The following is a 144179-nucleotide window of genomic DNA, read 5'->3' as shown; positions in this document are numbered from 1 at the left end:
GGGGATAATGCCATTATACAGAGCACGGCAAGAAAATGGAGATGGAAGTCCGATGGTGCCAGGTCTGAACTGTATGGTGGATGAGGCAATGATGTTCAACCCAATTTGGCGATGTGTTCCCGGGTTCTCAGACTTGTGTGTGGGCGTGCATTATCGTGTTGGAGCAAGATTTCTGCTGGATTCTTGTCCGATCGAACAAGTCGGAAACGATTTTTGAGTTTATTCAGAGCCTTCACGTATGCCTCTGAATTGATGGTTGACCCTCCTGGCATCACATCCACGAGAATGACACCATCGCAATCCCCCAAGACTGTCACCATGACTTTTCCAGTAGAGGGCGCTGTCTTCAATTTGCTCTTTTTGGGTGAATGAGGATGATGCCACTCCATGGACTGGTTTTTTGTTTCCGGTGCAAAGTGGTGCAGCCAGCTTTCGCCCCCCGTAGCGATCCGTGACAGAAAGGCCTCTCCGTCGGTCTCAAAACGCTCCAACAGTTCAGATGAAATGGCCTTTCTTTAAATCTTGTGGTCCCCTGTGAACACTCGTGGAACCCATCGTGAGCACCTCTTTGAATATCCGAGAGCCTTGATCAGTGCAGACGCGCTTCCAATGCTGACCGACAAGTGTAGAGCCAATTGTCGAATTGTGATGCGCCGGTCGGCACGAATAATGGCATCCGCACGGTTCAGCATGTCTGGAGCAGTGGCTGTGACAGGACGTCCCGAGCGTGGCTGATTGTGAAGCTCTGTTTCTGCATTTACTGAGGTTGTAACTTCCTTTACCATCACCCAACTGCACTCCTATCAACTGCAGAATCGCGATACACTACACCCAACCGTTTATGGGTACTCACCACGGTTTCTTTTCCTGCACACAACAATTCAATAACAACACGATGCTTGTAACGTGAGTCGTATGTGGACGCCATTTTGACGCTGTACTACGGCTCTGCAATCTGCCAGAGCGGTCCGAAACTTCACCGGTGCACAGAACAAACATCTAATGTGAAGCACAACAAGGGCGATTGTCTATGTATATTAAGGGCTTTTTTTTAATGTGGGGCATTACTTATTGAAAGACCCTCGTAATTTATGATTTATTGATTCTAATATGTTGAAATAAATATAACCTATCATTAAACACTCAAACTTTCCGGTGGATTAAAACTATGTAACGCATTGGGAACTTAACCCACAAGCTTGCCAATCGTAGCTGACTAGGGTATCCAGGCGCTATTCACTGCCCGCCTCAGAGTACGATTTCCGCCAGTACCTCTCTCCCACTTTCCAAACTTCTCAGAATTTCTGCTGTATACCATCTTGGACTCGCACCCCTGGAAGAAATTGTTTAGCCACAGCCTATAGGATTATTTCCAGAATGAGTTTTACGTTGCATGGGAGTGTGTGTTCTTCTTAGGATGACGTGCTCAAAACTAAACTATCTGCTACTGACAGAAAAAAGTTGTTAAAACTGTCTGCAATTCTGGGGCTATCTTTCATCAGTCCACTATTTACCTTGCACTAATTTCTTCATTTTCATGATTCGTTTTTCCCGGTTCCTTTACTAGATTCCATATATTTCTTATTTTGTTACTAGTGGAGCTTATTTTTTTATTTTTTAGTTTATACATTTTGATGCTCTAATGACGTTACTTAGAGTTTTACAGCACAGTTTTTAACGTGATGTACTTATGTGTTCAAGCGCGTTCCTTGGTGTTAAGTACAACCTTCTCTTACTCTTACATGATATTTTTATTCCATTCCCAGGATTTAAGTGCATTCAATCAGTACGCACAGGTTAATTCTTAGGAGAACAGTTTGCGAAGTACATTTTGACTATGTTATTAAATACGTTACATTAGTCAATAACACCAGAGGTGTTGTGTACACCTTTACTGTCTGTGTTTGACAATTATTTCTCGAATTTCCCAATTTCTTTTTCATTTTTTACCCCTTTAGTTATTTTTGTTGGTGTCTTGTACTTTGATATTAAATGTCAACAGCTAGCTTTCAAGGTCTGAGAGACCATTAACAAAGGAAACTACAAAATTACTTTGCAGTCTCGATGCTCCCTTAAAATGATGTCATAGTAGGGTTGATGGTTAGCAAAACTTTTGTTGCAGATTTTATGACGAGCATTAGGTTATATGAAATGGCAAGAGATACAAATGTTGATCTCGAAGAGGTACACTTTAAAAAATTAAATTAAAACTCAACTTTTTATATTACCTCATTCTTCTGGTAAGTTAAGAATTTTAATAACGTATCTAGTTGTTTCATAAATAATTCACAACTGCGACGTAGAGCCTCGTATACCAGCTTCAAAATTCCGATCACTGCAAAATCTATGGATATCAGTTTTTTTATATATTTATATCCTTTCTTTAAGTAAGTGAGAATTTGTTCTTCATGTATACCTTACCTGTACTTTTTGAATACTTAATTACATCCTTCCATTTTAAGCATTTCTCTCTCAGTGGACAATTGATGTACAGAAAAACATATAACATCTACATGTTTTCCAGAGTGCAGTTCATGTAAACAAATGAAAAGTTCTTAGATTTTTTTAACCCGCCAATATTTTGATGCAACAGGTTTACTTTTATCTCCTTTTTGTCTTCATGTGCTTCAGTTATATGTACTTATTTTAGCACCAAGAACCAAAAATCTGAGTATATCCTAATAAAGGTGCTGTCCTCACACCAGTGACTACAGGATATTCGCATAACTAACAGTAACCCCTCCTTAAAAGTTTTCCTTTCAGGCCACCGAATTTACTTCTCCTTTCAAAATTGTGTTATTTCATAATAACGTAACTTTTGTTAACAGACGTATGGAAGAGAGAGAAAAGATAAAAGTGGTATATCTATGTCTGTTATGGATCATTTTTATCTTTCTCCATCAGACTGGTTGCATGCAGGGCAGGAGTAGTCTACATGCGAGGACAATGACTTCATCAAAACTGCAGATGACGACAAATTTAAAAATTAAAGATAGCTGATGGTAGAGAATTTAAAAATTAAAGCTGTCAGATGTGTAACAAATTTAGAAACTGAAGTTGTCAGATGGCAGTAAACTTGAAAATTAAAGATAGTGGATGACGAAGTATATTTTTCAGCCACAGTGCAAGATGGCACTTGATGGAAAATTTTTACAACCAGTCACAGTGCAGTATTCTTTTTCTTTTTAGCCATAGACCGCCATGTTCCAAGATATCCACAGTGCTACTTATCAAATGCACACGTACACACACACACACACGATGTCTTTTTTTTTATTTTTGCGTCATGTTCAGAATTTTCGACAGAAGTTCGACAAGCTTCTTCAGATGCCATGTTGAAACATGTTTGCATATTAATCAAATATTTTTCGTTATCACGCATACAGACTCACAGACATGCGCATATTAATCCAATAGATAATGTAAAGGGCATCACTTGTAATATTTCATAGTGATTTACATTCAGCATACTCAGAAGTATCCAAACGCTCTGATTTGTTTTGCACCATGTTCAAAAGAATTTATCCAAAAACCTATGTTGCAGAAATTTTGGCTGTACTCAAAAGTATCCAGACACCCTTATTTTTTTCCTTTGTGTCATATTCGAAATTATTGTATTAATCCAACAAAAAAGGTAAAGGGCATAAGTCTTAGAATTTTTGTCCTGGCTCAAAAGTATCTGAACAAACTGCACAATTTTTCGCCATATTTATAAAAAAAATTACCTAAAGGATGTAACTTTCAGTATATTTGGTTGAGCTCAAAGGTATCCGAAAGCTCTGTACTTTTTGCTCAATAATCAGAAGCATTTATTCAAAAAAATTACTTGAAGATTTAACGTCCAGTCTTTTTTATTATGGTCAACAATATATAAATACACTAAATTTTTATTCGACCTCACATTTGTCTAAAAATTGTGTATACGGTGTAACTCGCAGTTTTCAAACTACTTTACAGGGTGCTGAAAAACATCCGAGTGTTCTGAATGTTTACGGCATATTAGAAGCATTTGTTCAGAAACTACATTCAGCAGCAACTGCGTCAGTGGAGAATTCGATTTCCTTGCCATAGGCACAAAGAATCCTCAAATTAACTATTTTCCGCATCCAAATTGTTTTATGTTGCTTGTAAAGTGTCACGCAAGCAGGCATAGCCGAGAGTAAACTCGCTGAATGAAGTTTTTGCTTCTTTTGACAAGTCTTGTCTCGATGTAATATACAACCGAGACACTATGACACACATGCCAAGTAGAAATCGGTAAGACTGAACTCAATGACTGAGTATTTTGTTTGCTCCAGCAAGTTTTTGTTACTGACATCCAACTGGTATAATACGATATGCATATTACAATGCAAAACACACATCAGCACTACTGATCATATAATTTACAGCTTAAAGTGCACTTGTCGAGGAGAGTAAACAGTGCTATTCCCACGTCAAATACTCGTCTCTAAAACTAAAAAGACAGTCAAACGTTATAGTGACCCAAAAATTGATTATTGTTCACTTCTGTGATGTCTGTGAAGTATCAGAACGTTATTTTCCATGTCTGAGATATCTGCAACAATACTTCAGCAACACAAAAAATGCAATGTTTACTTCAATTTTCACAATGTTAATTTACACACACACATATACAACACACACATACACACACACACACACACACACACACAAGCACGCACACGCGCACAGGTGCACACGCACACACACATACGCATGTCAAGCTGGTGTCTAATACATGTTTGTGAAGTATAAAGTATAACTGCTCCAATGATTTTTTCACACTTTCAGATAACAGACAGCTGACAATCCAAGTTAGGCCTAACAGATTGATGTCAACCTGGCCAAGCAGAAAATACAAGTTGGCTAAAACACTAGTGAAACACACAACAAACAGGCAGTCTGAATGTAATTAATTAGACCTACTCCTGATGTAAGGATCAATGCAACCTCAAATTAACGATTTCCCAATCCGTAAGTTTACAGCTGTACATAAATATGTATATGCTGTGGACACTTCACTCTGATGCTATGTATTGTCATAACCTAACGTTTCTCACCACCACCGAGCAGCGTAGCGCAGTAGTTAGCACAGTGGATTCGCTTTCGAGAGGACGACCGTTTAAACCCGCATCCCGGCATCCTGATTTAGGCTTTCCATGATCTCCATAAATCGCTTAAGGCATATGCGGGAATGGTTCTTCCGAAAGGACCTGGCTGCTTTCCTTCTCCATCCTTCCCTAATCCGAGCTTGTGCTCCGTTTCTTATAACTCGTTGTCGACGGGACATTAAACACTAATCTCTCCCTCCTTAATCAATTTAGGAGAGATGAATGTGTAAGTAGGCTGTTTAGGTTTTCTTATTGGTAACGCCACGTAGCGCTCTGTATGAAAATCACTGGCTGTGCTGTGTGCAGTCTGTGGCTAGTTTTCATTGTTGTCTGCCATTGTAGTGTTGGGCAGCTGGATGTGAACAGCGCGTAGCGTTGCACAGTTGGAGGTGAGCCGCCAGCAGTGGTGGGCGTGGGGAGAGAAATGGCGGAGTTTTGAAATTTGTAAGACTGGATGTCATGAACTGCTATGCATATTATGATTTTTCAACACTATTAAGGTAAATACATTGTTTGTTCCCTATTAAAATCTTTCATTTGCTAACTACGCCTATCAGTAGTTAGTGCCTTCAGTAGTTTGAATCTTTTATTTAGCTGGCAGTAGTGGCGCTCGCTGTATTGCAGTAGTTCGAGTAACGAAGATTTTTGTGAGGTAAGTGATTTGTGAAACGTATAGCTTAATGTTAGTCAGGGCCATTCTTTTGTAGGGATTTTTGAAAGTCAGATTGCGTTGAGCTAAAAATATTGTGTGTCACTTTAGTGAATGTTTGAGTACGTTCAGTTTTGCTCAGCTGTTTGAAAAGCAAATAATGTAAGAGGTTTACTAGCACAGCAATTCAGAAATTTTTCTAAGGGGACGTTACATATGGCGACCCTGCCAGGATCCATACTCGAACAACTGCAATACAGCGAGCGCCACTACTGCCAGCTAAATAAAAGATTCAAACTACTGAATGCACTAACTACTGATAGGCATAGTTAGCAAATGAAAGATTTTAATAGAGAACAAACAATGTATTTACCTTAATAGTGTTGAAAAATCATAATATACATAGCAGTTCATGACATCCAGTCTTACAAATTTCAAAACTCCGCCATTTCTCTCCCCACATCCACCACTGCTGGCGGCTCACCTCCAACTGTGCAACGCTACACGCTGTTCACAGCCAGCTGCCCAACACTACAATGGCAGACAACAATACAAACTAGCCACAGACTGTATACAGCACAGCCAGTGATTTTCATACAGAGCGCTACGTGGCGTTACCAATAAGAAAACCTAAACAGCCTACTTACAAATGTACTGAGAAAAATATATCCGATGACACTGAAAGGCAATTATTGAGTTTTATTGCAAATTATTGGGTCTAGTCGAGGCCAAGTACGAAACGAACTACTGTAGTATTTACCAATGCTGTCTAAAACGGTTACCAATAGGAATTATGGCGCCAAAGCTCTCTCAAACGTTTGCCAATTAGAAATTAGGCTTTCTAAAACTCTGGAAAGGAGGAGAAGCTGAAAGACAAGCATGATAGAACAATTAGGATGGGGAAAATAATCAATCTGAGGCTTCTCTCTGCTTTCAGTAAGGAAATCAAACTTTCAACGTACGCAAGTGCTACTTTAGGTAAGTTTTGGAAAAATACTTTTGTATATGCCACAAAAAATTCAGAATTTTCGGATCCTTTCGAGACCCTGTAAAGTACTTCGAAGGTGCAAGTTACACCCTTTATATCATTTCTCAGTAAGAATGAAGTAAAAAAATTCAGAGCTTTTAGATAGTTTTGAGCACAGCCAAAAATACTGCAAGTTATACCCTTTGCGTAATATTTTGGGTAAATTCTTTTAATATGGTGCAAAAAATTATAGCATTTCGATACTTTTGTATACCCTGTAAGGTACTCTGAAGTACTGCAAGTTACATCCTTTATGTAGTTTTGTGTGCGTGTGTGCATGTGTATGTGTGTGTGTGTGTGTGTGTGTGTGTGAGTGTGTGTGTAGGTGTGTGTATGTGTTTACGAATATCATTAGGTAAATTACTGAATAATTATCCACGTGGAGCTCCAAGAGGCTTATGGAAATACTGTGGATGCTTTCTAACATGGTAAAAAAAAATTATACTGCACTTTGATTGTTTGTAAAAATTTTCCTGACAGAGCTATCTTGCTCTCTGATTGGCTGAAGGGCATCCCCTGTCATCCACCATTCTAATTTTTTTAATATTTAATTTCTAAATTTGCTGTACGTCCAATATCTTTAATTTTTAAATTATCGTCCGCACCTCGTGGTCGTGCGGTAGCGTTCTCGCTTCCCACGCCCGGGTTCCCGAGTTCGATTCCCGGCGGGGTCAGGGATCTTCTCTGCCTCGTGATGACTGGGTGTTGTGTGATGTCCTTAGGTTAGTTAGGTTTAAGTAGTTCTAAGTTCTAGGGGACTGATGACCATAGATGTTAAGTCCCATAGTGCTCAGAGCCATTTTTTTTTAAATTATCTGCCAGCTGCTAATGGAAGTGTGTGCTGTTATCCAGTATGAATCAGCAGGTGGAAGTAGTGAGTCTGTCACACGTCAACACTTAGAAACCGTGTATGGTGAAGAGATCGTGTCTCGTGAAATGGTTGGTCGCTGGTGTCGCACGTTCTGAAAAGGAAGGCAGAGTGTGGATGATGAAGATCGAACTGGGTGTCCCTGCATATCCACAAATGGAAACAACATTACTCCTTGTGCGACAGCCGGCCGCTGTGGCCGAGCGGTTCTAGGCGTTTCAGTCCGGAACCGCACTGCTGCTACGGTCGCAGGTTCGAATCCTGCCTCGGGCATGGATGTGTGTTATGTACTTAGGTTAGTTAGGTTTAAGTAGTTCTAAGTCCCATAGTGCTTAGAGCTTTTTGGCATTAAAGCTCCCATATGAAAAACAATGAAGGTACCTTCGGAATGTCTCTTGTATTTACACTATACAGGGTGTTACAAAAAGTTACGGCCAAACTTTCAGGAAACATTCCTCACACACAAATAAAGAAAAGATGTTATGTGGACATGTGTCCGGAAACGCTTAATTTCCATGTTAGAGCTTATTTTAGTTTCGTCAGTATGTACTGTACTTCCTCGATTCAACGCCAGTTGGCCCAATTGAAGGAAGGTAATGTTGAATTCGGTGCTTGTGTTGACATGCGACTCATTGCTCTACAGTACTAGCTAGCATCAAGCACATCAGTACGTAGCATCAACAGGTTAGTGTTCATCACGAACGTGGTTTTGCAGTCAGTGCAATGTCTACAAATGCGGAGTTGGCAGATGCCCATTTGATGTATGGATTAGCACGAGGCAATAGCCGTGGCGCGGTACGTTTGTATCGAGACAGATTTCCAGAACGAAGGTGTCCCGACAGGAAGACGTTCGAAGCAATTGATCGGCGTCTTAGGGAGCACGGAACATTCCAGCCTATGACTCGCGACTGGGGAACACCTAGAACGACGAGGACACCTGCAATGGACGAGGCAATTCTTCGTGCAGTTCACGATAACGCTAATGTCAGCGTCAGAGAAGTTGCTGCTGTACAAGGTAACGTTGACCACGTCACTGTATGGAGAGTGCTACGGGAGAACCAGTTGTTTCCGTACCATGTACAGCGTGTGCAGGCACTATCAGCAGCTGATTGGCCTTCACGGGTACACTTCTCCGAATGGTTCATCCAACAATGTGTCAATCCTCATTTCAGTGCAAATGTTCTCTTTACGGATGAGGATTCATTCCAACTTGATCAAATTGTAAATTTTCACAATCAACATGTGTGGGCTGACGAGAATCCGCACGCAATTGTGCAATCACGTCATCAACACAGATTTTCTGTGAACGTTTGGGCACGCATTATTGGTGATGTCTTGAATGGGCCCCATGTTCTTCCACCTACGCTCAATGGAGCACGTTATCATGATTTCATACGGGATACTCTACCTGTGCTGCTAGAACATGTGCCTTTACAAGTACGACACAACATGTGGTTCATGCACGATGGAGCTCCTGCACATTTCAGTCGAAGTGTTCCTACGCTTCTCAACAACAGATTCGGTGACCGATGGATTGGTAGAGGCGGACCAATTCCATGGCCTCCACGCTCTTCTGACCTCAACCCTCTTGACTATCATTTATGGGGGCATTTGAAAGCTCTTGTTTACGCAACCCCGGTACCAAATGTAGAGACTCGTGCTCGTATTGTGGACGGCTGTGATACAATACGCCATTCTCCAGGGCTGCATCAGTGCATCAGGGATTCCATGCGACGGAGGGTGGATGCATTTATCCTGGCTAACGGAGGACATTTTGAACATTTCCTGTAACAAAGTGTTTGAAGTCACACTGGTACGTTCTGTTGCTGTGTGTTTCCATTCCATGATTAATGTGATTTGAAGAGAAGTAATAAAAAGAGCTCTAACATGGAAAGTAAGTAACACATGTCCACATAACATACTTTCTTTCTTTGTGTGTGAGGAACTTGCAGCGGCTGAGCCTGTCGGTCTGTCGCAACCGATCATTCAATCCAAATATTCGCGTCGGTGTGACTCCGCGCCTACGTGAGCGACTTTAGCACGTGGAGCTCAGGGTTCGATTCATGCGTCTAGCAGGCAGAATTTTTTCATTGCACGAGACAATTATGTGTTTACACTGAGGTATTTCTTTATTAACTGATTCACCGCTCTCGCGCTTTCCGCTGGTTATTACAAAATACATTACAATAAAAACCTATAGTTTTGCGTCAGAGATAAAGGAGTATAAGTTCACGAAATACGTCATTACCAGTAAATGATCTATGTTTTCTCTACAACATAACGTCTGTAAACAAAAACAGAAGGGAGAAAAGGAAAGAGACACAAAATAAGAACAGTTCCTGCTTGGTTACAGCTAAGGCAATAATATTGTAATTTCTGCGTTTACAACACACTAACAAAAGGTGTTCGAAATTTGTACCGCCTGCGTAAACGCAAGTATTGCATCCCTCACTGATCCCTCCACGAACGCGCTCGAAAATATCGTCCGTATTTTGAATATGACGTCACATGATCAATATTTGTCATCCACTTTTGGGGTATTTCCCATCATTTGCGGCCACATATGTCTTATATTAAATTACTTTTTTCAGTGTCACCTATGTAGCTAAGGGACTTTTCAAACGTTAATGAGGTTTACCCTGTATAGGAATATCTTACGTTCATAGCAAATGACCATTACAGTTGAACCCTTGGTTTAAAATCCATTGGTCTCATTGCTTGTGCATGTAGTTTATGACACGTGAGTAATGTCTGGTTGCCCGCCCGGTCAGCCGTGCGGTCTAACGCACTGCTTTCCGGGCGGGAAGGAGCGCCTGGTCCCCGGCACGAATCCGCCCAGCGGACTTGTGTCGAGGTGAGCCGCCCAGTCTGTGGATGGTTTTTAGGCGGTTTTCCATCTGCCACGATGAATGCTCACTGGTTCCCCTTATTCCGCCTCAGCTACATTATGTCGGTGATTGCTGCGCAAACAAGTCCTCCACGTACGCATACAATACCATTACTCTACCACGCAAATACAGGGGTTACACTCGTCTGGTATGAGACGTTCCCTGGGGGGGGGGGGGGGGGGCGGGGGGTGAAGTGGACTGCGGTAGTCGTCGTGGGGTTGTGGACCACTGCGGCTGCGACGAGGACGGAGCCTCTCCGTCGTTTCTAGGTCCCCGGTTAACATACAAGACAATAGAATACGATGTCTGGTCCATCGGTACGATTCTCTTAGTATTCTTCGAAGCGTGTATTTCATGGGCTAGCTGACGTTTGCTTATCCATGAATCTTCTCTTACATAACCTAACATCATCTCCCAAAATTCTACGATCCAGCTTCTCGTAAGTGTCTACCCATGGCGATGAATTTCTTCTTATTGAAATGACATCTGTTGCTTCGTCTTCAGCTATCAGTCATGAACTGTAAACAGTGGTAAACTTCACCAGGCAGACATACCAGACGAGCGTGTGTTTTTCAAGCTTTCACTACCAACATAGACACATCATAAAGTCGTTTATTATGAACTGTAAACTGTTTACGAACACGTCGCTGACATGCATTGCTTGTTGAAGACCTCGAGTCTCCTAAGATATTCATTTTCAACTATTAGCTCTTTATATCAAACCAATCTGTTTAAGAATTTCTTCCATTTCTGTAACTTTCACACTAAAGATTTTGGGCACTTTGTATATGCTCTGGAACCGCTTGAGACCCGGCTTCCACTGCACTCCTGTTTCCACAGCAGTCACATAAGTTCGCCAGTAAATAGTCCCGGGAAAGCGTGATGACGATTTATGACACCCCCCGGCTCAGTCTACAAGTAAGTAAAATCGAAGGCTGGTTAACACCACAGTGTTTACTAGGCATGGTCCTATAATAGGTGATCTGCCCTTGAATTCCTCCGACGTTTGAACTGAGGTAACCAGCCAATTATAGCGGGACCAAGAGTTTTACGTGAACTCCAAGTCACGATGCTTCTTGCGATTTTCCACGTTAACAAATCATTGACAAAGATGAAATATGCGATAAGAGACACAGAAAAATTTCTGGAAATGATTTGGGCTCGAGCCCCATATCTATAGGCTGGCACTTACCTCCAGAACCACCGAGTCATAACTACAGTATTATGTGTTATAAACAATTTGTAAGTGTTTTAGATTTCTCAGATGCCAAGTAGGTGACAGACGACGATTGACGGTGTGGTCAGTGCCCTCACTGTACTCCTGGCGTCCTTGTCCTGCCTTAAATATCGAAGTCCATGCTGTAGCATTATAGAGATGTATACCGAGAAATGCTTTTACCATAGTGCATCTCCACTAATGTGTTCGGCGACTTGAAGGTTGCTACAGAGTGTGCCTGATGTAGAACTGCCGATTTTGCCAGGAGTTACTCTGTGATGATGTTCACACATACACATTCTCGTCGTAACAGCAGTTGCGTTTACATGCATGCCTGTTTGGCTCCACGTATTAGTCGACCACAATAATACTGCACATGGCAGTGAGTGCGCTTCGGTAGAATTGTTGTGAGTTTCTGTCGCGATATTTCAAGAAGACACCATGAATGATTTCATAGTATATGCACAACTGTCTTGAAATCATTCACAATGCAATGCGTTTTCGTTAGTCACCACTGTACTTGTTTACTGTAATGTCACCACACTGCCGCGCGGAGTGACCGCGTGGTTCGAGGCGCCATGCACGGATTGCGCGACCCCTCCGTCATGGGTGTGTGTGTGTGTGTGTGTGTGTGTGTGTGTGTGTGTGTGTGCGTGAGTGTGTGTTTAAGTTAGTTTAAGTAGTGTGTAAGTCTAGGGACCGATGACCTCAGCAGTGTTTGGTCCATTAGGAATTCACACACACGTCACCACGTGTTACCGATAACGGCCACAAGAGGCCAAGTGCAATAACATCGTGATTGGCTAGTACGTTAATTCGATCACCTCTCGGATTTGGCACCTATTCATTTTTGCCGCGTTATAGGTAGTGGGACTATCAGGTCGTACGTATGCATGCATTTGTGTCTCAGTTGCCATAGGAAAACGAAGCCACTTAAAGGCACTCTTAAGTGATTTTTTAACTGATTGATTCTCGGAGATTATATTCAGCGGCAGTCTTCAATGGGAATTACGTATTATTTCGGCTAGCTAATGAAATTCATCTCGTCACTCAAATAGAAATGCCTGCAAATATAAGAACGGTAAAGATTTCTAAGTGCTCCCCCAAGTGGCCCCCAAATTCGAGATACCTTAACACAACTGAACTTCAGTGGAGCCTCATCATTCGTATTGTTCAGTGTGTGAATTCTTTGCCACACTTCCTTATCTAGTTGTAGGAAATACTGTACATACCCTTGAAGGCTTTTATGCGTCAGATGGAGTCATTTCTAACTTTTCTAGCTTCTGTGGTCTGCAACGGTGTTTAAGTCTGCTGTTAGCAGATCAAACAAATATGACTCCATAGTATAAGTATAGCAGTACACTGCACCGTTAGGAATCTAAGGGCTAGAGCTGGATGCATAAGAGCGATAAGGCAGCACAAGAAATATCGCAGTTTGCCTCAGGAAAGTTAACGCGTCCAATTCACTCCTAGCACAGATGAATGTCGCATCATGGGTTGGCACCGCTCGGTACAAAGATACAACAAATGCAGGCTTTTTGCGCAGTGTTATTTGGTTTTTAGAATTAATATAAATGAATATGTCGTCTGCTATTTTCAAGATTATAATTATAATTATAAAAAAAAGACGAAAGTTAACGAAGAAACATACAGGGAAAATATGGTTAGTGTCGCTGCCTTCAGTGCGGAAAGCCCTCGGTTCGATTCCCAGAAGCTCCTCAGGATTTTTCTTAAGTATAGAGGTCTGGTACGGGGTCCACTCAGCCCTCGTGAGGCTAAATGAGGAGCTGCTTGAATAAATAAGCAACGACTTCATTCGGATTAGCCTACCTCTCATATCCCGCGATCATAGACGGCTCCTCTTACTGCCTTGTAGGCAGCATTCGGCCATTCGGAACAGGCCGAACACCTAATTCTTGAGTGGTGATAACTTCGATTTCTAAGAGAAAATCATAGTATTTTTAACTTTTCCTAATTTTTTGTTGAGCTTCAAATATTGAATCGACAAATTTGACAGTTAAGCTGAGAAGAAGAGTACTGATTCGAAATGTACCGTAGTGAGATCAAAGCTTGTGCACTTCTCCACGAAATACTCCATCAGAGCCGCGCGGGATTAGCCGAGCGGTCTCGGGCGCTGCAGTCATGGACTGTGTGGCTGGTCCCGGCGGAGGTTCGAGTCCTCCCTCGGGCATGGGTGTCTGTGTTTGTCCTTCTAATAATTTAGGTTAAGTAGTGTGTGTAGTGTGTAAGCTTAGGGACTGATGACCGTAGCAGTTAAGTCTCATAAGATTTCACACACATTTCAACATTTTTTTGAACTCCGTCAGACTCAATATCGGTTATATAAGTGTCTTACCCATGGAACTTAACTGACAAAATAACAAATAATTTATACAATGGTTTGTTGCTTAGTAACCTAAATTCTGTTGAATTATTACATTAAAAATATTATTACTTAGTTATTTATTATAAATTATGTCCAAGATTAAGTTGTATGCGAAATAGGTTGTCATTTGACAATATTGTTCTATATTATAACCTTCGGAAACTAAAAGTTGTGCGAAAACATGTTACTACAGTCGGAAGTAGTGATTAAATTGAAAAATGTGTTGAGTTTTTTCACAGAACTCACCAGGATAACAAAAAGCACAAATGCTACACACTTCAGGGTGATGGTGACATTCTTCTCTTGTGTGAAGCTGTATGAGAAACGAAAGTTCTTATATCAAGATCGATTTGATTATACTGCAGTTAGTGATTCATTAAAAAAATCTTATCTGCTGAACGTTTTTAACAAGAAAAACAATTATTACGAATATTAGAGCGTGAAACGTGTATTTAAACTGCATATATTAAAACTTGTAAATATCAACGGACTACTTGTGATCTTTTCTCAGTGTAACGGTAACTGAATTCTCAATCACATATTCCGAACTTCTTAAGTCCGGATGGCATATCTTAAATGTCTTGATTAAACACATCTGTGGAGAGCACCTCTATATTTCCTGAAAAGTTTGGTTGATACAACAATCATTCTGTATCAGGTTAAAAAATGGTAAGTTACATTTCGTAACATGAAGCTTGAGAAAGCTAATTTTATTTCCAAAATTGTAATATGCTAACAAGTCGACTTTCATTGTAGAATCAAGTAGCTACAGCTTTACAATTAAATGGTTATCATGTAAGTGATATTTATTTGAGGTACATGCATACTGTACATAATAGCTGTTAGGATTTTACACTGTAAAGGATCATTGCACTGTAGTGCAGAAAAGATATCTTCATAACAAAAATAGAATATCATATTTACGGTCACTACTCTTCTTCGTGCTGCATTAACAGTTATAGTACACTGACTTAACTAATAACAGTCAAAGATAACATTGATACTAATGACAAATAATAACATTGCACGTAAATAAAGCATCAGACTGTTACTAAAATTGTTTGTTCCTGTTTAGTGTTTTCTCGAGTATCAAAAGCAGTTTGTCTATATTTTTACTTAAAAAAATAACAAATATCACACATAATTATTGGCTTATTGAAGAACGTTTCTGAGAATCGTGAAAGCTATGGTCTTCTAAAGCGTTATGTAACGAAACAGCAATTTTTTGTTACAATACGCTTTTATAGACACTTCCCATTAAATTACTAGTCATTTGCGATGAGTGAATTTATTCATTCTCCTAGTTCAATGCGCAAGTTTTCGTAAATATAGATCACTACAACTTTAATAAACATTATAAACATTAATATTTGAGTAGCAGACAGAGGGTATAACGGATAATTAGTCAGTACAAGTTTCCATGCTGCCACATTCCAGCTTCGTACATGAATGTCGAGTTACAGAGCCAAATGATAAGATATTTGCTTTGTGAACTGCCCTGCAATCATAGTGATATTTGGTCGGTTCCTAAAGCCACAAACTGTTCGTGGAAATAAGTAATGACTAGGCTGCACTGATTTCGTGGGCAAAATTGTTAGTGAAGTAAACTGACTGTAAGCTTCAATCCATATCACCGAAGGAAACTGTCATAATTCATGTCGCGAACATCGAAATACTCACTAATATGAGCTACATCAACAGTAGCTGCGAGAAACTAAGGCGGCTGTCCTGGAGACCTGTGTTTGCATTCCCACCAATTGTGAAGTGCTACTTTCTGCTTATAAGAACGTGTAGTTTCTTCCTTGACATTGATAATGTAACTCCTACGTTAACATATTAGCTGTCGGATACTGTGTGTGATACTTCTAGTTCTTCAGAGACACATGTCTCTTGAAATATGGCTGATGTACTAATGAAAATAGTGTTGCGGTACACAGACGATGGTTATGAATCTGCAGTATTACATAGCATGCTTTGATTTTTGTCGGGAAGTAGGCACAGCAGCAAGACAGATACAATACGTACAGACAGTAAACTTTTTGATACCAGATATATTGAAATTAATTGCAAAAATCAATATCAAACCTTCTCAGCTGCTCATTTGACTATGTCTCTGCCTTGAAAATAACGTGCAGTCTCGATAATCTACAGTTTGTACGGAACACTGCTTCATCCTCATGTAAGCAAGTCTATCTGTAAAGAAAACATTCCATTGTGGCACAGGATTCTTATAAATTTTTACATTGTCAGACTTATTAGAGTTAAGAAAAATCCCTTCTCTGCGGAGACATTTCTGGTGGTCTTTCATAACAAATCGTTGCAGGATTGTTTTCTTTTCGACTGTTTTCAGACATTCCTTCCTCTGCATAATGTAACTGTCATCAGTCAAGAGATCCGACCTCCAGCAAATGATTAACAATAGCGTCGAGGGAGTTTCGGAACAGGTAAATAGTGGTATATTTTATTTACATTATATCACTACGTGATCCAATGTGTTGCACCACGTTCATGCTGCCAAGACGAGCAAAACCTCGTGTTGTAGTGAAATGTTTTAAGAAGTATTTAAAAACGCGTTCACTCTTATCTTCGATAGTATTTTACTGCAAAGTGCCGTCTGTTTTCAGTCAAACAGTTCTCTTTATTTATTTAGCGCTTGGCTGACGCTTCACTATATGCAGCATAGTAGTGTCGTCGGCTTTTAAACGTTCATTCTCGTCCACCAAATTGGTCGCTCGCGCTGGAGCAATTCTTACAGAATTTTGTAAACTGATGTAATCTCGGGAGCCTTTGTTCAGTTCAGTTCTTAAGACTGACGAACCTGATATTGGTTCGCACACTCTGGGGCCGAAGATGTTTGGGAGTTTGAGTAGCCTGTAAGGAGTCTCGTACGAGATGGAACCGACGAGTAGAGAGCTACGAGGGAGTGAGCTGGCCGTGTGGGCGCCTCAGCTGATGGAGAGCTTTCCGAGCGCCTTCCCGTCGCACTCGCCGCAACCCGGCACGCCGCACGGCCGGAAGATGGAGTCAGCGGCGGCGGGCAGGAAGAGGCCCGGCGGCGGCAGCAGCGGCGGCGGGTACAGCGACTGCAGCGCCAGCAGCGACGACACGAGCGGCGGCAGCGCGGGCGCTGCCCCCGCACCCGCCCCCGCGCCCACCGCGCCGCTGCCGGGGGTGACCGGCGTGAACGCAGACCGCCCCGACATCGACACCGGGCCGCCCACGCCGACTCGGCTGCCGCCGCCGCCGCCGCCGCCGCCCCCGCTGCTGCTACTGCTGGCTGCAGAGGACGAGCTGCTGGCCGCCGCCGTCGAAGCCTCCTTCGCTGTCACCGACCTGAACACATACGGGGCTCGGTCAAAGTGATAAGCACGTCGGTAATGCTAATACCACGATACTTTGATAATGGGCTCAATTCGGCGAGGGAGAGAGTCCACGAGTCTCTTCGGGTATGCCGTATACAGCTTGTAGGTCGGCCGGAGTTAAAATAACAAATTTTCCTCATGCGTTTGCTGAACTAAGTTACATATACAGGGTGCACTAAAATTCCCCTTACAAACTTCTAGAACTCGCAGAAGGAATAAGTAGATGATACACTCCTGGAAATGGAAAAAAGAACACATTGACACCGGTGTGTCAGACCCACCATACTTGCTCCGGACACTGCGAGAGGGCTGTACAAGCAATGATCACACGCACGGCACAGCGGACACACCAGGAACCGCGGTGTTGGCCGTCGAATGGCGCTAGCTGTGCAGCATTTGTGCACCGCCGCCGTCAGTGTCAGCCAGTTTGCCGTGGCATACGGAGCTCCATCGCAGTCTTTAACACTGGTAGCATGCCGCGACAGCGTGGACGTGAACCGTATGTGCAGTTGACGGACTTTGAGCGAGGGCGTATAGTGGGCATGCGGGAGGCCGGGTGGACGTACCGCCGAATTGCTCAACATGTGGGGCGTGAGGTCTCCACAGTACATCGATGTTGTCGCCAGTGGTCGGCGGAAGGTGCACGTGCCCGTCGACCAGGGACCGGACCACAGCGACGCACGAATGCACGCCAAGACCGTAGGATCCTACGCAGTGCCGTAGGGGACCGCACCGCCACTTCCCAGCAAATTAGGGACACTGTTGCTCCTGGGGTATCGGCGAGGACCATTCGCAACCGTCTCCATGAAGCTGGGCTACGGTCCCGCACACCGTTAGGCCGTCTTCCGCTCACGCCCCAACATCGTGCAGCCCGCCTCCAGTGGTGTCGCGACAGGCGTGAATGGAGGGACGAATGGAGACGTGTCGTCTTCAGCGATGAGAGTCGCTTCTGCCTTGGTACCAATGATGGTCGTATGCGTGTTTGGCGCCGTGCAGGTGAGCGCCACAATCAGGACTGCATACGACCGAGGCACACAGGGCCAACACCCGGCATCATGGTGTGGAGAGCGATCTTCTACACTGGCCGTACACCACTGGTGATCGTCGAGGGGACACTGAATAGTGCACGGTACATCCAAACCGTCACCGAACCCATCGTTCTACCATTCCTAGACCGGCAAGGGAACTTGCTGTTCCAACAGGACAATGCACGTCCGCATGTATCCCGTGCCACCAAACGTGCTCTAGAAGGTGTAAGTCAACTACCCTGGCCAGCAAGATCTCCGGATCTGTCCCCCATTGAGCATGTTTGGGACTGGATGAAGCGTCGTCTCACGCGGTCTGCACGTCCAGAACGAACGCTGGTCCAACTGAGGCGCCAGGTGGAAATGGCATGGCAAGCCGTTCCACAGGACTACATCCAGCATCTCTACGATCGTCTCCATGGGAGAATAGCAACCTGCATTGTTGCGAAAGGTGGATATACACTGTACTAGTGCCGACATTGTGCATGCTCTGTTGCCTGTGTCTATGTGCCTGTGGTTCTGTCAGTGTGATCATGTGATGTATCTGACCCCAGGAATGTGTCAATAAAGTTTCCCCTTCCTGGGACAATGAGTTCACGGTGTTCTTATTTCAATTTCCAGGAGTGTATTTTGAAACGGAACCCTTGTCCGGTAACATACCGTTGCCGTGCTACAACCATTTGAAAACATGATACTTCCTGGCAGATTAAAACTGTGTGCCGGACCGGCAGGAAGTTTCATATCGGCGCACACTCCGCTGCGGAGTGAAAATCTCATTCTTCATTTGAAAACATGTTGGTAGCCCAATCGCTTTTACAAGTAATTCATTAGGTGTGACCCAGTACATCACTTGTTTTGCAGTTCAGTTCGTTAATAACCACAGAAACAAAAAGGGAACTTAATCAGTTTTCACAAACATTTTTGTTTACCGTTAAACGAATTCGGGTGTTCAGCTTCTCCTTGGAGCACCAGTCACGCCTGCTGACGGTGAAGGTATCCGTTTCTCGAAGCCGTTGCGTAATTGTGGCGAAAAGGGTACGCGATGGAGTCTGACGTTGTGGATAACGATCTCGATAAAGGCGGCGAGCAGCTCTTCCATTAGTGTGAACTTCACCATACAGAAGGGTCATGTCTGTGTATTCTGCAAACTTGTACTCAACCATGTTGTTCTAACACTCACAGACACGTAATCGATGCTCGAACCAGGCCAGAGAAGTACGATAGACGTCGAATGACGTCAGCCGATCCGATGTAAGCACCCCACACTGTAACTACCCTGCTGCATACATACCTAGCAGCCGGCCGCGGTGGCCGAGCGGTTCTAGGCGCTTCAGTCCAAAACCGCGTGACTGCTGCGGTCGCAGGTTCGAATGCTGCCTCGGGCATGGATGTGTGTTATGTCCTTAGATTAGTTAGGTTTAAGTAGTTCTAAGTCTAGGGGACAGATGACCTCAGATGTTAAGTCCCATAGTGCTCAGAGCCATTTGAACCATTTGAACCTACCTAGCAAACACGTTTTCAAGCGGCGAGTGTGTGAAATCTTATGGGACTTAACTGCTAAGGTCATCAGTCCGTGAGCTTACACACTACTTAACCTAAATTATCCTAAGGACAAACACACACACCCATGCCCGAGGGAGGACTCGAACCTCCGCCGGGACCAGCCGCACATTCCATGACTGCAGCGCCTGAGACTGCACGGCTAATGCCGCGCGGCTTTTCAAGCGGCTGTAGCACGAGAACCGGTACGTTTCAGGACACAGGTTCCAGTTCAAAATATTGTCTACTCAGTCCTCTGGCTACAAGTCCTAGAAGTTTGTAGCGGGAATTTTAGAGCGCCCTGTATAAAGGGCAGTCAAGTGTAAACCGAACACCCACCACAACGGGATCGTTGAATGGTTTCATTCAAAAGTAATCACCACACGCGTTAAGACATTTATCCCACAGGGGTACGAGACGATCAGTTGTTGTTTCGTACACCCACTTTTGCACCTCCTCGTCCGACTAACACGGATGTCCTAGTACGTCTTTCTTCAGACCGCCAAAGAAGTGAAAATCACATGGCGAACGATCCGGGCTGTACAGAGGATATTGCAGTGTTTCCCAACAAAATAGTTAAACGTTCAGTCTCGTCCACCAAATGGGTTGCTCGCGCTGGAGAAATTCTTACAGAATTTTGTAAACTGATGTAATCTCGGGAGCCTTTGTTTGGTTCAGTTCTTAAGACTAACGAACCAGATATTGGTCCGCATACACTGGATCCGATTGGCAGCGTGGGAGAATGGCGTTATCGTTAAATAGGACAATCCCGTCAGACAATATTTCTGGACGTTTTGACTATGATGCGTAGTAGTTTCTGCAAAGTGTCTTCATATCACTGCGCTATGATTGTCGTTACAAGCTAGAAGAACTCGACAAGCAGAGGGTCTCTGCAGTCGAAGAAGTCGTTAGGACCTTACGTAGTGCCAACATTTGGAGCCCGAGGGCAAATGGCAATGCCAACAGTGGAAACATCCCTCATTTCCCCCGCCAAAGTAATTGTTCACACAAATTCCGGAAAGATGGATGTCGGTTTCTATCGGACGGGGATGTGCAAGAGTGGGTGTGGTTACGGATCCGTCAGTGACCGAGAGCAATCTACGAAACAGGAATTGATCGTCTCGTCTCCCAGTGGGAAAAAATGTCTTAACACGTGCGGTAATTACTTTTGAATAGAACCATTCCATGGTCCGTTGTGACGGGCGTTTGATTTTCATTTCACTGTCCCTTATAACACTGGCATACGGATTGGTTATTTTACTACCGCACTCCTAAAGCACTTGTACCTGGTTCCTCTCGGCGGTTATCCTCTTGTGCTCCCATTGCCAATTAAAAATATCCTGTAATGTTCATTAGATGGTAGGAGGTTGGAAAACACTGACACAATGATAACCACGAGCAAGTGACAGATATTATAGGACACTGTAGCCAAAAATTCTGTTAGTTTGGTTGCACTGTTCGCAACGTATTTTGATTACATTCACCATATGAATACTAGTTACCATCTGAACCACATAGTACTTTAGGTGCAATGAAACCTATTGTCGTGGTAATAAAACACTCTTGTTGACTACTTTCACCACAGTCCCACAGAAATTCGCACTGTAATTGCTTGCTCTTGATTTGTCAGCCGGCATAGTTCTTGCAACCAAGGTTAATTCATCCTGACGCGCTACCTACTACGACTATTTTCACGAGCGTATGCATGACTATTCACGACGCTCCTGAGGAGACTTGTGACACAATATCCGAACGAAAAGTATATCCATTCCTGAAATTTAGTCAAACTGAATACGTGTCCCCCTTTCACTAAGAACGCTCAATCAAATTTCATCAAATCCTCGCAGTTGGTCTCGCAACCTCGTAAGGCGCTAATTGTTGTCTCTCGCCATGACACACGAGTTCGGAATTTCCACTTCTCAAACCACTCTCAGTTACCGAGCTATCAGTACTGACAGAAGATACATAACTTGTTAAAGACTTAATAAACTTTATCAATGTACTGCAATTTGCGTTTTGTAGGCGCGACGTTGGCACTGTAGGTGACACGCGCCCCGTACCTAAACCACGACTCTCGACGATATTGCCCGCTCCCTCTCCAGAGAGGTGCCTACCGATACAGCCGCGGGATAGACAGAAATAAGACAGTATGACTATAAGCTGAAGCTAATCACTGATAACTAGATGGAGTAGAGTTATCAATTTGTTGAGATGTTGATTGAATCGTTTCATTCATTGTTCCAAATGAAGGGGTCGGCGGAAGAATGTGCTAACCCATGAGAGCGTAGTTTTGAGTTACTGCGTGTTATGTGCTTGGTTAAAAATGCAAATTATAAATCACAAAGATCTTATTTTTAATGATTTCTACGAATTGTTACATTATTTCTTTAGTTATTTAATCAAGTAAATGGGTAAAAAATGATGTTGATAAGTCCTAGAAAACTATTTACTTATAACAGTATCCCTGCTATTACGGATTAGCACTATCTTCGTCAAAAGGTATTTGGAAACGTTTCAGAGCAAATGTGTGAGTTTTACTATATTATATGAGACAGGAGTATATCTGTGACGCTAAACATAATAGAGAGAACAAACTGTTACCGTAATAGCCTTAAAACATTACCAACTTAATGACCAAATTAATACACAAAGCGTTTCCCCTTTCGTGTTCATTTTCTTATGCGTTAGAAAATAGAATAACAGAAAATCAAAATGTCTCCCATATATAAACTGTAATTCAATACTCATAAAAGACTCAAGCGAGAAAGCATCAGACTTTCTGTTAAGTGTAGTCACACCAATAATAAAGCAACTGTGAAATTTCTTTTCTTCATACCACTTGAAACGTTTCAAAACAACTGTTTTATATCATTCATTTTTTCTTGTTAGGCTGTGGTGCGTCGTATTCTCTTGCTGCCCTTAAGATAGTAGAAATTACCTTTCTATCTATTTTTTCGAAAAAACGTTTAAAAATACTACATTCACTTTAAATTTTACATTCATTGACATAGGGTTCAAGTGTTCCCATTTAAGCCAACATCTCGTCTGAAGTTAATGTCGTGGCCATCATCAGAGCTTTTCTTTGTTGCACTCAGCTTCGGTTTCTATTGTTGGGACGCAAAATTAAACAGTAACAGTACATTGCATTTATATGTTTCTAACGTTAAAGAGTTCTTCAAAATTTGAACAAGTGCTGTAACTAAAGCTTTTGAGGATAGTGTGGTAGACCGGTGGCAATACAGTGCTAAGCCACACTTGTGGTATGTTCTAGACCAAATGTAATCCCTGGTGCGTAATCGGGATCTGCATCACTGCCATCAGAAAATGGACACTGTCGCCATTAACACTCTCGCCAAGTAGCCATCTCTGAACTCGATTACAACATTTCGATGTCACTGGTATATTGGTACTGTGACGTAGCACTGTTTTCATCCAAAGACAAGAACATTAAAATGGTAAGGCAAAACAGTGTATAGAGGACGGTCAGGAACAGTCTGTAAAGGTGTTGTAGTGTACGTTGTGCTGGGAAATAATTGTTAAGAAAAAAAATTCAATGCTTTTCGCCGTTTCTGAGTTAATTAGCATTGAAGTTAGCCGATCAGGCTGTTGCGCCCACAAGTACAAGCGGACCGTCAGCGACATTGTCCATAAAGTGTTCTTCGTTTGGTTTCCTAAAACTGAACAACAGAGCGATAGAGAAATTAGACATGGGACGGTAGTGAGGATCGAACAGGAGCCAAAGGCTGAGCAGTCTCGTGAGCTGTAATCTACACTATGAGAACAACTGACACTAATTGTATCTGGCGGGCCACTAGAATTTGGTCGCGCAACGACCTGATTGGTTAACATAAATGCTAATTAACTCGGTAACCGAGTCTTTTTCTTAATAGTTATTTCTCAGGAAAGCCTACCCTGCAACATCCTTACAAACTTTACATGTTGTTTGTAACCACACATACACACTTAAAAGCCAAAGAAAATGGATCACCTGCCTAAAATCGTGTAGCGCCCCCGCGAGCACACAGAACTGCGGCAATGCGACGTGGCATGGACTTGACTAATGTCTGAAGTAGTGCTGGAGGTAACTGACACCATAAATCCTGCAGGGCTGACCATATATCCTTAAGAGTACGAGGGGTTGGAGGTCTCTTCTCGACAGCACGTTGCAAGGCATCCCAGATATGCTCAATAATTTGCATGTCTGGGGAGTTTGGTGGCCAGCGAAAGTGTTTAAACTCAGAAGAGTGTTCCTGAAGCCACTCTGTAGCAATTCTGGACTTGTGGGATGTCTCATTGTCCTTGTGGAATTGACCACATCCGTCGGAATGCACAATGGACATGAATGGATGCAGGTGATCAGACAGGATGCTTACGTACGTGTCACCTGTCGGAGTCGTATCTAGACGTATTAGGGGTTCCATATCACTCCAATTGCACACGCCACACACCATTACAGAGTCTCCACCAGCTTGAAGAGTCCTCTGATGACATGCACAGTCCATGGATTCATGAGGTTGTCTCCACATCTGCACATGAGACTCACACGATCAGGCAACATGTTTCCAGTCATTAACAGTCCAATGTCGGTGTTGACGGGCCCAGGCGAGGCGTAAAGCTGTGTGCCGTGTGGTCATATAGGATACACAAGTGGGCCTTCGGCTCCGAAAGCCCATGTCGATATTGTTTCGTTAAATGGTGCGTACGCTGACACCTGTTGATGCCCCAGCCTTGAAATCTGCAACAATTTGCAGAAGGGCTGAATTTCTGCCACACTGAACCATTTTCTTCAGTCGTCGTTGGTCCCGTTCTTGGAGGATTGTTTCCCGGCCGCAGCGATGTAGGAGATTTGATGTTTTACCGGATTCCTAATATTCACGGTAGACTCATGAAATGGTCATACGGGAAAATCCCCTCTTCATCGCTATCTCTGAGATGCTGTGTCCCATCGCTCGTGCGCCGATTATAACACCACTTTCAAACTCACTTAAGTCTTGATAACCTGCCATTTCTGCCGCAGTAACCGATCTAACAACAATAGCCGTTGCCGACCGCAGCGCCGTATTCTGCCTGTTTATATATGTTTGTATTTGAATACGCATGCCTATTTCTTTGGCGCTTCAGTGTATATGCACCTTGAGGGCGAATAATGATACCGTCAGTGCGGATGTACATTACGTCCGAACTCTTGCGGGAATCAGGTGAAGTTGCGAGCAATGAGGATAATGGACAGTGGACGCAACATATCTAGTGTGCGACAAGCAAAAAACTTGGGCTGGAGAGAATGCGTGCTCTGATAACGGAAGCGGTTACGGCGAGAGCTCGCGTATAGAGGGAAATCCGGGTTCGAATATCAGTCCAGCACAAATTTTCACTTGTTACCTTTGGATTTATTTCAATATCCGATTGTGGCTGAGGTCTGAATTTCTCTTCCAACAATGATATTCTCAACAAATACTTTCTATTGGTTCAAACGGATCTGCTCGTTGCCAACATGTAGTGTAGTTGAAAACAAAACAGATAGCATGATCAGACTAATTTTCACTAAATAGAGGGTTATCATTTTCTTCCGTCGACCTATTGACATAGTCTCAAATATTTTCAATGGTATTAAGATCGTGTGAAACAGTGGGCCGGTGATGGTGATATAGTGCGAGGGTATTCTTGAAACCAGTAATGTATGCTTGCAGGTTTGAATATAGGGGCAACATGTCGTCACTAACAATGTTGAAATAAACTTCCTCGTTCATTTTCACGGTAATCTAAACGAGTAGCACGGAGTCATTGTACTAAAAACACCATCACAGAACGACCCCCTATCTGAGCTATACATTCTTATCACCTGCAGGTTGTGAAAGAATTATCGGCAGCGGATTTTCCTCCACGAAGAACATTTTGTCTCTGGTTGTGGCAACAGATAACTATCTTTATTGGAGTTCTGTCGTCTGTACTTTTCAACGATGAAGCGACCACTGGCAGATCTGGAATCATAAACATACATAATCGTCACCTGTGGTCAACAGGAAATTTAGGAGAATGGTTGATCCGTCTCATCAGCAACACTTGGCATGAATGTTTCGGCATTGACTATTGGCATGCACCTACTTAGGCCATTTATCTTGCCACTACGCCTTAATTGACGTAAGTACGTGGAGCTCCTCTGGAACACTCTACCTGTTTTGTTGGAGAATGTTCCTTTAGCAATAGGAAAGGTAATGCAACTTACACGCGATTGAGCACCAGCCCACTTCCGTGTCATTGTCCTTGGATATAGATGAGGAGGCCCTCCTGCCTGGCCACCTCGGCCTTAAAACCCTCTTGATTTTTACTTGTGGAGGCATTTCAAAAATGTTCTGCGTGGTAACCAGTCGGTGATGTGCAGACCCTTGAACAGTGTGTACGAGTAGCCTGTTGCTCTGTTCTGTTACAGCCTAGAACATTCAAGAGAATGACCCAATCCATGGTGCGGTGTGTGAAAGCTTCCACTGCATCTCATGGCCGCCATTCTAAACTGCTCTTGTAATATCGAAGAAACCAATGCCATGTAACGTGTAATATAATGTACTACTGCTAACTGTTTTATTCCAAACTCAGCTTATCTTTCCGGGCATATGTAGATATGAATATTTTGTACCTTTTCCCGTCAGAAATCACCTTCTGAAGTCTTACTTTTATTAATAAGTTAAAACTAATTGCGGACATTAGCTTATTTTAAATGATCTATAGATTTTTCTTTGTTTCGTGTGACTAGGGCCTCCCGTCGGGTAGACCATTCGCCGGTTGCAAGTGTTTCGATTTGATGCCACATCGGCGACTTGCACGTTGATGGGGATCAAATGATGATGATTAGGACAACACAACATGCAGTCCCTAAGCGGAGAAAGGGAACCGAACCGGGGCCCTTAGGATTGACATTCTGTCGTTCTGACCACTCAGCTACCGAGCGCGGACATAGATTAAAATTATGTAGTTATCGATTTCTTCTTCATCCCAGTTGTGGATCATCTATTCTTTTCATCGTTTACTCTACATATAATGTCGCAACGATCTTATTTCCCATACGAGAGGAGTATGAAATGGTATGCACTTGCTGATACCTGCAGCGCTCTGTGTCAACCCCTACCAGAGTGACATGCACTCAGTCTCTTGTCATTCCCACCACTCCAAACGATTCTATCGCCTTCTAAAGCCTGAGCCAAGTGCATGGGGAGGTGGTCATCTGACAGTGGCGGCCTCTGGAACGCAGAGAACTCGCGAATTTTTCTGTATTGTCTCAAGATTGTGAGTCCTCTTCCATGCATCATTAAAATTATAACAAATGGTTCAAATGGCTCTGAGCACTATGGCACTTAACTTCTGAGGTCATCAGTCCCCTAGAACTTAGAACTACTTAAACCTAACTAACCTAAGGACATCACACACATCCATGCCCGAGGCAGGATTCGAACCTGCGACAGTAGCGGTCGCGCGGTTCCAGAATGTAGCGCCTAGAACCGCTCAGCCACTCCGGCCGGCAAAATTATAACAGCTGTTACAATTAAAGTTATTATTGCTATAAGTCCCAATAGACTGACATGTGGAACAAAATTTATGTTTCATCATGACATTTTGATGTTTCTTGCTGAGACTGCGCTCATCAACCGCTGATTTTTTTAAATCAGGATTTTTAATATGCTGTTGATATTCCGCACAACGTTCGGAATCCGTATGCATTGACTGATGATATCGTTGCTTCTGCGCATACAATGAATGTTGCAAGTTCAGGTGACCCTGAAATCAAGACTGTTTTTGACTGCGCGCAGCACTTCATTTACTTTCTTACACTGTCGGAAAATACGTCGTATGCCTCGTCTGCATTGGACCCTACCCATTTTTCTAGCTGTATGTTTGATGAAACAAAATTATTGTCCCACACATCAGCCTATCCAAAACAGCAATGTGTAAGAATAACTATTGCCAGAGCTGCTCTTACAATGTGCAATGACATTAATGTGACCACTAGCCAAAAGCCTGAGTAACTACCTTTTGCAGCCCAGACCGCTGCGATACGTACAGCAAGAGAGTCAGTGACGTTGTGGAAGGTACCGACGGGGATGTGCAGCCATGCCGACTCCAGTGCAGTGGCCAGCTGCGCTCGGTTTCTCAGTTGAGGATCCATGTCGCAAACTGCCCGATCAAGGTATTACCACAGATTCTAGATTCATGTTGAATACGGAGGGAGGGAGGACAAGTTGCAGTGTTGTGCTGCTAGATTCCATGGTGCCGAGGAAAAACAAACATACTTGTGTTGATCCATTGTGCCTTCCAGAATGACGAGTTCACCCTGGGAATTCCCCCTTGTTTGATTTCAGACATTTCATGCCTTACATACCAACAACCATCTATCCGATGGAGCACAAAACCTGAATCGTCTGGAAAGGCCACCTGTCGCCACTCAGTGGACATCCATTTGCCATACTGGCGTGCAAATCCCAGCCTTAGTCGCCGATGAACAGCAGTCAGCATAGGTGCACGAGCGAGGCGCCTGTTGCGGATGCCAATACGCAACAACATTCGCTGAACGATCGTTGAGTAGACATAGTTGGTAGTCCCTTGGTTCATATGGGCGGTCACTTGCTCAACAGTTGCACGTCTATTTGTCTGTACACATCTCCGCAGCCGCCGGTCACCCGTCACCTACGGCCCATGCACTCAGGTCCGGCTTTGCATAGCGTCATTTTGCCATGAGTGGTGTACGTCATCCACGACGGCATGAGAACAATTTACAAATCTGGCCATTTCGGAAGTTTTTCCTCCCATGGCCCGAAAACCAATGATCATGCTAAAAGCGGTGGCTAGTTTTATTTTATTTTATTTTATTTTATTTTATTTTATTTTATTTTATTTTATTTTACCCATTATTCCTTGCTGTAGGGGCTGTGATTTTTCTTATTTTTTGTCTAAACCAGCAAGGCAAAACGGAGGCCACTACTTCCACCACATCAAGTGGATTTAGTGCTCACGTACTCACACTGAGCCGTGAACACTTCCCAGTTTATCAATGGGGAATTGTTGAACATGATTACTACTGTTACCAGTGCCAAGCGTGCAATGGTCGTGCCAAGCGCGGGGTATGGAATCTTTATACAATCGTTAGTGGCGCGAGACCTGCACGACCTTATAGCAACCGTTATAGTTCCGCATTATTCTGTTACACTAGGGGTGAGTTCACGTAAGGAAAGAGAGAGAACGTAAGATTTACGGACTCATTTATTAAACAATTGAGAATCGAACAATAATACAACCAAATGGGGTGGGGGGAAGAAAGATTCGAGTTCAGCAGCCTGCCTTAACGTACGTTCATAACACGCCACGATAGCAGGAAGGGCGCTGATAACCTTGTTGTTGTGCGCCCTAAAACACTAATAATCATCATAATCATCACGATAGCAGGAGGAAAGGAATTTTAGTAACGATCGCCGTGTTATCAAACAGAATCCCATTTAGTAAAGGAAGGGGTTGCAGGCGTGCAACGACCACCACCAGGAATTAGCCAAGACTAAGAAGACGCTACTGTGCGTGAATCGCTCGGTAGCCTCCCGTACTAAAGCAATAAAACCCGCAAGACGCGAAACTATTCACAATGACCTGTCAGGTTCCCTCTGGGCCGCAGGGCGCGAATCTACAGTGCACGTCGGCGCTCATGCTTACCGAACTTCATCTCCTGGAAGCGGCACCTCCGGTCTCCGGCACGGTCACACTAGAACTGCCCTACTGCCCCTTTGTCCACCACCCACCCGCGGGGGGCGGCTGGCGCCCACCCGCGAAAAACGGGCGCGCACCTGAACTGGCCAATCATAGTGCCGGAATTTCACAGGGAGGCGACCTCGCGACGATAAAATCGAGCAGAAATAGCGTTTATAAGGTTGGTAAGGCAGGTTGGGGAACTGAGAACAGGAGGAACTTTGGCCGCTACTGAATGTTCAAACGACACCACGTGCTACCTTGGCGATCGGAAAAGGGACGGGAAAACGGGAAGCCATCATGGCTGCTAGGAAGACTGCTGCCCTCGCCCATAAATAAAGAAAATTTCTAGCGCCAAGCTCCTCTCACAGATCAGTGTGAGACAAGCTGTAAAAATCGTCAAAGAAATCAGGCAATCCATAGAAATTATTAATATTACCTGAATTATTATTTTACCGATTACCAGAATGCTGGGATTAGAAATATGACATACGAGCACTGAAAGGTGAATGAAGTGCACGTCTTTCAATGCCCTTTTGGACGTCAGATAAATCGTTCCATTTCCGCATGACGGCAACGACTGTATTCTTTTCCGGGTTCCCCTAACACGTTTTATGTATCGTTAACGTGACGGCACCATGTAATCTTAGTTGTGCATGGAAGAGAACTCTCGATGTTGAGAGACTACAGGGAAGTTCGCCCCATTTTTTACATTCCAAAGTCCGCCACTAGCATCGTAGACATTTACACGATCTCTGTCACCATGACGAAACTTATCAGTTAGTTACGAAGCCACCGAGGTTCCTGTATAAAGCTCAAACTTTTAGTCTAATTTTAGCGGCAAGAATACCGAGTTTTTAATATAAGAATGTCGTTGCCCTCATACAAGATTCATCCATCTTGTTTATCAGAAACAACTGACTGTCGTCCCACTACCAGAAATCATATCAATGTCTACGATGCTAGTGGCAGTCGGAACGTAAATAACTCGGCGATTTTCCCCGTAGTCTCCCAATACCGAGAACCACCTTCAGTGCGCCACTATCCGCAATTACGGTCAAAATTACTGTTGCACATACGAGGTGTGTTCATAAAGGAATGGGAATTTTGTAATCTCACTTGTTATATTAGTCCGATTCATGCGATTTTTTTTCGTTGCTGAGTCGGCAGACAAATCCATCTGTACAGTGTTAGTTAGACATATCGTATACGAGGGTTGTCCAGAAAGTACCAGGTGATCAAAAAGTCAGTATAAATTTGAAAACTTAATAAACCACGGAATAATGTACAGGGTGTTTCAAAAATGACCGGTATATTTGAAACGGCAATACAAACTAAACGAGCAGCGATAGAAATACACCGTTTGTTGCAATATGCTTGGGACAACAGTACATTTTCAGGCAGACAAACTTTCGAAATTACAGTAGTTACAATTGTCAACAACAGATGGCGCTGCGGTCTGGGAAACTCTATAGTACGATATTTTCCACATATCCACCATGCGTAGCAATAATATGGCGTAGTCTCTGAATGAAATTACCCGAAACCTTTGACAACGTGTCTGGCGGAATGGCTTCACATGCAGATGAGATGTACTGCTTCAGCTGTTCAATTGTTTCTGGATTCTGGCGGTACACCTGGTCTTTCAAGTGTCCCCACAGAAAGAAGTCACAGGGGTTCATGTCTGGCGAATAGGGAGGCCAACCCACGCCGCCTCCTGTATGTTTCGGATAGCCCAAAGCAATCACACGATCATCGAAATATTCATTCAGGAAATTAAAGACGTCGGCCGTGCGATGTGGCCGGGCACCATCTTGCATAAACCACGAGGTGTTCGCAGTGTCGTCTAAGGCAGTTTGTAGCGCCACAAATTCACGAAGAATTTCTAGATAGCGTGATGCAGTAATCGTTTCGGATCTGAAAAATGGGCCAATGATTCCTTTGGAAGAAATGGCGGCCCAGACCAGTACTTTTTGAGGATGCAGGGACGATGGGACTGCAACATGGGGCTTTTCGGTTCCCCATATGCGCCAGTTCTGTTTATTGACGAAGCCGTCCAGGTAAAAATAAGCTTCGTCAGTAAACCAAATGCTGCCCACATGCATATCGCCGTCATCAATCCTGTGCACTATATCGTTAGCGAATGTCTCTCGTGCAGCAATGGTAGCGGCGCTGAGGGGTTGCCGCGTTTGAATTTTGTATTGATAGAGGTGTAAACTCTGGCGCATGAGACGATACGTGGACGTTGGCGTCATTTGGACCGCAGCTGCAACACGGCGAACGGAAACCCAAGGCCGCTGTTGGATTACCTGCTGCACTAGCTGCGCGTTGCCCTCTGTGGTTGCCGTACGCGGTCGCCCTACCTTTCCAGCACGTTCATCCGTCACGTTCCCAGTCCGTTGAAATTTTTCAAACAGATCCTTTATTGTATCGCTTTTCGGTCCTTTGGTTACATTAAACCTCCGTTGAAAACTTCGTCTTGTTGCAACAACACTGTGTTCTAGGCGCTGGAATTCCAACACCAGAAAAATCCTCTGTTCTAAGGAATAAACCATGTTGTCCACAGCACACTTGCACGTTGTGAACAGCACACGCTTACAGCAGAAAGACGACGTACAGAATGGCGCACCCACAGACTGCGTTGTCTTCTATATCTTTCACATCACTTGCAGCGCCATCTGTTGTTGAAAATTGTAACTACTGTAATTTCGAAAGTTTGTCCGCCTGAAAATGTACTGTTGTCCCAAGCATATTGCAACAAACGGTGTATTTCTATCGCTGCTCGTTTAGTTTTTATTGCCGTTTCAAATATACCGGTCATTTTTGAAACACCCTGTAGATAGAGAGGTAAAAATTGACACACATGCTTGGAATGACATAGGGTTTTATTAGAACCAAAAAAAAACAACAAAGTTCACAAAATGTCCGACAGATGGCGCTAGACAGCAAAACGTAACTGCTACCGTGACAGGTGAGAGGTACACCGATATGTTACAGAATCGCATCATCCCCAGCCTGGATGATAAACACCTGCTGGAACGTACAATGTTTATGCAGGATGGCGCTCCACCACATATTGCTAGACGCGTGAAAGATATCTTGCGCGCGTCGTTTGGTGATGATCGTGTGCTCAGCGGTCACTTTCGTCATGCCTGGCCTCCCAGGTCCCCAGACCTCAGTCCGTCCGATTATTGGCTTTGGGGTTACCTGAAGTCGCAAGTGTATCGTGATCGACCGACATGTTTAGGGATGCTGAAAGACAACATCCGACGCCAATGCCTCACCATAACTCCGGACATGCTTTACAGTGCTGTTCACAACATTATTCCTCGACTACAGCTATTGTTGAGGAATGATGGTGGACATGTTGAGCATTTCCTTTAAAGAATATCATCATTGCTTTGTCTTACTTTGTTATGCTAATTATTGCTATTCTGCTCAGATGCAGCACTATCTGTCGGACATTGTTTGAACTCTTGTATTTTTTTGGTTCTAATAAAACCCCATGTCATTCCAAACATCTGTGTCAATTTGTACCTGTCTATCTACATTATTCCGTGATTTATTCAGTTTTCAAATTTATACTGACTTTTTGACCACCCAGTAAGTTCCGATCGGTCGCGAAATGGACACCACAGTGAAAACCCGATGAAGCTTTGCACAGATGTGTTGGGTAGTGTCTCTAGTATGGTCGTTGATCGCATCAAGACGCTCTTTTCAGTTGTGAGCGCACTGTGAGCGAGTAAACGTGACTAGAACAACGATGTCTCCCACCAAGTGGGAGGGCCTGATGAGAGGCTTCGCCTTAATGAATGCAGCCCACCTAACATAACTGCCACGCACTTTCTTCTTCATGGCAATTCTTAGCCGCTCTCTGCGGGGCAGTGAAAACGCTCCTGCAGCCTTTTCGATGGGAAGTGTTCGATCACCCGCAACACAGCCATAATTGGCTCGTCCTGAGTATCATCTCTGTTCACATGAAACGCTGGATACGAAGACAACACTTGGGCGCAGGCTACGCGCTATAGACCAGCGTAGAGAATTATCGGAAAGCACAGGCGGCTGCCTTCTATGACGATCGGATCTTACCTTGTGGACAACCCTCGTATTTAGTCTGTTGTCAGTTCTCGAAATGATTACATTTGTTTTGGTAGCACCGACGAGTATTTATTTTGTATAGGAACGAATGGGTGCTTTTTATTAAATTTTTCAATTATATCGGAATAAAGTGTAGCAAAGTTTTAGAAATGTTAAATATTTATTTTTTGTGAATCTATTATGAACAAAGCATTGGTTTGCGAGTGGCATAAGCGTTTCGAAAAAGCCCCTGGACGCCTCAGCATATCATCAGACAGTAGAATCGACGAAAATTGAAAGAAATTATTATGAACGATCGCCGAGGCATAGTCATAGAAACTAAGAACGAAGAAACCCCGAAATGTGCGGACAAATGTGACGATTCCACTGTGGTTTTCGATTTTAAAGGAATAGTACACCATGAGTTCTTGCCACAAGGTCGAATGATCAATACAGAGTACTACTTACAAGTTCAACACTATTTAATTGAAGCAATCCGAAAAAAAATCCGGATTTGTGACAAAATTATTCATGGCTTTTGCACAATGATAGTGCACCTGCTAATACTTGCTTGTTTTTCACGAATTTTTGGCCAAAAACCATATCGTCCAAGAAGGCAAAGAAAGTTGCTGATGGGGCTAAGGACTGTCTTGACTTCAGGGGCCCAGGAATTTCACAATATCCACTGTCAGTGGCTAACCAATCCGTACAGTTTCCGAGCTTTGTGGAGAATACAACGGGCCATTGAAATTCCTGGTGTAGTAATACCTGGGGTTGTTGAGCACAATGTAAAAAATGAACACAAATTTTTGTTTCATAAAATAAGAGACTGGTAGTACCTGGCAGCGGCAGCAGCTGCGGCGGCTGGGTCGCAGGGCACGCACTGCTCTATGGCCTTGACGAGGTCGTCGCCGCAGCGGCGCAGCACGAGCTCCAGCACGGAGCGCTTCTTGTGAGGGAACAGTTTGGCCAGCAGGTCCAGCGAGCCGGCCGCCAGAGGCCGCTGCGCACCGCTCTTGGCCGCCCCCGCAGCCACCGCCGCAGCCGTCGTAGCCGTCGCCGTCGTAGCACCCTCGCCCCCGCTGCCGCCGCTGCTGTCGCCACCGTCACTGCCTTCTGTGGATATGAGAGGCGCTTCTCATTTCCTGTTCTCCAGCTACATCTAACCGAAATGACTAGTACGGGCTCGATAAATATGTAGGTGCACTGATCAGCTAAAAAATTATGACCACCGACCTACTATCGATATAAGCCCGTCTATGGGATAGCAGAATCACCTAGCGAGGAATGACTGCTAGTCAGACACACGCACGGTGCATGTAGTATCAGTGAGCGTACTGTCCGTGTGTAGAACGGGGAAGGACAGCGATCTGTCTGAGTTTGACCGAGGGCAGACTGTGATGGCCCGGCGGCTAGGCACGAGCACTTCGGAAACTGCACGACTTGTCGGGTGTTCGAGGAGTGCTGTGGTGAGTGTCCTTAAAACGTGGTGAAATCAAGATGAAACCACATGCAGACGTCGCGGAGTTGGGCGGCCACTCCTCATTACAGATGTCGAACGTCGTAGGCTGGGAAGACTTGTAAAACAGGACAAGCGGCGAACTGTGGCGAAACTAATATCAGACTTTAATGCTGGGCAGAGTACAGATGTATCTGAACACACAGTGCACCGAACACACCTAACGATAGGTCTCCGTAGCCCACGACCTGTGCATGTGCTAATGTTACCACCACGACGTCGGCAATTACGACTGGAATGGGCATGTGACCATCATCACTGGACGTTGGGGACAGTGGCTGAGCGTTGCTTGGTCTGATGAATCCCAATACCTTTTCCATCACGCCGACGGGCGGGCACGAAACCGTCGTCTTCTAGGGGAACAGCTCCTTGACACTTGAACTGTGGGATGGATACAAGCCGGCGGCGGCTCTATTACGCTCTGGAGGACATTCACATGGGCATCCAGGGGTGCAGTGGAGTTCGTGCAAGGCACCATGACGGCCAAGGAGCAAAGTACACTGGCTGCAGACCACGTAACCCATTCATGACGATCATATTTCCCTATGGCAGTGGCATTCTTCAACGTGATAGTGCACCATGTGACGTGGCCAGGAGTATGATGGAGCGGTTCGAGGAACACAGTGATGAGTTCCAATTGATGTTCTGGCCCCTCAGCTCGCCAGATCTGAATCCGATCGAACACATGTGGGGTGTGATCGAACATGGCGTCAGAGCTCATCGCTCCCCTCCCCGTAATTTACGGGAATTATGTGACTTGTGTGTGCGGACGTGGTGCTAACTCCCTCCGGTGACTTACCAAGGCTAGGTTCAAATGGTTCAAATGGCTCTGAGCACTATGGGACTTAACACCTGTGGTGATCAGTCCCCTAGAACCTAGAACTACTTAAACCTAATTAACCTAAGGACATCACAAACATCCATGCCCGAGGCAGGACTCGAACCTGCGACAGTAGCAGTCGCGCGGTTCCGGACTGAGCGCCTAGAACCGCTAGAGCACCGCGGCCGGCTTACCAAGGCTTCATTGCTTCCATGTCACGATGAGGCTACGCATTTATCCGAGTCAAAGGTGGACATACCAGCTAATAGGTACGTGGTCATAATGTTCTGGCTGATCAGTGCATATTCCGTTCTGCATTGTAGCACTGTTCCAGCACGCTTCGACGAACTAGCTTCGTGGTGTCTATACACCGCATTTGTCATCTAGGCTCAGTTCGACTCTTTGCACAACTGGGCTATAGCCATTGTTGCTGCCAGAGGTGGTGCACTAAATTTCGCACCCTGTTTATCCCTATATGTTAGCGTCTTTAGCAGATTGGTCAGCATATACGGCCCCAATGTGGAGGACCCGAGTCCGATTCCCAGTACTGCCAAGTTTCCTTGGTGGGAGGACAAGTACGGGATGTACTCAGTCTTTTAATGCCAACTGAGGGGCTACTTAACCGAGTAGCAGCGGCCCCACGGTGTGGAACGCCTGCAAAATGGCTGAGAGAGGTGTGCGCTGACCACATGCCCCTCCATACCGCATCCTCATGACGCTACAAGGCACAGGACGACACGACGACCGGTAGACATCCCTTGGGCTTTCACGGCCTGGAGAGGGGCTCGTATATTCCCAACTCTGTGCGTCTCTGTAGATGAATGGTCAGACGGCTGACTGGCATATGAATGACACGGCTTCAATTTCCAGTACTGTCAGCGATCTTACCTTGGTGGGAGTACTGGAGCGGGGGCCACTCAGCCTCGTGGGAGGAGCTACTTGAATGAGAAGTAGCGGCTTCTAGGTCTGCATAGCCGCCAACTTCCGAGAGAGCCGTATGCTGACCCCATGCCCCTTTACACAGCATCCGAACGACGTTAAATGCCAGAGATTTTTTTTTTACACACAACTCATCTAGAAACTTAATGAGGTTTTCCTCCTATTTTACTGTATATGCACAGTAACTAAAATTTCATTTCTTGCTATCCTGCCTGGTGTTGCAATTTTAATGGCCATTGTAGATACTTCCAGGTCCAGTATTTCCACAGTCACCGACCACCGCCCCGCATAGTGCCAAGTTCGCTGGTGCCGGAGGTACGGAAATTCTTGCACTGAATAGCGTCGTAGGCAACAGCTGAAAATTTCAAAATAGAACTTTCGCGAAAACTGCAATAACTGGACGTTCCTGTCCACACCCGGAAATGTCGATCGTCGACTCTGTCGATTTCCGTCATTATTACATGAATCTCTGTCTGTATCTGTCGGTGGCAGCTCGTTTGTGGTGATTTCGTTAAAAACTATGATCTCAGATCTGGTGGTGTGTGAGATGAAATCCCTTACAGAAAATAGAAATTTTGTCGTGGAAAAGATTATAACTGGTGCTTACGTAGTTGAGGAAAAATACAGGTAAGCACTAGCTTTGCACCATTCGAAACACTCAAGCCGACCTCTGTGGCCGTGCGGTTCTAGGCGCTTCAGTCTGGAACCGAGGGACTGCTACGGTCGCAGGTTCGAATCCTGCCTCGGGCATGGATGTGTGTGATGTCCTTAGGTTCGTTAGGTTTAAGTAGTTCTAAGTTCTAGGGGACTGATGACCTAAGATGTTAAGTCCCATAGTGCTCAGAGCCATTTGAACCAAGGACAGATGACTGATAAATTTGGTGGAGGCTGCAGTAAATATTGGTAGCGTTTTTTGGGTGTGTCAGTGCAAAAAATAGTTACACCAGCCCACAACACTGTCTACGGCTCTGCAAGGCTACTATCTTAGTACTCTCGCACTAGTCCCAGCTGTGCTGTGGCTGAGCGTCGAAGTGAAAACGCTGTCAACACTGCAGACGAGGGGCAATCAGAAACTTTTAATTATCACCTTAAAAAATGAGGTTAGGGTATTAATTTTGTGTTTGTTTTCGGATATATGTCTGCAGTCCTGGAACACGATGAAACTCCCACTCCGTAGTACCACAGCATGCCGCTACAGTAGTCAAAACAAAATGGCATACCTCAATAATAAGCTAGAGTATAGTTTGGTAATTCGTTTCTGCAATGGAGGGTAACAACGCTGCTGGAATTCATGCTGACTGGTTGGAAGAGATAGGAGCAGTGCACCAACACATGGCATTGCAATTAGGTGGCGCAGACGCTTCCTGTGTGATCAAAGAAATCTGAATGACGAGACTGAAGACTTCTTTCTGTGAAGAACCTGGAGTCGCAAGACAAGTAGAGGTTCTGGCGCTTGAGGACCGTCGTGTCACATTCGAGGCGATGGTGGGAAAAGTGAAAACCAGTCATGGATCAGTTTTCGACGTCTTGCGCGGTATTTTGGACATGACAAAGACTGCTGCCCGCTGGGTTCCGGAACTTCTCACACCCGTTCTAATAGCTTCGGAAATTCTGCAGTTGTGTGGGACTAATCCAGATGCCGTCCTATAGCTGCATAGTCACCATAAACGCGAGCTGGGTGTATCACTATGATCCGTAACAAAGGAGCAGAGGAGGCAGTGGCAACATGTAGTTTCATCACCTCTAAAAAAATAGCGAACATCCAATCGTCATGGGGTAAGCTGATCTTTAGTGATTTTGGGATTGCTACAGTGAGGTGCTAACCGATAAGCGGTATACAGTCTCAGCAGCATACTACCCAAATCACTTGAAGAGGTTACGGAGGTTGGAAAGATGAAACCTGACGGGAAGTAGACCAAGGGGATGTTTTTACTCCACGGCAACGCTTCAGCTCATTCAGAACAGGACACAGAGACACATACTGTTTCTCTGGGTAATTAAATGTTGCCTGGCCCCCTACTCTCCTGACATGGCATCCAGTGACTTCTTCTTCTTCCCTCAGATGAAGAAACCATCGCGTGAGAGGCTTCCCAGAATGACGACGAGGTGATTTTCAATGTGCACAACCAAAATGTAGACTTCTAGAACTAAGTCATCCATCGGTGGTAAAAGTGTGTTACACTGAAATGTAAAATATCTGCATCTACATCTACATATATACTCCGCTAGCCACCAAGCGGTGTGTGGCGGAGGAGAAGGTCTAACACAATCACCAAGGTTCGTGGTCACAGCTTGAAATTTTATTTTTGCTGTGATACTTAAAACTAAATTGCTACCCAGTGTAGGTCAAAACCATATAGGATGCTGGTACCGACACACTGACAAGGATTTAGGGAGTAACTGTGGTTATCTCCACTTGAGAAAAGAAGAAATGAAGAAAGAACACGTACCTGCGGAGGGCTCGCTCTGGGGAGCCGTGGTGCTCATGCCGAAGATGGGCCCCTGCGGCAAGAACCCGTACTCGGCGCCAGTCGTCACCGCCACCAGCCCCAGCGCGATCGCGTCCTCGGCCGCCTGTTGCCGCTTCAGCGCCACCTGCACGACCACCAAACATAGTGCGCTGTAGCCAGGGTAGCAGAGTGCATGTTCCTCGCCCTCACGAGCTGCATTTACCACGACAGTATCAACAGATGCGAACAAGGTGGGAAACTAATGTTCATAGAGGAAATGAAGCACGCCACTTAAAATGACCGTTAACATTTCCCCTGAAATCGTAATTCTGTTACCTGTATTGGAAAGGTGTACTCCCTGCTTCCAATAGGCAAGGGATTCGAAAATAATGAAAAGCAGTGCATTAGGGCTTGTAATGAAACTGGATGTTGTCTACATTTATCTTGGCTTAAAGGCGTATCTCAAGAGAGACAGTTGACAGAAATAATGGTAAGTCATTTATACCATAGTTTTTTTTTCATTTGAGTTTTCTGAGTACTCTGACATCTTTTATACACATTCTATAGTATTATTCACTCTCAAAAACAATTATTAGCATCATTTACAGAGGATATACACTGATGGAAAAAATAGCAACGCCAAAAAATAATTAATGTACAGTAACGAAATTTCGGGAATACGTGCGTCTAGATAACCTACAGTCCTGGAAATGGAAAAAAGAACACATTGACACCGGTGTGACTGACCCACCATACTTGCTCCGGACACTGCGAGAGGGTTGTACAAGCAATGATCACACGCACGGCACAGCGGACACACCAGGAACCGCGGTGTTGGCCGTCGAATGGCGCTAGCTGCGCAGCATTTGTGCACCGCCGCCGTCAGTGTCAGCCAATTTGCCGTGGCATACGGAGCTCCATCGCAGTCTTTAACACTGGTAGCATGCCGCGACAGCGTGGACGTGAACCGTATGTGCAGTTGACGGACTTTGAGCGAGGGCGTATAGTGGGCATGCGGGAGGCCGGGTGGACGTACCGCCGAATTGCTCAACACGTGGGGCGTGAGGTCTCCACAGTACATCGATGTTGTCGCCAGTGGTCGGCGGAATATGCACGTGCCCGTCGACCTGGGACCGGACCGCAGCAACGCACGGATGCACGCCAAGACCGTAGGATCCTACGCAGTGCCGTAGGGGACCGCACCGCCACTTCCCAGCAAATTAGGGACACTGTTGCTCCTGGGGTATCGGCGAGGGCCATTCGCAACCGTCTCCATGAAGCTGGGCTACGGTCCCGCACACCGTTAGGCCGTCTTCCGCTCACGCCCCAACATCGTGCAGCCCGCCTCCAGTGGTGTCGCGACAGGCGTGAATGGAAGGACGAATGGAGACGTGTCGTCTTCAGCGATGAGAGTCGCTTCTGCCTTGGTGCCAATGATGGTCGTATGCGTGTTTGGCGCCGTGCAGGTGAGCGCCACAATCAGGACTGCATACGACCGAGGCACACAGGGCCAACACCCGGCATCATGGTGTGGGGAGCGATCTCCTACACTGGCCGTACACCACTGGTGATCGTCGAGGGGACACTGAATAGTGCACGGTACATCCAAACCGTCATCGAACCCATCGTTCTACCATTCCTAGACCGGCAAGGGAACTTGCTGTTCCAACAGGACAATGCACGTCCGCATGTATCCCGTGCCACCCAACGTGCTCTAGAAGGTGTAAGTCAACTACCCTGGCCAGCAAGATCTCCGGATCTGTCCCCCATTGAGCATGTTTGGGACTGGATGAAGCGTCGTCTCACGCGGTCTGCACGTCCAGCACGAACGCTGCTCCAACTGAGGCGCCAGGTGGAAATGGCATGGCAAGCCGTTCCACAGGACTACATCCAGCATCTCTACGATCGTCTCCATGGGAGAATAGCAGCCTGCATTGCTGCGAAAGGTGGATATACACTGTACTAGTGCCGACATTGTGCATGCTCTGTTGCCTGTGTCTATGTGCCTGTGGTTCTGTCAGTGTGATCATGTGATGTATCTGACCCCAGGAATGTGTCAATAAAGTTTCCCCTTCCTGGGACAATGAATTCACGGTGTTCTTATTTCAATTTCCAGGAGTGTATTTAAGTGATTAACATTGCAAGATCACAGGTTAATGGAAGTGCGACATAAGTCATTGCAAATGTGAAATGCTGGTACATTCTAACGGGTGTAACCGCCAGAATGTTGAATGCATACATACGTATGTGCGTGCAATGTGTTGTACAGGTGCCATATGTCAGTTTGCGGGATGGAATTCCATATCTGTTGCACTTAGTTGGTCATAACAGAGACGGTTATTGCTGTTTGTGGGTAACGCTGGAATCGTCGTCCGATGATGTCCCATATGTGCTAGCTTAGAGACAGATCTGGTGATCTACCAGCCCGAGACAACACGTCGACACTCTGTAGAGCATGTTGAGTTGCAACAGCAGAATGTGGACGAGTGTTATCCTGTTGGAAATCACACCCTGGAATGCTGTTCATGAATGGCAAAAAAAACAGGTCGAATCACCAGACTGACGTACAAATTTGTAGTCACGGTGCGTGGGATAACCACGAGAGTGCTCCTGTTGTCATATGAAATCGCACCTCAGACCATAACTTCAGATGTAGGTCCACTGTGTCTACCAAGCAGACTGGTTGGTTGCACGCCCTCAACTGGCCTCCTTCTAACCAACACACCGTCATCACTGACACCGAGACCGAACCAACTTTCATCAGGATGATGTTTTAGGGCGCACAACAGTGAGGTCATCAGCGCCCGGTTCATCAGGAATCACAACAGACCTCCGCCCTGCCCTGCACTGAGCTCTCGCTCACTCCACTGAAATCGCCAATGGCAGTGGTTTGGGGTCAGTGGAATACACGCTACAAAGCGTCCGGCTCGGTTCTGTCCTTCAGGTAACCGATTTGTAACAGTTCGTTGTGTGAACGTGCTGCCAACTACTGCTCATATTGCTGCTGCAGATGCAGTACGATGCATCAGAACTATACACCGAACATTATGGTCTTCCCGCTCGGTAGTGCCACGTGCCCGTCCGGAGCCTGGTCACCTTGCGAATGTGCATTTTCGAGACAACCTCTGCCAGCAATCGTGCTACATTCCTGCCAAGTCTTTGTGCAGTATCGCGGAAGGGACGTTCAGCTTGTCGTAGACCTATTACACGACCTAGTTCAAACTCGGTACGTTGTTGCCTTAAAGACATTCTTGACTAACATCATCCAGTCTCAAAGGTAAGTAACGTTCACGACTGTTACAGCGTGTATTTAAAGCAAACATGATTTGCATCCTCATAGTGGCATTACTAGCGTCACTCTTACGCGACTGGTGAAATTATAATAGACGTCGTCTTCGGATGTAGAAACAAGCCTCCCACTCCTTCTTGGTAGCGATTTTTTCCGTCAGTGTATAATGCGTTTTTCACGAACAATCAAAAGCTAACATTTCCAGTAAAATTAGATGGCACGTATACCCAACTAAGTGTAATGAATCAAAGGGTGTCTGCAGACGCAGTGCTATATTCGAGGCACCGACGCCGCTGTCAGTGACCTGTGCTGATACAGTACATTCAGCAGCCAGCTGCTCACTCTTTGCCGGCCGCGGTGGCCGTGCGGTTCTGGCGCTGCAGTCCGGAACCGCGGGACTGCTACGGTCGCAGGTTCGAATCCTGCCTCGGGCATGGGTGTGTGTGATGTCCTTAGGTTAGTTAGGTTTAAGTCGTTCTAAGTTCTAGGGGACTTATGACCTAAGATGTTGAGTCCCATAGTGCTCAGAGCCATTTGAACCATTTTTTGCTCACTCTTTCAAACCTCCTTCCGCGAGGCAGTGACCAAGTCCCCGGACGCTGACCATCCTCCGACGAGCTTCTGCGTCACGGAAGAATGCGTCAGTGCTACCTCTACTACATAACTAGTCTCATGACCGGTAGTATTTGTACCTACTGGGCCTGACAGTCATGACCGCACAGTTGGTCTATGTTACAACGCCAACTCTCTGTCGGACGCTGCTATGGAAACACCGACGTATCTATGACACAGGTGCCAACACCGTCTCTGGGCCTCGAACCAGTGTCTGCTGCCTGACTGCCCAGGCTCTCGGCAGGCCTGCACTCTACCGCCAGCGTGAGTCTACTCGTCTGCATCCAACCGTCTCCCCACATTCCGGAGTTGAACTGAGGCCCCCTCAGCCCCGCTGAGGCCTGGTGCAGCCAGCCGTAGCCGTCCATCCTCCAGTGCGGAATTCGGGACGCTGGCCGCCTTCTCTCGGACAACAAACGCTTTGGCCAGGTCTGCTATGGGCTCGGTTAAATCAGATATCCACAGGGCCTGACGCACTACCAGCGGGTGCTCGGTATGCGACGTTGCTGACAAGGCTGGCACTCGTCGAGGTTCCAGAGATCAACAACCGTGGCCAGTAAGACCGAATGATTGTAAATAATGAGTAATAAAGAGCATTTATAACCACGGGCTGCCTTCTTCTGCTGCATACACATTCGTCTCTGGTAGATAATCTCTTGCCCACTCCAAGTCATCCCAGGACCCATCAGATAAGCTAATAACTATAATTTTTCATGACCAGGTTTGATCAGTATATGTCATTTATAATTTTGAATTATTCGAAAACTGACCTTCCATTGCATGTTTTACATTAAGTTTAAAATGAAACATTTCGGGAAACTTATGAAAAATCACGGTATTACTATCATTTTTATAGATTTAAAACTAATTACAACTGGTCACTGCCAGTAATCAATGTAGCTAAAATTACAATATTTCCATAAACTACTTGTGAGAAAGTTGGTATTAGCGCCGCCACCCAAATCAAAATAATTATTTATGTTTAATGTTACTTACATTAGAATTAACGGACTGTAACAAGAAAAGTAGTAACTTATATGTGCAAAATTAACATAATATCTACGAATTAAAGAAAATTAGGTAAAAAATTGATATGTTGTGAAACACTCAAATATTCGAGACCACATATCGTGAGCTCTCACCATGTGTAATTGTTTCGCGACAGTTCCACTGTGTATACTGCGCAGATAAGACATTTAGGTCACGTACTTTGTGGAAAGGATAAAATGGATAATGTTAGCAATATTTGTATGTCACGTACGTTGTGGAAACAAATAAAATTTGAGAATAATTTAAAGAGAAAACGTGAAGCATTTCGTTTATGACAATAACTGAACGTCTTGCAGCGAGTACTTATTTCCTAAACAACTGGAGCATCTAGAACAACGACTGAAGAAGGATGAATCAAATATTTTCAGATAAGTAGAAAGATTTTTCAGTTATCTTGATCCCAAGATTGTTTATTGTTCTAATTATCTTTAATATTCAAGCTACTTCGTTTGGATGCATTCACGGTGGGATTATGCGACAAGGAAAACTGTTTTGTAGAGCAGCAACAAACAAATAGGGTGAGGAAGTTTAGAGCCTCTAATGCTACCCCTGGTTCTCTGATAATGTACGCCAATAAGGGTCCTGGGATTTCCCAAAAGATAATGGGCATGACCTTTTCAGTGAATACATGTCTCTTGGCTACTTTTCGGCCACGATGAGTACCTCGATTCCATCGATTCTTATTCACTGGTTCGTAATGATATACACTACTGGCCATTAAAATTGCCACACCAAGAAGAAATGCAGATGATAAACGGGTATTCATTGGACAAATATATTATACTAGAACTGACATGTGATTACATTTTCACGCAATTTGGGTTCATAGATCCTGAGAAATCAGTACCAAGCACAACCACCTCTGGCCGTAATAACGGCCTTGATACGCCTAGGCATTGAGTCGAACAGAGCTTGGATGGCGTGTACAGGTACAGCTGCCCATGCTGCTTCAACACGTGACCATAGTTCAGCAAGATTAATGACTGGCGTATTGTGAAGAGTAGTGACTGGCGTATTGTGACGAGCCAGTTGCTCGGCCACCATTGACCAGATGTTTTCAATTGGTGAGAGATCTGGAGAATGTGCTGGTCAGGGCAGTAGTCGAACATTTTCTGTATCCAGAAAGGCCCGTACAGGACCTGCAACATGCGGTTGTGCATTATCCTGCTGAAATGTAGGGTTTCGTTGGAACGAATGAAGGGTACAGCTACGGGTCGTAACACATCTGAAATGTAACGTCCACTGTTCAAAGTGCCGTCAATGCGAACAAGAGGTGACCGAGACGTGTAACCAATGGCACCCCATACCATCACGCCGGGTGATACGCCAGTATGGCGATGACGAATACAAGCTTCCAATGTGCGTACACCGCGATGTCGCCAAACACAGATGCTACCATCATGATGCCGTAAACAGAACCTGGATTCATCCGAAAAAATTACGTTTTGCCATTCGTGCACCCAGGTTCGTCGTTGAGTACACCATCGCAGGCGCTCCTGTCTGTGATGCAGCGTCAAGGGTAACCGCAGCCATAGTCTCCGAGCTGATAGTCCATGCTGCTGCAAACGTCGTCGAACTGTTCGTGCAGGTGGTTGTTGTCTTGCAAACGTCCCCATCTGTTGACTCATGGATCGAGACGTGGCTACACGATCCGTTACAGTCATGCGGATAAGATGCCTGTCATCTCGACTGCTAGTGATACGAGGCCGTTGGCATCCGGCACGGCGTTATGTATTACCCTCCTGAACCCACCAATTCCATATTCTGCTAACAGTCATTGGATCTCGACCAACGCGGGCAGTAATGTCGCGATACGATAAACCGCAATTGCGATAGGCAACAATCCGACCTTTATCAAAGTCGTAAACGTGATGGTACGCATTTCTCCTCCTTGCACGACGCATCACAACGTTTCACCAGGAAACTTTCCTCATGTCAGCACGTTGTAGGTGTCGCCACAGGCGCCAACCTTGTGTTAATGCTCTGAAAAGCTAACCATTTGCATATCACAGCATCCTTTTCCTGTCGGTTAAATTTCGCGTCTGTAGCACGTCATCTTCGTGGTGTAGCAATTTTAATGGCCAGTAGTGTATGTTGATGTGCTCTACGTCTTTAACGAGTCACATGGGAGTGACTTGTAAATTTTCCTATACATTAACAGTGTGTTGAAACTGCTGCTGCCATCGTCGGATGCTTTGAGCAGTAGGAGGTGCAGTGCCTTTCTCTCGGCGAAAAGCATCCCGCATAGTTATAACTGAATTGCACCTGCTGAAACAGAAAGTAAAACGTGTTTTATTCCTGCGTTACCGCCACCTCGAATTGGGCGATCAGCTAGCGAGCTAGTTGCGCCATACAGACCACTACCAGTAACCACAAGAACGGAGAACTTACAACTGGCGCCAAAGTAAACTTTCAGTTCCGATGAATGGCTTAAAATGTATTCCAAGTTTGTATCTTCATTTTTGTAGTAACTATAGTCCACTGAAATCGGATGTATATTTTTGAAATACCTTATTACTGAGTAACGTTACAGAGTGAAAGCGCTCTAACAAGTATGTCCTGAAAGGCCGCGTGCAGAATCGCTGTCTGGGTGGGGGTCTTGGTGTTCGGTTCCTATCTGAGTTAGGAACATGGGGTTAAAAGCTTCTGGTTTAGCCCAGATCAGCGGCCATTTGCATAGTCATTCGAAAATATGTCTTACTACAGCTATATTATACTATATTAAATAAGGTTAGAACGACCAACCGGAACTGGTGTCCAGGCAGATTGTGCAAATCTTTCAGTTCCTTTTGCAAAAGGTTTTAATTGGGTTAATGCTCAGCTAATGCTCAGCTAATGGCACCATTTTTACGTACACCATTCGGATTTTACGTGCAAAAACACTCAAAAAACACGTTTTCTGGGAGGTTTTGAAGCGCCCCACTTCCACTTTAAAATTGTACTAATTGGATAAAGTCAAAACAAATTTTATTTATCCAATAATCTTTATCCGTTGTCGCGATACGATGGTTGAAAGTCAAGATAAATTTACCACGTAAAATTAGTTTTTACGTGAGCTGAATGCTCGGAAATGGTTTAAAGTGAATGAGGTGAATAAAAAATGCATTCTTACGACAAAATTGAAAACACTCTCTCCAAAATCTAGCTTCATTCGAATGTTACGTGCAAAAAAAACATTTTCGTGGTTTTTTTTACGCGTGACATTTCTGTGCTTCAGAACCTTGGGAATAGGTTCAAATTTTGTGAGAAAGTAGACATATAATGTAATTAATGGTCGTCCTGTTGATTTTGAAAGCTTTATTCGTAGCCACGATATAAGAAACATGGTTCGAAAGACAATAAAAACCATACCAGATCAGTTACCGCCCGAGTCAACAAAAATCTAAATCGACAGCCAAGCTATGGCGGTCTAATGTCTAAATTATGCTAGAGTGTAAGTTGGGAACCAGAATGAAAAATGCTCCTATCATAGAACAAAAAAAGGCGAATATGTCCTGGGCAGGGTTGGCGACGTAAAAGAAGGGAAGTAGCTTTTCGACTTATCAAGCAGCTTTAAAGATATTTAAATCATAACATCTTGACTTATTGGCGCTTTTCTATGGATTAACCCTACTTCCCCAACGCACTGAGCTCTCTTAGCTCCAGGGTGTTGGCACACCTGCATCTTGCAATTCATAGGCTAAAGTCCCTGATCCTGTGACCCAAAATCCAAAGGTTCGCCAGTCAGAGTAAACAACATATAAAATTATGTGTCTTAGGAGGGTACATATAGCAACTAAAAAAGTTTTTCTGGAGGGATACAATTTCTGGTGGTTGATTTGTTCCTGAGGGGACTCTAAAACAATTTCTTTATTTCTGGGGGTAGGTTGATTTTTTTCCTCGAGGGGACCATTTCTCCCCAAAACCTATACCCTCTTTCATGTATGGTGAGGGGTGTAAGAAATAGGAAGTATCCGAGAGTTGGAGTGCATCTATAATAGGAAGTATTCCAGAGTGAGGATGTATGCATTCTAAACTTTAATGACACGTTGTGTCATATTAAACGACATGACAAATGCCATATTGGATTCACAACGATGTGTTTCGTGTTCTATGACATGCAAACATGTATCATGTTACTTCACTTGATATGATGCATTATATTACATGACATGGGTACTAATACTGGCAAGTAAAAAAGCGCGAATATGTCAAGATGTTTTGATTTAAATGTCTTTGAAGCTGCCAAATGAAGTCGAAAAGCAGATCCCTACTTTTACATCCTCAGCTCTGTCTAGGACATATTAGTTTTTTTTGTGCTATGATAGGAACTTTTGCATTCTGGTTAATATAATTGTATTTCAGCCAGCTCCCTTTCGTTGCGCATCGCCTGTTGCATACAGAAGGTGACGTATATATAGGCACATAGATTCAGGCAGATTAGACGCAGGGTTATTTTAGCCACCAGAGCAGTTCGACACTGTCGGACTTTGTGATCGACACTGCAGTTCCTCAGGATCCGCAGACCACCTGTAGCCGTCGTTGGATCTCGTCGTGACGTTGTAGTGATGTACAGAATCCGTTGCGGAGCGTTTATTTTTAGTCGATTTCGTAATGGTTTATGCCGAATATTCCCTGTGTCTCGCAATCTCCTCCAACGCCTTGCAGTGGCCCCAGGTAGCAAATTCAACGTTCCTAAGATTTTGGTCTGTATTTCACCTGCTTCAAGGTTTCAGAGTATTATACCCTGCAAACCACGGGTGGCATATTCGTCACATTACGTTGAAATCTCCACCAAGAAACTACGCAATACTGCTAAATAACCTACAAACATTCTAACATACATTTCTGACATAAGAGCGAAGGAGCAATGATCTGCTTCGTACTTTGACTATGGCAAGTGTTCTGTTTGATTTCCTGAGTTTGGGTGCGCCTTGACGATATGACCTTGGCTGTTAGCAGAGTCGGGGTGTTGAATTCTGATTAGTCATTTTCGATTTTATTGGCGAATGTTGCAGCTTAGTGTATGCATCTGTGAGTGATCCGAACAGGTTTCATACCAAACCGTCGAGCTATTAACGAGCTGGAAGTGATGTTTGATGGAAGAGATGGATTTGGGGGTGATTAATTTAACCTAATAAGTCATTTACTTCCGTGGAAATTTGAAGTGTCGTGGTTTCGGAGTGACTTTTGGGCCACGTAACTTTAAATTGTTACCCTGGTCTGCCTTCGTGGAGAATTCTGCGAAAGTTGCGAGAAATCATTTTGGAGGCAATGCACTAACTGTCTAACCGAGTGGCAGAATCTCGGAAACTTTTGAAAACGGACTGCTATAGGGTACTTATCATTGAAGTTGGGGTAGTAACAATTTTAAGACTGTCAGTGCGACTGTCATTAAGAGTAGCGGTGACAATAATTATTCCGGGTTCGCCGATAAACGCTTCCTTGCAGTTCAGTTGTAAAATACGTTGTCATTTCATTTCATTTATTGCGTATTTAAATATCTGTTACCTAGTATTTTAAAACAAGTTGTACATATTAGAGCTTTCATCATGTAATAACAATTTTTTTCATTATACAGGCACATATTGTTTACAGCCAAGAAAAATCAAAGCAATAATAATTAATTAAAAAAAGTGGAAATGAACACCCACACCAGACTAATTCAAAATAATTTTACTACAGTCACAATTTATCCTGCATTATTCCATTATTGTGAATGAACGTGAATGTATCAGTTTGCATAGAAATGGGAAGCCTATCATCCTATCTCCACATCTGATAAAGAGTTGATTTAGTAGTTGAAGAACTGCACTAAATAATAATGCAAAAGAAATAAGAATAGTTTTTCCTATAACATTTACTAGCAGATGATACTTCGACATCGTGCTTTCAAGACTGCATCGTTACCTACTGAGGGAACCACTTACGAGGATAGCTTGCAATATATTTTTCTGTTAATTTTCCACCACATCAATTAGAATCGCGCCTAATCAATGCTTATGCAGGACTTCGAATAAATTTTTTCGACTAAGAACATCTTCAAATCCGCAGCGGGTGAGATGGCGTAATGCAGACTATGGACTTACCTCAGGGAGGACTCGCGTTTAATGTCTCTTCCACCCATTCTAATTTTCGTTTCCCATGATTTTCATAAATCGCTGAAGGAAAATACCAAATTTTTCCCTTTAAAAACGACATTGCAGATTCCCTTCTCTATCATTTCCCAATCTGAGATTCATTTCCGCCTCCATCGACCTCGTCGTCGGTGGGGCCTTAAACACAAATCTTCTTTTTCCTTTTACTGTTACGATAAACAGATCCATCTACCAGACACTTCCTCACTACATGTTTTGGCACGCCTGCCCAGTCACAGTTGAGCCAATCATATCTCCGTTAATAAATCGTATGCGAATAATTAATATAAGGCACATGACTCTCTACTTCTATGGAATCCGAGGCGTCAGATGCCACACCGGTTCATCACATCAGCTCGACAGCCCCTCACCGGCAGTAACGTCACGTCGGCGAATATGACGGCCGACGCAGGCTCGCCTCAAGTCATAGTCCTCCTCAGACAGACAACATAAATTACCCGTCTCTCCGTCCCCACTAGCGTTCAGTAATGTTGGGACTTCACTGAACCGTTCCTGTAGTAACTATAGTCACTGTCACGGCATCGTTTTCTGTCCTATACCGACCCAGTTACCAGCCTTTATTCCAAATTGTGTGCGTCGGAGAGACATATTGCAGCACCTCCATAAGCCCAAAAGACCATCCAACAGTTGTCAACCGTGCTGGTGGAGTAATGGAAAAGCCTACCTACCACAAAAACTCGTTAACCTCGTGTCCATCAAGAGTGCACGTTGCAGAGCACAATCTATTAAGAACAATGTCCCGCCATTTGGAATGTCCAAGGGACCATCATGAATCTCCGTGACTTCAGTGTAATTATTGTCTTTGAACAAAAGTGTCATATCTGTTCATCTCACTGCGTATTTCTTCGGTTACCTTGTGTACTATACTTTAGCGATTCATTCTATATATGGTCCAAGTTGCTTATTTCTTTCGGTTATCTAGTGTAGTGTAGTGTAGTATACTGTAGCAGTTCTTCCTATGTATTGTCCAAGTTTCATCGAGCTATGTTACTTGACAGTGACACATCATGCAAAAGTCACTGACGTTCTTAAATTTTGTACTCCAGTGCATTTTTATGTCTTCTCTTTCTCAATATTCTCTTTGGCTGTCAGCCTCAACCTTCACCCCTCCTTTTACCGTTATTCGATTGTATTTATTATTTTTCATTAAACGATTTTTTATAATGTGTGTGTCACTCGACCACACATCCAAATCGCTAAATATGTGGACGACACACTAATTTAATGAACCGTAAGTTACATATTAATCTCAATAGTCATTAGCCTCAAATCGTCACAAATATGTTCAGTTCTTTCACATATGCAACAAACGCTAAGCCCACAAGTTGGAAGCAGTCTTATTTCCCTTGTTAATCAATCTTTGAGAGATCAAGTGAGACGGCCACGACATAGAGGAGATACATCCTGTCAGAAAGACAACTCACTGCACGATGTGTAAATGCAATTTCTTATAAAAAAAATTGTAAATCACTTGTCTGCTGTTACTACGAATATCTCCAGCAATCTCATCTAAGGAGAATTAAAAGTTCTGGGCTAAGTAGTAATCATTTTACCAATATGTGCTCTGACAAATTCATGTGATTCCTTATATATTCACATTATATCTATGAAAGTTCAAACTATAGGTTAAGTCATTGCTATTTGTTCACTATGATGTGTCGAAAGCTTTTAGATCATGTCCTCTACTTCAGCTTTTCTTTTCTGAGCGTAGCAAAGTTATCACAGAAAAACCCCTCCTCTGATCCCATTACTGTATTGGCCACAGTCGAGATTCAACAACGCTAAAGTACTGCAATGCCACAGTTTCCTAACTATTGATGCTACTCCAAACTGATCAGTCGAGAAACCAGTAATGTTAATCTTCTTGTATGACATAGCAAACATTACATTTTGAAGTATGAACAGTGGCACTGGCAGAAGCGTAATTGTTTCGGATACGTTGCTGTCATCACTGTAATCTAAAACAAACACTACTGGCCATTAAAATTGCTACACCACGAAGATGACGTGTTACAGACGCGAAATTTAACCGACAGGAAGAAGATGCTGTGATATGCAAATGATTAGCTTTTCAGAGCATTCACACAAGATTGGCGCCGGTGACGACACCTACGACGTGCTGACATGAGGAAAGTTTCCAACCGACTTCCCATACACAAACAGCAGTTGACCGCCGTTGCATGGTGAAACGTTGTTGTGATGCCTCATATAAGGAAGAGGAATGCGTACCATCACGTTTCCGACTTTGATAAAGGTCGGATTGTAGCCTATCACGATTGCGGTTTATCGTATCGCAACATTACTGCCCGCGTTGGTCGAGATCCAATGACTGTTAGCAGAATATGGAATCGGTGGGTTCAGGAGGGTAATACGTAACGCCGTGCCGGATGCCAACGGCCTCGTATCACTAGCAGTCGAGATGACAGGCATCTTATCCGCATGGCTGTAACGGATCGTGCAGCCACGTCTCGATCCCTGAGTCAACAGATGTTGACGTTTGCAAGACAACAACCACCTGCACGAACAGTTCGACGACGTTTGCAGCAGCATGGACTATCAGCTCGGAGACCATGGCTGCGGTTACCCTTGACGCTACATCACAGACAGGAGCGCCTGCGATGGTGTACTCAATGACAAACCTGGGTGCACGAATGGCAAAACGTCATTTTTTCGGATGAATCCAGGTTCTGTTTACAGCATCAAGATGGTCACCGTGTTTGGCGACACCGCGGTGAACGCACATTGGAAGCGTGTATTCGTCATCGCCATACTGGCGTATCACCCGGCGTGATGGTATGGGGTGCCACTGGTTACAAGTCTCGATCACCTCTTGCTCGTATTGACGGCACTTTAAACAGTGGACGTTACATTTCAGATATGTTACGACCCGTGGCTCTACCCTTCATTCGATCCCTGCGAAATCCTACATTTCAGCAGGATAATGCACGACCGCATGTTGCAGATCCTGTACGGGCCTTTCTGGATACAGAAAATGTTCGACTGCTACCCTGGCCAGCACATTCTCCAGATCTCTCACCAACTGAAAACGTCTAGCCAATGGTGGCCGAGCAACTGGCTCGTCACAATACGCCAGTCACAACTCTTGATGAACTGTGGTATCGTGTTGAAGCTGCATGGGCAGCTGTACCTATACACGCCATCCAAGCTGTGTTTGACTCAATGCCCAGGAGTATCAAGGCCGTTATTACGGCCAGAGGTTGTTGTTCTGTGTACTGATTTCTTAAGATCTATACACCCAAATTGCGTGAAAATGTAATCACATGTCAGTTCTAGTATAATATATTTGTCCAATCAATACCCATTTATCATCTGCATTTCTTCATGGTGTAGCAGTTTTAATGGCCAGTAGTGTACTTAGCGTGTTTAACAGTCGCACTCTAGTCGTGCTTTCTTCAGATCTGCAAAGGAATTTATTGGTTCCCTGCCAATTAGTTTGAGCCCTAACTTTTATTATCATTATCAAAACCAGCAGTATCAGGCTTCGTGACATCCGCAGCTAAATACAGCCTTCTCTAGATTTTTCCATGAATTATGGCCTCCAGCTGTACGCCTTTACGTTGTTGCCGCATGTTGCCTAACATCTTATCTGCTCGCTACATGCAGTGAGCGCACGAAATAATAAAGGAAATAAAGACATAGACGTACATTTGTATACACCGCAAGCTTCCTTACTGTGCGCGACTTTGGGAACTTTGTATACCAATGTCATTTCCCTAGTTCCCAGTTCCAGTCGCGAATAGTTAGCGGGAAGAACGATTGCTGGTAAACCTCCGTGTGATTCTACCTTAATAAGTTTTTCGCGATATACACGTAGGAGGATACAATATGGTGGGTGACTCTTCTACGAACGTACGCTCTCGGAACTTTAATAGTAAACTGTACCGTGATGCAGAACGCGTCTCTTGCAGCGTCTGCCACTGGAGTTGGCTGATCATCTCCATGACGCTTTCACACCCACTAAATCAACGTGTAACGAAACGTGCATCTCTTTTTTCGATCTTCTCTATTTCCTCTATCAATCCTATCTGACACGGAACCAAATGGTTCAAATGGCTCCGAGCACTATGGGACTTAACAGCTATGGTCATCAGTCCCCTAGAACTTAGAACTACTTAAACCTAACTAACCTAAGGACATCACACAACACCCAGTCATCACGAGGCAGAGAAAATCCCTGACCCCGCCGGGAATCGAACCCGGGAACCCGGGCGCGGGAAGCGAGAACGCTACCGCACGACCACGAGCTGCGGACGACACGGAACCGGACTGCCGAGCTATATTCAAGTATTGGTCGAACGAGGGTTTCGTTGATGGTTTACATATCCTGAGGTCTCTTCCAATGTATCTCAGTCTGGCGTCTGTCTTATCCGCGATTAATTTTATTTGGTCATTTCACTTTAAATCACTCTGTACTCATACTCCTAGATATTTTATGAAAGTAACTGCTTTCACTGATCTCTCTGCAATCGTGTAATTATACAATAATGGGCACTTACGTCCATGTACTCGCAACACGTTACATTTGTTTATGTTGAGGGTCAATTGCCACTCCCTACACCAAGTGTCAATCCTCTGCAGGTCTTCCTGCATTTTACCACAATTTTCTAGCGTTGCGACAACTGTGTATACAAAAGCATCATACGCTAAAAGCCTCGGGGAAATTCCGACGATATCTAATTGGTCATCTATGTATATTGCGGCAAGTAATCGTCCTGTAACAGTCCCTTGGCGTACGCCCGACGTTACTTTTACGTCTGAAGACTTCTCATCGTCAAAAATGACTGGCTGCGATCTGTATGCTAGAAACTCTTATCCAGTCGCACAGTTGGTCTAATACTACGCACGCTCTGATTTTGTTCATAAGGGCCGGCCGGAGTGGCCAAGCGGTTCTAGGCGCTGCAGTCTGGAACTACGCGACCGCTACGTCCGCAGGTTCGAATCCTGCCTCGGGCATGGATGTGTGTGATGTCCTTAGGTTAGTTACGTTTAACTAGTTCTAAGTTCTAGGGGACTGATGACCTCAGAAGTATAGTCCCATAGTGCTCAGAGCCATTTGAACCATTTTTTTGTTCATAAGGTGGCAGAGATATTATGTGAGCACTTTGATATCGCAGAAACACATCATGTGAAACTGTTGGTGTTAAAGCTCGTATTCCAGTGTGCTATCTCCGTTGCACGAAGAACCTGCATTGTCCCTTTTTTTAATTAATAATGAATTATCTCTTTCAATGATTTGATACGATTCTCCATTTTCTATCTTTCATCATAATAGTGTTCTCTGTATGTCAGTGACTTCCTGCACACCACTGAAATGACGTAGGAGATATTAAGACTTTTATCCATTGTGGATGTGGAACACTGCGACTGTGGTGTGAAAAGGTTTTCAGAAATTACTGCAACCAGTCGCCTTTTATGTAGATGTATTTTATTTAACCATGACCGGTTTCGAGCTGCCTAGCAACTCATCATCAGATGATGAGTTGCTAGGCAGCTCGAAACCGGTCATGGTTAAATAAAATACATCTACATAAAAGGCGACTGGTTGCAGTAGGAGATATTGTTTTTTCCTTGCCCGTTCTTCCACAAATATCTTCACCGAATACGCAAGTACTTTACCTAAAGTCACATAACCTTCTTCAAATTCCGTGAATGTAACAATAATAAGAGATATGGCGCTCTGGACTAGAATTTGGGAGCCACAGGGTTCAATGCCCATTCGGTCAAACAGATTATGCTGGTTTCCCCAAATTACTTCAGATGAATGCTGAGATGGTTGCTTTGTAAATAACACGGCTTCTTTCATTCGCCATTCAAAGCTTGTGCTCCGTCTCTAATGATCTCGTTGTCGATGCTACGTCTCTTGCCTTCCTTTATTCTTCCTCAAGTAAAATACGATAATGTTCTTAATTCGAGTTCCTTGAGTTTAATTGGGAACTAAATTTGTCATTCTAGTGAAAGATCTTTTGAAGGAAGATATAATGACAAGGTTAGTACTAATGGTAACTGTCGGGTGTGTAGCCGAGTTGTTAAAACCTTCTGAGCACAATATTTCAACAACCGATCGAGACGTCTTCTTCAGGCACTGTGAGTGTATTTGTATGCGAGCTGGACCCCAGCCAGACTGCCCAGGCGGTTGAACACCCGGAAGCACATCATTAATCAATCACGGTGAAAATTTTTGGAAATTTGTAGTAAGGTCTTATGGACCAAACTGCTGAGGTCATCGGTCCCCGATCCCTAAGCTCACGCACTACTAAATTTAACTTAAAGTAACTTACGCTAAGGACAACACACATACCCATGCCCGAGCGAGGACTCGAACCTCCAATGGGGAGGGGGCGGGGGGACGCGGACCGTGACAAGGCGCCTTAGACCGCGCCGCCAATCACGGTGACAAAACCTGAGCAATTTAAACCTTAATACTCTTAGCGTCCATCTACAGATACACATCTAACCTCTCGGAATAACCACAAAGTGCTGACATGGGATGCATTACGATTCCCTGCTTTTCCATTCTCGTTGGAAGAAAGATTGCTTTTTATCCTTCTGTGAGAACTGCTGTCAGTTTAATTTCATCTTGGCCGACCCTTCGAGAAGGATATAATATTTAAGGTCTGAAGATGTTCATTGGTTCTGTCCCGCAAGCAAGCTCTTCAAAATTTCCAACTGGGCTTCCGCGAATTATTGGGCGCTTTTCTTCGAGTGTCTACCAGATGCGATTTTTCAGCTTTTCTGCTATACTCACTAACGTGGCAAACAGGTTTGTGGCCATTCGTGTCCTTTTTTTTTGCGTATGCTCGATGTGCCTTCTTATTTCTGTCTACACTACCTGACAAAAAAGTTAAGCACTCACAAGAAGAGGAGGAAGTGAAAATGAAACTTCGCGAAATATGACATTTTATTTCAGCAGTCACAAAATCGAGTCAAATTTTCAAAGAGCTTGACTATATGAGCCCATTTATCAGTATGACGTTGCATCCCTCCTGGGAAGAGTTCTATAAAGTCAGTGTATTCTCTCACGAGGACGGCGATCCGGTAACTGTAATAACTGGTTGGTGATTTCCTGGATACTGGCAATGGGACGGGCTTGACGTCCGATCTGGTACCACACATGCTGTGGGGGAGATATGGGAATGTTGTTGGCCACAGAAATACTTCAACATCACACAGACTGTCCATAGAGACACGTGCGATATGTGCACGATCTGTTGAAAATTGGCAGCACGATACTGTTGAATGAGAGATAACGCATGAGGACGCAGGATGTCCGTGACGTACCGTTACGCTGTCAGACTTCACTCAGTCACTATCAACCGTGACCTGAAGCTATACCCGATGGCTCGCCACAGCATCACGCCAGGAGTAACACTGTTATGACCCTCCAAAATATAAGAAGAAGAGGACCTCTCACCAGGTCGCCGCCATCCTCTCCGACAATGGTCAATCGGAGAAGCACGGACCGCGAGTCATCGCTGGACGCAGAGCGACGTCATTCATCAGCAGTCCATGCCTCCCGGTCACAGCACCATTCCAAACGCAGCCATTTGTTTTGTGGCAGCCTATAATGGGAAGGTATTCCCAGAGTTCGACTGCTGCTAGTGTCCAACAATGGTGCGGGATAACACAGAATGTTGTAGGGAGTCCATTACTTGCTCTCCGATGACAGGCGGAGATGTCATGTGGTTATGACCGAGCGAGGTGGCGCAGTGGTTCGCACACTGGACTCGCATTCGGGAGGACGACGGTTCAATCCCGTCTCCGGCCATCCTGATTTAGGTTTTCCGTGATTTCCCTAAATCGCTTCAGGCAAATGCCGGGATGGTTCCTTTGAAAGGGCACGGCCGATTTCCTTCCCCATCCTTCCTTCACCCGAGCTTGCGCTCCGTCTCTAATGACCTCGTTGTCGACGGGACGTTAAACACTAATCTGCTCCCTCCCTCCTCATGTGGTTACGATGTGCTTGGTGAACAATATAGCGATCCTCCTTTGCGATGGTCCGGGGTGGTCGAGCAGAACCTTGACGACGAGTATGTCTGTCCTCCCGTCCCCAAGAAATTCATCAGGCCATTGTCACATTCGAATGCGCCAAAAATATGGATGCTGCACGATTCGACCACCCGGAGAAATGGAGAGCAACATTCAGCCTCCTTTTAAACTCTGTCGGGTGATGATAACGCTAACACGAACATGCGCCATTTCTGTGTCCTTCATACTGATCAGCCGGCCGCTGTGGCCGAACGGTTCTAGGCGCTTTAGTACGTTACCGCGCTGCTGCTACGGTCGCAGATTCGAATCCTGCCTCGGGCATGGATGTGTGTGATGTCCTTAGGTTAGTTAGGTTTAAGTAGTTCTAAGTCTAGGGGACAGATGACCTCAGATGTTAAGTCCCATAGTGCTTAGAGCCATTTGAACCATACTGATCACGAAATATTTGACTCTGTTTATGCCCCTTATATACCCTACTAGGCCTGCTAACAACACAAAACACGAACAACATTAACGCTCCCTGATGCATGTTCTATTTGTCACAGAGAATTGCAGCTCTAATTTACATACTCGCCGATGGTAAGAGCGTGCACAAAGTTGCAAAGCGGCCAGTGTAATGTGTATCTTGTGTACTTGAGCAACATTCCTACAAACCTAATAAGTGTCTTGCAAAGTATATTTTTCGCTGATTCCAGTGTCCCATTCTCCTACCAATAAATCTAAGGCTGCCAATTGCTTTGTTTACAAGTGAGGTTCTGATCGCTCCATTTCGTATGTACGCACACGCTGTTCCGCCCACATTACTTTACCACTTGACTGACTCTGTTTGTGTTTCATTAATCGTGCAGTCAGAGACTGACAGATTTTTTGTTTCGTGATTTGTCCACTTTGCATTTTCTATACGTTAATAAATAAATTCAGTCTTTGCAGTAGGTTAATACTTTGTACACTTCTAAATGAAAACCGATTTTTTATCGTATAGCACATTCTCATAAGTAACTACGCCATCTGCGTAAACATAAGACAGCTAATATTAATACTAAGACATTAATAATTACATTGAACAGTAATTGTCCTATCAGGTTTCCCTAGGGCACACCAAGACGATGGATGTATCCGATGTTTTAAATTGGATGTACGGGGTGGTCAGAAAAGTCTTGTAAAGCTGTTCCAGGGGAGGCTGTGCTGAGAAATAATTGTTAAGAAAAAATCTGATACTTTGTACCGTCTCCGAATTACTTAGGATTGAAGTTAGCCTGTCAGGTAGTCACAAATTCAAGCACTTGGACGCTCTAAAACGCGGTAATGCACCGACATTTCTGGGTTCGTGAGCTGTTCAAATGAACATTACCAGTTAAAATCTGCATTTTTCGGAAGTGATAAATTTAAGCTTCGCGAGCAAAAACTACGTCTGTTCGGTTTGTGGAAACCATACGAAGAATATGTTCCGTGACACTGTCTCTATCAGACTACTTGCATTTGAGCGCAACCATCTGATGGCTAACTTCAATGCTAAATGACTCGGAACGGTGCAACGTACCCAGTTTGTATCCTATCAATTATTTCTCAGCAGATCCTCCGCTGCAACACCCTCACAAGCTTTTCAGACTGTTTCTGATGATAACGGGTACTGTAAAACTGGGCGACTTTGTGACAATTTTAGCACACTTTACACAAATATGTGGTGTGACATTTAATTTCCACACATATGGAATTTTATGATCTTTACCCATTACTTTCGACAGCAATGAAGTTTTAATGAGCAATGAAGTACTGGAATACGAAAAACTAATTCTCGCACAGTTACTCCCGCCCAACAGCTCAGTAAAACACTGTATCATGACGTCTAAGACGGGGAAAGTAGAGTTAAGTTCATCTGTCAGAAAGATGGTCTGACCTAGTGTTTCTTTATGATACACACTTATAACCTGTTTCAGATTTGCCCAGTTTAATGAGTTTTGTTTCATCCATACACAGGAAAACATTTGTCACAAAGTTTAATGACGTTTATTTTCCTAATTTTCTTACAACGAAAATAAAGTTATATAAATCTCTTCATTGCAAGAAAATAAGAATGAAAAAATTAAACTGCATTAAGCAAAGTAATGAAAAACGGTATTACGTACTTATTTACGCATCTGTCCTTTGGAACTGTGTGAGACGAAAACGTCTCCCAACCGTTACGTTTAACACAAATCTTCTAATCAAAATAATTAGATAAAACTGTTTGACACTTATATACAAGGTCAGTGCTATGAGAACAATCAAAGTCGTCACATATTTACTACAGTACTCTGAACAACTAACTGTATGGTATATGTAGAAACAAGATTATAATGAGAAATAAAACGTTGTCTTTTTTACTGAACCATTCACAGATCTTCCTAATTTTGTTAATGAGATTTTATTTCTACAGTTTCAATTCTTACATTTCTTACTACAGGTATAGGTGCTGTCACAAAGTTACCCTATAACAGAGTATAAGTTATTCGCTTTTCACTGGCTGAAGAATTTTTTTTTTTTGTAAAATTTAACTCTTACACAGAATAGCTTGCACATTTAACATGTTTACATGAAATTGCCTTCAGTTAATAAGCTCTTCAAAGTTATCGGCAGCAGCAGAAAGTTTCCAAGAAATCTACAAACATACCTTTTCCCCCTGCAATCACAATGGCTTTCTGACCAGCTCAAGTGTAATGCATATACTTGTAGCTTCCATCACTAATGGCAGCGCGATGGAAGAATACTCTGCAGCAGAACTATATATTGAATGTTGACCCGCGTTGCAGTATTTAGAAATAAAAAAGCTAGAGTGCGCTGCTGTCAAGAAGTAATATCTCAACCACAAAGTTGCCCACTTCTGTGGTATTTGATATTCGAGAAAACGTACTGACGAACCAGTAACTAAGAAACGGATGAGGTAAGCAGAATGTATGAAAATCATGTCGCTTACATGGTTGCATCCGCCCGCATAGAAAGGGCTCATCTACTCAAACAACCAAATGCTACATTCATATCTCTCATATATCTATTCATGATAGTTCGAATCGTCTGGGGTTTTCGCTATATGATCCTCTTTGAACCACACAGAAGTAAAAAAATCGAGAGGATTAAAGACTCTCGTGAGCAGGACCCAGTACCCTATCAAAGTTGTACAGCAGACGCGTTTTCGTTACACAGGCTGCAGTGACTGAAAGTCAAGTTGTAGGCGCTACCCCTTTGTTTTTGTCGCGGTCCGGTGAAAGGGTGCGGGTTTTTATCCGGAGATGCGATACCGGCGGACACACACAGCCTGTGGGACCCGGCAGATGTATCACCCCGTAAATATATTTTCATTAGCCGCAGCATTATGTGCGCTGAAACTGGAGCGCCGCAGGCTGACGTCACTTGTTTGTGGAGGCGGAGCGGGAGCGCTTGCTTCTCGGTTCGTCCCCCCTTCTCCACCACCCCATCCACGCCCCTTTCTGGTGTGCCATATGTTCCCTTCTGCCGACTGCGTCCTCTACCGGCTCGCCGCAAACGCTACACTTTAGCTCTCGACTTCTTATTCAGTGTAGGAAAACCTTAGAGTTACTTTTCCAAGCTGGATAAAAGGAAGAGTGTTGGATTTAACTATAACATCATTAGCGTACAAATATCACCTCCAAGTGGACGAGATTTGAGCAATCTATCGTGCCATTTTTCACCACTCCTGACTCTCCAAATTTAATGATTTAGCGAAAATTGTGGAAAACCAAGGTCATGATGGTCGGACGGGGATTTGAACTCCACTACTTCTGGATTACATGTCTAGTGTCTAAATGCTGCACCTACTCTCTCAGCGATATTTTATTTACTTCAGTTTGATTTATTACCGTCAACTCCAGATTTATTATTTGTTACAACGCTGGTCACATATTTTACAATTTTCATGTTATATAATAGAGCGGATTGCTTCGCACTATGCACGGTTATTCTTATCAACGTTTAAAAAACTCGTAGGCGACTTAGATGGCGCTGATACAAGTAATTTAATATAGCACACATGAGGCCGCAAATGTCGGGAAATATCCCAAAAGCGGGTGGCAAATGTTGGAACATGTGACGTCACCAGATGACGTATCTCGCCACACGTGCAGAGATTTGACTTGTCGAGTCTACCGTCGCTAGCAGGAAGCATTGCTGCACATAGCTCCTTTAGGATATTCTTTTTTCGAACATCTTTTATAAATATGATCTGCTGTAAACGTAGAAGCTACAAAATTATTGTCCTCGTTGTAACTGAGGAAAAGCTGTTCCTATTTTGTGTTTCTTCCCATTTATCCCTTCTTCTTTTGTTTCCAGCCTTTATTTAGTAAGGAAAACGTGGGTCGCCGGCCGGAGTGGCCGAGCGGTTCTAGGCGCTACAGTCTGGAACCGCGCGACCGCTACGGTCGCAGGTTCGAGTTCTGCCTCGGTCATGGATGTGTGTGATGTCCTTAGGTTATTTAGGTCTGAGTAGTTCTAAGTTCTAGGGGACTGATGACCACTGATGTTAAGTCCCATAGTGCTCAGAGACATTTGAAAACCCTGGTCATTTACTGGTAGTCACGAAGTTCGAAAGCTTATACTCATTTACTTGTGACGCAACACACTGGGTTTTTGTTGTACAGTACTTTGCAATAAACCAGTGAAGACCACAAGAGGGGAAATGAAGATGGTAAATCTTACTTCAATGTAAACACTTAATTTTGTAACACAATGAAAAAATATACTGCCTAGCCCACGCATGACTCGAACCCTAAGTCTCACGCGCTAGAGTCGCACAAGTAGCCCCATAGCCCCCGTCGTGAATACTTGACTTCGGTTGGGATGCTCAGTTGCGATACAGCGATAGGCTCAAGCGCTGCATTTGTTCTCACGAATGTTTTAGTGCTGAAATTTTTATTGTTGTTTGTTTTTCTTCAATGAAAATACCCATAATTAGAGTAAAAGTACTTAAAAGACGTCTGAACTGCATAACAAACGAAATGTTGGATCGACAGCAATGGGAAGTCCTTCTGTGACTTCGTAATCATCGGAATTTGTGAGTTAAGTTACTCCTAACTTTAGAGACCAGCTTACTCCAATGAAAATTGTGAATCTGACACTACGAACAGTCCTCCTCGTTAAGCAAAATGCGACATGTATCGAAAAGAAGTGTAATTCATTAAAAAAAGGAAATAAATCTTCAGACTTATTCATTGTGTGAGATTTGAACACCATGTGTTGCAAGCAATGAAAAGGAAATGTTTCTTTCAAAGTCGAATCCCATATTGACCTGGCTGCTAGGTTCAATTTGAAATTCGATGATTTTAAATTCAACTATACATTTCCTATCTCTGTTTCAGATAAGATGATGATAAGAAAACTGATATTTGTGATGGAAATATTAGGTCAGTGAATGGATTTCGAAGAATACATAGGGACAAACAACTAATGATTTGCTGTGGTGTGATTTTTGGCCGGCCGCTGTGGCCGAGCGGTTCTAGGTGCTTCAGTCGGGAACTGAGCTTCTGCTACGGTTGCAGGTTCGAATCCTGCCTCGGGCACGGATGTGTGTGATGTCTCTAGGTTAGCTAGATTTAAGCAGTTCTAAGTATAGGGGACTGGTAACCTCAGATGTTAACTCCCATAGTGCTTAGAGCCATTTGAACCATTTGTGGTGTGATTTTAATCTGAACAGTGTGGCAGAGAAATCGATATAGGTAGGTGTAGAAGAATCAGCGAATGAAAATCATTACAGCAATACTTACTCTCCAATTTACGAACAGTCCAATTCATATCTCGTCCCTGCCACCAGACGTAGCGCAAGCGGTGCTATACAATGGAGGGAGACTATTCGATACCAGTACCAACATAATTAATCACAAAATGTATTTTTGTATGGCTTGAGTGGGACATTTGTGCTGCGTTCCTCTGTTTTTAAGTGGGTAAAGGCTCATTTTCGTTCCTCACATTAGTAGCAGCATTTAGTCACCACTCCAGACTGAGTCTGTGAACTGTGGTAAGTTCGGGAGAGAGAACTTGGATTTAGTATCCATTCTCTTCCCGACTCTCATTTCACCCTGACTGGCGCCCCCTCGCTGTGGGTATCACTCAGGCTGTAGTGCAGTCGATCTTCTGAGCAGTTTCTCCACGGTTAGGTGACCCTTAAATAATAAATATAACCATTAGCGTTTTTAGAACGTTGCTTCATTGTGATGGGTTTTCGTTGGGTGCAGTGTCCCAACATTAATTCGTTTACGCATATTGTGTGCATAGTGCTTTATATTTAATATTTGTCTCGTTTGTCTTGAATTTTTGAGCTGCCCAGATACGGATGTCTTATTCATTTTTCTTCCTGCTGTCTTGTAGTCAAATGCAAGTCCCACAGTGGATAGCGTCATTTTACATTAGTTTACTTCGTTTTCAGACCATTGCTCTGTGTTATATGTTGTCAATTATTCGCCTGTCTAGAGCTACTAAGCGTTCTGTATTCACGATATTAGCTTAGATTTTGATGTCTCTAATTTCCTACAACTTCTTCACGGTTAGGTGACCCTTAAATAATAAATATAACCACTAGCGTTTAAGGAATGTTGCTTCATTGTGATGGGTTTTCGTTGGGTGCAGTGTCCAAACATTACATCCAGATGTATGAGATATGAAGAGCTGATAGCGAATAATTAGCGCTGAGATTTTTCATAGCAGTACTAATTGGTGGACAAGCTACTGAGTCTTATTTCGACCGCTTCTAGGTCTGTTATTGTGCTATTATTCATGTTAGTTGTGTCATGCATACTATCTGTTGAATTTCTGCACTCACTTAATCACAGTTATTCATCTTTTTGTTTCTTTGGTGATAGTCCTGCATAGCTTGCTTCACTTTATGACAAGCGCCTAATTTTTATTGCGAAGTCCTTCTCAAGAACATACAAGTTAATTCTCATGGCAGGCCTTTTACTGGGATAAACTTAGAAATAAACACTTATTTTTGAAAACAACTGTAAAAGCAAAGAAGCTATGTGATGGGAAAACCGTGCATGGAAAATGAAGTTTGACTGATCCCATAACACAAAATGGCTCTGAGCACTATGGGACCTAACTGCTGTGGTCATCAGTCCCCTAGAACGTAGAACTACTTAAACCTAACTAACCTAAGGACATCACACACATCCATGCCCGAGGCAGGATTCGAACCTGCGACCGTAGCGGTCTACATCTACATTTACATCTACATTTATACTCCACAAGCCACCAAACGGTGTGTGGCGGAGGGCACTTTACGTGCCACTGTCATTACCTCCATTTCCTGTTCCAGTCGCGTATGGTTCGCGGGAAAAACGACTGCCGGAAAGCCTCCGTGCGCGCACGAATCTCTCTTATTTTACATTCGTGATCTCCTCGGGAGGTATAAGTAGGAGGAAGCAATATATTCGATACCTCATCCAGAAACGCACCCTCTCGAAACCTGGACAGCAAGCTACACCGCGATGCAGAGCGCCTCTCTTGCAGAGTCTGCCACTTGAGTTTGCTAAACATCTCCGTAACGCTATCACGGTTACCAAATAACCCTGTGACGAAACGCGCCGCTCTCCTTTGGATCTTCTCTATCTCCTCCGTCAACCCGATCTGGTACGGATCCCACATTGATGAGCAGTACTCAAGTACAGGTCGAACGAGTGTTTTGTAAGCCACCTCCTTTGTTGATGGACTACATTTTCTAAGGACTCTCCCAATGAATCTCAACCTGGTACCCGCCTTAGCAACAATTAATTTTATATGATCATTCAACTTCAAATCGTTCCGCACACATACTCCCATATATTTTACAGAAGTATCTGCTACCAGTGTTTGTTCCGCTATCATATAATCATACAATAAAGGATACTTCTTTCTATGTATTCGCAATACATTACATTTGTCTATGTTAAGGGTCAGTTGCCACTCCCTGCACCAAGTGCCTATCCGCTGCAGATCTTCCTGCATTTCGCTGCAATTTTCTAATGCTGCAACTTCTCTTTATACTACACCATCATCCGCGAAAAGCCGCACGGAACTTCCGACACTATCTACTAGGTCATTTATATATATTGTGAAAAGCAATGGTCCCATAACACTCCCCTGTGGCCCGCCAGAGGTTACTTTAACGTCTGTGGACGTCTCTCCATTGAGAACAACGTGCTGTGTTCTGTTTGCTAAAAACTCTTCAATCCAGCCACACAGCTGGTCTGATATTCCGTAGGCTCTTACTTTGTTTATCAGGCGACAGTACGGAACTGTATCGAACGCCTTCCGGAAGTCAAGGAAAATAGCATCTACCTAGGAGCCTGTATCTAATATTTTCTGGGTCTCATGAACAAATAAAGCGAGTTGGGTCTCACACGATCGTTGTTTCCGGAATCCATGTTGATTCCTACAGAGTAGATTCTGGGTTTCCAGAAACGACATGATACGCGAGCAAAAAACATGTTCTAAAATTCTACAACAGGTCGACGTCAGAGATATAGATCTATAGATTTGCGCATCTACTCGACGACCCTTCTTGAAGACTGGGACTGCCTGTGCTCTTTTCCAGTCATTTGGAACCTTCCGTTCCTCTAGAGACTTGCGGTACACGGCTGTTAGAAGGGGGGCAAGTTCTTTCGCGTACTCAGTGTAGAATCGAACTGGTATCCCGTCAGGTCCAGTGGACTTTCCTCTGTTGAGTGATTCCAGTTGCTTTTCTGTTCCTTGGACATTTATTTCGATGTCAGCCATTTTTTTCGTTTGTGCGAGGATTTAGAGAAGGAACGGCAGTGCGGTCTTCCTCTGTGAAACAGCTTTGGAAAAAGGTATTTAGTATTTCAGCTTTACGCGTGTCATCCTCTGTTTCAATCCCATCATCATTCCGGAGTGTCTGGATATGCTGTTTCGATCCACTTACTGATTTAACGTAAGACCAGAACTTCCTAAGATTTTCTGTCTAATCGGTACATAGAATTTTACTTCCGAATTCACTGAACGCTTCACGCATAGCGCTCCTTACGCTAACTTTGACATCGTTTAGCTTCTGTTTGTCTGAGAGGTTTTGGCTGCGTTTAAACTTGCGGTGAAATCTTTGCTTTCGCAGTAGTTTCCTAATGTTGTTGTTGAACCACGGTGGGTTTTTTCCGTCCCTCACAGTTTTACTCGGCACGTACCTGTCTAAAGCGCATTTTGCGATTGCCTTGAACTTTTTCCATAAACACTCAACATTGTCAGTGTCGGGACAGAAATTTTCGTTTTGATCTGTTAGGTAGTCTGAAATCTGCCTTCTATTACTCTTGCTAAACAGATAAACCTTCCTTCCTTTTTTTGTATTCATATTTGCTTCCATATTGAGGGACCATGCAACGGCCTCATGATCACTGATTCCCTGTTCTGCACTTACAGAGTCGAAAAGTTCGGGTCTGTTTGTTATCAGTAGGTCCAAGATGTTATCTTCACGAGTCGGTTCTCTGTTTAATTGCTCGAGGTAATTTTCGGATAGTGCACTCAGTATAATGTCACTCGATACTCTGTCCCTACCACCCGTCCTAAACATCTGAGTGTCCCAGTCTATATCTGGTAAATTGAAATCTCCACCTAAGACTATAACATACTGAGAAAATTTATGTGAAATGTATTCCAGATTTTCTCTCAGTTGTTCTACCACTAATGCCGCTGAGTCAGGAGGTAGGTAAAAGGAGCCAATTATTAACCTAGCACGGTTGTTGAGTGTAACCTCCACCCATAATAATTCACAGGAACTATCCACTTCTACGTCACTACAGGATAAACTACTACTAACAGCGAAAAACACGCCACCACCGGTTGCATGCAATCTATCCTTTCTAAACACCGTCTGTGCCTTTGTAAAAATTTCGGCAGAATTTATCTCTGGCTTCAGCCAGCTTTCCGTACCTATAACGATTTCAGCTTCGGTGCTTTCTATCAGCGTTTGAAGTTCCGGTACTTTACCAATGCAGCTTCGACAGTTTACCATTACAATACCGATTGCTGCTTGGTCCCCGCATGTCCTGACTTTGCCCCGCACCGTTTGAGGCTGTCGCCCTTTCTGTACTTGCCCGAGGCCATCTAACCTAAAAAACCGCCCAGTCCACGCCACACAACCCCTGCTACCCGTGTAGCCGCCTGCTGCGTGTAGTGGATTCCTGACCTATCCAGCGGAACCCGAAACCCCACCACCATATGGCGCAAGTCGAGGAATCTGCAACCCACACGGTCGCAGAATCGTCTTAGCCTCTGATTCAGACCCTCCACTCGGCTCTGTACCAAAGGTCCGCAGTCAGTCCTGTCGACGATGCTGCAGATGGTGAGCTCTGCTTTCATCCCGCTAGCGAGACTGGCAGTCTACACCAAATCAGATAGCCGCCAGAAGCCAGAGAGGATTTCCTCCGATCCATAGCGACACACATCATTGGTGTCGACATGAGCGACCACCTGCAGATGGGTGCACCCTGTACCCTTCATGGCATCCGAAAGGACCCTTTCCACATCTGGAATGACTCCCCCCGGTGTGCACACGGAGTGTACATTGGTTTTCTTCCCCTCTCTTGCTGCCATATCCCTAAGGGGCCCCATTACGCGCCTGACGTTGGAGCTCCCAACTACCAGTAAGCCCACCCTCTGCTACCGCCCGGATCTTGCAGACTGAGGAGCAACCTCTGGAACAGGACAAGCAGCCATGTCCGGCCGAAGATCAGTATCAGCCGGAGACAGAGTCTGAAACCAGTTAGTCAGACAAAGTGGAGAGGCCTTCCGTTCAGCCCTCCGGAATGTCTTTCGCCCCCTGCCACACCTCGAGACGACCTCCCACTCTACCATGGGTGAGGGGTCAGCCTCAATGTGGGCAGTATCCCGAGCAGCCACAGCCGTAGTCCGATCGGGGAATGCGTGGGACGAGCTGTCCGTCCCCGACAAACCCCCATCCGGACCCCCACAGTGATGCCCATTGGCAACAGCCTCAAGCTGTGTGACCTAAGCCAACACTGCCTGAAGCTGGGAGCGAAGGGATGCCAACTCAGCCCACATCCGAACACAGCAGTTGCAGTCCCTATCCATGCTAAAAACTGTTGTGCAAAGAACGTCTGAACTAATCTACAGAGAGCAAAAACAATTTGACACAAAATTTACACGGTTATTAAAATACAAGGTTGCCTAGTAAATGCAGTAATGCTGCTACTTGCGCATTGCTGACGCACTGCTCGGCGACGGAAGGAGACTACGCGATTTTACACTATTCAGGTACTAAAACGCGATGCTACAACTCTCAAATACTATAATACGCCCGAAATTTATGAATTAAACAATGCAAGTACCCAAAAACACCCAAAGAAATTAAGAATTAAACTATGTAACAAATAACTCACCTAAGAGTATACGACTTGTTGCTGGCAGCTGCTTATCCAAACGGCGGCAGGGAGCGCACTGACTGTGACCAACCGACACTGGCCGTTCAAAACAAAAACAGAAGACAGACGACTACGCGCGGTTCCGGACTGTAGCGCCTAGAACCGCTCGGCCACTCCGGCCGGCGATCCCGTAACAGACCATCCTCAGAACAAGTATGGTCTAGCAATCAGGCAAAATAGTGGCAGTGTGGAAGAAATGAGAAAAGCTATATGGGTTTTGTTTTTCCATTTTGCATCTACAGATGAACAATGGTCACATGGCTTATGGCCCAAAGGTGGGAATAGCTGGTGCAAGTATAGTAAAAACAATAACTGGAGAAATACATTCACCATCGCGGTCTACTATCAGCGATCATTTAAGAAATTAGTCCCATCTTCAGAGACATTGATGACACAAGTCCACTGAAGGACTGCCTTCATGGAGGAATGCAGAACCCCAATGAATGCTGGAAACTGTGCGATGGGGTCGTCTACCACAAACAGTGTTTGTTGGAATAAGTATAATGCTGTGGCTACTTCAACCTGGAAAATCTTAGAAAATAACGCGTTCTTGAGAAGTTAAAATTCTGTGTTGGTTTCCAGACAGTACATACGATTTTTACTCTGTATCAGCAGCGTATAAGGCATACAGACAGTGTAATCAAAATCCTAATGAAGAAAGCAAGACAGGTGCAAAACAAAATTTGACTAAAGCCTTGCTGACTGTGTGGAGGGTGCAAATTATGGAGCAAGAATGTTTTAATTGCCGTTCTTCGTTTCCGTAAGTTTACTTTTTACCTCTTTTAGGAAGATCTTCTCTATTACTGTAGATCCAAGGAGCCTGAAATTTTTATGACTGTCATATGGGTTACACGTAAACAAGGTGAACATGAACTTCACCGACAAAATTTCTGAGGTTGTTCAGGGATATTTTCTGAGTATTTTATTGTAAGGCAACTGTGGTCTTCGATGGCTTATTACAAATTAATAATTTAATTATGATTTCGGTTTGATACACCAGTTTCCTTTGCTTATGTGAAAATACTTTCAAAGCAGTGAAAAAGCCGTTAATGCGCTACGACCAAAGCGTACAACACAGAAAACAGAGTAAAGCAACAACCCTCAGATGCAAAAGAACTGTGATTTGGTTTTCGTCGATGCGGGAACAGCCCAGCAATCCGTCGTTGTAACGCTGTTCCATCCCATTCAGCCAGGCTACACATGATGTGCATATCGGCCAAATCTTCATTAGCAAATCTATTCTTAATGCTATACATCACTGTAAACGCACAACTAACACTTCCGGCAAAACAAACCCGAAACAGAACTGAACGTTACTCTATGCAAGCTTGAGGGCGAAGACTAAAGTTGACATAACTGTGGTCAGCAGAAAATACCGTGAGAGAATAGAGCACATTTGTTTTCAAATAAGACACTAAGCGCATACCGTTGACATTTGCACTATTCTGCACGTACTTTCAGTCCAGTGCAGATACAAAGATAAACTGGGGTAAGGTGACTCGTGTTAAGCGCGAGCGATGATTTTTAAATCCAATGCTGATTTATGGTCAGAAGCTTTTATCTTTCTACAAAACTAATTACATTCGAGATTATAAAATTCCCAAAGCCTGCAGCAGACCGTTTTTAAGGCTGTTGGTGTACAATTTTGAGGATCCGTCCTTTTCCTGTTCTTACACACTGATGAGCCAAAACGTTATGACCTCTGCCCACCGCGGGATTGAATGCCGCCTGGTGGCGTTGTGTGCACATGACACAGTAAGGAAAGTATATAACCAGAGCAGACGCGAATGAGGACTCATCCTACCAACCGTATAGGCACCAATATGGAATGTACACTAAATAAACGAATTGGCAAAACGCCTGGCCTGGCGACGAGAATCTCAGAAATGGCAAAGCTGATCGATCGTTCGCGTGATACTGTCGTGAGTGTCTATGGAAAGTGGTTGTAGGTCGGGGAAACCGCGAGTAGGCGACAAGGTGCTGGAAGTCCACGCCACATCACAGAACGTGGATGTCGGAGGTTTGCCCGCTCAGTAAAGTAACAGCTGTAGATTATTGAGCATTGTTGTGGACCACATGTCTCCCTTCATGGCTATGTTTCCTCTGACGACGGTGGATCTTCCAGCAGATATTACGATAGAGTACAATGCTGGTGCAGGTATATATTCGAGCATTTCAGAGCATACCGTTTAGCGCACGTTGTTCACTGGGACTACGCACCAGACGCCCTTTAAATGTCCCCATGCTGACCATACGACATCATCAATATCGATTGCTTTGGGCCCAGGATGATCGAGACTGGGTGATGGCTCAATGGAAACGCGTCGCCCGGTCGGATTAATCACGCTTATTGTTACACTCGGTCGAAGGTCGTGTCAGATACGCCGTCGCCTAGATGCACTGGGCTAAGAAAACAGGCTGGTGTGGAAAGTACTGTGCTACTGGGGATACTCACTTGGGCCTCGAGGGGAGCTGTGATAATAATGAAAGGCACCGTGAAAGCTGTAGATTACTGAGCATTATTGTGGACCGCATGTCTTCCTTCGTGGCTATGTTTCCTCTGACGACGGTGGATCTTCCAGCAGAATAAATGTCCGTGTCACAAGACCACAATCGTGTTAACAGTGGTTTGAAGAGCATGATAGTGAACTCATGTTGAGGTCTTGAACACCAAATCCGCCTGATCTGAGCCCGGCGGACCACATTCGTGACGCTATCCGACATCGGCTCCGCAGCCACATCCACCATTAAGGTTTGCATGACCTGAGTGTAGAAATTTGGCACCACGCACCTCCGCAAAAAATTGGCTTATCAGTGTGTATAGGAGTAATATGTCTTTCTTCAGTCGTTAGGGACTGTTGACTCTGCGAGAGTTTCGCGATACGTACGTGCTAAGAAAGGCGCCAATAATTTACTTTCTGTAAAACTGAATACGCCTAGGGTAATTAGTATAATTACTAGCGATTTTTTGTCCTATTACATTCAAGTACTGAACGAAGAAAAAACGACTATCTCTATGCCACATTACGCGCCTTGTATTTCTTTATTTTACTCTCATAATTCCACGCCAGACAGTTTTAGCAGCATTGTTTCACAGTCTTCCTCGAATAGCTGTCTATAAATTTTTACAACACGGCTATGCTAGAACTGAGTCGCCTTTTCTCCAAGGAGTCCCATTTAAGTTCCCCAAACATCTCTGGAACTCTTTCTATGGGCTGCACCGTTCTGTTGCAATCTTACAAGCACGTCTCTGAATCCGATCGACGTCTGCTGTTATGCCTACGTTATGAGAACTCCAAACGCTGGAGCAGTAGTTATTTACAAAACTGGTTGCGTTAACACTTCGTATACGATGTCTTTTACAGGGGTTCTCCACTTTCTAGTGAATCACTGACAGCACCTTACGTGGTCGTCCCTATTCATATTGCATCTTGGTACTACATCTAAATATTTAAAAGATGTTCGCTATTAATCACGTAATCCTGTACTATCGGCTACTTTCTCTTTATTATACCCATATTTAGAGGGAGTTACCACTCATTACACCAAATGGAAATTTTGTTATTGTATTTCCTTAGGATCATCCAATGTCGCTCATTTTCTGACAACAGAAGCATCATCAGTAAACTATCTTGTGTTAGTGCTGATCCTTATGATAAGTAGTTTACGTATATTTTGGACCTTAGAAGTCAAGCTACGCTTCCTCGTGCAACGTACTCGGTTCTATTATAAAAATTTCATCGATCCACTAACCTGGGAAAATACTCCGTATGGTCGTATCTTGATTAGTTGAAGATGCGATACGATGCTGAACATCTTTTGGAAATCTAGGAAGGCTGAATCTTCAACCACTTGCACACTGTTTTCTACTGTGCAACTTGCACTCCCGAACAGCGCGCAGGAAAAACGAACAAGTACATCTTTCCGTTTCAGCTCTGATTTCTCTTATTTTATTATAGTTATCATTTCTCCCTATGTAGGTGGTCATCAACATAATATTTTCGTTTTCGGATGAGAGAGTTGGTGACTGAAATTTCGCGAAAAGACCTCGTCATGTGAAAAGACCTCTCCACAAAATAATAACGCCTTTGTTTTGATGATTGCCACCCCAAGTCGTGTACCATATCCGTGATCCGTGACAATCTCTGCCCCATTTCGTGATAGTACAAAAAGATTTGTCCTTTTGAACTTTTTCGGTGGCCTCCGTCAATCCTATAAGGTAAGGATGCTACACCGCACACCAATACTTTAGTACAGGACGCAAAAGCTCCATTCAGCGTCGATCTAGGCGCCTTTGTCTACGGTGCTGTGGCTTTCACAAAGCTTACGAAATCCATGTTAACTCTTATAGACGATCCTTTTCGCTCTCCAAAAACGTCATATTGCGTGAGCACAGATCTTATTCCGTAAGTCTAGTACAGACTTACTTCAGCGAGGTAGCCCTATTATCATTTATATACTCTTCTTGAAAACGGAAATGGCCTGGGATTTTTTTCCAATCACTTTGTACCATTCCTCAGCCGAAATTAGTTTGTCACGCAAATACAGAAATTCAGACACTCCTTTCTTCTTTATTGAACTATGGGATGATAGGCGAACATGATTCAGCAAAACTAGAGCAATAATAATCATGGCTCAAAAGTTCAAACTCGTCGAAAGCATAAAACGTTGTTGATAGTGTGGCACGTTTAGCTATAGGTGATTCTAAGGTGAATTTTTCTGCACCCTGACGTCAATATTCAAAACATTGTAACATATTCAGAGACTTCATTGGCGAGCTTAGAAGCTGTCTGCATTAACAGTTTCCCTGGCAGCTTGGGTTCTGCGTTTTCCGAACATCAAGTACAGCTGTGTGCTTCCTGCATCGTTGGCTTCATACCACCAGATGTTAGTCTTCTTTACGCATCGGACGCCACGTTTTTCCTAGCCGGCATTGATCTGCGTTCCTCTGAGGTGGTATTCAGTGTAGAGTAGCTTTTGTATCCAACATGAACACTGAATCCACTGCTCCGTCTGCACACTGCTGGCTATTAAAATGTTATTTATTGTGTGTACGCAATACAGTAGGAAGAACAAATTATTACATGTGTAGATGAGCTAGAGATATACGGAGTGCCATTTCTGGCATCAATAATGGCTCTAACCAGGCTAGGAGTGACCCTGGATGACAGATGTTGCTTCAAATCTATACCAGAGTTCATCAATCGTAGTGGCTGGCTGGTAGTTGCGTGCAAGTCTCTAGGTAACCCATGATCGGATGTTCTCAAATGATGAAACATCTGGATATTGTGCTGGACACGGTAAAAGTCGAACACCGTGTGTACCGAGGTACGTCAGGTTCGCACATGCATCATACAGTCTTGCATTATCTTGTTGAAAGATAATGTCACTGAGACCTCGAAGATAGGGTACGGCAACTGGCATAATACGTCAGATATTCAACGCTTACTGCCCAAATTACCGGCTATGAGAACCAGAGATTATTGCGTTGTGTACCCAATGGCAGCCCATACCATCACACAAAGTGTTGGGCCGATATGACGATAATGAATGAAATCTGGCAACGTTTGTTCTATTCGTGGCCTCCACTCAGCGTTGTAATGCTGAACGCAGAACTGGGACACATCTGAAAATTAGTCATGGTGCCATTCACGTGTCCAGTATTGTGGATGGACGCACCACGGTCGGTGCGCCTCTCTCTACATCTACATCTACATCTACATCCATACTCCGCAAGCCACCTGACGGTGTGCGGCGGAGGGTACCTTGAGGACCTCTATCGGTTCTCCCTTCTATTCCAGTCTCGTATTGTTCGTGGAAGGAAAGATTGTCGGTATGCCTCTGTGTGGGCTCTAATCTCTCTGATTTTATCATGATGGTCTCTTCGCGAGATATACGTAGGAGGGAGCAATATACTGCTTGACTCCTCGGTGAAGATATGTTCTCGAAACTTCAACAAAAGCCCGTACCGAGCTACTGAGCGTCTCTCTTGCAGAGTCTTCCACTGGAGTTTATCTATCATCAACATAAGGCTTTCGCGATTACTAAATGATCTTGTATCGAAGCGCGCTGCTCTCCGTTGGATCTTCTCTATCTCTTCTATCAACCCTATCTGGTACGGATCCCACACCGGTGAGCAGTATTCAAAAAGTGGGCGAACAAGTGTACTGTAACCTACTTCCTTTGTTTTCGGACTGCATTTCCTTAGAATTCTTCCAATGAATCTCAGTCTAGCATATGCTGTACCGACGATTAATTTTATATGGTCATTCCATTTTAAATCACTCCTAATGGGTACTCCCAGATAATTTATGGAATTAACTACTTCCAGTTGCTGACTTGCTATATTGTAGCTAAATGATAAAGGATCTTTCTTTCTATGTATTCGCAGCACATTACACTTGTCTACATTGAAATTCAATTGCCATTCCCTGCACCATGCGTCAATTCGTTGCAGATCCTCCAGCATTTCAGTACAATTTTCCATTGTTACAACCTCTCGATATACTACAGCATCATCCGAAAAAAGCCTCAGTGAACTTCCGATGTTATCCACAAGGTCATTTATATGTATTGTGAATAGCAACGGTCCTGCAACACTCCCCTGCGGCACACCTGAAATTACTTTTACTTCAGAAGACTTCTCTCCATTGAGAATGACATGCTGCGTTCTGTTATATAGGAACTCTTCAATCCAATCACACAATTGGTCTGATAGTCCATATGCTCTGAACGACTCTGGGGAGCTGTATCAAACGCCTTGCGGAAGTCAAGAAACACGCCATCTACCTGGGAGCCCGTGTCTATATCCCTCTGAGTCTCGTGGACGAATAGCGCTAGCTGGGTTTCACACGATCATCTTTTTCGAAACCCATGCTGATTCCTACAGAGTACATTTCTAGTCTCCAGAAAAGTCATTATACTCTCTGCTGCCACTTCAAGGGAAACCGCAACAATGACCGCCATGCTGACAGTCGGCGGCGTGCCACGCGTCACCGCACACTCCATGTAGATACTTGTCTTGTTTCAAAAAAACCCATTCGCTAACTTAAGGTACGAGACGTGGCTGTACGATGCTGCAGGGCTAAACGAACAGTGTAACTGTTCTCTGTGGCGCTAGTCACCTGGAGCTGCTTACGTTCTGCATGGCGTTGAGTGTAGTTCTTCTGAATCCGTCGAATCAGTATTCACGTGTCGGTAGGGGGGTCCGGACAAATGCGACTGGAAATACTGTGGAACGATAAACCACAGTCTCAATGGACTACGACCCCATTGCTGCCGAATTCCGACACCAGGTGATAGAGGTTTTTTCTTTTTGCACGAGGCATAACACAACATTCTAAAAAACATTCAACATTGAAACGCAATTTCTGAAGCGGAAACCCAAGGCGTAATCTTACCTTATGTTCTAAATGAAGATGATGTTATTTCTACATACTTCGCACAGATGCGCTGAAATGTTAATGATTGGCGTATCAAAGATTTTGGTACAATTCATGCCAGTTGGACTTTCGTTACATTCCACCTTCATAGTGTTACAATTTTATTGGACAACAGTATGTTTTGGAGAGATAGTCAGAAGGAAGAGAAAGAAGATAAGAATTTAAAACTCCATCATCGACGAGGTCATTACAGACGGATACAGCTAGCTTTAAACAAGAATTAGGAAGGAAACCAGAACTTTTATAAAGAGGTTCAGGAAAGTCACGCTAAAGTTAAATCGGAATGGTTGGACGTGAATTTGATCCCCAATACTCCCGAATAAGAAGTGAAAGTATTACAATTATACCATTTCGCTCCGTGGAGATTTCCAGTGTGGCATTCTCAGCCGTCATTTGTAGTAAGTTATATTAGAGTGTCTCCCATGGCAGTGTCGCTGGAAAATACGAGGGCGTGATGAAAAATAATGTCTCCGAATTTTTTATGTGAAAACTCTCGAAGCTGTTTAAAAAAAGTATTAACATTCTACATCTTTATTGTTCATGTCTACATGTTTGCAGTCCTCTGGAGACAAAAGCCACCGAATTATAGCGTCTAACATGGCAGTGTGTAACGTAACTATGTCGGTGTGAGAGAAACAGCGTGCTGTAACCAAATTTCGAATTCGAAGAGTTCGTCCACACATAAAACATCTTATCCTGCAGCATGTTAATGCTAGACTACACACACTCGTTGCGACATCTGCAACAATCCGACACCTAGGGTTCACTTTCATCCATCGTCCTCCATACAGTCCCGATTTTGCCCCATCCAATTTTCATCTGTTTCCAAAATTTAAAGAACGCTTTTGTCGATTTCTGTTTGATAGTGATGAATCGATGCAAGCAGAGGTGAGGCTGTGTCTCCGTCAACGAAGTCAAACATTCTACAGTGACGGAGTCAAAAAACTGGTTTCTCGTTGGGAGAAATGTGTTCGTCACCAGGATGACTATGTTGAGAAATAAATATGCACACATGAAGCATATACATGTGGGAAGTTAATAATGTTTGTTTTATTTAAAAAGCTTTAAGAGTTTTCACACGCAAAAATCAGAGGCACTGCTTTCCAACGTACTCTGGTATTTACTTGTTTTAACAGTTTGAATTGAATTTATAGGTCCTCAGATGTGTAAGATAGTTCGGATGATTATGTTATTGAAGAGTTTGATTTTAGTTGTGGTACTTATAGCGCTGTTGTTGACCAAGTAGGGTGCATACCTCGGAATACACCTGAAGATAACACTTTTCAGGAGATGACTTTCTTGTTGGTACTTCCGTCAGCCGATCTCTTGCCACAAAATAACATAAGGTTATTCTCAAAATTTAAGTCTGTTAACGTACTGGATTCCCACGGAACGCCACACTGAGTGTCGCTCATTGTTCTTCATATGAGAGAAAGCAATCCGTGTCAAGGAAAAACAAGAATAGCAACAGATCAATGTTATGGACTCCTGGGAAAGAGAAGTAGCCTCAATGTTTTGCTGAACGTGAAAGGCCTTGCGTCCTCGCGGAAATAATTCAGAGGATCGCCTTGCATACATAAAACGGACAATTGTTTTCCCTAAATCATACTTTGTGAGTCACAAAAAAAGAAGAAAAACGCGTGAAACATTTACGTGTGCCAACATGGAAGTCAAAAAGAAACTGATTGAAAGACAGTAAAACATCATAAAAATTACTCGTTCACAACGATAGCAGTATATTTTTCTTACCACTCCGTTGCAAAATGTTCTTCCTCACTAATCCAGAAATAAGATTTCAATCTGAGCTGACAGTGTTTCCAGGCTCTAATGGCTTCTTGTTTATCAATAGGCGTCGAATGATAGTACGTGCATTAGTCTTTCAGCAGTGACGAAAACATCAAAGTATATTCTGAAAGCAGAGCCTGTTTAAACAGAAGATCTGTATACTCGTTTAAAACCGATTTATTTCAAACAAAAGCTACAAGGATGCTTTAAAAAGGTGTGCCTCTCGGAAACGAGCAGCTCCACGATATTCACAAATCTCAGTGACGAAAAAGACACGTATCGAATCTGCACTCGCTGATAGGCTTCTTTCCTTTTCATTTAGCTCAGAGTAAAAAAGACTCTTATTCAAAGATGCCAACAGTTACAAGTTAGCTAGGACTGTTTAAACAACTGTCGTAGTCGATGTAGGCTGCTCTGTTTCGTACAATTTCATCCTCTGCGAAATGTTTCTCTACTGTACACAGTGCACAACGCTGTTAATTGTGTTCATATCCTTCCGCATTTAGCGTTTGCTTAAACGCAATAACGGGACCACACCCTAAACACGAAAATCATCCCCATACCGTAACCTCTCCTCCTGTATACTTCGCTACTGATCCTGCACATGATGACAGGTAATGTTCTCAAGGCATTCAGCAAACCCAAAGCCTGCCATAGGATTGCCAGGAGGTATAGCGTGACTCATCACTCGTTTCCAGTCATTCATTGCCCAGTAGCGACGCTCTCCACGCCAGCTCAATCGACGCTTAACTCTGACTACAGAAATGTGTGGCCTAGATCTGCATTTCCTCACATACTGGTCAACAACTTGTCTTCGCATTCTCCACCAGTGTCGTTATGCTACCCTACGGTCCATTGTTCTTTGTCCTCATTGCCATGGTAACACATGTTCGTGAGCTTCTTTTAATACTTCTTTATTCAGTGCTGCAGATACCACAATGTGTGGCCCAAGCTTCATCATCCTACAAAGTTGTCGATCATGATCAGCGTACTGCTGGTAGGTTTTGAATATCTGACAAACTGAGTCGGCTGTCTGCAACTTCTGCCATTCTGAAATACTTCGGCCAATGTTTCTTGTGACCCCTGTCTATCTGCTTAACCAATCTGCATTGCCACGCGTCCTGTCCAGTTTGTGAAGTACCTCAAAGTCGAATTCACGTAATTTCAACGCCTATCAACTGAACCATCTCAAAGGATCTTTCAAGCCTAAGAACAACTTTAATGCAGTATTAATTATCAGTCACGACTCTGAATGTTCTTCCGTACAGGTAACACTGAAAGTGAGTAACACCGTATATTAAATTCATCATTTTATTTTCCGTGGTTGAGTAACTACCCTCGTCTTATTTATCTCTCTTGATGCGTATGCCACTGGGTGCTCTTTCCCATTTACTTACTGACTCTGATTGCCTCCTATTACCCGGGTGCTTGCATCACAGAACAATATAAATTCTTCTCCGTAATTTTGAAATGTTAATACAGGGTGGGTTGTTAGTGCCTCCTTTAGTTTCTAAAATGTGGCTTGACAATCAACTGTCCGCTGGAATTTTACATGCTTCTTTAATAAATATGTGAATGGTCTAACAACGTCAGCAACTACTTCTTCACATCCCAGTTAGTGTCCTGTCAATCCATTCATTCTTTCAGTCAAGTTGTACCGCAAAGTTCTTTCTTCCCATTTACATTCAGCACCTGTTCTTTAGTTCCCGATCTATCGATGCAATCACCAGTGCTCTTATATAGCATTACATTTTAAAAGGTTATTTTCTCGCCTTGTCTGTACTGTTTATCGTCCACGTTTCACTTGAATATAAGAATAGAGGTCAGAAAAAATTCTTCTTAACACATTATGTCGGCTGTTATCAGCTTTACAGAAGAGCTTTCCTTGTTGTTGTCAGTCTGAATTTTATTTCCTCTTTTCTTCGGCGGGTTGTCCCGTGGTTTCCTGCCTAAATAGAAAAACTCATCTACTACTTTTAATGTCTCATTTTCTAATCTAATTACTTTTAGCAAAATACACTTTCCGTTACATTAAACTGACATTTCAAAGAATGCTAGGTTTCAAAGTAGTCTTCCGCAAACTCTGAATCGCAAGCATGTTGAAAGATCAAAATATCCACGGGTATGCTGCCGGTCTATAGTGTCCAACGGGCACAATATTTCGGCGATCAAACATGTCGCCATCATCAGGTGAACTGACGGACTGAGCTCCTGTGAACGTGCCGGCACGGAGATCCGTACGCTATGGCTGCTCAGAGGGAACTGGGTTCGGTCGCGGCGGCGGCCGATTTAAATACCCTCCGCCCGCGGCGCGCTCCCTCCGCCGTCCGCGCCCAGCGCCACGGTCGCGCGGTGGAACAGATTGCGACGGCGTCTGAGATGACGTCGGTGTGATGGCTCTGTCCGCCGTGGTCGTCACAACTATACGTCTGCTCGATTTACTCTTGATTAACCCGATCGCTGGTTCCCAAGCCTTGCTAAGATTATAGCCACAGTCCCGGTTTATGAGGTCGTCATTGGTGCGAATTTCGATGGCCTCTCTAACCACGCTGTCCCAGTATCTCGACGTCTGTACCAGAATCCTCGTGCGGTCATACTCCATGGCGTGATTTTCCGACAAACAATGTTCAGCGACCGCCGACTTGCTCGGATACATCAGTCGAGTGTGCCTCTGGTGTTCACGGCATCGATCCTCGACGGTACGCATCGTCTGACCAATATACGACTTGCCACATTGACACGGAATCTGGTACACGCCGGCCTTCCTCAAACCGAGGTCATCTTTGGCGCTCCCCACTAGTGCACGAGTTTTATTTGGAGGACAAAACACAGTTCCGACCCGGTGTTTTTTCAGAATGCGGGCGATTTTCCCCGAGAGTGCGCCTGTGTATGGAATAAATGCAGTGCCTACCTCCTCCCTCGTGACTTCATCCATCTCAATAGGTTGTGCTGCAGTGGTTGGGCGGAGAGCACGTTGAATCTGCCACTCTGAGTACCCATTTTTTCGAAATACAGTTCTCAGATGTTCCAATTCCTGGGGTAGACTCTCTGCGTCAGAGATAGTGCGCGCCCTATGTACTAGAGTTTTAAGTACCCCATTCCTCTGTGAAGGGTGGTGGCAGCTGTCTGCATGCAAATACAGATCAGTGTGCGTAGCCTTCCGATACACCCCATGACCTAGGGTGCCGTCAGCCCTTCTCTTGACCAAGACGTCAAGGAAAGGTAATTTACCCTCCGTTTCAGTCTCCATAGTGAATTTGATGTTGGGGTGTATGGAGTTTAGATGTGTAAGGAAGTCAAGGAGTTTATCCATACCATGTGGCCAGATGACGAACGTGTCGTCCACGTAACGGAAAAAGCAAGTAGGTTTCCATACGGATGACGACAGGGCTTCCTCCTCGAAGTTCTCCATGTACAAATTCGCTACCACCGGTGAGAGTGGGCTACCCATGGCGACTCCCTCCGTTTGCTCGTAGTATTCTCCATTAAAAAGAAAATACGTGGAAGTCAAGACATGCCTAAAAAGTTCAGTGGTCTTCTCATCAAACTTCTGACTAATCAATTCTAGTGACTCTCGCAGGGGTACCCTCGTAAACAAGGAAACGACATCAAAACTCACCATGATATCTGACTCATCCAACCTGAAGCTATCAAGGCGTTTAACAAAATCCACGGAATTACGGATGTGATGAGGGCATTTACCCACATAAGGACTTAATATTCCCGTCAGGTATTTGGCCAACAAATATGTAGGTGCCCTGATGTTGCTGACAATGGGGCGTAATGGTACCCCCTCTTTGTGAACCTTCGGGAGTCCATATAGTCTAGGCGGTACCGGACCTTGGGGTAACAATTTCTTAGCGTCACCCTCCGGTAAATCTGCGTCTTTGAGAAGCGCCCTCGTCTTGTTCTCCACCTTCTTTGTAGGGTCAACGCTGATCTTCCGGTAGGAATCGTCATTTAGCAGGCTCTGCATCTTATCAGTGTAGTCCTTATGGGAGACAACAACTGTAGCATTGCCTTTGTCAGCTGGTAAGACAACAATTTCAGAGCGCTCCCTCAGATCACGAATGGCCGCCCTCTCTTTACTGCTGATACGGAGGGAGTCGCCATGGGTAGCCCACTCTCACCGGTGGTAGCGAATTTGTACATGGAGAACTTCGAGGAGGAAGCCCTGTCGTCATCCGTATGGAAACCTACTTGCTTTTTCCGTTACGTGGACGACACGTTCGTCATCTGGCCACATGGTATGGATAAACTCCTTGACTTCCTTACACATCTAAACTCCATACACCCCAACATCAAATTCACTATGGAGACTGAAACGGAGGGTAAATTACCTTTCCTTGACGTCTTGGTCAAGAGAAGGGCTGACGGCACCCTAGGTCATGGGGTGTATCGGAAGGCTACGCACATTGATCTGTATTTGCATGCAGACAGCTGCCACCACCCTTCACAGAGGAATGGGGTACTTAAAACTCTAGTACATAGGGCGCGCACTATCTCTGACGCAGAGAGTCTACCCCAGGAATTGGAACATCTGAGAACTGTATTTCGAAAAAATGGGTACTCAGAGTGGCAGATTCAACGTGCTCTCCGCCCAACCACTGCAGCACAACCTATTGAGATGGATGAAGTCACGAGGGAGGAGGTAGGCACTGCATTTATTCCATACACAGGCGCACTCTCGGGGAAAATCGCCCGCATTCTGAAAAAACACCGGGTCGGAACTGTGTTTTGTCCTCCAAATAAAACTCGTGCACTAGTGGGGAGCGCCAAAGATGACCTCGGTTTGAGGAAGGCCGGCGTGTACCAGATTCCGTGTCAATGTGGCAAGTCGTATATTGGTCAGACGATGCGTACCGTCGAGGATCGATGCCGTGAACACCAGAGGCACACTCGACTGATGTATCCGAGCAAGTCGGCGGTCGCTGAACATTGTTTGTCGGAAAATCACGCCATGGAGTATGACCGCACGAGGATTCTGGTACAGACGTCGAGATACTGGGACAGCGTGGTTAGAGAGGCCATCGAAATTCGCACCAATGACGACCTCATAAACCGGGACTGTGGCTATAATCTTAGCAAGGCTTGGGAACCAGCGATCGGGTTAATCAAGAGTAAATCGAGCAGACGTATAGTTGTGACGACCACGGCGGACAGAGCCATCACACCGACGTCATCTCAGACGCCGTCGCAATCTGTTCCACCGCGCGACCGTGGCGCTGGGCGCGGACGGCGGAGGGAGCGCGCCGCGGGCGGAGGGTATTTAAATCGGCCGCCGCCGCGACCGAACCCAGTTCCCTCTGAGCAGCCATAGCGTACGGATCTCCGTGCCGGCACGTTCACAGGAGCTCAGTCCGTCAGTTCACCTGATGATGGCGACATGTTTGATCGCCGAAATATTGTGCCCGTTGGACACTATAGACCGGCAGCATACCCGTGGATATTTTGACTATCAAATACGCCGGGAGAAACTCAAGAATCACATGTTGAAAGATGTTCTGCACAAGGTAATCAATTATTAAAGTTATCACAGCATTTGACTAGTCAAGTAATGGCATGTCTGCTAGGATATAGTTTGGAGTAGGTGCTAGACAATTACAGGTCTGTATAGGCCGTGTGGTTTGATTTGTGAGTCCTGATGAACGAGGAACGAGGTATTTCTCTATTCTGTTCTCTTTCGGGCAAAGTTACCTGCTGGTTATCTACTAGGGAATCTGGTGTCTTGGCCGTTGCTTCCACGTGTTTGGTACGGACGCCTGGTGTGGTAACTTGCTTTGAAGCTACTTTCTCATGACCAGTACCAGGCAGTAAGTTACAAAAAATATGGTTAGATAATGTCTTCCATTTTGCAGCTTAGCGTAATATTTATTTCCCGCATTTTCAGATCTTTAATGGAAGAGGACGTAGATGAAAATGAGAAGGGAGATATGATATTGCGTGAAGAATCTGACTTAAGTCGAAACAAGGTCCTGTGAGTAGACAACATTCTGTTACAGATACTGGTAACCTTTAGAGAGCCAGCGATAACAAAGCTCTTCCATCTGGTGAGAAATATGCATGAGACAGGTGAAATACCACAGACTTCAAGAAGAATATAATAATCCAAATTCCAAAGAAAGCAGATGCTGACAGATGTGAAAATTACCGAACTATCAGTTTAATAAGTCACGGTTGCAAAATACTAACACAAATGCTTCACAGAAGAATGGAAAAACTGATAGAAGCCAACCTCGAGGAAGATCAGTTTGGACTCAGGAGAAATGTAGGAATACTCGAGGCAATACTGACCCTACGCCTTCTCGTAGAAGAAAGGTTAGGGAAAGGCAAACCTACGTTTATAGTATTTGTAGACTTAGAGAAAGTTTTGACAATGTTGAATGGAATACTCTCTTTAAAATTCTAAAGGTGGCAGGGGTAAAATACAGGGAGCGAAAGGCTATTTACAATTTGTACAGAAACTAGATGGCAGTTATAAGAGTCGAGGGGCAGAAAGAGGAAGCACTGGTTGAGAAGGAAGTGAGACAGGGTTGTAGCGTATCCCCGATGTTATTCAATCTGTATATTGACAGAGCAGTGAAGGAAACAAAAGAAAGATTTGGAGTAGGAAGTAAAGTCCAGGGAGAAGAAATAAAAACGCTGAGGTCTGATGACGACATTGTAATTCTGTCAGAGACAGCAAAGGACTTGGTAAAGCAGTTGAACAGAATGGACAATGTCTTGCAAAGAGGATATGAGATGAACGTCAACAAAAGCCAAACGAATGTAATGGAATGTAGTCCAATTAAATCAGGTAATGCTGAGGGAATTAGATTAGGAAAAGAGACACTTAAAGTAGTAGACGAGTTTTGCTATTTGGGAAACAAGATTACTGATGATGGTCGATGTAGGGAGGGTATAAAATGTAGACTGGCAATGGCAAGAAAAGCGTTTCTGAAGAAGAGAAATTTGTTAACATCGAGTATGGCTCTAAGTGTCAGGAAGTCCTTTCTGAAAGTGTTTGTGTGGAGTGTAGCCACATATGGAAGTAAAACATAGACAATAAACAGTTTAGACAAGAAGAAAATAGAGGTTTTCGAAATGTGATGCTACAGAAGCCTGCTCAAGATTAGATGGGTAGATCACGTAACTAATTAGGAGATACTAAACAGAATTGGGGAGAAGAGAAATTTGTGGCACAATCTGACTAGAAGAAGGGATCGGTTGATAGGACACATTCTGAGACATCAGGGGATCACCAATTTACTACTGGAGTGAAGCTTGATGCTTGGGGGGGAGGGGGGGGCGGAGGGTGAAAATCGTAGAGAGAGGCCAAGAGATAAATACAGTAAGCAGATTCAGAAGGGTGTAGGTTGCAGTAGTTACTCGGAGATGAAGAGGCTTGCACAGGATGGAGAGACGTGGAGAGCTGCATCATACCAGTCTTTGGACTGAAGACCGCAACAACAACAATTTGCCTCTAATTGTGTTCAAACTTAGCTTCCGTTGTTCAATAAGATAGTTAACTATCGATACACATGGTGCAGTATCCGGTTTTCATTAGTTCATCTGAAAACTAGTCGTGTTGATTACATCACACTCTCGTTTATTTAAATGCATTCAGGATTTTCTGATGTACCTGGAATTTTTCCTTGGTCATGTGGTGGCCACGTATGCCATGTGATCTACGTACAGACAATTGCAGTTTCTTGAATCAGTTATCATGAACTGAGTCGTAATAATCATCATTAAACTGAAGCTTCTACGATTTATTTTCATTTCCTTGTCATTTTTGAATTCATGTTCAGAGATGCGACAAGTTGTGTATGTTTACTTAATTACAAGCACGAACCTTAATCAGAACTCTGCCTTCAGTAGAAACGTTAGTCAATGCGGTACAAAACTGCAATCATCGTAAGCCTTTTTCACAACTACAGAAATCTTTTCCTATCCTTTAAATGCTTTACAATTTAGAAGGTAAATGGTGGTGTGGAGACTCTGCTACAGCTTGCTCTTTATCAGAGTACATTCAAATACTTGATGAATAAAGTCTGGATATTTTCGCGTCGTAGGCTACACTGCCTCTTCACTCCCACCTCTACCCCTCTGACAGATAAGTGGTTCTTACAGCGTCCCCCCACCCCAGCGCTTCTTTCCTGATAGTAAGTGATATGTGTATTATGTTTGGCTCAAATCGATCCAGTAGCTCAGGAGGAGATTTGGCGCATAAATACCTGTACTTACATAGATACATCAATTTTTATATTGTTGTACACTTTTGTGTTCAGATTTTGTGCGAAGAGATGTTACGCTATCAGACAGAGCCACGCATGCTCACAGCACATGATCTATCTGTAAGGAAGTTCAACTATTCGTTCTCCGAGTCAGGTTATGAATTTGCTAGACGTAGCTATGATTTTAAATTTCTTTCAAGTATTCGTTTATGCCTTCTTTTCTTTCTGTTGCCAAAAGTAAGCATTACCTTTTCTTGAATCCATCGATATTACACTTTAATACAAAAAACGCGACGCATCACTAAAAGAATTATCCGGATGTGACGGATATCGGTAGATGTGATGTATATGTGCAGACAGATGAATGGTTACAATTTCAGAAAAACTGGATAATTTATTAAAGAGGGTGTCACGGATGACAACCAAAAGGGTCCTGCGATGAAACGAAAGGGCAGCCTTGACAAGCGTTCCTGGTTGTCGGGCCGTACGGCGGGCGACAGTCAGACTGGAATCCTAAAAAGCTGTTCGGGGCGTCTCCAGACTCGTCTTTGCTGGTCCCCGGGGCTCAGTTCGAAGCGATCCTAAGCACTGAAGACACTTCTATTCCAGTCAATGAGATTCCAGACCGAATGTATCTCTGGAGACGTCCCGGACAGCAGTGGGGCACCAGTCTGACCATCACGTGCCACACGGCCCGACAAACAGCCCGACAAACAGCAGTAACGCCTCTGGTGCTATTTCTTTTCACAGCAGGACGCAGTTGGTTGTCATCCACGGCACCCTTACAGCACAGCGATACGTTGACAATATTCTAAGCCCAATTTTGTCGCCTTTCATAACAAGCCATTCTGAGCTTATGGCTTTGAGCACTATGGGACTTAACTTCAGAGGTCATCAGTCCCCTAGAACTTAGAACTACTTAAACCTAACTAACCTAAGGGCATCACACACATCCATGCCCGAGGCAGGATTCTAACCTGCGACTGTAGCGGTCGCGCGGTTCCAGACTGAAGCGCCTAGAACCGCTAGGCAACTCCGGCCGGCATTTTGAGTTTACATTTCAGCAACATAATGCCCGTCCGCACATGGCGAGAGCTTCTAATGCTTGTCTTCGTGCTTGCCAACCCCTAAATTGGCCGGCAAACTCTCGGGATCTGGAGTATTATGGGTAGTACCCCCCAACCAACTCGGGATTCTGACGATCTAGCTAGGTAGCTGGACAGAATTTTACGCGATAGCAGCGGGGAGGACATCCAACAACTCTGCCAATCAACGCCAAGCTTGTATAAGGGCCAGAGGTGGACCAACGCGTTATTGACTTGCTCCGTTTGTGAAGCTCTTTCTCTTGAAAAATCATCAAATTTCTCTGAAATTGTAATAATTTGTTTGCCTGTAAATGTACATTAACTCTGCCGATTTCCGTCCCATTTGGATAATTCTTTCGTGGTGGGTCTTATTTTTCTCTTATATAAAAATTGATTTATTTATGTAAGTACAGGTATGTATGCGCCACATCACCTCCTAAACTACTGGATCGATTTGAACGAAAAAATGTTACACATATCACTTACATCTGGAAAGAAGCTCTGGGGGGGGGGGGAGGGGGGACCACCTATCTGTCAAAGGGGTGGGGGTGGGAGTGGAAAAACAGTGTAGCCTACGACGCGAAAATATCCAGACTTTATTCATCAAGTATTTGAGAATGAGAGCACTTAGTTACTTACAACAAACCTTACATATAATTTCAAAGTTTTATTAGACTTTTCTCGCCGATATCCCTCACAAAATGCTGAAAGGAAAATAGTTGATCTCTTACTACATTTTCACTGTTCATGCAGTAAAGCGACCGCATCAGGCATGGCGTTTAAATTTTCTACTTCTTTGCTAACTCTTTTAGCAACGCATTTTGCAGACAGTATTCGCATATACTACTGGATGTGCTCGCAGAATTATGTCTCTGTACGACTCATAGTTCAGGAGGAATGGAGCCATAAGCAATGTGCTTCCTGAAAACGAAATTTCAGGGCGAAGTACGCTGAGATACAGGTGAAATACGTGTGTCTGTAGAAGTATGTGAGGAATATGTTAAATACTTGCGACATGTGCGTACGTATCTAAAGTCGAGAGTAAAAAACTCCTCCTAAACCTCTGGATCGATTTCAGCCAAACTTCGTAAACATGTTACTTACTATCAAGAAAGAAATACTGTGAGGGTAAGGACCACCCGCCTCCGTTAGAGGAGAGTGGGGGGGGGAAGGGTGAGGGACAGAGAAGTATTGTGGAGGAGAAATGGAAAGGCCGAGAGGGGGAAGGAGAAGATGGACAGATCGTGAGGACGACGGAAGAGGTGGACACAGATAGGGGAGAGGAGGAGATGGTCAAAGAGAGCGAGAGGAGAAAATGCACAGAGAGGTGGGGGAGGAGACGAACATAGAGGGGGGGGAGGAGGTGGGCAGAGACAGGGGAAAGCAGAAGATTGACTGAGAGAGGGGTGAGAAGGAGATTGACTGATAGAGGGGTGGGAATGAGATCGACAGATGAGGGGAGGAGATGGACGTTGGACAAAGAGATGGGGGAGGTGGAGATGGACAGAGAGAGGAGGGAGTAAGAGGACAGAGAGAGAGAAGCGGAGGAGGTGGATAGAGAGAGTATCGGAAGATGGAAAGAGAGAGGGGGAAGTACGAGATGACTAACACATCTAGGCGACGCCGGCTACTCAGCTAATATTTTTATAAAATGTGGTCAGATTGTGTTATAAATTATTTCTGAGGTCGAAACTTTAGACAGTAGCATATATTCAGAGCATTTTTCTGAAGACATATTTTCATGTACCCAGAACATTACACAAAAAGGGTAGGCTTGACCTTGCTAGTTCTTTGTTGTCTGTGACTGCTTGCTCGCCGTACTGATGGAATAACATGGGGATAAACTGCAACCCTGTCTGTAATGGTACGTGGTATACTAGAGGTATGGCGTACCTGCGCGGCCATGACCCGCTGGCGCTCGGCAATGAGGGAGCACTTGGCGCAGACGCAGGCGCGGAAGCGGCACTGGCGCTTGTGCCCCTTGAGCCAGCTGATGAGCCCGTGGTTGCGGCAGCGCGCGCACTTGGGCCTGCGCGCGCCGCGCTCCGTGCGAGGGAAGCCTGCGCCGCCGCTCATCATCCTGCAACACAACACGCATCACACCCACTCAGTTCGGCTAAATTGCGACACGCTCCAAGTATAAATGTGTTGTAACCACTGTGCTGAGAGAGCCCAACAAATTTAAAAAAAGCGTCACTAGAGACTTTAGACTGCGTGCCATCTAGTGCCCGTAGCGATTATCCTGAATGGAAATCACCCTACAGAATGGTGGACCTACAAGAGGGAAGTTAAATGACCTCGAAAATTCTTAATATTGAAGTACAAGCTTCGGATGTAGGGTAAACCAAAATCCGCATACTCTGCCGCAATCGTGAGAATCCTTGCATGTTAAGAGTACAAAAATATCTGTAACAAAATTTCATACCGCGCATATTTTCTGCAGAAAATGGACGTCAGAGAAAGTTAGTTTGGCAACACTGCAATCACATTTACAATAAGTATCTTCTTTCAGTACCTTTTAGCTGTGGTACGTCCGCCCCCGGTAGCTGAGTGGTCAGCGCGACGGAATGTCAATCGTAAGGGCCCGGGTTCGATTCCCGGCTGGGTGTTGTGTTGTCCTGATCATCATCATTTCATTCCCATCGACGCGCAAGTAGCCGAAGTGGCGTCAAATCGATAGACTTGTACCTGGCGAACGGTCTACCCGGCGGGAGGCCCTAGTCACACGATATCACAGCTGTGTTATGCAGTTAGTGCAGTGGGTAACATTTCACGTTAGAATACTCGATTTCGAGAGTTCGATTCCGTTTCTAGGCTTATTTCTGTAAAGTACACTGTTTCTTAAACATCTCCTGCAACTCAAGTTCTTTTCAGTCTTAAATATAAAAACCACTGATCAGACATGCTAGAAATATTCGTGAAGAGTAATAATCAGTTAAAATTAGTTACTTGCCGTAGGGCAGAAATAACTAGACAGCATAGCTCTGCGGGCATGTTACACATGCTCACAGCGTCCAGTTAGAAAGGCCAGTGTTTGGTAAATAGTGGTGTCTCAGGAGGAATGTTCAATATTCAGTGATATGACAGGAACTATTATTCGAGGCAACAAAAGTCCTAGTCAACATGGGCTCTAAAATGCATACCTTTAGAGCAGTGAACACTTGTTCATCTTCACTACTGAAGAAGTGCTCGTAGCTCTTCAGATATGCATTTTGGAGCCCATGTTTTGCAGCTTTTTTGCATTGAGTGTTAGTTCCTGTTATATACCTGAACACTGACTATTCCGTATGTGTGGAGTGGGATTCTATACTCTGATTAAAATTGCTTTGTGACTGATGTTTCAGCGAGTCGAGTGGTAGGGGCCAGCCGCCGTCGAATCGTAGTTCATCGTCGAGAGCCGCTTACTCCCTGTGTTGTCTGTTTAGTAGGTACGCGCAGCACCTTGTAAAATGTGCATGTTGGCTACACTGTCCGCGCCATTACAGTCTGTAATCACAAAATAATTTCAATCGAAGTATAGCCCTACTAGTGACGTAAAATCCTAACGCAATGTACTGCACAGCACATAAAAATGGTAAGCGCGATACCGACAGTTGGTACTATTCGATGGAAATAATGACAGGAAGGTATATCGGAAACTAGGTTCAAATGCATTCGATGGAGTACTGTGAAACATTATTCTTAGACGAAGTGATTTTCTTGAACGCATGGGAACTATGTAGGTTAAAAGAAGCAGGAACAGAGGAAAACCAAGAAACAGAGATGCGTAGTCGGTTTATTTTTCACTTTGGAGGAAGGGTACAACAGAAAAAAGAGAGCCGGCCGGGGTGACCGAGCGGTTCTAGGCGCTACAGTCTGGAACCGCGCGACCACTACGGTCGCAGGTTCGAATCCTGCCTCGGGCATGGACGTGTGTGATGTCCTTAGGTTAGTTAGATTTAAGTAGTTCCAAGTTATGGTGGACTGATGACCTCAGAAGTTAAGTCCCATAGTGCTCAGAGCCATTTGAACCATTTGAAGAAAAAAGGGAAGCAATGTTGGCAACAGACGAGAAAGCATGGAGGTGTATATAGTTAGAAGCAAATAGAATAAACATTAAAAGGCAAAATACGTCTTTGAAATTGGACTAACGAAAAACGATTGTATTTTCATTTCTGTGTTGGTATTAAATAACAGCAACTGTTTCGCATAAGACTTGCTTTAATTGCATTATAACGATTAAAAAGACAGCTATCTTATCATGCAGTCTACAAAATAAAAATACACTGAAACCCATAATCGAACTCGAGTATTCTAACGTGGACTAGCTTGGTAATACAGGTGAACAGTATGACTGAATGAAGATACTTGTTCTACATTTGATTACAGCGCTGCCAAATTGCCTTTTCCTATAGCACAGGACGAAACTTTGTTACAGGCGGAGGAATCATTCTGTGCCGTCCGAGTATAATATGTTGTCGATATGACTTGCAAAAATAAGAAACATAATTCATTGAAGGTGCCCGCCTAGCTTGGTCTGGAAGATTCGTAGATTTTATGAAAGCAGATAGACGTTCCAGAAGAAGTAAGAGTATTTGTTCGATTATCGTTCTATTGGCAACACCTATGTGTATTCAAAATGGTAAATCCGAGGAAATTTCCTGGCCGCCCTCGCACTGCAAAAGGACCGGAGAATGTCGCTTTAGTAAGGCATTCGATTCAGCAGTCTCCACAGTGTTATGCACGAAAACACTAGACGAATCTATTCTTATCGGACCAAAGTGTTCGCAGAATTCTTCACGGAAATCATAAGATTGTGATGACTCAAGAATTGAATGACAGAAACTTTTAAACCCATATGAGATTGCGCTAAGATATTATTGGAAACGAACGGTGTACAGATGTCATTCTCTCTCCCGGTGAACTCAGTTTTCATCTTTCGATTACAGTAAATAAACAAAATTTCAGACACTGGTCTGAAAATAATCCCCGAGCACTTCACCAACATCCACAACATAGTCTGAAAGCAACAGGTTGGTGTGTAGTTTTCCAGTTTGGTGTGTTGGGTCCCAGGGTTTTTGAAGAAGACGGTGTGACGATTACAGTAAATTCAGTGATCGTTATTGTGCGATGTTGCAAAACTTTCTCCGGCCAAAAGTGACAATATTATTAATGATCACTGAGCAGAAAACGCTTGGTTTCAACAAAATGATCCAACATCCGACACGTCACGTCATGCACTTAAAATCCGGAGAGACATGTTTCTTGGGCACGTTGTTTCCTTACGAATTAATATCAGGTGGCTCAAAATGGTTCAAATTGCTCTGAGCACTATGGGACTTAACTTCTGAGGTCACCAGTCCCCTAGAACTTAGAACTACTTAAGCCTAACTAACCTAAGAACATCACACACATCCATGCCTGAGGCAGGATTCGAACTTGCGACCGTATCAGGTGGCCGCCACGCTCAACCGACTTGATACCCTGCGACTACTTCCCGTGGGGATACCTAAAATCCAAGATGTTTCAGCATCACCCCAAAACCATGTAAGCTCTTAAGATAGCGATAACAAACGAGGTTGCTGCCATTCCACCCGATATGACAGGCAGGTTCATGGAAACCTTCTGAGAGAGGCTCAATCAGTGAATCAGGAACGAAGGCCGCAATTTGAGCTATGTATTGGTCAGAACCTGTTGATATAAACTGTTACTGTAAATGGCATTTTGTTTACTTTATTTCTATAAAGAATATTTATTGGTACATCAGAAGGTTATGTTTATATTCATTTCCAAAATAAAGCAGTTATTTTTGCCGTGCCCTGTATGAGTGGGTATTAATGTTATATGCGGGTTATGGCTTTAGAGCTGAGGCAAAAGTTAAATCCAAGGAAACCCTAATGCAGGATCCGAAAACGGGTTATGATCAGAAATAAAATGGGGGCAACAGCCGAAGACGAAAATGCTGTCTCTTCAGAGATTTTTAAATTTTATTATATTCGTTGATGTCAGTATTTCGAATGCTTCTAGTTTTTACTTTCTCAGCTGTCAAATCACACGCAGGGGCTATTTCTCGCATATAGTACTCAATTTTACAGTGCTCTGTCTCTCAAATCACTATCTTTATATGACTCGCTTTCATAGTACCAAATTAATTTCATTTATTTACTCACTCGAAAATCTTTCCAGATCGTGGGAAACGTAATTCGTTCATAAATACTGTGTATGAATGAGCACGTGCACGCACACGCAAGCACACACAAGCACAAACGCACGCATACACACACACACACACACCACACACACACACACACACACACACACACACAGCCGCGAGCGCGCATGTTGAGCACGAACTTGCGATGGTCGTGGTCATTTCAATAGTTCCCTGTACTGCGGCTTTTCGTACTCTATGTGTAATTTATTTCAGCATTAGGGTGCATGTAATATTGCTAAGACAACATGAAATTTGGCTGAAATACATTATGAAGGTGGCAGGTTTAACTACATAAACCAGCAAATACTGGTGCAGTGCAGAGAGGCCTTAACTAACGAGTTTTAGATGAATGATTTCTCAAATATTTAAGACAACTGATAGCGACAAGATCACTGAAACATGTGAAGCTACGCTCAAAGACGATGCCGTTCAGTTTGTGTTTCCTAACCTGTTTCGGAAGCAGACAACTTATTCATCAAGCGACTGATGGTTGGATCAGAAGAGATTCTCTCTGGATTCGGGCTGCTATCCCAAGTGGAAAAAAAACAGCCAGTCTTTCTTGCGAGATGAAGGCAAAGCTACCATCTGCAGCATTGTTGACAGGACTGATTGCGGACTTTTGCTACAGAGCTGTGTGGAGCGTCTGAAGCATAATCTCGAACGTTTCTGCGACCGTGTCAGCTGCAGATTTCTCGACTTGCACCGTAGGGAAGTTGGATATTTGGTCCCGCTTAATATATCAGGGGTCCACTACACACAGAAAACGGCTACACGTATAGCGGGGCTGTGTGGACTGGCCGGTATTTTTAGGTTAGAGGACCTCGAGAAAAGGGCGTTCTGCATCCTTTTAGGGAAGGCTTAGCAATAATCGGTATTGCAGTTCTAAATTGTCGTATCTGTGTTGGGAAAAAACCAGAGCTCCAAGCGCTATTAGAAAGCACTGAAGCTGCAATCGTATAGATAAGGAAAGCTCACTAAAGCGGGATATAAGTTCAGCCTAAATTTTTACAAGGCACCCATCGGTGCTCAGAAAGGATAAATTAAATACAATCGGTGGAAGATCATTTGTTGGTGTTAGAAGTATTTTCCTTTGTAGTGAAACTGAAATAGATAGTTAATATGAGTTAGCATGCATAGAGGCTATACCTGACAATCGGAATAAATTAATAATTGGTTTCTTTTACCGACCCCGAATCAGATGATACAGTTGCTAAATAGTTCAGAGAAAACTTGAGTCTCATTTCAAATAGTTACACCACGAGTACGACTATAGTTGATGATGACTTCAGTCTACCCTCGATATGTTAGCGAAAATACACGTTCAAAGTCGGTGGTACGCTTAATAAAGGGTGATTATAATTAAACTTTCAAACCGCTGTAGAAATTACACCACTGGTCAGAATGACGTCAAATTACTACGGAATGTTACCAGAGAAGGGGGAAAACATATGGCAGAAGAAAAATAAATAGTTACAAAATGTAGCAACAGATGGCGCTGTAAGCATCATAATTTAATAGTGATCGACTACAAATGACAAACGAATCATACAACAATTCCTAAGGTGTACGTTTACATTAAATACACTGTACTACTCAGTATACATAGGTGTACAGGTGTGATACTATTAGTTACGTAAGCCCATCCACCACGGAAAGGTCATATCAGAAGGTTCAAATGGTTCTGAGCACTATGGGACTTAACATCTATGGTCATCTGTCCCCTAGAACTTAGAACGACTTAAACCTAACTAACCTAAGAACATCACAAACATCCATGCCCGAGGCAGGATTCGAAACTGCGACCGTAGCGGTCACGCGGTTCCAGACTGAAGCGCCTAGAACCGCACGGCCACACCGGCCGGCAAAGTCATATCACATCGGATCGGAAAAATCGGTTTTTAATTGTCCTGAGGCCAAAAACCGCAAAAAAGCATCACTCACATCGGTTTTTAACTATCCAGAGGCCAAAAACCGCATAAAAATCTCCAATCCAAATCAAATCGGATTATTAATTTCCTTGTGGCTGGCGCAAAACATGCTCAATATGCTGCCCACCGTTTTCTGCAACAAGTCGAAATGGAGGAACAGCATGTTCCACAACTGTTCGAAGTGTTTCCAGGGTCACGTTCAGAATGTGTTGCACAATGCGTGCCTTCAATGCAGCTACGTTTGCAATCAGAACACTGAATACAACATCTTTCAGATAGCCCCACAGCCAGAAGTCACACGGATTTAAATCAGGTGATCGGGACGGCCAGGCTGTAGGGAAATGGCGGCTGATAATTCTCTCAACGTCAGCTCAGCTGATGATAAGTGACGCGCCGACGTAGCATGGGCACCGAGCACCGGCTCGCTAAGCACCGAGGGCTGCGTCAAGTCGTTTCCAGCTGCCCAGCCGTTGTGAAACAGGTCTGCTGCACTAAATAGAAGAGTACCGTAAGAAAAATTGTTTTTGCAGGTATGTTCAATGGCTAGAATTATGTGGTCTCCTGATCCAATCCCACAACTTGTGTCGTACATCTCGATAGGTCACTGTTGAACGAGTCATTGCCTGTCGTGAGGCATTTGTAGTTGATAGAGGTTCCCATCACCTAACCTCAGTGGCATCTTCACGACGTGGACGTTCAGCTTTTTATCCCGTAGGGTTCCACGCCCACAATAGTCCGAAGTCGTCTGTTGAGCCGCCAGAAGCTGGGAACTGCTGATGCAGAGTCGGCTTGTTGCACTCTCAACTCAGTTGCCGATGTCTTCGGTCTGTGATCTCATTGACTGGATTAGAATTGTCGTCAGTGATGAGTCCCACTTCGAACTAAACCCTGATGACCAGCGAAGACGAGTCTGGAGACGCACCGGATAGCGATGGAATACCAACCTGACTGTTGCCCGCCATAGGCCCAACAACCAGAAGTGATGGTGCTATTTCTTTTAATAGCATGGCCCCTTTGATTGTCAACCGCAGTAGCCTTACACCCATTTTGTTGTCCTTCATGGCAAGCCATCCTGGGCTTGCATGTAAGCAAGATAATGCCCGCCGCACACGGTGAGAGTTTCTGCCGCTTGCTTCGTGCTTGCCAAACGCTACATTGGCCAGCAAGGTCGCCGGATCTATCCCGAATTGAGAAAGTTTGGAGCATTGTGGGCAGTACCCTCCAACCAGTTCGGGACTCCGAAGATCTAACGCGTCAACTGGACAGAATTTGGCACGATGTCTCTCAAGAGGACCTCTAACAACTCCATCAACCAATGCCAAGCCGAATGGCTGCTACCATAAGGGTGAGAGGTGGACCAATCATATTGTCTTGCTCAATTTCTGAAGCTCTTTCTCTTGTACAAATAGTCCAGTATTTCTGAAATTGTAATCATTTATTTGTCTGTACATGTATATCACATCTTTGGTCGGTTGTTTCTTTTTTCCTTAGAGTTTAATATCATTATCAATTGCCAATACGTTCTCCATGCCACTGGAGTGGCGATGTATTAGAAAATCCGAGGATAACACACCTGAAATTAAATTTAATTAATAGAAGAATAAAGAACAAAAATTTAGCAAATGAAGCAGAGTGAAGGATTTACAGATACCTAAATAATGAGACTGACAAAAACTGCAGAATGGCAAAAGAGAATGATTAGAGAGGAAATGCAAAAAACTGTGGAGACATGCATGAAGATGGAGAAAAATATGCTGCGCATATGAAAATGAAAGATTATTGGAGAAAAATGAAACAGTTCTATGAACATAAAGGACTCAGATGGTACCCCAATACTAAGCAAAGAACGAAATGGTGAGAGGTGAAAGGAAATATACAGAAGAGCACGAGTTGCGACAATGTCGCAGTAAAGCTCTCCAGCAATCCAGGAATTATTTATTTTATTATAATTCCCGTCACGGACCACAAACGTTTATTAATCAGATTATTAATTTCGGTCAACGATGCCCATCTTCAGAACTGAATAACTGCGGTATACTGCACAGTTCCTGTCACTGCATATTTTGATGTTTCAGGCACATTAAACTTGTGTGGCTAATTAATGTCACTGTACTATCAAAATAGGCGATGATACGAACTGTGTAGTGCACTGCATTTACTCAGCTTGTAAGGCTAATTAATGTGACTGTACCATCAAAATACGCAATGACACGAACACGAATTGTGTCGTATACTGCATTTACTCAGGTCTGGAGAGGGTCATCATTGGCCAAAGTTAATAACCTGAATACTAAACATTTGTGATCCGTCACTGGATTTATAATAAAATAAACAGAAATTTGGAAATTTGTGGTAAGGTCTTATAGGACCAAACTGCTGAGATCATCGGTCCCTAAGCCTACACACTACTTAATCTAACTTAAACTAACTTACGCTATGGACAACACACACACCCATGGCCGAGGGAGGACTCGAACCTACGACGGGGGGGGGAGCCGCACGGACCGTGACAAGGCACCTTAGACCGCGCGGCTAACATAAATACAAAAGAGCTATATAAAGGAGAGAAACTTGAAGACAGTCTTATGGAACGAGAAGAGGAACTAGATGAAGTTGAGTTGGGGGATTCGACACTGCGAGAAGAACTGGACATAGCACTGAAAGATCTAATTCGAAACAATGCAGCTCTGAAAGACGATATTCCTTGAGAATTATTAGAAGCTTTTGAAGAGCCAGTTATGACAAAACTGTTCTATCCGGTATGTTGCATTTATACAACAGGCGAAATACCCTCAGATTTAAATACGAATGTAATAATCCCAGTGCCAAAGAAAATAGGTGCTGAAAGGTGAAAGAGAATCATCGGTTTAATAATTCATGGTTGTAAAATACCTACACAAATTCACAAATTGCCTACAGAATAGAGCTGCGCTTTACCAAATCTACTGTTCTGAGTTTTTGGTACAATACTTAAATGACGTAGGAAATGGTAGGATTACCGGTAATATTTGTAGCATTTGTAGGGAAAGAAACATAAATGAATATAAAAGAGAGAAACTGGGACCCGACGACATCTCTTCTTTTTATTTTTTGTTTTACACGTAATTGGATCCGCACATCATTCAGTGTTAGTCCATTGTTTACGTTACATTCTTACATAATATAAATGGCATGTTATAGGTAATAAAAATGAGTTGGTCCGATAACTTCTGCGCCTTTAAACAACCAAAGCAATTACTTTTGACGCGAGCACAGTTTACGTGCACAAACATAAATATACAGGGTGGTCCCGAATTCATGGTACAAACTTTAATGGTAGGTGCAGGACATTGTAACAAGGATATATTGTATAGGAATGTATAGTCCCAGGTGACGCGGTGAGGCGTAAACAGGGGAAATAACGGCCGAAAGGAAAACGAAAGATTTTATTGAAATCGTTGTTGACAAGTGTCATGTTTACAGTAAGTGTTCAAAATTGCGTCCACCATGAGCGATACATGCTTGACAGCGTCGGTGCAGCGATTGGCGTACACGTTCAAAGATGCCTGGTATTTCACGCACACCTGCAGCAGCTACAGATATGCGAGCAACGAGATCCTCATCTGAGTCAACTGGAGTCTCATAAACAAGACTCTTAAGATGTCCCCATAAAAAGTAATCGAGGCAAGAGAAATCAGGAGATCGGGGTGGCCAAGGGACTGGTCCACCACGCCCAATCCATCTAGCACCAAACGTGGCATTCAGGTAATTCCGTACAGCAGTGCTGAAGTGTGCTGGCGCTCCATCGTGCTGAAACCACATGCGGTTACGAATGGCGAGCGGAACATCTTGCAGCAGTTCTGGTAACACTTCTTGCAGAAAAATACGATAGCTTTCGCCACAGAGTCGCGTGGGTAGTAAGTATGGCCCAATCAAAAAGTCGTTCACAATACCAGCCCACACATTAATACCGAAACGTTGTTGATACGCATGTGGACGCGTTGCATGTGGATTATCTGTTGCCCACACATGGGAATTGTGCGCATTAAAGACACCCTCGCGTGAAAATGTCGCTTCATCTGTAAATAGCACATGACCTACGAAATCCGGCTGCAACGCACATTGCTGCAACAACCACTGGCAGAAGTTCACGCGAAGAGGATAATCTGCCGGATTCAATGCTCGTACTTTTTGAAAATGGAAGGGGTGTAAGCGATTTTCATTTAACACTCTGCATACAGTCTGATGACTCACATGTACGTCACGCGCAACAGTTCTTGTGCTTGACTCGGGTCTATCAGCCACTATGTTCAAGATGCGTTCTTCCAGTCTTGGAGTGCGTACAGCTCTTAATCGACCAGCGTCATGTCTGTTGACGTCGAACGTACCTGTTTCACAAAGTTGACGATGTAACCGTTGAAAAATTCTATGATCCGGCATTCGTCGATTAGGATACTCCGCGCGATACATTCGTAACGCAGCTCTGGCGTTACCATTTGCACGGCCGTATATGTAATGCATGTCTGCTTTTTCTGCATACGTAAAGTCACCCATCGTCTACGGCAGCACAATTGTGAATGGCGCTTGTCCCTACTGCGATACATCATGTTCATCTACTGCCCTCTACCGGCAGTGACACCAACCGATCACTCCATTTCTCTTTCCCCTGTTTACGCCTCACCGCGTCACCTGCGACTATACATTCCTATACAATAAATCCTTGTTACAATGTCCTGTACCTACCATTAAAGTTTGTACCATGAATTCGGGACCACCCTGTATACACTATTAGTGTTATTTTGTACGCAATAGGACGGTCTTCATCATGATCGAAGGCAAGAGTTCCCTGTTATTAGTGATAAATTTATGACTAAGCTTGACGGACTGTCGAAGGGATATTTGACGCATTTTTTTCTTCACAAGTTTTTGAGGAAATGGGGTTTTCTGGCGCTGTGTGATAAATCTGTATTGTTTCTCTATTTTTACCACAACACCCCCTGTTTCTTGATACAACTCTACACTTTCCGAATAAAACCTGAAATAAACTTTGATAATTCCATTTTTATAGGCATTGTTTATTCTGTAAGTAACAGACAGGAGGATAACTATGCAGAAAAAAATGTTACAGTTTTTCATATATTGTAGAGTGGTGATATTGAAAAAGATAACTAACATGGATACACGTTTCACGATGTGAAGTAAAAGAAATATGAATGTTATTTTATTTGCCTGTAGACGTAACGTAAATAAAATGGTTTCCTTTCAGTCGTATGACAGTAGTTTTGTCCCAAATTTTCGCGAAATTAATTTGAATTTATGGAACACTTTTCAACACAAAATAGAACGATTTAAGAAAATTAATGAGACATTCTGAAATAATGATCGCCAAACCTGCTGCTTGTGAGCATGACTTTGGCCGCTGTGATCAAAATAAGAACTGTACTTTCCGTTCTAAATAACACGACTCCGTATCACAATCAGTATCTACGATCTGAGGTGTGGGATGCTCAGTGGAGCTTCCTGACATCTTTAAAGATGCAGATTCATTGTCTTCCATATAACGTAGGTTCCACTGCATGGAAACCAACTTCTAGCTTGTTGGAGGAGAAAGCCTGTTTCTAATTTTACTATGGCTCCTCCCATGCGCTGACCAATTGCGCTCGCTTGCAGCTGTTGATAGTGGTACACTGAGAAGTTTTCAGGCGACATAGCTCAGCGGGTGACGGCTACACGATCCTTTCCACTAGGTACAAGACAAGTTCAAAAGCAGTCCACACGCCATCTGAAGGGAACAAACCATTGCAAGTTCTAAATCCAGCGACAGTAGGTAGCGTACGTCCTCTTTCATATACCGCCAATTGACACAAAGAGCGGATGAACAGCAATGCATGGCTTTCATATTCAGCATCCAGACTAGTGCCTTTATACCGTGTATCTAAATGATATGCCACAGCGTGGATAGACTTGCAGGTGGATTTTGTTCTGTTTGTAATGGTAGATGTAATACATAGCTGGTCTTCTGGTGATAGCACTGAGCTATTGTTTTTATAAGGTCCACCTCTACTGCAGTTTCACTGAAGTGATGCTGCACATCTGACGACAGTACATAGTCTGTCTCAAGTTGGGTGATGACAATAGACACTGGTCGTAGTAAGTGACGTGCCTGTTCAGGTTTATCCCATGTGTCTTTCTTTAATATGGGGATTCTTACTGTGTTATCAAAACGACGTGAAGGGGAGACAGTGGATTGTAGAACAGCCTCCTTGTTCGTTATCAGACTCTCAAAAACTTATTACAACTCCAGCCCAATTGGTTGGCAAAGTTACAGAATAATTCAGCATTTTCTTTCTGCTTGAATTCCAACAGAGCAAAAGGTACATAACTGAATTTGGATACTTTTTTTTTTCTTACTGAACTGGAGTATCTCCTGGAGTACAGGTACAACCATGATGTCTTTGATGAGGAGTTTAATGCAATGTGCACCACAATCCACACATGTTATATCCATGTACTTTTCTTCCACGTTTCTTCTGGCATTCTGCTTGTTTCTTGCTTTTTCGGTGATCACAGCTATTAACTTTTCGTCCCCTATCTCTTGAATAGCTGTGGTAAGGCTTGAAGTTATAAATTTCGCTGTTTCTTTGCACTCACCAGGACGAATACTCTTGAACAAAATTGATTCTGGTGTCATGGCAATGAAATTATTCACTTGGTGTCCGAACACATCTGTCCATACATCGGAAATTAAAGCTACAGCATGTGATCGATTAATCTTATCTACGACAACAGCGCGAACGCGTTGATATTCAGCATTCAGCAGCATCGTACTCATCGCATGGTGATTAAGTGGCTCCTAGCCAGGACGTTTTAAATAAAAAGCTTTCTTCCAGTACTGGGTCTCTAGCATTTGCTAACGAGCTCCTGAAGCATAAATAGTTCTAGCGACGACTTCGTCTACAGTTGTAGGGGTCCCCGATGAATTTGATGATGTTGCGTTCGAGGGACTAGATTGCGCATCAACGTTCCTGATCTCTGTAAAGGTTCCTGAGCCACACATTAGATTGTGGAAAGAGTTTACACTCCTGAAAGTGGTCTCGTAGGTGGGTAGCCACTTCATTATGATATATGATCTGCAAGTAGTTTGTTGTGTCTGATATAATTACAATGTCATCGGAAAACCTTAAAAGTTTGACTTATTCTCCGTTGTCTATGATTCCTTTACCACTGTTCTCTTTAGGTTACTTTTCTGCAAGTTGAATATGGTTCTGCAGTACTTACACGCCGTGGCTTTTGTCTTTTTTTCGATGGTCCTTTTATTGTATAATTCCCATACTTCAGAACGATGACGCATGCTGAACAACTGGTTTCACATGCTAATGTTTCGTAAATTACATGGCCCTTTATATATGCTCACTCAGTTTCTATACGGTTCAAATCTCCTGGTTTCAAGGAGAATCTAGTAAGACACTGATCGCATATGTAAACAAAGCTATCGAAATGAGGTAAAGCCCAATAGGTATGCAACACACGTAGTGTACAGGTAATGATGGTAGGATCTTAATTGTCCAGGTCTACTAGGAAAAATACCGCCGTCCATGCTTACTTATGATAGTCTACGGTAGTTTTACAACTCCGCTACAGAAGGATTGAACCTCTGGCGAAATTAGATCTGGAGGAAGATCTGTTAAGTTCCTGGAAAAATGTAGCAACATGCCGAACAACACCGCCCCTGCGGCTTACGTTAGGAGATAGCCTGAAGAAAGCCAAACCTACATTTATGGCATTTTTTGATTTAAAAAGAGCTTTTGACAATTTTGATTTAATACACGCTTTGGAATTCGGAAGTTCGTAGGTGTTAAATACAGGAAACGGAAGATGATCTACAACTTGTAAAGAAACCAAACTACAGTTGTAAGAGTGGGAGGACATGAAAGATAAGGAGTAGTTGGTTGTATATATTCTCCATGATATTCAACCACAATATTTAACTTGCAGAAAAGTAAACTAAAGGGAACAATGGTAAGGGGATCATAGTTAACGGTGAATAAATCAAACTGTTAAGGTTCCTCGATGACATTGTAATTCTATCAGACACAAAAAACTACTTGCAGCTCAGTCAAAGGAATGGATAATGTATGGAAAAGACGCAATAAAATAAACCCTAACAAAAAGAAGACAAGGGTAATGAAACCTAATCGAAAAGAATCACGTAATGTGGAGGAAATTAGATTAGGAAACGACGCAGTGTAAGGTTCAGATAAGTTTTGCTATTTGGGCAGCGAAATGACTTGACAATTACAAAAACAAACAGGATAAAAAATACAAACTGGCAGTCGAAATATAATATTTTCTGAAAAAGAGAAATTTGTTAACATCAAAAATGGGTTTAAGTGTTACGTAGTCTGTCTGAAAGTATTTATTTGGAGTGTGGTCTCATACGGAAGTGAACTGTGCCCGATAAGCAGTAGACACAAGAAGAGAATGCAAGCTTTTGAAATATGGTGTTATAGATGTATGTCGAAGATTAGATGAGTTGATCGATATCCAATGACGAGATACTGAAACGAGATGAGGAGAAAAGATTTTCATGGCACAACTTCCCTGAAAGAAGGGCTCGGTTGAGAGGACACTTGCTAATGCATCAAACAAGAGCTAATTCGGCAACTGCGGAAAGTGTGTAGGGTGAAAATGTAGAACAGAAAAAAGGGAGATTACGGTTTAAAGTACGACTGATGACGGATTGATAGAGACAGAGCGCAAACTTGGATTGTAGAATGATAGGGAAGAAAATAGGCCATGTCTCTCTCAAATGCTCTCTCACGACGTATCATTTGTATGGAGTCCGCCCCCGGTAGCTGAGTGATAAGCGCGACAGAATGTCAATCCAAAGGGCCCGGGTTCGAGTCCCGGCTCTGACGGAGGTTTTCTCCGCTCAGGGACTGGATGGTTCAAATGGCTCTGAGCACTATGGGACTTAACAGCTATGGTCATCAGTCCCCTAGAACTTAGAACTACTTAAACCTAACTAACCTAAGGACAGCACACAACACCCAGCCATCACGAGGCAGAGACAATCCCTGACCCCGCCGGGAATCGAACCCGGGAACCCGGGCGTGGGAAGCGAGAACGCTACCGCACCACCACGAGATGCAGGCTCAGGGACTGGATGTTTTGTTGTCCTAATCATCATCATTTCATCCCCATCGACGCGCAAGTCGCCGAAGTGGCGTCAAATCGGAAGACTTGCACCAGGCGAACGATCTACCCGACGGAAGGCCCTCGTCACACGACTTTTTTTTTATTTACATGGAACAATTTCCCTTAACTGCGCAGCAGATTACATGAAATAACACATTATGGACGCAGACGTGCTAGACAGGCATCTGAGAACTTTACACGTACACTCGGCTGCATGGCTGAAGCATACGGTGCTCCCAACAGGAATGCTGTACTCGTGAAACTTCTCGCACGTGTATTCAATCCTATTTCGTTGTAGTGAACAGAAATCCCACAGTAATTGTGGAATGCGATGGGCAGATAATGGTCCGAGTAGGGACTGCTATCTCCAGAGTAACTGTTTCTTTACTATAGGAAGGTCATACAAAACAACTTGTTCCACTTCCCCAGTGTTTCCGGAGTGAAAGAGCAATAGTAATATACTGTCTATGGTAATTACAAAATCTGCAGCTAAACTGCTGATCAAACCCATTACCAAGATGCACGCGAAACGGGCAGTATTCTAGTGTCACGTAGCACATTCGGTGAATCTTCATCCAGTGATGGTCCAGAACCCGTTCTACGTCTATATCTCCACTCCGCAAGCGACCTAAGGGTGTGTGCAGAGGGTACTTCTGGAGCAGCTACAGCGCCCCGCCCACCCCCCACCACTCCGTCCTCTGCCACCAATTCCATTCGAGGATGATGTGCGACTGTGTGGGAAGAACGACCGTTGATAAGACCCATATGAGCCCTACTTTCTGTGATTTTCTCATCGTCCTTATCTCGCGAATGTGATAGAAGTGATACACTGAAGCACCAAAGAAACTGGTATAGGCATGCGTATGCAAATACAGAGATATGTAGGCTGCCAAAATACGGCGCTGCGGTCGACAACCCCTATATAAGACAAGAAGTGTCTGGCGCAGTTGTTAGATCGGCTACTGCCGCTACAATGACACGTTATCAAGGTTTAAGTGAGTTTGAACGTAGTTTTATAGTCGGCGCACGAGCGATGGGACACACTATACCTGAGGTAGCGATGATGTGTGGATTTTCCCGTACGAACACTTGACGAGTGTACCGTGAATGGCCGCGCGGGATTAGCCGAGCAGTCTTAGGCGCTGCAGTCATGGACTGTGTACCTGGTCCCGGCGGAAGTTCGAGTCCTCCCTCGGGCATGGGTGTGTGTGTTTGTCTTTAGGATAATTTAGGTTAAGTAGTGTGTAAGCTTAGGGACTGATGGCCTTAGCAGTTAAGCCCCATAAGATTTCACACACATTTGAACATGTTTATCGTGAATGTCAGGAATCCGGTAAAACATCAAATTTCCGACATTGCTGCGGCTGGAGAAATATCCTGCAATAACGGGACCAACGACACCTGAAGAGAATCGTCCAACCGGACAGAAATGCAACCCTTTCGCTGATTGCTGCAGATTTCAGTTCTGCACCATCAACAAATGTCAGCGTACGAACCATTCAACGAAACATAATCGATATGGGCTTTCGGAGCCGAAGGCCCACTCGTGTGTCCTTGTCGACTGCACGACACAAAGCTTTACGCCTCGCCTGGGCCCGTCAACACCGACATTCGACTGTTGATGAATGGAAACATGTTGCCTGGTCAGACGAGTCCCGTTTCAAATTGTATCGAGCGGATGGACGTGTACGGGTATGGAGACAACTTCATGAATCCATGGACCTTGCACGTCCAAAGGAGCTGTTCAAGCTGGTGGAGGCTCTGTAATGGTGTGGGGCGTGTGCAGTTGGATTGATATGAGACCCCTGATACGTCTAGATAGGACTCTGACAGGGGACATATACTTAAGCACCCTGTCTGATCACCTACATCCATTCATGTCCACTGTGCATTCCGACGGACTTCGGCAATTCCAGCAGGACAATGAGACATTCCACAAGTCCAAAATTGCTACAGAGTGGCTCCAGGAATATTCTTCTGAGTTTAAACACTTCCACTGACCACCAAACTCCCCAGACGTGAATATTATTGAGCATATCTGGGATGCCTTGCAATGTGCTGTTCAGAAGACATCTCCACTCCCTCGTACTCTTAAGGATTTATGGACAGCCCTGCAGGATTCATGGTGTCAATTCCCTCCAGCACTACTTCAGACATTAGTCGAGTCCATGCCACGTCGTGTTGCAACATTTCTGCGTGCTCGCGGGGACCCTACACGATATTAGGCAGGTGTACAATTTCTTTGATTCTTCAGTGTATATTACTTGACAATTCTTTGAACTAAGGTTCTCGGAATTTTGAGAATAGCCTTCTCCGAGGGGCACAACATCTCTTTTTTAGCGGCAGCTACTGAATTTTATTGAGCATTTCCGTTACGCATCTGAGTTCACTAAACGAACACGTGACGAAACTCGTCGCCCTTTATTGGCTCTTCTCTATCTCTTTTAATCTCTTTTATGAATCCTACCTGGTAAGGGACCACACTGGCAAATAATATGGTTCAAATGGCTCTGAGCACTATGGGACTTAACTTCTAAGGTCATCAGTCCCCTAGAACTTAGAACTACTTAAACCTAACTAACCTAAGGACATCACACGCATCCATGCCCGTGGCAGGATTCGAACCTGTGACCGTAGCGGTCGCGCGGTTCCAGACTGTAGCGCCTAGAACCGCTCGGCCACCCAGGCCGGCGGTAAATAATACTCATGAATCGGTCGAAAGTCCAGGTTGTCGTGGTCACGGCCAAACACAATAGCTCCTTTCTGCCATTCTGTCCTGTCATCACGTTGACTCACCTTAGTATGTTTCCATACATGCGACTGGCGCATGGGAGAACTGAGGGTAGAACGAGTTACTTTCGTGGATAATTTATATTTCCTTAATATTCTTCCATTGAGCCTCAGCTTTTCATCTGCTTTTCCTACAACTGTTTCATGTGGTTATTCCAATTTAGGTCGCGACTTTTGACAGCATACTCATCATGAAGATGTAAAACAAAGGCAAATTCGCCGTAACCTGAATGAATGGGCCCAATACATGCACAAAACCTCACAGAACCACCTCAGTTCTGAACTACACCTTCCACACACTGCAGTTTAAACATATCATTGGGTCGTAGAACAACACTACACGTCTCCCCTCCGCAACTCAGCTGCTACCCAGTTTCTGTGTTGTCTGGTCAATTGAAGACGTGCAGTTTTAGATGCCACTAAGAGCAACGGCCGTTAGCGGGGTACCCGAAAAAAAAAAAAACAATTGTATGTAGTTCCCTTCGTAACGTTTACACGTAAACTGGCTGAAATGGAAGTGCATTCACTGACAGGTGCGATTCGTGTCGGGTTTGAAACCAGTTGCCATTGACAAGACATGACACACGTCCCAGGCCGCTGTCAGTTACGACAGTTTTACTATCACCATTCTTATACCGTTTTGCATGACTGCGAGTGGTGCAACATTCCTGATAGGTACGTAGGTCAGTCCGCTCTGATACAGCAACAAATCGGACGACTTTAATGGAGGTGTGGTCAAAGTTACGTCCAAACACTATAGCTCCTTTCCGTGATTCTGCCATGTCTTCACGTCGATCCATCCTACCACGCCGATTCCTCACAATCGACTGGCACATACATGCCACTTCACTGCTGTGAGTTACTTCAGCGGTGGAAGTTCACACCACCAACTGGTACCAGTACTACACCATCTGCAGCTCTTGCATGTGAACAGCGCCCTTTTAAGGGGACGACTAGTATTTTATCTGATGAGCTCATACACATACTGGTTAGCACTCAATGTTATCTAGAATATATCTTGCAAAAAAGGGAAAAAGGCATACAACGTCCTTGAGATGTCCTGGAAGAGGCTAAATGGCACCATTTGTTTTGCGTTGTGGCAAAAATATCTCGATTCAAACTCAGTGACAGAAGAAATCAGTGAAGACGCATTATTTCCTGTTAGCGCTCATCAAACCTGTGGTGTAACCGTCAGACACCACACTTGCTAGGTGGTAGCCTTTAAATCGGCCGCGGTCCGTTAGTATACGTCGGACCCGCGTGTCGCCACTATCAGTGATTGCAGACCGAGCGCCGCCACACGGCAGGTCTAGAGAGACTTCCTAGCACTCGCCCCAGTTGTACAGCCGACTTTGCTAGCGATGGTTCACTGACAAAATACGCTCTCATTTGCCGAGACGATAGTTAGCATAGCCTTCAGCTACGTCATTTGCTACGACCTATCAAGGCGCCATTACCAGTTACTATTGATGCTGTAAAACATGTACCGTCAAGAGCGACGTTCACCATTTACGGATTAAAGTTAAGTATTCCAACAGCTACGTCCTTTTTTGCGACAGTCTAATTTCCTTGTCCTGTTCCAGACCTCACGCCAGCCTGCGTGAGCTAAAACGCGTGCCTTTCGGCTTCCTCTCATAACTGGTGTTGGCTCTCCTGCCAACACACAACAAAACCTGCATTTAACATTTCCACCCTCATAAGCAGAGTACTGCAACTTTTGGAATCCCAAGAGAGACCGCACTTCTGGTTGTATATAATTACGATTAAAAATAAATAGCGTTACTTGGTGTGCAAAAAGTTTAGCAATAGCAGTTCTGCCACGACTGTTCTTTATCATTCTCTACGCGCATATAATGCTTAGCAGTCATTTTCATACAAGTATTTTTTAAAAAATGGTTCAAATGGCTCTGAGCACTATGCGACTTAACTTCTGAGGTCATCAGTCGCCTAGAACTTAAAACTAATTAAACCTAACTAACCTAAGGACATCACACACGTCCATGCCCGAGGCAGGATTCGAACCTGCGACCGTAGCGGTCGGTCGTCTCCAGACTGTAGCGCCTAGAACCACATGGCCACTCCGGCAGGCCAAGTATTTTCATTATCAGAGGGAATATTCCCTATTAATAACTTCCATTAACTCTCGGCAATTTTAATTTTATGTCCATTGTTGTAAATATTGTTGTTGGTAGTTGGCGTTTTCACATGAACTCTGCTGTTACAACTCTAGGTACGGTTGTGTAATATACTTCTAAAAGGTTTGCCGCTGTTGTCACGGATGCGGCAATTACTGGTCAGCGTCAATTGGTCCTCGCTGGAAGTGTATGGGGCCAGAACTGACATTCGATCAAGAAAGCATAACGACCCCGAGCATACTGGCGGCTCGTAACATTTCCAGAGTTGCGTTTGTGCCAGGGGGAAACAGAAGATAAGGCGAGCGCGTTACAGTTGTTGGAAAAAATTTTGAAATTTGTGGTAAGTTCCTATATGGGACCAAACTGCTGAGGTCATCTGTCTCTAGGCTTACACACCACATAACCTAACTTAAACTAACTTACGCTAAGGACAGCACACACACACACACACACACACACACACACACACACACACACACACACACACACACACACGCACACGCACACACACACACATATATATATATATATATATATATATATATATATATATATATATTCTCGAGGGAGGACTCGAAACTCCGACCAGGGGAGCCGCGCGAATCGTGGCAAGGCGCCCAAGACAGCGTGGCTACCCCGCGCGGTTGTTGTTGTTGTTGTTGTTGTTGTTGTTGTTGTCTTCAGCCCGAAGACTGGTCAAATGCTAGTCATCCTTTGCAGGCCTCTTAATTTATGTATAACTACCGCAAACCGTATCCAGTTGAATCTGCTTACAACAATCAAGTGTGGTACCCCAAACGTCCCTCCATTACCACAGAAACTATTCCCCGTTGCTTCAGGATGTGTCCTATCAACCTATCCTTCTTTTAGTAGAGTTACGTTGTTACTTCCTTTACTCCCTGACTCGACTGAATACATCTTCATTAGTTTTCTCCCGTCGCCATCTAATCCTCATCATTGTGCAGCACCACATTTCAAAAGCTTCTATTATCTTCCAATCTGTTCTCCCTGTCATCCACTTTTCACTTCCGCATAAGGCTACACTCCAGACAAACTTTTCAGAAAGGATTTTCTGCTAATTAAATTTATTTTAGATGTTAACATATTTATCATATATGAAGTCTTCACGGATTGTCAGCCGAGTAGCGTCGTCGTCTCGTAGCAACGTTTCAATGGAATGCGTGAAGACTTCATACATGAAATTCGCCGAGAAAGCCTGCACTCACAAATAACATATTTCTCCTTTCTAGAAAAGCTTTACTTACTATTGGCACGATGCATTTTATATTCTCTTTAGCTCTGCAATAGTCAAATATTTTTCCCCGTCCTCCTTCAAACAGCAAAGCTCGTCTATTACTTTCTGCGTCTCATTTCCTAATATAATTAAGTCATCATCTTCTGATTTCATTTGATTACCTTCCTTATAATTGTTTTATTTTTATGTTTATCTTATAACCACTTTTCAAAATACTGTTAATTTTGTTCAATTGTCCTTTCTAGTCTTTTACTGTCTGACAAAATTAGTATGTCGCTGGCCAATGTTATAGTTTACATTTCTTCTCTCTAGACTTTAATTACTTTTATACATTTCTCTTCGGTTTCGTATACGTCTTGCTCAGTGTACAGAGTGGCTGTAATTAAACTTTCGCTGCTTGAGAGAGTGTAGATGCATAACTATTTACCGTATTGGTACCAAACTTTATATGATTGATGTTCAGTCTGTCTGAGCCGTGCGTGGCTCATGTTCGTGCCATCTATTATTTAACATCTTGTTTTTACCGTACGGCCGCCTTCTCATTTTAATTTCAATTACTGGTGTCACTGAATTGCTGTCTTGCCTGCCCGTGAGTGGCAGCAGCAGCGCGTATCGATATTAGCCCTGCCGTATTATCTTTGCTGGACGGCTATTATTTCCTAGTCGTCGTGTGTCGTGAGGGGAGATTGGACCTGGAGCGATTGGAGTTGGAATGCGGCAGAAGTGTAGTCGGGACGTTGCAGCAGTCGGGGACGGAGCGCTAGGGAGGCGCGGACAGCCAGTACTCGCCGACCGCTCGCGACACAGGATGGACTGTCCGACGGACGGAGATGGCAGCGGGATCGACCGTTGGTCGCTCGTCCAGTTTGTCACCTCTTTGGGCGACGTGTGTTTGGTCTTTGACCGTTTCTGAGCCTCGTCACTGGGTCATCTTGCTGGACGTAGCTCGATTCCTTCTTGTGCGGAGACGTCGTGGCCAAGGGGCAAGAGTTGCCTCTGTATGATTGGGTCCGAGCCAGTGTGCCCGGATCGCCGTGTCTCCCATTTCCCGACGGACAGCGGACACACATGGTTTGAGTGCCAACGACCTTGGTTGGTTGTCGGTCGGTCGTCTGGTCAGACGACGTGAGTTTCGTCACCCACCGTCCTTCGGTTTGTGTGTGTGTCCGCCGGTGATTTGTTCTAGTTCTTCATCAGTGAATTGTTTTACGAGTTTTCGAGTTTCTTGTGGCAATGTTTCGTACAACACTGTGTACCCTGTGTCAGTTCGACTGAGCAATGCTTTAAATGCTGTAATGCTGTCTGCGTACTGCAGAAGCCAGTTGGTCGGTTGCGACAGAGCAGCGAGAGTGTTTTCCTGCCGTGTTGATGCTGTGCGCCACGGCGTGTAGTTCCACAGCCGTTGCGATGTTCATGCATGTCAGTAGTTATTGTGCCTTGACTTATTAAGAAACCAGCATTTGAAGACGAGTGTTACTGGTCTCTTCGCCTCGCTGGCATTTTGGTTGTAGTGTTTTTGGTTTGCTGACCGAAATCAGATAGTTGGTTGGTTAGGTCGGCTGTCTGTCGGTTGGGTTGCCTTCCGATTTAGAAGTTGTTGGTCAGGCTGCCTGTCTCGCCTAACGGGCGTTGGTGTTACAATAACAGGCCGACCCTTGGAAACTTCTGAGCGCCGTTCCGTGTCTATTACATAGTAACTTCACTGTTTGAGTTTTAGTTAGTTGGTTGAAGTGTGGCTTTCAGCCGAGTATCAATATCTCTTGAATTAATGTTATTGTCTTGTCCTTAAGGCATGGCCAGCCGCTGTAACCGAGCGGTTCTAGGCGCTACAGTCTGGAACCGCGCGACCGCTACGGTCGCAGGTTCGAATCCTGCCTCGGGCATGGATGTGTGTGATGTCCTTAGGTTAGTTAGGTTTAAGTAGTTCTAAGCTTTATGGGACTGATGACCTCAGACGTTAAGTCGCATAGTGCTCAGAGCCATTTGAACCATTTTTGAACCTTAAGGCATGAGATTGTTATATTTTTATGTGGGGCCTTCAGCCGAATTTTACTGGAGAGGTTCTAAGATAAGGCCTTCTGCCTTTTAGATTGAAACTCTTTCTAGGCCTTAAGCCGTTAAACATATTTTGTTGATATGTGGCCTTCAGCCGAGTATTAATATCTCTTAAATTAATGTCCTTGTCTTGCCCTTAAGGCATGAGATTGTTATTCTTTATTTTATATGAAATGTTTTAAGATACGGCCTTCTGCCCTTTAAAATTGAAACTCTTCTTCTAGTGCTTAAGTCGTTAAATTATTTGTTGGTGAGTCGCCACCTTCAGCCGAGTTTTAATATCTCTTAAATTAATCTTCTTCTCTTGCCCTTAAGGCATAAGATTGTTATGCTTTTGAATGGGGCCTTCAGCCCAATTTGCATGAAATGTTTTAAGATAAGGCCTTCTGCCTTTTGTTTGAAATTCCTTTTATGGCTTAATATGCGACCTCCAGCCTAGTTCCATTAAAATTAAATTGCTAAGGCCTTCACCCGATTAAATCGAAGATTTGGAAAATATTCTTGGGTGAAACCTCCTCAAGAACATTTTATTTCAATTTTTGCTTAGGTCTTATGTCTTCCAATTTAAGTGTGGCCTTCAGCCGATCTAAAGTTAATCAAGGAGGTCTATTAAAGTTTTGAGGGTTTTGCATTCTTGTTGTAATATTGTGTGTGAATAAATAAAGTTTGTATGTTGAGTGCAACTGACAGGAACTCCTTTTGGCCCCTTTCCACAACCTAACACACTATGTCCTGCTAGCCCAGGCATTTCAATGTCCATTGAAGGATTTGCATTGTTAGTAGTGTTAGTGTCATGAATTGCCATTTGGCGCCGGTACTGGTACGGTGACGTAGGGTTGAAACACAACCATCAGTGTGCATTAGGGTTGCACACAGGCATCATGGATCTGGACAGTGTGAACAGGGCTTTCGACGTAAACCTGTTTTGTCACAACAACAGTAACAGTGCTGCTGCTCTTCGCAAGTATCAGCGCATTAAAGGACTACGGAGATGTCTTCTTCCCGCACCGGGGTTGAAGAACATGATTTGGAAATTCAAATTAACTGCCGATTTGGGAATTGTTCCTGAGAGAGGACGACCGTCAACTGCGCCAAAAATTGTTGAAGTTATTGTCGCCATGGCTGAGAATGGCGTACGCGAATTGCGGCCTTCAAGCAATGCGCGAGCTGTATCACGAGAGCTGTACATTTCATGGTACACCGTTCGAAAAGTGCAGTGAATAGTTGTGAAATGGGATCTCTAGTGCGGTTCCAGACTGTCATGGATGCAGATTGTCGCCACATCAAGCAATGTTTGTAATCTGGAACGTAAACATGGTACGCAGTTAACAAAAGTTACCCTCTTATGTGAAAATTAAAATCTATTTCTTTCAATCCTTTCTTCGTTACATCTCTTACGCATGTCCACACAAGTTTTCACACAAAGTTTCATTGTCCTAAGAGCACTCGTTTATCATGTGGGCCCTCTCAAGTAGCCAAAGTTTAAATATAACCACCCCGTATAGATTGAATAACATCGGGGATAGGCTACAACGTTGTCTCACTCCCTTCTAAACTACCGCTTCCATTTAATGTCCTTCCATTCTGATAATTGCAAGTTTAGTTTCCGTACAAGCTGTGGATTTTGTCCCGTTTCAGGTATTTTACCACTGCTATCTTCAGTGTTAAACCCATGTATTCTAGTCAAACTTGTCAAAAGCTTTCTATAAATCGACAAACGCTTTAAATGTCGGTTTCCTTCTTTTGACACTATCTTCTAAGCTAACTCGTAGGGTCGGTACTGTTTCACTGTCTACATTTTACCGGAACCCAAAATGATCTTTCCCTAGACTGGCTTCTACTAGTTGTTCCATTCCTCTGTAAATAATTCGTATTAGTACTTTTCAGCATTCTTCTCGAAGAATGGGGATATTTCATGTGTGTCATATATCTTGCATACAAGGTGGAATGCTTTTGTCAAGGTGCAGTATGAAGGAAGCCGTCTGTTTCACGTTCCGGTTTAGGTACCTCAGAGCTCTGGCAGATTCTTCTCACATTTGTACAGTTCAGAAAACTTGATGAAAAAATGAGGAATTTATGTCAAGTTATTGACACTACTTTGTTCAATGTTTGTAAATGGTTATGGTTGGACTGACATATCAAATTCACTTCCCCTAAATTCACACACTTAACTTCTGCAAAACCTGGCTACGTTTCGATTAGGGTCATTCCCGTTGAAAATCCTATAAATAATGTTTCGAAATGGGTCAGTGAATGTGTGTTCTTGGTTTGTTTTGTAACGGGAAGAATTGGTAGACAGCCCAGTTAAAGTAGTGCAAAACATCCAGTACTAGAAGCTATCGGTGTCACTGTCCCAAAAGAGACAGACAGCGCAAGAGGGAAATTGTCGCCCGGTAGCGGAGGGGAATGTATCGCCGAGTGAGGGCAGGCGCAGGCGTGAGGTATTTCTGACCCGGAATGTTTGAGAGACTGCTTGACACGCCTGTCCGTCGAAGAACGCGTTATTGTTCTCAAGAACAACACCGCGCTCAAAGAGCACCTTGTGCTGCAGCTAATCTACCCAACACATTGTTAAATCGATGTGATAATTCTGTGATGCACACATAAATGTGAGTTTAGAATGGAAATTAAGAAATCAATCCCAATAAAAAGCTCGCGACTGTTCTGAGGTGGGGTTATTTTATTACAGAACGTTCCTTAATTTAGATTCGAATTAGCGGAGATTTACACAGGCTGTCTGCAACTGACTTGAGGAGGACGGATCTATTCCAGGAGAGGTAAATAAACTGACAAATGAGGCTCGCGACGCGTTTGATTAATCGTATTATAGCGCCCGAGCGCAGCCCGAAGCTGAATATCTCCACTGTGCGTGAAAGAAACGCCAAGCAAACGAGCGCGTTGGCTCGTGTGTCGCGGCTATCCTTTTTATTATGTGCCTTTCATTTATTGAATCGTACTGCTGAGGCCATTATAAAAGAATCTATACAGAGGAATCACAATATAATGAGTGATTTATGGTTTCGGATTATTTTACAGTATCCACATAGACAAAATACTTCAACTAAAGAGCATTGACATAATATCAACTGTAGACAAAATAGAATATCGAAAAGAACTCAACAGAAATTGGAGAACATACACACGGAGATTAAATTGTTTACGTAACCATTAATAGAATATCATATTTCATAAACAGACGTTATTATCCATTAACATCGTACCACATTTCATAAACATACGTTACAATCTCTCATTAAATGGAAAATGTCTTTGCATATCTGAGTGTCTACATGACACTGTATAACAGTAACACTTGTTGAAAGGGACATCATTTTCAAAGGTTTCGCAGTAAACGGGTTTTCTGTACTTCGAATTAATTATAGGAAAGTAGTAAGTGCTTACGTCCCCTTCTTCACCCTTTTGATACCGTATCGTAGCGTAGTATTGACCTATACGGCTGACTGAAAGGCGCTATCCTTTGACCATTCTTCCTCGACCAGTTTTAGTATCTGTGTCTTGAAATCGGAAAATGGTAGACTGGGGTTCACTATGCTGCTAGGAATGCTGGTCTTCATCGCCATCGACTCGATGAGGTGAATCCCACGAAAACGAGATTCTTATGCCTAATTGTCTATTTTGCAATGTTTCTCCTAAAATATCAGGTATTTTGATAAGCGAAAAATGGACAGATTTGTCATTATTTTGGTCAATTCCTTCGCTGCTTGGTAAACAGATTTCATACCTAACAATGAAATACTTTTCTATTGTGTTTATTTATGTTACCAACTGATATGCATGGACCACACGTCTACTGTTAAATGTAAATCATCTCTAAGTGGTCAGATCAAACCATAAACCTCTCTAGAGTGAACGTGTATTAGTATGATTGAACACCATAATGCAGTGACGAGGAAGATATATATTACCAGCCACTCGACACTTACTGCTGGATAAACCCTATCACCACCAGATTTCTTGAAACGTAACAGTCTTAATCCATGGGTACCCTATTTTATCCATCCACCTTCCATCAGTTTGTCGTCTACGTTTTTTATTAACTCTTGGAAACCAGTAAAGAACTTTTTTGATTCATTCACCTAGTTACCGGCTTCACCGACCTCCATTTCATTCCCACTACGGTCATAACCAGGTCTTCCACTGCAACCCTTTCCCTGATCCATTTGTTTGCTTGTTCGTATCTCCTAGCAGTTTCCAACACACATGTTTACATTTCACTCTGAAATGCCCTCAGTTCTAAATGGTTTTCATTGCGAAAATCCATGCCTCGCTTCCTAACCCAAAATAGGTAACGCATACTGACTGAACCTTTCCATTCTAGTCACATGGGAAGCTCGGTTTCTAAAAGTCTATTTCGTTTGCCAAATACAGTCCAGTCAGTTTTATTCTTCTGTTTATTTACACACATCAGAAAAAGTTTTGCATCACCCCGGTTCCCAGAACTCCTGTGGATATTGTAATATAGACACAGTCCCCGCCCAAAGATGTAAATAACCATGCATGAGCAGCGTCTATTAGACGGAGGGGGTCCGACAGCGGATCAGTTCATCATTCCACCCGGAAGGAGGTACACGGCTCGTGTTGTCTGTAGTTCAAGCATTCCTAGGTGGTTAATACCGTGGTTCGTTTGCGTCCGCATTGTTTCTTTGTGCCAGAAAAGGCCCTCAAAAAGGGAAGTGTCCAGGCGTCTCGGAGTGAACCAAAGCGATGTTGTTCGGACATGGAGGAGATACAGAGAGAGACAGGAACTGTCGATGACATGCCTCGCTCAGGCCACCCAAGGGCTACTATTGCAATGGATGACCGCTACGTATGGATTATGGCTCGCAGGAACACTTACAGCAACGCCACCATGTTGAATAATGCTTTTCGTGCAGCCACAGTACGTCGTGTTACGACTCAAACTGTGCGCAATAGGCTGCATGATTCGCAACTTAGCTCCCGACGTCCATGGCGAGGTCCATCTTTGCAACCACGACACCATGCAGCATGGTACAGATAGATACAACAACATGCCGAATGGACCGCTCAGGATTGGCATCATGTTCACTTCACCGATGAGTGCAGCAATGTGGAGGTTCTCTGCTGTTTTGGGGTGGCGTTATGTGGGACCGACGTACGCCGCTGGTGGTCATGGAAGGCGCCGTAACGGCCGTACGATACGTGAATGCCATCCTCCGACCGATAGTGCAACCATTTCGGCAGCATATTGGAGAGGCATTCGTCTCCATGGACGATGATTAGCGCTCCCATCGTGTCCATCTTGTGAATGACTTCCTTCAGGATAACGACATTGCTCGACTAGAGTGGCCAGCATGTTCTCCAGACATGAACCCTATCGAACATGCCTGGTACAGATTGAAAGAGGCTGTTTGTGGACGACGTGACCCACCAACCACTCTGAGAGATCTACGCCGAATCGCCGTTGAGGAGTGGGACAATCTGGACCAACAGTGCGTTGATGAACTTGTTGACAGTATGCCACGACGAATACAGGCATGCATCAATGCAAGAGGACGTGCTACTGGGTATTAGAGGTACCATTGTGTACAGCAATCTGGACTGCCACCTCTGAATGTCTCGCTGTATGGTGGTACAATATGCAGTGTGTGGTTTTCATGAGCAGTAAAAAGGGCGGAAATGATGTTTATGTTGATATCTATTCCAGTTTTCTGTACAGGTTCAGGAACTTCCGGAACCGAGCTTCTGCAAAACTTTTTTGATGTGTGTGTATTCCATCCCTCTAGTTGTAGTAGTTGCATCGCCTTGCCGTTGGGGGGGGGGGGGGGGAGGCTTGCAGGCCTCAGTGATACAGATAGCCATACCGTAGGTGCAGCCACAACGGAGGGGTATCTGTTGAGAGTCCAGACAAACATATGTTTCCTGAAGAGGGGCGGCAGCCTTTTCAGCAGTTGCAGGGGCAACAGTCTCTACAATTGACTGATCTGGCCTTGTAACATAACCAAAAAGGTCTTGCGGTACTGGTACTGCGAACGGCTGGAAACAAGGGGAAACTACAGCCGTAATTTTTCCCGAAGGCATGCAGCTCTACTATATGATTAAATGATGGCATCTTCGTGGGTAAAATATTCCAGTGGTAAAAAATTCGCCTATTCGGATCACCGGACGGAGACTGTTCAGGAGTTTGTCGTTATCAGGAGAAACAAAACTGACGTTCTACAGATCGGAGTGTGGAATGTCAGATCCCTTAATCGGGCATGTATGTTAGAAAACTTAAAAATGGAAATGGATAGGTCAGAGCTAGATATAGTGGGAGTTAGTGAAGTTCGGTGGCAGGAGGAACAGGACTTCTGGTCAAATACAAAAGTAAATAGGGGTAATGCAGAAGTGGGTTTAAAAATGATTAAAAAAGTAGGACTACGGATAAGCTACTATGAACAGCATAGTGAACGCATTGTTGTAGCAAACTTAGGCACGAAGCCCAGACCCGCCACAGTATTTCAAGTTCCTATGCCAACTAGCTCCGCAGATGATTGAAGAAATGTATAATGAAATAAAAGAAATTACTCAGATAGTTAAGGGAGACTAAAATTCGATAGTCATGGGGGACTGGAATTCGATAGTAGGAAAAGGAAGCCGGCCGCGTTGGTCTAGCGGTTCTGGCGCTGCAGTCCGGAACCGCGGGACTGCTACGGTCGCAGGTTCGAATCCTGCCTCGGGCATGGGTGTGTGTGATGTCCTTAGGTTAGTTAGGTTTAAGTAGTTCTAAGTTCTAGGGGACTTATGAGCTAAGATGTTGAGTCCCATAGTGCTCAGAGCCATTTAGGAAAAGGAAGAGAAGGGGAAATAGTAGGAGCATTATGGACTGGAGGGAAGGAATGAATGAGGAAGCCATCTGACATAATTTGGCACAGAGCATAATTTAATCACGCTACCACTTGGTTTGAGATTAATGAAAGAAGGCTGTATATATGGAAGAGACCTGGAGACATCTTTAGGTTTAAGCTTGATCATATAATGGTAAGACACGGATTCCGGAACCAGATTCTAAATTGAAAGGCATTTCCAGGGGCATATGTGGACTCTGAGCACAATTTATTGATTATGAACTGTAGATTAAAACTGAAGAAACTGTGAAAAAGTAGTAATTTAAGGAGATAGGATCTGATAAACTGAAAGAACCAGAGGTTGTAGAGAGTTTCCGAAGGAACATTAGGGAACGTTTGACAAGAATAGGGAAAAAGGAATACAGTAGAAGAAGAATGGGTAGCTTTGAGAAATGAAATAGTGAAGGCAGCAGAGGATGAAGTAGGTAAAAGACGAGATCTAATAGAAATCATTGAGTAACACAAGACATATTGAATGTCACTGATGTAAGGAGAAAATATAGAATTGCAGTAAATGAAGGGGGCGAAAGCAAATACAAGCGTCTAAAAAATGAGATTGACAGGAAGTGCAAAGTGGCTAAGCAGGAATGGCTAGAGGGCAAATGTAAGGATTTAAAAGCGTATATCACTAGGGGAAAGATAGATGCCACCTACAGTAAAACTAAAGAGACATTTGGAGAAAAGAGAACCACCTGTATGAATATCAAGAGCGCAGATGGAAAACCAGTTCTAAGCAAAGAATGGAAAGCAGAAAGGTGGAAGGAGTATACAGAGGGTCTATACAAGGGAGACGTACTTGAGGACAGTATTATGGAAATGGAAGAGGACATAGATGAGATGGGAAATTTGACACTGCGTGAAGAATTTGACAGAGCACTGAAAGACCTAAGTCGAAACAAGGCCCCAGGAGTAGACAACATTCTGTTAGAATTAATGATAGCCTCGGGAGAGCCACCCCATGATAAAATTCTTTCCACCTGGTGAGCAAGATGTATGAGGCAGGCGAAATACCCTCAGACTTCAAGAAGAAGACAATAATTCCAATTCCAAAGAAAGCAGATGCTGGCAGGTGTGAAAATTACCGAACCATTAATTTCATTAGTCGCGGTTGCAAAATACTAAAACGAATTCTGTAGAGAAGAATGGAAAAACTGGAAGAAGCTGACCTCGGGGAAGATGAGTTCCGATTCCGGAGAAATGTAGGAACTCGCGAAGCAATACTGATCCAACGATTTCTCGTAGAAAATTTGTAGACTTAGAGAAAATTTATGACAGTGTTAACTGAAATACTCTCTTTCAGATTCTAAAGGTGGCAGGGGTAAAATACAGGGAGCGAAAGGCTATTTACAATTTGTACAGAAACCAGATGATAGTTATAAGAGTCGAGGGGCATGAAATGTTGGTTGGCTGATTTGGAGGAGGGGACCCAACGGATTAGGGAAGGATGGAGAAGGAAGTCGACCGTATCCTTACAAAGGAACCGTCCCGGCATCTTCCTGAAGCGATGTAGGGAAATCACGGAAAACCTAAATCAGGATGGGCGAACGCGGTTTCGAACCGCCGTCCTCCTGAATTCGAATCCGGGGTGCTAACCACTTCGCCACCTTGCTCTGTCGACATGAAAGGGAAGCATTGGTTGAGAAGGGAGTGAGACAGTGTTGCAGCCTATCCCCGACGTTATTCAATCTGTGTATTGAGTAAAAAAAATGGTTCAAATGGTTCTGAGCACTATGGGACTTAACATCTGTGGTCATCAGTCCCCTAGAACTTCGAACTACTTAAACCTAACTAACCTAAGGACATCACACACATCCATGCCCGAGGCAGGATTCGAACCTGCGTACGTAGCGGTCACGCGGTTCCAGACTGTAGCGCCTAGAATCGCACGGACACACCGGCCGGCTATGTATTGAGCAAGAAGTAAAGGAAACAGAAATTTGTAGTAAGAATTAAAGTCCTTGGAGAATAAATAAAGACTTCGAGGTTTGCCGATAACATTATAATTGAAACTTCCTGGCAGATTAAAACGGTGTGCCGGACCGAGACTCAAACTCGGGACCTTTGCCTTTCGCGGGCAAGTGCTCTACCAACTGAGCTACCCAAGCACGACTCATGCTCCGTCCTCACTGCTTTAATTCCGCCAGTACCTCGTCTCCTACCTTGCAAACTTCACAGAAGCTCTCCTGCGAACCTTGCAGAACTAGCACTCCTGGGAGAAAGGATTCAATTCTGTCAGAGATAGCAAAGGACTTCGAGGAAATTAGATTAGGAAAGGAGACACTTAAAGTAGTAGACGAGTTTTGCAGTTTGGACAGAAAAATACCTGATGATGGTCGAAGTAGAGAGAATACAAAATGAAGACTGGCAATGGCAAGAAAATCGTTTCTCAAGAAGAGAAATTTATTAACATCAAGTACAGATTTTTGTCAGGAAGTCTTTTCTGAAAGTATTTATATAGAGCTTAGCCAGGTATAGAAGTGAAACATGGACGATGAACAGTTTGGACAAAAAGAGAATAGTAGCTTTTGAAATATGGTGCTACAGAAGGATGCTGAAGATTAGGTGGGTAGATCATATAAGTAATGAGGAGGTACAGAATAGAGTTGGGCAGAAAAGAAATTCGCGGCACAACCTGACTAAAGAAAGAGATCGGTCAGTAGGACTCATTCTGAGATGTCAATGAATCACCAATTTCGTACTGTACGGAAACATGGAGGGCGATGAATACAGTAAACAGATTCAAAAAGTTGTAGGTTGCAGTAGCTGCTGGGAGATGAAGAGTCTTGCACAGGATAGAGTGGCATGGAGAGCTGCATCAAACCAGTCCTTGTACAACCACAACAACAGTAGTTGCCTCCAACTTTTTCGGACGCAAAACTCCTAAGCTGGTTCAATAACTGCATTGTTAAATCGTACTATTTTCTTTTCGATTGATGTTGTATATTGCTTTAGTGTTATTATAACGATTTTCATTTGACTCCTGAACCGATTTTGAATTTTCACCATCTTCGTCAAGTGTATTGGAGCTATAGCATATGTTTCATTTCTCAAGAGCTATATAAATTTTGTTGTTATTGAGTTATAAGTACTCAAAATACATAAATCCAGGCAATGTAAATGATTATCATTACTTTGTTCTGTGGTACGTTCACGATCTGAAACCGCTGCATTAGCCAACATCCACTTCTAATGTTAGTGCCTTACTTTTTTCATAAAAAAATCCATGTTTTTTCTGTCCGTTTGAGATAATTTTTGGTGTGTACGGTGTTCATTATGTAGAGGAGGCTGTTTGGTCTATAGTTATTTATGGCTTGTCCTTTCTTGTCAAGTAGAAAAACTGCTGATTTGTTCCAGTTTAAGGAAATTGTTTTCCCCCACAGACATTATGGAAAAAGAAACCAAGTTGCCTGTGTAATATTTTGCCTCTTGTTCTATTTCTACGCAAATACTGTCATCACTGGGTGCACTTCCTTTCTTCATGTGTTAAATGGGTCTGTGCACTTCATCTAGCATTACTTCCAAAAGTTGTGGTACTGATGAAAATAGTTAAACACAGACAGAGTCTATTAATTTATACATTTTTAAAATCATGATCGTATCTAAATTAACAACTTACGTGTCACAAAACTCAGAATTTTCTGTGAAATTTTGTGGTATAGAACAAGAAGACCACTATGTACATCTATTCACTATTATGAAGTTTTATGTTTCAAGCGGTATCTTCAAGTTCTTGTGTACAGGGTGTTTCTTACTAACGTTTAAAAAAACCCGAAGCGATGTAGATGACGCTTGGAGAACGTATTTAATATAAGACACATGAAGCACCACATGTCGGGAAATACCCCAAAAGTGGATGATAGATGTTGAACATGTGACATCACATCCAAAATACGAAGGATACTTTCGAACGTGTGGATGGAGGTATGATTGAGCGATGTAATACTTGCATTCAAGCAAACAAAGAAAAATTCGAACATCTTTTATAAATGACATCCGTTGTAAACGTGGAAGTTACAGAATTATTGTCCTGATTGTAACCAAGCAAAAGCTGCTCTTATTTTGAGTTTCTTTCCTTTTGTCCCTTCTTTTCAGTTTGCAGACGTTATTTAGTAAAGAAAATGCACGTAATTTACTGGTCACGATGCAATTCGGAGGCTAATACTCATTTGCTAGTGACGCAATAGGGTAGGTTTTTCTTGTGCTGTACTTAGCAATAAACCAGCGGAAACCGTGAGACTGGTAAATAAGTTAATAAATTAAAACCTCAATGTAAAATAACAGTCTCATGCAACAAAAAAAATTCTGACTGCCAGGCGCAAACTCAAACACTGCGCCCCATGCGCTCAAGTGGCGCACGTAAGCCAGGAGCCACACCTACGTGAACACATGAATTGGGATGATCAGATGCGACAGACCGACAGCCTCAACCACTGTTCGTGGGGCGGGATACGTCGTCTGGTGACGTTCCATTTCAACATTTTTCATCCACTTTTGGGGTGTTTCCCGACATTTGTGGCCCAATGTGTCTTATATCACATCAAGTTTCCTTTAACTTACGTCTATGGTCACAAACCTTTTGTTAACAGATTACCGGTTTCAGTCTATACCAGATCTGCAGCAAAAAATGGGAAAAAACATAAATACACTCACAGATTGTCCACAGCTTAAAAACAATAAATAGACCACAATGAAAAGTACCACTGGTTATCCCCTCCCCTCTCCCTTCCTATCTCCCATTGGCTACTTCCTCTCCCCCTCCTTCCACCCTGCCTTTCCCCTGCACCCAGTGGCAGCCCACCCCCCCCCCCACTCCCCCTCAATCTCATCAGTGTGTTCAGTGCGCCGAAGATCATCACCAATGTGCTACAGTGTTCTCTTCACCTACATGCGTCAGTGTTATTCTTCAGTTTGCTCCTCCGTTCGCATGTGAAACTGTTTGTCTATGTTTGTGTGCACTGCTGAACTTACTTGTACAACCAGTGCCTTCCGCAAATGCTCTCATTTCATTTCTTATGTATGTCTCCTGTTTTTACCATTCATGTATGTCTGTTTTTCTGTCTACATGTTTTCTATCTGTTATTCTGTGCCCGAAGAGCGGCGCAGATAGGCCACTGCCTGCCTCCCTTTTGTAAGGTATTAAAATAACAATAAAAGGAAAAAAGTACCACTGACATACATATGCATTTGTGTGCTTTAAGCATGAAGAGGCATACCTGTTTTATAAAAACAAAGTCCTAATGTACTGCAGCCACAGTAGCATCATCAAATGCTAAATACAAAATCAGCACCAGTATCGTCAAATACACACAAATAAGATCATATGCACGAGTCATGTTGTGTTGTCAGTAGCAGTACTGTTCAAAACAAGCCGCCGTGTTTGTGCTGTAAGCTCATCAGATGTCGCTAATGTAGGCATACACTACTTTTCAATAATTAATTGAACAGCGTAAAATAAAGGGGGGATACAATAGTTGATGTCTGTAATGAGCTTATAACGTATAAAAGGAATTACAGTAATAAAAAGCTATGAAATAGAACACGACAAAAGTCAGATTGTTAAAAAGAGGAAGAGTTAAGAGACAGTAGTTGACATATGCTCAAGTGCCAAAATTCTAGATAATGACATAAGTAATAAACACCTTTGATAGTGCATAGAATAACATTAAAAGACAATAAAACAAATAGTTAAAGAAGCCACAATGAAAGGAAACATAGTGCTGCACATAATCAGCGCCCTGTGTTAGCGCTAACGCCAGAATTACGCATAGAAGAAAAGTGGTTGGAGGAACGTTACCGCCATAGGGCCCCTCGTACTCTGCGACACTCCGTTGGAAGAAAAGAATGATAAAATTTCGTAAGAGTGCATGACCAACATTATCTATTTAATATAGTATATGAAATGAACAGGGAAGGAACAAGAAAATACTAGAGTTATGCGTAAAACGTAAGAAAACGAAGTAAATATGTAAGGCACTCAATACTAGGTGAAACTATCAACAAACAATATATAACAGAGGCGTTCAGTCATTATTCCTCCCCCCCCCCCCCGCCGGCTTCCACATCCCACCATCCCCCCTCGCACTCCTCCCCCTCCCCCTCCCCCTCTCCCTCTCTGTCAACATCCCTGTGGCAGACCCCCCCCCCTCTTTTGTGCAACAGTGTGTCTAGTGCGCCGAAGATCGTCACCCATGTGATACGGTGTTCTCTTCATGTAAGTGCGTCAGTTTCCTTCTTCAGTGCTCCTTCGTTCGCGTGTGCAACTGTTTGTCTACGTTTGTGTGCAGTGCTGAACTTACTTGTACCACCAGTGACTTCCGCGAACGGCTTCTTTTTGTTTCTTATATATGTCTCCTGTTTTTACCATTCATGTATGTCTGTTTTTCTGTCTCCGTATTTTTTGTCTTTTATTCTGTGGCCGAAGAGCGGCGTAGATAGGCCGCTACCAGCCTACCTTTCGTAAGGTGTGAAAATAACAATAAAGAAAAAAATCAGTGATTAAAGTAAAACATTGGTCGGCCGGGGTGGCCGATCGGTTCTAGGCGCTACAGTCTGGAACCGCGTGACCACTACGGTCGCAGGTTCGAATCCTGCGTCGGGCATGGATGTGTGTGCTGTCCTTAGGTTAGTTAGGTTTAAGTAGTTCTAAGTTCTAGGGGACTGATGACCTTAGAAGTTAAATCCCATAGTGCTCAGGGCCATTTGAACCATTTTTTTAAAAACATTGTCAAACAAACCAAAGTAGGCATTGGGCACAAAGTCGCTCTGCCAGTTAAGCAGCTTTGATGGTTCTTTCTTTTTTGCTTTATAAATTTTAAGCTCCGCTAACAAATTAAACCTTAATTTAAATGAGCGGCCTGTTTGACCGATGTAATATTTGTTCAAATGGTTCAAATGGCTCTGAGCACTATGGGACTTATCATCTGAGGTCATCAGTCCACTAGAACTTAGAACTGCTTAAACCTAACTAAACTAAGGAGATCACACACAACCATACCCAAGGCAGGATTCGAACCTGCGACCGTAGCAGTCGCGCGGTTCCGGACGGAAGCGCCTAGAACCGCTCGGCCACCGCGGCCGGCGTAATATTTGTCGCAGTTACTGCAGTCAATCCTGTATACTCCATAGCTATCAAATTTAACGTACTTCCCTTTCAGTTTAAGTTTTATTTGCAGTTTTAGGGTGTTGTTAACCTGAAAGCCACATCTGACATCAGACTTTTTAAAACATTTTTGTATTTGCTGGGACATTTTGCCGTTAAATCTCATAGGAATGGTTTTCATTCTATCTTTACCGGTTCTGTTTTGTGTGTGGATGTGTGTCTGCCTGCTGTTTGTTATACATCGCTTGTCTCAGTGTCATCTACGTCGCTTCGGAGGTTTTTAAACGTTGTTAAGAACACCCCGTCTAGGGCAAACCTTTTTAACCGGCAGCTGCTGTAATGCTTATGAACGAACTATTATTTCAGTTCGCCTCATAAGCATAAAGGAATTCCGAACTGTTTTCTGCATCTACATCTACATATACGTAAAAAAGAAAATGAGCGTTTTGCGTCATTGCCTGGGAGGCCTCTTGCGGGGCAGGTCCGGCCGCCTTGGTGTTGGTGCAGGTATTATTACATTCGACGCCACGTTCGGCGACCTGTGTGCCGGATGAGGATGAAATGATGATGAACACAGAACAACACCCAGTCCCTGAGCGGAGAAAATCCCCGACCCAGCCGGAAACCTAACCCGGGCCGGTGGAACAGCAATCCGTCACGCTGACCACTTTTTTTTAAATTTTCATTTTGTTCGATATAGTTCGTTGCGTTTGGTCTGGGTGGACGGCACAAGAATATCCATTCAAGATTATCATTGATTCCTTTACTCAGCTTTTTAATTACAGAGGGCGAACAGCCCTCTGACCGAACACGCTGAGCTACCGTGTCGGCTTCCACTCAGCTATCGGGGCGGACTACATATACACTCCTGGAAATGGAAAAAAGAACACATTGACACCGGTGTGTCAGACCCACCATACTTGCTCCGGACACTGCGTAGGGCTGTACAAGCAATGATCACACGCACGGCACAGCGGACACACCAGGAACCGCGGTGTTGGCCGTGGAATGGCGCTAGCTGCGCAGCATTTGTGCACCGCCGCCGTCTGTGTCAGCCAGTTTGCTGTGGCATACGGAGCTCCATCGCAGTCTTTAACACTGGTAGCATGCCGCGACAGCGTGGACGTGAACCGTATGTGCAGTTGACGGACTTTGAGCGAGGGCGTATAGTGGGCATGCGGGAGGCCGGGTGGACGTACCGCCGAATTGCTCAACACGTGGGGCGTGAGGTCTCCACAGTACATCGATGTTGTCGCCAGTGGTCGGCGGAAGGTGCACGTGCCCGTCGACCTGGGACCGGACCGCAGCGACGCACGGATGCACGCCAAGACCGTAGGATCCTACGCAGTGCCGTAGGGGACCGCACCGCCACTTCCCAGCAAATTAGGGACACTGTTACTCCTGGGGTATCGGCGAGGACCATTCGCAACCGTCTCCATGAAGCTGGGCTACGGTCCCGCACACCGTTAGGCCGTCTTCCGCTCACGCCCCAACATCGTGCAGCCCGCCTCCAGTGGTGTCGCGACAGGCGTGAATGGAGGGACGAATGGAGACGTGTCGTCTTCAGCGATGAGAGTCGCTTCTGCCTTGGTACCAATGATGGTCGTATGCGTGTTTGGCGCCGTGCAGGTGAGCGCCACAATCAGGACTGCATACGACCGAGGCACACAGGGCCAACACCCGGCATCGTGGTGTGGGGAGCGATCTCCTACACTGGCCGTACACCACTGGTGATCGTCGAGGGGACACTGAATAGTGCACGGTACATCCAAACCGTCATCGAACCCATCGTTCTACCATTCCTAGACCGGCAAGGGAACTTGCTGTTCCAACAGGACAATGCACGTCCGCATGTATCCCGTGCCACCCAACGTGCTCTAGAAGGTGTAAGTCAACTACCCTGGCCAGCAAGATCTCCGGATCTGTCCCCCATTGAGCATGTTTGGGACTGGATGAAGCGTCGTCTCACGCGGTCTGCACGTCCAGCATGAACGCTGGTCCAGCTGAGGCGCCAGGTGGAAATGGCATGGCAAGCCGTTCCACAGGTCTACATCCAGCATCTCTACGATCGTCTCCATGGGAGAATAGCAGCCTGCATTGCTGCGAAAGGTGGATATACACTGTACTAGTGCCGACATTGTGCATGCTCTGTTGCCTGTGTCTATGTGCCTGTGGTTCTGTCAGTGTGATCATGTGATGTATCTGACCCCAGGAATGTGTCAATAAAGTTTCCCCTTCCTGGGACAATGAATTCACGGTGTTCTTATTTCAATTTCCAGGAGTGTACTTAGATACCCTGCAAAGCACAGTACGGTGCCTGGCGGAGTGTAACCCTTTACCATTACTTGTCATTTCTTTTCCTGTTCCACTCGCTAATAGAGTGATGGAAAAACGACTGTCTATATGCCTCCGTCTCAGCCCTAATTTCTCGTATCTTATCTTCGTTACGCGACAAGTAGTTGGCAGCAGTAGAATCGTTTGGCAGTCAGCTTCAAATGCCGTTTCTCTAAATTTTCTCAATTGTGTTTCTCGAAAAGCACGTTGCCTTCCCTCCAGGGTTCCCCATTTGAGTTCCCGAAGCACCTCCGTTACACTTAAGTGTTATTCGAACCTACCGCTAACAAATCTAGCAGTCCACCTATGAATTGTTTCGATGGCTAACTTCAATCCGAGCTGATACGGATCACAAACACTCGAGCAGTACGCAAGAATAGGTCGCACCAGTGTCCTATTTGCGGCCTCCCTTACAGCTGAACCACTCTTTCTCAAAATTCTCCCAATAAACCGGAGCCGACCATTCTACTTCAGTGCCACAGTTCTCACATGCTCATAACACATCATATCGCTTTGCAAAGTTACGCTCAGATATTTAAACGATTAGACTGTGTCAAACAGGACACTATTAATGCTGTATCCGAACATTACAGCTGTTTTTCTTCCGACTCGTCCTCTTTACCTTACATTTTTCCGCATTTAGGGTTAGCTGCCATTCATCCCACCAACTGGAAGTTTTGTCTAAATCGTCTTGTATATTTCTACAGTTGAGTCTATCAGTAGATAGGGTTTCGCTAGACATGGCCTGCACCTCAATAGGTATGGGAATGGGAGGCTGGCAAAGCTTATAGGTGACAGTGTAGTGGATGGTGGTGGGGTCACTCATGGAAAATTTCCTTTAGTAGTTGGTATTAGAGCTGCATTTTTTTTAGATTGAAGTCAGCTGATAGGTATACCTGTATAAAGGAGGTCCCTCTAATTAATGAATCACCTTCAGAGGACATCATGTTTCCAAGTAGAGAAGGAATAAGCATATTTCATCAAAATATAAGAAGTCTTAGAGATAAACTTAGTGAATTGCTTATAGATGTTGACTCTGAAATTATTGGTGTATCGGAGGACCACTTAAATAATTTGACAAGTCATAGGCTTCCTTTACCAGGATACAGATTAGTTGGCTGTTTTTCACGGAGTTCCTTGTGGAGCGTGGAGTGGCCATGTATGTAAAAAACAGTATTCCGTTTGAGTCCATAGACGTATCACAGCACTGCACTGAACAGATATTTGAATGCTGTGCAGGGGCAGTTGAATTTAGTGAAACTAAACTTTAATTCTTGTTGTTTATAGGTCCTCTAACTCTGACTTCAGATCATTCCTGCTCAATCTACAGAGGGTCCTTGATTCACTTTATAGGAAGTACCAGAAATTAGTTATATGGGGTAACTTCAATATTAATTTTGTATGTGATTGTGCAAGAAAAAGGATGTTGGTAAATCTCCTAAATTCATATGACCTGATGCAGACTGTGTTTTTTCCAACCAGGCTGTAGAAGAGCTGTAGCACAGCCGTAGACAATATTTTAATTCATTCTTCATTACTAGGTGGGCATTCTGTTTGTAAAAGGGTAAATGGCTTTTCAGACCATGCTGCACAAATTTTAGCACAAAAAGGATTTTGCACTCAAGCAAATGTCACATACAATTACAAACTATGTAGAAAAGCTAATCCAACGGCAATAAAGAGTTTTTTAAACCTCGTCAAGGAACACGAATGGCAGGATGTTTACAGTGCCAATAGCATAAACGACAAATATAATGCTTTCCTTAAAACATTTATCATGCTTTTTGAGAATTGCTTTCCATTAGAACGTTCTAACCGGGGTACTAGCAGTAAAAGGCAGCCGGATGGCTGAGTAGTGGGATAAAGATATCATGTAGAACAAAGCGGGAATTATATCAAAATATTAGAACTAGTCACAATCCAGCTACAGCAGCCCATTAAAAACAGTATTGTAAGCTGCTTAAAAATTTAATTAGGAAGGCAAAGAGTATGTGGTACGCAAATACAATGGCTAATTCACAGGATAAAATTAAAACCATATGGTCAGATGTGAAGGAAGTGTCTATTAAGCAACAAAAGGTCGGCGATATAAAGTCAGTTAGTAGTAAAAATATTTCTGTTACTGATAAGTCAGATATACGTACAGTATTTAACATTCATTTTCTGAGCATTGCTGGTAAATTAAATAAAAATTTAGTTTCTACAAGGAATCAGATAACTCTCTTGGCAGATGCCTTTCCGAGACTGACGTCTGAAATACTCCTCTGCGATACATACAAGGGGGAGGGGGGGGGGGGGACTGAATCAATAATTAAATCACTGAAGGCTAAGGACTCTCATGGATATGATGGAGTGCCTAGCAGAATATTAAAGTACTGTACTGCACATGGTAGCCCTGTACTTAGCCATATTTGTATTTTTTCCTTTAGGAATGGTCAGTTTCCTGAACGATTAAAGTACTCAGTAGTAAAGCCGCTTTATAAAAAGGGAGAAAGGGATGATGTAGACAATTTTAGACCTATTTCTATGCCATCAGTGTTTGCTAAAGTTATTGAACAGGTTTGTACGTAAGGGTAATTGATCATTTTATATCACATAATTTGTAATAAATGTACAGTTCGGCTTTAGAAGTGGTTTAACAACTGAAAATGCTATATTCCCTTTCCTCTGTGAGGTTCTGGATGGGTTAAACAAAAGGTTTCGAACGTTAGGTATATTTTTATGATTTAAGTAACGTGTTTGATTGTGTTGATCACTAAATATTGCTCCAGAAGTTGGGCCATTACAGACTACGGGGAGTAGATCACAATTGGTTCACCTCTTACTTTAAGAATAGACAGCAAAAGGTCATTATTTACAATGCTGAGAATGGCTGTGATGTATGGTGTTGGTGCGGGTGCGGTCAAATTGGAGGTGCCCCAGGGATCAGTGTTGGGGTCACTCCTGCTCCTTATTTCTATAAATGACATGCCCTCTAGTAGGGTAACTCTAAAATATTTCTGTTTGCTAATGACACTAGCTTGGTAGTATAGGATGTTGAGTGCAACATTGACTCGGTTTCAGATAGTGCAGTTCATGACATAAGTTCACGGCTTGTCGAAAATAAACTAACGCTAAGTCACAGTAAGACTCAGCTTTTACAGCTTCTAACACACAATTCAACAAAACCCGATGTTTTAATTTCACAGAATAGGTATGTGATTAGTGAGACTGAACAGTTCCACTTTCTAGGTGTTCAGATAGATAGTAAACTATCGTGGAAAGCCCACGTTCAGGATCTTGTTCAAAGACTTAATGCTCCCATGTTTAATATTCGAACTGTATCTGCAGTCGGTGATCGTTCAACATGAAAATTAGTCTACTTTGTTTATTCTCATTCGCTTATGTCGTATGGTATTATATTTTGGGCTAACTCTTTCCATTCTAAAAGGATATTTTTGGCTCAGAAACGGCGGTTCGGGCAATAAGTGGTGTAAGTTCTCGAACCTCTTGCCGACCCTTGTTCACTTGTCTGAGTATTTTGATATTGGCCTCTCAATATATATATATATATATATATATATATATATATATATATATATATATATATCGTTTCTTGTTAGCAATATCAGCTTAGTCCCAAGAATAAGCAGCTTTCACTCAGTTAATACTCGGCAGAAATCCAATCAACATTTGAATCGAACTTCCATAACTCTTGTGCAGAGAGGTGTGCAGTACACTGCTGCATCCTTTTTAATAAGCTACCACAAGAACTGAAAAATCTTATTAGTAATCCACCAGGTTTCAAATCGGAACTGCAGAGTTTCCTCATGGGTCATTCCTTCTATTCTGTTGAGGAGTTCCTTGAAAAATTACGCTGATTCTTATGTTATATTGTTGATCGCGTTTACTTAAACTTATGGTGTGACTTTTTTGGGTTCATAAATATTTTCTTTTTATCTGTTATTACTTTTATGTTGCAATTTCGTTTACTGTCACGTTCCATGACCTTGGAGATTTACTCCTCAAATTGGTCCTATTGAACTTGACGTGTAAATAAAATAAATAAAATCACTCAACTTCGACACCTTGCCATACACCCCGGCATCATCAGCAAATAGCTGTATATTGCTGCCCAACCTGCCCGCCAAATCATTTAGTGTTCAGAGAACAACAGTGTTCCTATCACACTTCCTTGAGGCACTCCTGACGAAACCCTTGTCTCTGATGAATACTCACCGTCGCGGACTACATACTGTGTTCTGTTATTCAAGAAGTCTTCTTGCCACTCTCATATCTGTGCACATATTCCATATGCTCGTACCTTCGTTAACAGCCTGCAGTGGGGCACCGTTTCAAACGCTTTCCGGAAATCTAGAAATATTGAATCTGCCTGTTGCCCTTCATCCATAGTTCTCAGTACATCATGTGAGAAAAGGACAAGCTGAGTTTCACACAAGCGATGCTTTCTAAAACCATACTGTTATTGGACATAAGGTTCTCTGTCTGCGCTATTTTCCAGTAGCTTGGGCCTTTGTCCTGGGCGAGACGTTCACGACAAATGCAAACTGGGTGAGGGACCAGTGACGTAGTGTACTCTTTGTAAAATCGAACTGGGATTCCATCCGGACCTGGAGATTTATTTGCTTTCAAATCTTTCAGTTGTTTCTGTACGCCAGGTATGCTTATTACTATGTCGTCCGTACGGGAGTCTGTCCAATGGCCAAATGATGGTTTGTTTGCACAATTCACCTGTGTGAATGATTTCTTGAATGTGAAATTCAAAACATCAGCTTTCGTTTTACTATCTTCAGCTGCCTCACCAGATTGGCCAACAAGGTACTGAACAGAAGACGTACACCCGCTTAGTGATTTTACGTAAGACCACAATTTTCTCTGGTTCTCTGCCAGATCTTTTGCTAGGGTGACATGGTGGTAGCTGTTGTATGCTTCGTGCATAGACCTTTCCACAGACGCATGAATCTCTATTAACCTTCGCTTGTCGTCATCTGTGCGTTCCCTTTTGAACCGAGAGTGCAACAGCATCTGCCATATCAGCATCCACCGAATTTTTCTGTTAAACGGCCGGCCGCGGTGGTCTAGCGGTTCTAGGCGCGCAGTCCGGAACCGCGTGACTGCTACGGTCGCAGGTTCGAATCCTGCCGCGGGTATGGATGTGTGTGATGTCCCTAGGTTAGTTAGGTTTAACTAGTTCTAAGTTCTAGGGGACTGATGACCACAGATGTTAAGTCCCATAGTGCTCAGAGCCATTTGAACCATTTTTTCTGTTAAACAATGGTGAGTCTTTTTCTTCCTTTATCCACTTACTAGGCACGTAACTCTCCAGACCACGATTTACAAACTGCTTAAACTTTGCCCATAATTCCTCTCCATCCATAGTACTGGAACTATGTTATGCCAATTCACTGTCTAACCGAGATGCTAATAACTACTTATCTCCTCTGTCTAGCAGAAACACTCTCCTTGTTATCTTCGTAGCCATACACACATCAAAGAAAAAGTTTTGCATCACCTCGGTTCCGAGAGTTCCGGAACTTGTATAGAAAATTGGAATAGAGATCAACATAAACATCACTTCCACCCTTTTTATTGCTCTGAAAACCACACATTGCATGTTGTACCACCACACAACGAGACTTTCAGAGGTGGTGGTCCAGACTGTTGTACACACCAGTCCCTCTAATACCCAGTAGAGCGTCCCCTTGCATTGGTGCATGCATGTATTCGTCGTGGCATACTATCCACAAGTTCATCAAGGTACTGTTGATATAGATTGTCCCACTCTTCAACGGCGATTCGGCGTAGATCCCTCATAGTGGTTGGCGGGTCAGGTCGTCCATAAACAGCCTCTTTCAATATGTCCCAGGCATGTTCCATAGGGTTCGTGTCTGGAGAACATGCTGGCCACATTAGTCGAGCGATGTCGTTATCCTGAAGGAAGTCATTCACAAGATGGGCAAGATGGGGGCGCGAATTGTCATCCATGAAGACGAATGCCTCTCCAATATGCTGTCGATATGGTTGCTCTATCGGTCTGAGGATGACATTCATGTATCGTACGGCCTTTACGGCGCCTTCCATGACCACCAGCGACGTACGTCGGCCCCACATGATGCCACCCCATAACAGCAGGGGACCTCCACCTTGCTGCACTCGCTGGACAGTGTGTCTAAGGCGTTCAGTCTGACCAGGTTGCCTCCAAACATGTCTCCGACGATTGTCTGGTTGAAGGCATATGCGACACTCATCGGTGAAGAGAACGTGATGCCAATCCTGAGGGGTCATTCGGCGTGTTGTTGGGCCCATCAGTACCGCGCTACATGATGTGGTTGCAAAGATGGACCTCGCCATGGACGTCGGGAGTAAAGGTGCGCATCGTGCAGCCTACTGCGCACAGTTTGAGTCGTAACACGACGTCCTGTGGCTGCACGAAAAGCTTTATTCAACATGGTGACGTTGCTTTCAGGGTTCCTCCGAGCCATAATCCGTATAATCCGTAGGCAGCGGTCATCCACTGCAGTAGTAGTCCTTGGGCGGCCTGAGCGAGTCATATCTTCGACAGTTCGTGTCTCTCTGTATCTCCTCCATGTCCGAACAACATCGCTTTAGTTCACTCGGAGACGCCTCGATACTTCCCTTGTTGAGAGCCCTTCCTGGCACAAAGTAACAATGCTGACGCGATCGAACAGCGGTATTGACTGTATAGGCATGGTTGAACTTCAAACACGAGCCGTGTACCTCATTACTGGTGGAATGACTGGAACTGATCGGCTGTCTGACCCCTTCTGTCTAATAGGCGCAGCTCGTGCATGGTTGTTTACATCTTTGGGCGGGTTTAGTGACATATCTGAACAGTCAAATGGACTGTGTATGTGATACTATTTTTTCCACAGTCAACGTCTATCTTCAGGAGTTCTGGGAACCGCGGTGATACAAAACTTTTTGATGTGTGTAGTTCCTATAATGACATCATTATCGCTAATCCCCGTTTCTATACTGCCATTGTTGATAAGGTCCGGCATATTTGTAGCTACCAAGTCTAAGGTATTTCCATCGCGTGTGGGCTGTCGAGTTAGCTGCTCAATATAATGTTCAGCAAACATGTTCAAAAGCATTTCCCATGACTGTCTGTCTGTATCCCCGCAGTGAATCCATAGACATCCCAATCTATACTCGGCACGTTAAAGTCACCTCCAATCAGTACGAGGGTCGTCCACAGAGTTAAGTTCCGTTTCTATTTCTATCTGCGGCAGTGCTACGATCGCAGTTCCTAACATGCGCGGAAGTTACTCTGACTCTTAAGAAGAGATGTACGCCATTTTTAGATCGCTGCTGCCGAGGTGTGCTTTGTAGTGCTTTTTAATAATGTCAGCCGTAATTGAAAATGCCGCCGCGGCGAAACGTTTTCTATCTTGTGGTTGGAAGGAGAGCCAACACCGTGTTACTAGAGGAGGCCGAAATGCACGCGTTTTAGCTCACGCAGGCTGGCGTGAGGACTGGAACAGGACAAGGAAATAAGAATTTAGAAAACGGACGTAGCTGGTGGAATACTTAACTTCAATCCATTAATGATGAACGTCGCTCTTGACAGTACATGATTCACGATATCAATAGTAACTGAATATGGCGCCTTGCTAGGTCGTAGCAAATGACGTAGCTGAAGGCTATGCTAAACTATCGTCTCGGCAAATGAGAGCGTATTTTGTCAGTGAACCAGCGCTAGCAAAGTCGGTTGTACAACTGGGGCGAGTGCTAGGAAGTCTCTCTAGACCTGCCGTGTGGCGGCGCTCGGTCTGCAATCACTGATAGTGGCGACACGCGGGTCCGACGTATACTACCGGACCGCGACCGATTTAAAGGCTACCACCTAGCAAGTGTGGTGTCTGGCGGTGACACCACATTCTAAATGCAGAGAAAGTTAAACCAAAGGAAATTCATCGGCAAATCTGCGAGGTTTACAGACAAAATGCTATGAGTGATTCAATGGTTAGAAGATGGGTCAACTGTTTAATGAAGAATGTGATCAAGTGCACGATGAAGAACGAAGTGGACGCCGTTCTGTGGTTACTGATGAACTGGTTCACACAATTGAAGAGAAGATTAACCACAACCGTAATTTTATACTTAGTGCCCTTGCTATGGAAGTTCCGCAAATCTCACGATCGCTAATTCATGAAATTGTTTCTGAAAAACTGAAATTTCGAAAACTTTTCTCACGCTGGGCACCAAAAATTCTTACTGAACGACGCAAGAAACAACGGATGGGCAGTGCACTTCAGTTTTTTACACGCTACAATGAATAAGGTGATGGTTTTCTTTCTCGGATAGTCACAGGGGATGAAACTTGGTTATCGTACGATACCCCTGAAACAAAACAGCAATCAATGGAATGGAGGTACAATTGATCCCCAAGTAAGGTTAAGCCTAAGCAAATGTTGACACTTCGAAATGTCATGCGCACCGTTTTTTGGGACAGAAAAGGCATTTTGCTGATTGATTTCTTACCACGATTTCAAACAATCAATTCACATGGCTACAGCGAGACCATTAAGAAACTGCGCCGGGCAATACAGAACAAGCGCCGAGGATTACTGTCAAAAGGCGTTTTTTTGTTTTGTTTTTTTTACGATAATGCCCGACCTCACACGGCGAATGTGACCAAACAACTCTCACAGGAATTTCACTGGACGCGTTTGATCATCCTCCGTACAGCCCGGACCTCGCTCCTAGCGCCTTTCATCTCTTCTTACACCTAAAATCTGTCATTGGTGGTCAACACTTCAACGATTATGACGAGCTGAAAGAACATGTTACCACATGGTTGAATACACAGGCGGCAACCTTCTATGAAGAAGGCATACAAAAACTTGTTCCTCGATATGACAAGTACCTACAAAATTTCGGAAGCTGGAAGCTATGTAGAAAAGTAGTTTAACAGTTGTAGATTTTTGTACAATAAATATTTTTTCTGTATCTGTACACGTTTGTTTCATATAGCCAAACGGATCTTAATTTGTGGACGACCCTCGTATTGCATTATCTGGGCATTTACGCACAATTGACCGTAGACTTTCTTTGAATGATTCTAAAACTGTGACAGCTGAATCGGGTGGCCGGTAAAAAATTCAACAATTAACATGGTTTCACCTACACCTGTTATACGCCACTAGCTGACTTGACTGTCTCACTCAACTTCGACTTCAATAGAGACAATATTTTTGTCAACTATAGTGACAGTTGGTACTCGACAGCTGCCACAGATTTTATGGAAATCAGGTTGGACTTTCTCGAGGTAAGCAATTTTCCTGGGTAGGTCATTTTATTTTGTACTAAGCACTTTACTTCATGATTTAGTGATTAACTGATTCCCTTTCATGTGCCCACAATAGAGAGATACACTCACCAGCTGTCTGTGTGTTTTCCAAAATTACTTTCGTAGATTTCTTAACTCTTGATTATTTGTCGGTTCACTGATTCGGAAGCTAATTTCAGTCGGAGCAAGACTCGTATTATTGATGTGTAACCAATTTTTAAACTTTTAATATCATTAGAAAATGGGAGAACATTATATTCATGATCCCCCAGATAATAAATAATTCTTAATGTGTCTGATTGCTCGATTTCTCCGACAGACATTAAATACCCATCTTACGTATGTGATACCCTTTTCCATGCGCAGCATTTCCAAGTCGTCTTTTGTATCGTATAATGGGTGGTCCGTTTCATGGAAATGGGTGGCTACTGCTGACTTGCCATAATTCATCAGTCTGAAAGCGTCTTTATATTTTTTAAATATTTGTATATTTTCTTCCTATCTGTCCTTTGCATGACAAAATGAGCATTGTATTTTATATACTCTCGGCTTTTCAGTTTTTTTCATCTTGTTATCAGTATGATGCTTCAGGTAATATCCCATTAAATTATCTGTCTGGAACTCTACTTTGATCTAGTGATGCACGAAACAACTGGTTTTAACAACCTGTTGGCCAGTAATTTTTTTTCTGTTCAGTCGGTTTTTTTTCAGTCGAATGAAATAACCAAATAAAAGCAGTCTCTGTGATCACGTCAATTATATGAACGTTTTTCACTCACTATCCGAGTTTGAGTGGTTTCACTTAATGTGAGACAAGCGACGAAAAGAAGTCTCTGACGGTTACTCCTGTTATATCAATTTTTTCACCCAGGCCGGTATTACTCTATGAAATTTTCTTTAACGAAGAAATGTGGTCAAACATGCATCATATTTTCGTTGACAAAGATATTTGACGTGGTCCAAATAGCGGTATTACACTGCCATCAAATTATCTTTGACATAAATCTTTGATGTCATAGTTCCTTCAGAATTGCCGACGAAGATTTATTACTGCGCTCTGCAGTTGCGTGTAACAGAAATGCAGTGTATTTAAATTTGGAAGAGGAACAGAAAGAAAAAAAGGGAAACGTACTAGGATGAAGCCGTGGAATTCACGCCGAGATGTTAAAAGCATCCAATAACATCTGCTGCGGGAGCTACAAAACGAAGGCGTAAAGTCGTATAAAAATAGACAGGAGTACATTTCAATATGTACACGAGAAAGTGTCTCCTGATATTGCAAAGCAGAGCACTCATCTCAGAAATGTTATATTCGAAAAAGACAGACTTACGGTAAAACTGCGAATTCTTGCAACAGGAGAAAGCCACTCTAGTTTGGAGTATAGCACTCAAAAACCACATTGACGAATATAATACCAAAAATATGTGAAGCTATTTATGAAGGACTAAAGGAGGAATCTCTGAAGGTGAATAACTGTTTAGTTTATACTACATCCATTAAGAAACATTTTTATTTCTACAAACGTTGTAGATTTTCACCTTTATATCCTCGGAGGGCATCCCCTCTTTCTCTCCTCTTTCGCTTCTTCTTATTCTATTTTTGTATTCGGTATGCTGCACGTCACACAGTGCTCCATCTGCCTTTTATATTTCTATCAATTTCGTTGTAGGTGCGATGCACCATGCAAATTTGGGGGCCATGTTGATAAGTATTAGATGTCAGATAGCTGCTGCGATTTTAGCACTCCAAGCGGTTACATTTCTCCATGCAGTAAACAGAAGAAAAGCCCTTTCTTTGATCAAATCTAAGGCGAAACACGAGATTTGATCAAAAAAAATTTGACCAAGGCCTAACTTTGACAAAATGCCTTATTAAACTATCAAATTTTATTTGATAGAGAAACTTAGTCAAATAAAATTTGATAGAGAAACTTAGTCTTTAGGTTTATGTGATCCAATTACATTCTCTTTTAACCTTTTCGGTTACATGAACCCGGGCAAGGGTTGCCAACATTTTTAGAGAGAAATAGCGTACATAATTTCAAGGAGAGGTGAATAAAACGAATAATTCTAAAAATATTAGTTTGTTGGAGAAACCTCAATTTACGTGTTTCACTTTTTAGAAACACTCGGCAGAAAATTACTGGATACTGTACTAGTTGTGAACGCCAACAGTTGGCCTAAGAGCCGCTTCATATGCGCAGAAGGGTACTACTGATATTAAAATTGTTAATATTTGCAGCCATTTTCCTCGGTGCTAACTTCAATGATGTTTTATCAATAAGATCATAAAAATTCCGTCTTTTACAACTGAACTTATTTCTGTGTACGAGACATGTCCCTCCTATTCATATTAGGTACCTTCATTATTTAATTATACATATCTTGAGGTGAGATTTGTTGTAATTCTTCGGCAGTTATGTTTAAATCTAGCTATTTCTTTTGGTAACTATATGGAATGTAAGTAAAAGACACAATCATATAGTTATAATGAGAAATAGCTAAGAGGGTGTCCTGAATAGTAATGCCTCCGAATTTTTTATTCTGTTCGCAATATCGATTGAGGTATTACGTGTCAAGCATATCACTCTATCGACGTCCCTGCTTCGCTGACGCGAGTTACAACCCTCCGCCGCTCGAGAGCTCAGAAATGTGTAACATGACGGAGTGTAACGGTGCGCGATGGCCACGAGTCTTTCTCGTGGTGAGAAACAGCGTGCTGCAATTGAGTTTCTGACCGCAGTAAATGTACCTCCAACTGAAGTCTTTACAAGAATGAAAGTTGTGTACGGTGAAGATTGTATCGAAGTCAATAATGTACGACTCTGGGTTGTTCGTGCTCATGTTAAAGGGAACGGTTGTGCTAACCTCAACGTATGTGACAGAACTTGGAGTGTTGCGAACACTGTAAAAACACCTTCAAATACTTCACTCCGATAGTGATTACGCGGCACAAGTAGAGGTGAGGTTGTGGCTCCGTCAATAACATCAGGCATTCTACAGTGGCGTTACCAACGAACTGGTCTCTCGTTGGGAGAAATGTGTTAGTCGCCAAGATGACTATGTTGAGAAATAAATATGTCGACATTAAGAATAAAAATGTAGAATGTTAATACAGTTCATTTTATTTAAAAACCTTTAAGAGTTTTCACATGAAAAAATGAGAAGGATAACTTTTCAGGACGTTCTCGTAGATTTAAGCAAGACTACCTAAGAATCCCCACAAAATTTTTATTATCTTTATGATAAAACATAACTGTAGCCAGCCTTCTTACGGGCCAGGAGAGCAGCCGAACGCAGGAAGTAGCAGGTAGCGAGCATTTTCCACTGTAACAGGCGGTTGCAGCCAGCGATCGATAGACGCCACCTCCCCACTGCTCCTGCTACCCTGGGCGGCAGCGCAGGTGACGTCACACACAAAACGTCGCTTCCAGCGGTCTGAGTGGTCACACTGCATACAGTGAGTGGACTGATACGGGGCTTAACTGTGAGGCTGAAGTACCAGTATACGCTGATGAGCTGAAACATTATGACCACTGTCCACCGCGAGGTTGTACGCTGCCTGGTGGCGCTGAGGCACGTGATAGGGTAAGAGACGTATGTGGGCGGAGCAGAGACGAATGGGGAACATCTAAGTGGCGCACACTTCCTGGCAGATTAAAACTGTGTGCCGGACCGAGACTCGAACTCGGGACCTTTGCCATTCACGGGCAAGTGCTCTATCAACTGAGCTACCCAAGCACGACTCACGCCCCGTCCTCACAGCTTTACTTCTGCCCAGTACCTCGTCTCCTACCTTCCAAACTTAACAGAAGCTCTCCTGTGAACGTGCAAAACTAGCTAGCACTCCTGAAAGAAAGGATATTGCGGAGACATGGCTTAGCCACAGCCTGGGGAATGTTTCCAGAATGAGATTTTCACTCTGCAGTGGAGTGTGCGCTGATATGAAAATTCCTGGCAGATTAAAACTGTGTGCCGGACCGAGAGGCAAAGGTCCCGAGTTCGAGTCTCGGTTCGGCAAACAGTTTTAAGATTAAAAGTTTCATATCAGCGCACAGTCCGCTGCAGAGTGAAAATCTCATTCTGTTAATGGAAAGTGCTTGAAGAATGCTGAAACCACGAATAGGCGACAGAACATAGGGATCCGAGGCTTGCTAGCTCTCTAAAGCAGGATAGGCGTTGGTCTGTGGCAGAACTGACGACAGAGTACAGTGCTGGCGCAGGTACAATAGTTTTGGAGCACCCTGTTCAGCATGAATTGTTGAACATAGTGTTCCGCTGCAGAGATCCCTTGCGTGTTCCCATGTTGACCCAATGACATCGTCAATTATGGTAACAGAGTTCCTAGATAACAGAACGCAGCATGTCATTCTCAATGGAGAGAAGTCTTCCGAAGTA

General features: G+C 43.8%; 1 protein-coding gene across 1 annotated transcript; it reads right to left on the bottom strand.

Annotated features, from left to right (window-relative positions):
* Positions 1-34685: 34685 nt before the first annotated feature.
* Positions 34686-90715, bottom strand: LOC126184244 (doublesex- and mab-3-related transcription factor A2-like). The gene is made up of 3 exons (XM_049926614.1): positions 90530-90715; positions 39596-39744; positions 34686-34884 (listed from the first exon to the last, which is right to left on the bottom strand). Exons 1-3 carry the CDS (start codon positions 90713-90715, stop codon positions 34686-34688), a joined length of 534 nt encoding a protein of 177 aa, XP_049782571.1.
* Positions 90716-144179: the final 53464 nt, after the last annotated feature.

The sequence above is a fragment of the Schistocerca cancellata genome, chromosome 4 (genome assembly GCF_023864275.1).
Source record: "Schistocerca cancellata isolate TAMUIC-IGC-003103 chromosome 4, iqSchCanc2.1, whole genome shotgun sequence".
Taxonomy (NCBI): Eukaryota; Metazoa; Arthropoda; class Insecta; order Orthoptera; family Acrididae; genus Schistocerca; species Schistocerca cancellata.
This window is presented reverse-complemented; position numbering and strand designations above follow the sequence as displayed.

What these genes read in the sequence shown, in the direction of transcription:
- LOC126184244 (XM_049926614.1), bottom strand. Translation starts at nt 90,715, where the DNA reads ATGATGAGCGGCGGCGCAGGCTTCCCTCGCACGGAGCGCGGCGCGCGC. An exon ending in AGCGGGTCATGGCCGCGCAG is followed by an intron (nt 39,745 to 90,529) that starts GTACGCCATACC and finishes GTGGTCGTGCAG; the next exon opens with GTGGCGCTGAAGCGGCAACA. An exon ending in AGCGAGCCCTCCGCAGGTAC is followed by an intron (nt 34,885 to 39,595) that starts GTGTTCTTTCTT and finishes GGCGGCCAAGAG; the next exon opens with CGGTGCGCAGCGGCCTCTGG.